The 141,898-nt window shown below is 47.5% G+C and overlaps 4 protein-coding genes across 11 annotated transcripts in view; 1 reads left to right on the forward strand and 3 right to left on the reverse strand.

Moving 5' to 3' along the window:
* The window catches only part of OAT (ornithine aminotransferase), a 12,093-nt gene extending 6,452 nt beyond the window's left edge, over positions 1-5,641 (reverse strand). Inside the window, exons 1-4 of one of the 2 annotated variants that reach the window (XR_013775078.1) lie at positions 5,375-5,508; positions 2,146-2,372; positions 1,444-1,668; positions 1,230-1,325 (exon numbers count right to left, since the gene is read on the reverse strand). Coding sequence is in view for 1 of the 2 variants with exons in the window: in XM_079312256.1 (XP_079168382.1) it covers positions 1,230-1,325; positions 1,444-1,668; positions 2,146-2,344 (520 nt within the window). In the remaining variant the exon portion in view is untranslated. Of the gene's footprint in view, positions 1-1,229; positions 1,326-1,443; positions 1,669-2,145; positions 2,373-5,374 lie in introns of both variants that reach the window. The other variant, XM_079312256.1, reaches the window with a different exon arrangement.
* A 10,648-nt stretch (positions 5,642-16,289) lies between these two features.
* Positions 16,290-19,098, reverse strand: NKX1-2 (NK1 homeobox 2; the record flags this gene model as incomplete). Its single annotated transcript, XM_079313155.1, has 2 exons — positions 16,290-17,977; positions 18,867-19,098. 2 exons carry the CDS (start codon positions 19,096-19,098, stop codon positions 17,409-17,411), a joined length of 801 nt encoding a protein of 266 aa, XP_079169281.1. The 3' UTR covers positions 16,290-17,408.
* Positions 19,099-23,225: 4,127 nt separating this feature from the next.
* Positions 23,226-93,248, forward strand: LHPP (phospholysine phosphohistidine inorganic pyrophosphate phosphatase). Of its 3 annotated transcripts, none has more exons than XM_079312277.1 (8): positions 23,226-23,385; positions 28,170-28,227; positions 34,310-34,497; positions 35,574-35,727; positions 37,687-37,750; positions 38,618-38,710; positions 44,525-44,616; positions 92,518-93,248. In XM_079312277.1, the coding sequence occupies exons 1-8, from the start codon at positions 23,310-23,312 to the stop codon at positions 92,609-92,611; spliced, it is 819 nt and encodes a 272-aa protein (XP_079168403.1). In that variant the 5' UTR covers positions 23,226-23,309; the 3' UTR covers positions 92,612-93,248. The 3 variants fall into 3 exon arrangements, with proteins under 3 accessions (XP_079168403.1, XP_079168405.1, XP_079168404.1); XM_079312279.1 differs by lacking the exon at positions 92,518-93,248 and adding an exon at positions 47,926-48,048; XM_079312278.1 differs by lacking the exon at positions 28,170-28,227 and having other exon boundaries at positions 23,227-23,385.
* A 3,352-nt stretch (positions 93,249-96,600) lies between these two features.
* On the reverse strand, positions 96,601-139,814 carry FAM53B (family with sequence similarity 53 member B). Of its 5 annotated transcripts, none has more exons than XM_079312273.1 (6): positions 139,142-139,284; positions 122,598-122,830; positions 119,809-119,882; positions 119,553-119,604; positions 112,379-113,034; positions 96,601-98,873 (listed from the first exon to the last, which is right to left on the reverse strand). In XM_079312273.1, exons 4-6 carry the CDS (start codon positions 119,590-119,592, stop codon positions 98,553-98,555), a joined length of 1,017 nt encoding a protein of 338 aa, XP_079168399.1. In that variant the 5' UTR covers positions 119,593-119,604; positions 119,809-119,882; positions 122,598-122,830; positions 139,142-139,284; the 3' UTR covers positions 96,601-98,552. The 5 variants fall into 5 exon arrangements, 3 of the variants coding, with proteins under 3 accessions (XP_079168399.1, XP_079168398.1, XP_079168397.1); XM_079312272.1 differs by lacking the exon at positions 119,809-119,882 and adding an exon at positions 128,074-128,184 and having other exon boundaries at positions 139,142-139,261; XM_079312271.1 differs by lacking the exon at positions 119,809-119,882.
* Positions 139,815-141,898: the final 2,084 nt, after the last annotated feature.

The following is a 141,898-nucleotide window of genomic DNA, read 5'->3' on the forward strand; positions in this document are numbered from 1 at the left end:
CTTTATTGGAATTATTACTTACAAAATGTAGGGGGGGGGGAAATAAACACCATTAATGATTTAAATCCTAAAAATAAAGCTGTCAATAAACCCAAATCAGAAAATATAATTCTGTGCATTTCAAAGTTCAGGAAGAAACTATTTATATATCTAAAAAAAGTGTGATTTGCACTATTTTATTTAGAAACATCAGGTAAAAAGTCCAGGAGCAGACATGTCCATTACCAAGATAATCATATCCTCATTTTAATATTCAGTTAAAACAAGAGACTCTCACTAATCAATAGTAAGGTGCTGATAAGACTAAGGAAGATTAAGGGGGTCAGTGCCTTCATAGCTCAATGTCCAGCAGAGTCTGTGTCAAGTTCTTTAAACTCATGTTCAAAGTCATTTCTTAGCTATCCAAAAGAGCTTTTTTCCTGCCAAAATGGGGAGCACATCCCCTTTATCAAAATGAGAAAACAATTACTAAAAGTTGACTGAAGAGCAAAATTAAATATATAGAGAAGAGAAAAAAGGAGAAATACTTGTTCACAAAATTCCCAGAAGAAATGGAAAAAAAAATAAAATATTCATTTCCAGAAACCATAAAGCAAAATTCAAGTATGCACTGCAATTCATAAGTGCTGCATAATGTTATTTATGTCTACTATGTGTACTAGAAGTTAAAAACAGTATTTGCAGCTACAAAAAAAGATCAGTATTTAAATAGTAAACTTTATTCGGGGAGGTTTCCTAAAATGCAGAACCACTAAACAAAATTACTATTAACAAAATTTCTTTATCTGTAACCATGGAATATTAAATATAATATTTTTTTAATTTTTTTTTTTTTTTTTTTTCCAAAAAATCACAAGTGTCTTCAGAGCCTGATAACTTCTTACTGTTACAGAGCCAAGCAGGGCAGGCAGGTAAAGGGAGGAAATATCCCAACAGAGAATCAGGGTTCATTATTTCCTTTAGCAATGTTGCTTTTACTTTGATTATATGATGGAGGCTCCAGTATGGCTTTACTGGGTTAGTGCCAGTTTCTGCAAGACCTGGAGAATGCAGGTAAAGCCAACAGGGCAGCTTAACCCTATTGAGCAATCCATGAGAGGTGTGGCAGCAGGAACAACTCAGAATAAAAAATATTGCACTTTAAGTGATTGAAAGAGCATGGATGTGCTTCTCCTATAACCCAGTGTCCAGATCCTCAAGCCCTCAGCTCATAACACACATTTCCATACCTGCAAAAATGATTTTAGCTTTGTACTTTGGAATTCCTTTCACAGTGTAAGCCCATTTCCGAGCCAGTTTGCAGGCAGTTTCTCCAGCTTCCACTCCTGAAACACAAATCAGCCCCATTGTCAGCCTTGCACATGAAACAGGCCATCAGAAAATGTTACACAAGCCTTGAATCTCAGACACAAGAACTAAAATGGAAACAAAATGTATCTTTACCTGTGTTCATGGGAAGAACTTTGTTATAATTGAACATTTTGGTGACTAGCTCCTCATATTCCCCAAGGACATCGTTGTAGAATGCCCTGGATGTCAGAGTCAGCTTTTCAGACTGGGCTTTCAGAGCATCCACAATTTTTGGGTGGCAGTGGCCTTGGTTGACTGCACTGTAAGCACTCAGAAAGTCAAAATACTTTCTACCTTCAACATCCCACACGTAAACACCTGGGAAAACAAACCTGTGGTCAGTACACAAAATAAAAAAGACACAAGACAAAAAAAAGACTCCTCAAATGTAATTAAAGACCAGAGTAAATTGAAATTAAGTGATAATATATGAACAGCCCACTTATATTCCAATGCACCTTTTCATGTTCACATTCACATTAAACCTCTCCACACAAGGTAACAGAAGAAATTAAGTTGTTTGAAAATTTTCTTGCTGAATTATTCTAGAAATTATGAACACTTTAAATCATTTTAGAGATTCCACAATTTTTTCAGGTGCCCTTATGCACAATGATCCAGCTCTCTAATCAACAATTAGCTGACTTTATTTCATCAATAATCTCAATCCAACCAAAAAAAAAAAACAAAAATAACAAAGATTCAGAAATCTATCAGGTGAAAATCATTCTGCCATGATCTCATTCACAAACATATCCCACCTACAACCCACCAAGAAAAACCTAAATAAAATACCTTTTCCTCTTTCCAGAGCAACAGGCAGTGGGTGATAGTTGTGGGCACCATATTTTGCCTCACGTTCAAAGATTAAATCAGAGGAGAGAGATCCCTGAATGGTTTTTTTAGGAGCCACTGAGGTAGCAGAGCTCAGAGAGGAGTGGAGACCTCTGCAGAGAGCAGCAAAGCCCTGGGAACGGCTTAGCTTGGAAAGCATGATGGACTTCAGGGATTCTGACACAGACCTGGAGGGGAAAAAAGAAAGAAAGTTCATAATTAGTACTAAGAACACTTCAGAAGAAATGTCTGGCATGATTGAAGTGGTTTTACTGCCAGGATTACAGGTTCCTCAAGTATTTTGTAATTCAGCCAGGAAAGTTTGTATGAAGTATAAATTAAAAGGGGATTAACATCAAACAAGTCATTTCTTCTGTTCTCTACACTTACAGAAAAAAAAAACTGTGTGACTCAGCAAGTCTATGAACTAGTTACATCATTTTTCCTGCAAATGTTCCTTTTTCACTGTGCCTTAAATTCTGATTTACTAATATAAATTACAGTAAGAAAGTTAAGTTCACCCATTTTCTTGTTCTGTTGAAATGCCCATTTTCTACCAGAGAAATCATGATATTGGCTATCCCTGGAAGTGTTCAAGGCCAGGCTGGACATTGGGGCTTGGAGCAACCTGGGACAATGGAAGGTGTCCCTACTGGAGGAGCTTTAAGGTCCCTTCCAACCCAAACCCTTCCAGAATTTGATGATAAAAAATAGACAGAAAGTAAGAATATGTCAGATATTAATGATCATCAGAGCAGTCTGTATTTTCCCAGCAATCTCCCCTGAGTACATAACCTGTGTTGACACCATCTAGGGATAACCTGAGGGTAGGATTTCATGAGGCAAATGCTCTTTGATTTCTTCTCCATGCCTGTACCCCATATAAAGGCACTTCCAGAGAAGAGGAAGGGAGCTGGCACTTGAAAAGCTGCTTGAGGAAGCTCTTCCCACAGCAGGGAACAGCAGAGAGCCAAGAGTTCCCCAAGCTCAGGTTTCTGGTCTCAGAGAGCATCACACTTACAAACTGGCAAAAGGTTTAATCCCCAGAGGAGGATCACAGATGACAAGAAGTGCTCTGTTTATCAAATGCAGCCTCCCTGTAACACCCTGCTCAGCACAGTGAAGAGCTGAGCAGCCTGGACACTGCTGCACCACCTAACACAAGCAGACTGCAAAACCTACCCAAAATACAGGTATTAAATACCAACAGGAGGGTGCAAGGATGGCTTACACAAGGGTGCTGTTATTTCAGGCTGCTTGCAGAAGACAGAAATATTAACTCATGGATTTATCCCTAATTTATTTTGGAAAAAAAATCCACACCCTGGATGTGTTGCCTTGAACAGAGAGGCATTTCTTTCAGCAGACTCCTCAGGTATTACTTTGCTGTTCCTGACTTCTAACCAAAGCCAAAAGACTTTTCTCCATCTACTAAAATTCAAGTGTTTAGGAAGAGTCTCTATTCTCCATTCCAGCACAACTCTGGGCATGTTTCCAGCTGTTAAAGATTAGCCCTTTGTGTTAATACTTTTCAAGATTTTTATTCCAGGATTTCGCAAACAAAAAAGACAAATACTTCTCTGTGCAAGAGAAAATTTTGATGACTCAAAATTTCAACCCCTAAAATGTAATTGGTCTGTGACATCCTAGCCCCTGGCACACCTCCATGCCACAGCAGCTAATCCTGTCACAAGCTTCTGTATTTTGGAGATTTTCCAAATATTCCTGAAATGAGAAGTACAAAGAAGTTAAAGTCTTATCTGCCCTGTATCAGAGGTACCTCTCTGCATGAAGGATCACAGATTTTTGAGGTTCTTGTTTTTATTCTTGCATTTTGGAAAATATTAATCAGATTTTTTTTAAGGGCTTTTTCCTGTATGAAGGGAATTGCCCTGAAAACTGTGCCATATCATTTTATTCAAGGTGTGGAATATTACATGGAGAAGAGCTGAGTAAAGCTGAGAATTACAGATGAATCTAGAGTTAGAAGGAGGGGGAAAATTTGGGGTTAATGATCAGCAAGAAACGGTGAACAGAAATTTCAGGAAAGGGGAGGGAAATAATAAGGAACAAAACCCAAGCAAACAAAATGGAATAAAATCAAACTCATTACCAACTGTGAGAAATATGATCGTGCACTGCAGCAGGCAGTACAGCAGTCAGAGGCCAGGGAATTACACCAACTGGAAGAGGTCTTGCATCAGAATAACCACCCAAAACACAGCTGTAAAACACTTGAACAGCTTTGCTCAGCTGTTGAGCAAGATTATCCAGACAGGAGCCTGCAGACTGCATGGGTAAACTGAATGGTTTTATGTATCTAACAACTGAAAAACACCCCGAGGTAAATGGGGGATATTGTCAAACACATGAAACACTCAGGTTCATGTTGAAGAGCAGAGAGGGAGCTGCAGCCTCCAGCTGAATCAAAGGGACAAGCAGGGGGGACATCAGTGTGGACATGCCAGACCAGCAGCACAGCAGGAACAGCTCAGCACCTGCCTAGGCTGGCAGACAAGAAATGCATTATCACAGAATCACTGGGGCTGGAAAAGACCTCTGAGATCACCGAGTCCAAGCTGTGCCCAGTCCCCACCTTGCCACCAGCCCAGGGCACTGAGTGCCACATCCAGTCCTTCCCTGGACACCTCCAAGGGTGGCGACCCCATCACCTCCCTGGGCAGCCCCTCCAATGCCAAATCACTCTACAGTGAAGAATTTCCTCCTGTGTCCAACCTGAACCTCCTCTGGCACAGCTTGAGCCGTTTCTTCTCGTCCTGTCACTTGTTACTTGGGAAAAGAGCCCGATCCCTACCTGGCTATAATCCCCTTTCAGGGCATTGTGGAAAGGGATAAGGTTCACTCTGAGCCTTCTTTTCTCCAGCAAAGCAAACAAAAAAAAAAAAAAAAAAAAAATAGGGAACAGCAATAAATCCAGCGGAGAAATATCAAATCCCGCTCGCCATCTCCCTGCCAAAGCCACGGTCAGACACTGCAGAGGCAGGGATGTGGCATCGCCGAGCGGGGCTGACACAGGCACAGGGGAGGGAAGGGCTGTCACACCCCCGCTCCCCGCACAGCGGCAGCGCTCCCGGGGCCTTGCCGACGGGGCCGGCTGCGGCGGGGCAGAACCGGGGCGCGGCGGCGCGGAGAGAGGCAGGGATGGCCCCGAGGGCCGGACGGGCCGTACCTGGTGCTGCTGGAGGTGCTGCCGGTGCCGGAGGCGCTGCCGGTGCCGGAGCTGCTGCCGGTGCCGGGGCCCGCGGATAAGAGGCGGATACAGCCGCGGGCCACTGTCACCGCTCCTCGCCCCGCCCCCTCCCGGATGACGTCACCAAAATTGCTCCCACTGATTGGCTATTGTGGCTGATTGGCAGCCACCGCCCCCGCGCTGCGGCACCTCCCCTTGGCGCGGGGGCTCCCCATTGGCGGGCGCGAGCGAGCCAGGGCCCCGCCCACCGCGTCTCTCAGGGGCGGTGCCCGCGGGCCACGCCCGCCGCGTCCCCCCGGCCCTCACACCGACACCCCGGAACTGACCGGGCTCCGTTCCTCTTTCCTTCATCCCTCACACCGACATCCCAGAACTGACTGGGCTCCGTTCCTCTTTCCTTCATCCCTCACACCGCACCCCGGAACTGACCGGGCTCCGTTCCTCTTTCCTTCATCCCTCACACCGACATCCCAGAACTGACTGGGCTCCGTTCCTCTTTCCTTCATCCCTCACACCGCATCCCGGAACTGACCGGGCTCCGTCCCTCTTTCCATCATCCCTCACACCGCACCCCGGAACTGACTGGGCTCCGTTCCTCTCCTTCATCCCTCACACCGCACCCCGGAACTGACCGGGCTCCGTTCCTCCTTCCCGTATCCCGGGAATCGGGAAAACATTCCTGGGAATGGGAAGTGTGTGGGATGATGGTGGTAACTGCTGGCGGCTGCAGGTTCCCCAGGGATTGTGATAAGTGCTCTGTGTGTGCTCACAGACCTTTCCCTTCCCAAAGGATGTGCATAAATTTTTTCCCCATCTTTTAATATATAGCTAACAGAAAATAATTCGAAACCCCAGCCAAGGATTCTCTGAGGTTGCTAAGGAGTTTCTCATGGAGCTCCTGTGCCAGGTGTTTTTGCCTACACGCCCCAATCTCCTCCCCGGTCCGTCACGGTCCGTTCAGTACCCGCGCCCTGCCCTTTTCCACATGGAAGAACATTGATGGAACCCCGAACTTCAGGCTCGGCTGCCTCGGCAGAGGGAGGGAATGTGGGGGGAGAGAGGTCTGGGAGGCTGGTGTGCTCTGAGCAGGAGCTTTGACTCCTGTCAGCTCAAAGCAGGGGGCTGGAACGAGCCGGAACAACCCTGACCTTTCCCCGGGCTAAGTTACACCTGGAGAGCATTTTGTAACCAGATCTGGATGTTTAAGGGGAACTGTGTTTCATAAATAGATTGTGGTTTTATCCAAAAAGTCATAGGCTGGTTTGGGTTGGAAAGGATCTTAAAACTCATTCTGTTACCATGGGCAAGGACACCTTCCACTGTCCCAGGCTGTCCCAAGCTCCAATGTCCAACCTGGCCTTGGGTACTGCCAGGGATGGAACAGCCACAGCTTCTCTGGGCACCCTGTGCCAGAGCCTCACCTCCCTGACAGGGAAGAATTCCTTCCCAAAATCCCCAAATCCCATCCATCCCTGCCCTGTGGCAGTGGAAACCATTCCCTGTGTTCTGTCCCTCCATCCCTTGTTCCAAGTCCCTGTCCAGCTCTCTTGGAGCTCTTCTAGGCACTGGAAGTGGCTCTGAGGTCTCCCTGGATCCTTCTCTTCTCCATGTGAATAAGCTCAGTTCTCTCAACCTTTACTCATAGGTGTTCCATCCTTATAATCATTGCTGTCCCCTCCTCTGGGCTTGCTCCAACACTCCAGGTGGGATCTCACAAGAGCAGAGTACAGAAAAAAAACAAACAATAATTCACTTTTTATCATAGCTACTCACTAGGAAGAGCAACAAAAAAAACAACCCAAAAGAAAAGAAAAAAGCAAATCAAAAAACCCTTCAGTCTTAGCAGTGGTAACTTCTGGGTGCCTCTTGCTCTTTGTCCATAAATCACCCTGACAAATTTATCAATGCTGGAAAAAAAATTATTTCTTCCACAAAGAAAACATTATATCCTAGTTGACACACAGAGAATTTGCATAGCTTCCCCTCACTAAAGCAAGCCACTTGAAAATATTCCTGAACCTTGTCATATCTTTGAACCAAATTGCTCAAACCTTGGATGTCAGGGAGTTGTGCCTTTGGAGAACAACGCCCTCAGAGAAAATTTTCCCAATGTTCAGTCAGCTTGATGCAGCCAGGGCTGGAAGGAGAACAAATGATGCTGAGCTTTTATAAAAACACACAGAGTTAGGCTCAATTTGCTGATAGGTTTGTGTCTCCTACTAGCCCAATTCTGCCAGCAAACAGTGCCCTGCATCTGCTGCCAAAGATGAGTTCATAAAGCACCAAAAGGTTGTGCCTTAGGTGCTAAATTGCAAAATACATTTCAGACTCATGACTGCTGAATGAATGCACACTTGTACCCTGCCCAGTTTCTCAAGTCCAGAGGCATTTATTATCTAGGAGCTATTGAAACCCCTTTATTTCTTGTGGAAGTTATGGTTTTTTGTGAAAAGACTAAAATTTTAGGGCTGAGAATAAGCAATGTTCTCTCTGCTTTGATTATTACACATTGTCCCAGTTCATTCTGCCCCTCTACTCCACTGTGGTGAGATCCCACCTGGAATTCTGCATCCAGCTTTGGGGTCCCCACCCAGCATGAGAAGCACAACAAGTGCAGAAGAGGCCACCAAGTGATCAGAGGGATGGAACAGCTCTGCTGTGAGGAAAGGGTGAGAGAAATGAGATTGTTCATACTGGAGAAGTTTTGGGGTGACCTAACTGAGGCCTTCCAGTACCTGTATGGAGCTGACAAGGAAGATGGAGAGAGACTTTGGACAAGGGCCAAGAGTGACAGAACATGGGGAATGGCTTCCCAGTGCCAGAGAGTATATCTAGGTTGGATATTAGGAAGAAATTCCTCTCTATGAGGTGGAGAGGCCCTGGCACAGGTGCCCAGAGAAGCTGTGGCTGCCCTTGGATCCCTGGAAGTGGCCAAGGCCAGGCTGACAGGGCTTGGAGCACCTGGGACAGTGGAAGGTGTCCCTGCTATGGCAGGAGAGTTTGGAACTGGATAATCTTTAATGTCCCTTCCAGCCCAAACCAAGGTTCTCAATCTCTGGTGTAAGGTAAAAATCACATAATTTTGTTTGTTTGCATACTCGCATTTCTTAAATAGCCTTATAGGACACAGTCCAGGATTTTAAATCCATGAGACCAATGGGATTTTCCCAGGTAAGAAATTTTGGTTTAAGGTTAGATTGTTTTTTACATTCACATTTCATCAGCATGGCAGATCATGTATCTGTTATCTCAGGTTATGCTAATGATGTCTTCTACCTATTTAGCCACAAAAATAACATGCTGGGAGCTACATCCCCTTCATCTTTCATAGACTCAACTCAAGAGCTGCCTTTTACCTGCCTTTAAATGCTCTTAATCTTAAGCTCCCCACCAAATTGGTTTAGATTCATCCATCCATGTTCTTTTCACAATAAGCAGAAAAATTTAGAAAGAAGAAAACTTGTCCAAAGAATTAAGTAGCACCTATCATGTAAAGGAAATACACATCTGGAAATGTAAAGAATGCAAACCAAAGGCAACCAAGATCAATTGAAGTGCTGAATCCTGGGTTCAGCTCTGCCTCGTGGAGCTGGAGGCAAACTGCACCAAGAGGTGATTTCAGAATCCAGACATGCAGCAGATTCCTGTCTGGAAGGCAGAGATTCAAAAACAAGCAAATAAACAAACAAGCAACCCTCAAGCAGAAAAGGATTTGCTTGCTTTTGGATTCTGTAAGGTCTGAAAGAAGAAGAAATACAGACATAATGGGGAATGCACAGATACTATATGTAAATGTATTTTTTAAAGCTGATACAAACTGTTTCTGAGATTAAACATTATAGATATTAAATACCCAAAACTGGAATCTGGTTAATCAAGACCTGAGAGAAAATGCCTTCAAAGTTCTGTTTAATTTAAACCTGATCAGTTTTATGTAAGATCAGTGTCATGGCTTGCTTACTTTCCTCCTTTGTTTTTACTATTTATTATCAAGACACAGAAAATATCCACTTTTCTTCTTTAAACACTATCAAGTTAGAATTTTAAACCATTCACATTGTGTACAGTAGCAGCTATTACTGTAGATCTTGGAGGAATTGCTCTCAGCTAGATGAAGTATTTTATGTGAATAAAAAAAGGGAAAGCAGAATCTTAATGTGTACTATTTAGTTACCTGTAGATACCTAAAAGACTCCACATGACAGTAACCAAAATATGGAAAAGGGAATCCATGAAATGTTCACATTTTACAGTAATTTGCCCTGCAGAAAAGAGGAAACCTCTGACCTACTTGAAGAAAGAGGGTTATTATATTCATTCTGCTAATCCAGAAAATACAATTTGACATGTAAGTAAACCATAAAGCTATAAGAAGGAACAAGTTAAGTCATGCCAGTTGTTAGGAGTAATTCCACAGCTCTGTCTGTGGCAGAAATGCTCATTGAAGTCGTTGGGAATTAAGCATGTGAAGAGACTGAGGAACTGCATCCCACTTTTTGTGGTTATTTAGAGGTAGAGTAAATAGCAGGGAATTGTGTGTTGGTTTGGCTGCTCCAGCTCAGTGTTGTGCCAGGGATTGTCATGCTGCTCGTGGGAGCAGCTCCAGCCCTGGTGCCCAGGCAGGACTGCAGTCCCCTCACTCAGCATTCCTCAGCATTCCTCAGGAGATGATGTTTTCCCCCATGGCACCAGTGTTCAGTTCCTCAATGGCACAGGACACTTCCTCAACTCAGAGCACAGGATGGGGATGGAGTTCACCAAGCCAGAGGTTCAAGGTGCAAGTTCATCATTACCTAAAACCAGCACACATCTACAGAGCTGGCACAAGGACAGTCCCACCTCTCTTCCCACCCATAGCAAAGCCACAAGGATAGGCTTCACCCTTTCTCCTCCTGTTGAAACTGCTGCCACTCAGCAAAAATGAGAAACAGGCACTTTTCTGAGCCAGGGCAGAGCTGAAGGCAAATCTCACAGTTAGCATTGCCCTTGGGAATTCAGCCTTCTGTCCCAGTGTGACAATGAAGGACACAAAGCTACTGGAAAATGACCAAAGGAAGCTACAAAGATGGGGAAGGCTCTGGAGGGGAAACCCTACAAGCTGAGGTCACTTGATTTGCTCAGTCTGGAGAAGAGACTGAGGGGAGACCTCAGAGCACCCGAGAGCCTCCCCATGAGGGGAGAAGTGCTGGTCCATGCTCTGTGTAACCAGGAGAGGGATGAGGGCATGGCTGGGGCTGGGTCAGGGAGGTTCCACTGCTGTCAGAAGGTTCTTCCCCCAGAGTCTGCTCAGGATCCCTGGGGCAGTGGGCAGAGCCCCCAGCCTGGCACAGGAGAGTTTGGGCAATGCTCTCAGGGTGGGATTATTGGATTGTTCATAGTGCTTTAGATAGGGAAATGGCTTTCCATGGCCCATGGTTGTGTTATTCTGCTTATTTGCTGACAGTAGAACATGTCTTGCAGACAAGAAATTTTAGCCTTTCCTGCAGCACAGCTAGAATATTTCACAATGCAGTGTGTCACAACAGAGCAGCAACAAATTAGAATGCATGCAAAGCAGATCTGCCTCTCAAGTCCACTTAGAGATTTCTCTTTTAGTTCATATCTTTGAAGATAGTTAGGCAAAGCACAGCACAGCCCCCTCAAAATAATGCTGTTTTATTGGATGGGTGTTAGTTAATCCAGCTTAAAGCACCACAAATAACCCTTAGAACTGATATTCTTTTTGCAATATCAACCTTGAGCTACAGTTCATACTTATTCTCCCTGATTTGTATGTTGACTTAGTTTACAAAGATTTCCATGATACTCTGTTAGATGACAGTGTGGATAACTGAATTACAGAATCAAAGGAATTTTAATTGCTGTCTTCTCTCAGGCTTTGTTCCCCATGTTTGAACTTACACTGTTATTTTCCTCTGCAACTCACCAATACCTACATCCAGAGACATTTTATTTCTGTGTGAAACCTAAAGGTGAATTATAAGCTCTTTTGTTTCTTGGACTTGTAGTTAATTTAATGAGCCTTTCTTCACACAGTTCTGGTGAGCATCACATTCCTTGGAAATTATACTTGCAAAAAGACACAAATTGGAGAGGGCTTGGGAAAAACAACCTTTTTTTTTTTTTTTTTTTTGCTTTCCCAAGAAAGGTTAAAAGAGCTTTATAAATGGCATTTTATAGCATAAAACTCACAAATGTTAAAATAAAATCCAAAGAAAATTTGAGTGAGACTTTGTTTGCATTTCAGGCTTTCAAGTGCCTTGGATGTGACCTTGCTTCTTCCTTGAACAAATATATTTTGATTTGGATCCTGAGGACCTGGTCTTCCTAACTTCCAATCTCCTTTCTTGGATTTTATCAGGACAATGATTTCTGGTAAAACTCCTTTACATGCTCTCCTGACTTTGAAAATCTGACCCAGATGGCAGCTCTGAGATCACACAGAAAACAAACATAAATATTTCTAACTGGGTAATAAGAATAAATACCTTGTCAATTTGGTTAATCTCAGAATTGAGCACTGAACATCTGGATATGCTTTATCTCAGGAGCTGGGAAACTTCTCAAAATTCCAGCACGACACATCCCCACTGGCCCTGCTGTTGCAGAGTTTGACATTGCTGCTCCAGGATTGCCAACCTTGCTAAATGGTGAGCACTCAGCTCTGACCTCAGGGCTGCTGTGGCCAGACACTGGACAAGTTACATAATGCAGCAGGTCAGGCTTTAACTGGGCATCAGTGAGGTGAAAGATCAGCAAGGTGACCTATTGCATCACCTGCCACTTGTCATTACCCACTTCCTGCACTTCCCCAGTCAGGACTTTAAATGAGCCTTAGATTTTTCTAGAATATTGGATAATTCAGAAAATTAAAGGTTTTCTTGGTACATCTTAGGATAAAGGAATTTGTTTCAAGACAATTTCTTTCATGATAATTGTTTTCAAGAGTCACACACCTTGAAATATGATAAATATACTGCCAAAAGGAAGGAATCTTCAGAAAGACCTTGACAGAAATTGCCTACTCTTAAACTATCAAGTGTCTCTTCCTTAGAAGAGACAAATAATCTAAAGAATTTAATTCATTCTTAGCTCTCTGCAGCTTGTCTATCAGAGTTCCTTGTCCATGACAGGGGGTTGGAACTAGATGGTCTTTAACGTTCTTCCCCACCCAAACTGTTCTAGGATTCATCAGTTGCTTTTCTGGAGCAATTTCAGTGAAATGCAGCAAATCTTGAATTACTGATGCTTGTGCTTTGCAGGGTAATTCCATGGAGGGGACTGGATGATAAGGAAAGCTCTCAGTGGAGGTATTGGATATTGGGACATCACCACAGAACTGACTGACCTGAGAGCACAAGGTTTCAACTCACCCAAATCTCAGTTTTTGTGCCAGATTCTTAAAGACCCACAGATACAAAACCTGACATCTTTGTAGGTTCCCATTTTGCAAAGTTGATGTAATCTCATATATTCTCTCTTTTTTCAAAATGAATGTTTTAAGGTATCTTTCTTTAAACAATAGCAGCTGTTTATGATCAAAGCTACTATAATAAATGAGCATGTGTAGAAAGGAGAAAAATCTTTTATTTGTATTGATCTTGTACATAGATCTGGTATGGGAAAGCACAGATCTTGAATACTGCTAAAATCCCTCTGCAGTGTTACAGCGTGCCTAAGCCCCATGGAATGCCACATTTTTAATTACATTTTTCCTGTGCCATTACACAGAACACAGCAAAAGCAATGATCAACTTGAGGAAGAAGGCAGCTTGGGAACTCTTCAGTGTTTGAAGGGGAAAATCTAAGAGAAATGGAGTTTAGTATTTGTGGTACAGTGGAAAGCAGTGGCAGTGTTGCTACAGGCTGCATGAATCACCACAGAACAGCTCCTGTGAGCAACAGGGTAAAGATGCCAGCTAAAAGGACAAAGCAAACCTGTAACAAGCAGCTCATAAATTACTTGTACACATCATTCTCTTCCCAGAAACTTTTACTGAGTGCAGTACCAGAAATGGGGCCCACAATATGAGTTTGCCATGACAACAAAGTGCTGTAAAGATCAAGGTGACTTCAGATGACACAGGGTCATACTGGAAAACAAGAATGGTGTTCAGCCCTAGTGATGCAAGAACATTATTATCAATTTTTCCTCAGGAGGATCTCACCCACCAAATATTTTGCTAGACGTCTCGTCTAGCAGCTCTGCCTGTGAGTTGTAAAGCTGCTGAAAATCAGACTTTGCTCCCATTCCTGAGAGGTATTTGGGAGCACAGCAACATTTCTCATTCATTCCTGAGTGACCAGAGAACATTCCATGTACCTCTCAAGCTTTGCTGCCACCAGGAGGTGAGGCTCACATGCTCCACAGTGACCACAAAAATCAGTGACCCCATCTCTTCTGAAGGAGCTGTTCTGCCAGAAGCAGGGAGAGTGGGAGACCTCTGAGCTCTCCCTGTTCCTTGTCTTGGGTCATCCTGGCTCTCTCTCCATGGTCCTACTTGACTTCAGTGAGGAAAAATCCACAGGGGAGTCTGTTCTCACCTCAAGAGCCTGTGTGTAGGTAGCACAAATCTTATTGTACATCTTCTAATAATGAGAGAGAGAACAAGAGAGAGATTGCTAGGAAGGAAATAGACTTTAGTTTAATTTTCAAGTCATGTATTACACAACAAATCACATTGATTTCCTTCAAGAAAAATGCTTGGTCACTGACATGTCAATAAATACATTTTATCTTTTCTTCCTCCACGTATTTAATTTTTCATTGTATTCTTCCAGCTTTGCAAACTCAACTGCATGAATTGTTGTGGATATTTTTTCTTAAGTACAGATCAGAAAGTCTGGTTAAATTGACATTTCTAACATTTCCTGTGATGTCACCATGTGCATCCTTGTACTTGTTTCATTATCAAGTTAAATTAAATCTGTTTCCAAAGTGATTTTGTGGTTTTTGAACTCAGAATTAACAGTAGTTTGGGCAGTTTGACCCCCAGCTGCTGCTTCCTTCTCACTGCAGACGCTGTCAGGTGTTGAATCACAGAATTGTTTGGGTCTTAAAGATCACCAATTTCCAACTCCCTGCCATGGGCAGAGATGCCACCTACTTGATCAGGTTGCTCAGGAATGAGGGAAGCTCCTAACTTTCCTCTTCTCTCTCTGGAGCATTTGATTTAAGCTCTTTTAATTTAGTATAGATGCATTTTTTGCTTTTCACACATAGGACTTACTTGTGATTCCCTTTAACATCTATATTCAGCTGTGAGTAAAGTCAATTTCTGTCTGTGCCTGAAAATATTACACAAATCTTTATTCAGAATTGTTAGATATAATAGATACTCAGTGGGACAGTTCTATAAATGTTACCAGTGCAAATGGGCTCATCTGGGCAGTGCAAAGTTTGACTGCAATTGCTGTTCCCAGGACTGCTTGGAACCTCAGCTGGAATAAATGCCCAGTCACCACATCCCTAAGGAGAATCACCCACCCAAGCAGCCCCCACTCAACAAAATAGGGAGGGAAAGCTTTGCCCAAAAGGCTTGGAAGCATTTAGCCAGGAAAACTTTGGTAGCCTGGGATCAGAGCCACAAAATCAGCATTCCCATCAATGTGCATCCTCCTTCCAATGCCATGCAAGTCATGCACAATGGAGACCATGACTGTTGGGAAGGAAATAGTGCTATATTCTCTGGAAATAACTGTAAATCTTTTTTTTGGGGGGGAAACTGGTCTAGAAGTGACTTAACAGAGTGATAGGGAAAAAGAAAGGAATCAATATTTCTTCTAAAGTTAATACAGTTTTGGCAAGGGTAAAATTGCTGGCAAAGCAGAGCCTTGAAAGGTTAATGAATAGCAAAAACCACATCTTGAAGGAAGAGACAATTTGTACCATTTATTTTGACTTGTGACATTCCCTGGGTTTTTTGCTATGATTTACACTTCTCAAGGAAAAGCAATAACCATATGACCATACCAGGGCACAAGCCTGTCCTTTACCAAGGATCTGGGTACACTGTGAGTAACCAACTGCATCATGCTCTGGTAATCTCTAGAGTGACAGCAAGGTGATATCAAGACCTGTTTTTTGCATGGACAGGTGATGACAATTACAAGTAGGAGGCCATGAATAGTCAAGAGGATTTAGGTCTAGTTAGTCCTAACTTGAGGCAGAGAAAATGGACCAGCCCAGCCTCCGGGAATTCCTTTCCCTCCCTGCAGGGCTTGAGCTCTTAACTGCCCATGGGTGGCCAGAAGTGGGCACACAGTTTGTCAGGAGTGATGGGACCTGATGGCTCAGGCACTTGGGACTGCCTGGCCAGAAGTGAAGGCAGCTCTGGATGCACCCCAAGCAGCTGAAATGACCCCAACTTTTGTAACTCTAACTCAAATTAGGGTTAAAAAGTTACTTTAATTAACCTCCAAGTAAATGCATTCATACAGCAGCCATGACTTCCAAACTCATGATCCGAGGTGAACTTTGTGTTCTGTTAATAGCTCTGCAAGTCACTGAGAAGACACTGGGTACCTCCTCTTGCTGTGGAAGGACAACCTCAGGTCATTTCAGCTGGCCCAGGCTTAGGCTTGTGGCTCTCACAGCCTTGATCCCTGCAAAGCTGGAAGCCAGGAGGGTGATTTTGGCAAGACAGGGTTGTCCCATCAATCACCTCCTCACAGACAGCCCAGAGAGGTGGTATCACCCTCAGTCACTGACATGCAGCACAGGGACCATCAAGATCCACACCAGGTGGGCAAATAACCCCCAAAGCAGACAGTGCTTCATCTAGGTACAATTAAAAACAATTAAACAGGGAATAATTTAAAAACCCTTTTTATTTAGAGCAACACAAGAGCTAGATAGGATTTATGAGCTAAGTTTTTTGGTTGGAAAGCCAGTGTGTACTTTAAAGCATTGTCAGGGACCAAGAGGATACAGTTTGGAATATTGTGTTGCAATAATTTGTAAAACTGCATGAGGCAGATTTTTTTAAATCAATTACTTCCCATCCGTTCAGGGACAGATGAGCCCCAAGCTAAAATTCCTTTTCATTTCGGTGCTTGTAACGATGAAGATGAAATGTGATTTTCCTTCTAACAAATGCTCCAAAAAGCAAAACCAGAAAAAAGCATGTGTTTCTCTGTTATGGAAAATAGGTCTCAGCATGCTGGAAATTCTGTGTTTTACTTACTTTCTACCACAAATGCCCCATTTTAAAAGAAATGAATAATGTAATAATTTTCTCTGATTTATGTTTTCTTTTCTGCCTCATTTGGCACTAATGCTGTGTTATTACAAGAACAACTGGTCTCTGCAAAACGAATGATCTTTAGATTTCTTATCCAAAAACCTGTGAAGTCATTGGGACTGAACTGCAGAGAAAGGCAGAGAGACCGTGGACATGAGCAGCAGTTGAACACTTTCCCACTGACCAGGCAGATTTCCTTCTTGTCTCCCGATGACACGAGCTGCATTTTCCCTGTGCCTTCCCATACAAAGCTCTCCTCCGGGTAGGGTGTCAAGAACGCGACTGGCAGTTTTCAGAAACGATAACGAGGGAGGGCTCAGCAGAGTCCCAGGAGCACAGTCAGAGCCTGGGGATGTCTTCACAGAGCATCCCTGGGATTCGACACGGCCGCCTGCACGCTCATCAGCATCAGCATCGCAGCGGTGCTAACGAGTGCCACAGCTCCCGAGCCCTCCAGGCTTCAGACGTGTGCTGGCAAGCCGAACAGCAGCGAGGAGCATCTTAACAATGAACTCGGAGAAGAATCTGCAGGGAATTAGTGTCAGGCATGTGTAAAGAGGGTTACTTTTCCCATCTCCAACACCTATAATTACATCTCAAACGTGCTAATAAAATCCAGTGGTTACAGTGGTTTTGTTTTTTTTTTTCTCTGTGTGTCAAAGTTAAGCATGCTGCCCTGACGCTTAGGAAAAATCAACTTTCTTACACTTCAAACGGCCACGCAACCAGCAGAAGTGATGACGGTGGGTCGGAAGGGCGGAGGTGCCGCCTCAGAGGTGCGGGGCGTAGAAGGGGCCGAGGTACGCGGGGCCCAGGAAGGGCGCGAAGGGGCCGGCGCCCAGCGGGAAGGGGGCGGCCGGCGGCAGCAGCACGTTGTTGGCGGCGTAGGAAGGGAAAGTCTGGAAGGGCAGAGCGGCGGGGCCCGGCGGGCTGGGGCTGCCGCCTCCCGCCGCCGCCGCAGGGGATGCTGCGGGGGCCGCCCCGTCGGCGCCCGGGTGCTGCTTCTTCCACTTGGTGCGGCGGTTCTGGAACCAGATCTTCACCTGCGTCTCGGTGAGGCTGAGGGACAGCGCCAGGCTGAGGCGCTCGCAGACCGACAGGTACCGCGTGGCTCGGAACTTGTTCTCCAGGGCCACCAGCTGCTCGTAGGTGAAGGCGGTGCGCGCCCGCCGCGGCTTCCCGCAGCCCGGCTCTGCTCGCCGCCGCCGGGCGCTCCGTGGCGAGCCCGGCTCCTCCGGCCCGGGCGGGCTCGCTGTCCCGGTCCCGTCCCCGCTCGGCTCCTCCTCGTCGCGCTCCTGCCCCCCGTCCTCGGCGCCGCTCTCTGCCGGGGTGTGCGCATCTAGGTGAGATCGCGGGGCTAGTCAGGGGATAGCGCATCCTCCTCCCGCTCCCCCTCCGAACCCCGCTCCGACATCCCTCCTCTCAACATGAGGGTAATCATTAAAAAAAAAATAAAAGGGAGAAAAATTCCGCCCGTCGTGCTAGAGGCCCCCCCCCCGCGTCCCCCGCTGTGCCACCGCATCCGCGGTGGGGAGGGGGGAGCCGTCGATATGGATTTCTTACCAATTAAAAAGAAGTTATTAAAGTCCCCTTCTGAAGCGAAATAAATCCCCTCCCCCCCTCCCCATCCCTGCGCTAATGGAGTTTCAGATTTGCGAGGGGCAGATCGATAGATGTCATCTATTAAAGGTAAGTTTTAATCGAACAATATTAGGATCAGGCCGGGGGAAGGAGGTTTGAAGTGGGCACCTGCAAGCTGCGGGGAGGAGATAGGCGGGAGTCGGTAATAGGATATCGATCACCGGGAGCTAAGGCATCCTCCGGTGGGGACGGGCTGAGCAATTACCCAGCCGGCCGTCCCGCGGGCCGGGGCATCCGACCGCTGCCGCCCCGGGGAAAGGAGCGCCCGGGGGCCGCCCCTGCTGGGGGAAGAAATCCGTGCGGTGCCTCGGTAAGAGCCGCGACCCGCCCGGCGCCGGGATGGGGCGGCGGCGCGCCCCGATGTGCTCCCTGATGTGCCTCGGGAGGCAGAGGATGCTCCGCACGCCGGGAGCCGGGCAGGGATATCGAGAACTTTTCCCTTTGCACCATCAAGACTTAAAAATCCAGTTCCAGCCCCCCCTTCCCTCGCTCCTGCGGGACCCCGCCGGGGAGCGCGTCCCGTGTGCCGGAGCCTCCACCTGCGCGCACCGCCAGCGCCGGCCGGACAAACTCGAGCGCGTTCCTACCATGTGCCTCTAGTTTATTCCTCCCGCTGCCGGGAGCAGCAGCGTCCTTTCCTACTTCAACTCTTCCCAAACTTTTCTCCCGCTCGCCCGAGCGGGGGGCGCTGCCCCAGCTCCCCGAGGCCGGTTCGCGTCTTCTGCTGAATTTCTGGGGATCCAGGATGTCTAAGATGGAGAAGGAGATTTTATGATGGATGGGGGCCGCCTTGGCCCCGCGGTCCGGGCATTCCGGCATGCCACCCCACCCTCCGCGCTTCCCGGAGAGCTGCTGGCTCCCGGCGCGGGGCCGGCGGAGCGCAGCGCCGGGCGCGGAGCGGGGCCGCTCCCGAGCCGCACGCTCGGCGCTGCCGGCGCGCAGTGAGCGCCGGGGAGGAGGGTCGGCGGGGAGGCGGAGGGGCCGGCGGGGTGGGGGCAGAGGAGGGGGCAGCGCAGCCATTGGCACGCCGCCCCCGCGCCCCCTCCCCGCCGCGCTGGCTCCGCGGGGGCGCAGCCGGCGCCTCCCTCCTTCCCAAGCTCTGTGCGATGGGGCTTTCCCGTTACCTGCCCCGGACTGGGCGGGGGGATGTGCGGAGAGGTGGGCAGGGGGCGGCCAGGAGCCCCTGGCACCGGAGCTGGGATCTCTGCTGGAGCAGGGATGCGGCCGCACCCCCAGCCCGACGGCGGCTGGTGTCCCCCGGGGCTCGGAGAGCCACCGGCTGCACCTGTCCCCTCGCCCTGGAGAGCCACCTGCAGCTCTCCTGCTCAGTGCATCCAGCGGGGCGAGCCTCGTGTTCAGAGGCACCCAGAGAGGAGGGATGGCTCCTGCATCCCTCTCCTGCACTGGGCAGGATCCAAGCTCCAAGAGCTCCCTGTGCCAGCAGCCACTGCTTGAGATGTGAACCTGCTGCCTGGTCCTCAGGGAGAAAGAAACAGCTTTTCATTTGGGATCAGTGTATTCCAGATTCTGGGCCACTCCTGCAACTCTCCTGTGGTGTTCACACTGTTCCCACTTAGTAAGGCAGGGAAACTGAGGTCTGTCTGTGCTGTAGGAGCTCCTACCCACTGAGCAACCCCCCAACCAATCCTTCTTGTCTTGGGGGAAAACACTTTGTTGCCTGTTCACACCTATAACTGGGACAGGGTAGGTGACAGCAGGCCAAGCTTCCCCACTCTGCACCAGCCCTGTGACCACTTCTAGCCAGTCCTGCTTATTGCTGTGTATTTCTGTTCAGGGGGATGCTTTTCCCTTTCCTTGGCATTTCACCTTTGTTGGTGCCTCAAATCATCAGATAGATTGGGGAAAGTCACCCTTCAGCCAGGGAAGGCAGCCCTCACTAGGAATCTGCTACTCCACCTGCTTCTATTCCTATGGAAAGATGCAGAGCACAGTCCTACTTCTCCTCTTCATAGCTGTCTCAGCCTCAGCAGAATTGGGCTCACAAATAATTATTGGCATAGGACTTAAGATAAGGGGAGAGCAGGAAGATGAGATGAAGATGTGCAAGGGCGATTTGATTAAAAGTAACTGTTTGTGTTAATTATCCAAGAACCCATTTGGCACCAGCCTCTGGGGTTGAATACCACAAGAATGTAGAAGAGAAGGGAGCTCAGACCTGAGGAGTTCACACTCACAAGCTACAGGTGGCTAAAGCTTGGCTTTGGGGGATGTAGGAGGTGGTGAACTGGGAAAAAAAATCTGGTATATGTGGGACTACAAATATCTCTATTTGAGCTGTTGGTTCTGCAGGAGCTGAGTGTAAATTGCAGCACTGAAATTAACCTGTGAGCTACAAGATATTTTCAAGTATCATCAGCTTCACATGCATGTACAACCTACAAACATTTCAGGCGTGTGGAAAGGCACATACTCACGGATTAGTTCCAGCACTCTGAAGTTGGTCCATTTCCCAGCTTAGACATTAAAATTCAGCCCAAGTGCTGTCTTTAAATTGCTTTGATGCTAGGTGGGTTTCAACCCTGACCTGTCCTGACGGCAAGTGATGGCTGTAACAAGCTGTGGATCAATATTCATAGCGGGTGTCCTGGACTGATAACACTATCCAAGACAATGTTCACTATCACAGCAGACAGCTGAGATATTGTGCCATTAGTAATGTTGTTTTAAATAACCTGATCCATTTCTGAGTCTATTTAATGAATTTCACAGTTTAGATATTATCTTTAGGGAGAACCCAGAGGCTATTCCAGAAGCGGTGATGCAAATCAATGCTGCCAAGACTCCTCTGCTTTCTTTAAAACAAAACACACTGTAATTCCACCACAGCTCCTTAGACATTCTGCGAGTGGTGCCCTGCTATTGATGGGACAAAACAGTACTATCCATAAAGCTGCAACACAGCTGGTAACATCTTATCTGTGATTGTAGATACCATGTTGTATGATGAGTCAGTGTTTTTTGGGGTTTTTTTTGTTGGTTGTCATGTGAATCACAGAATGGTTTGAGTTTGGTGTTATAAATGAGCTGATGTTAGCCATGGAGTTATAAGTTATGGTTGGTGTAGTGAAGTTGTTAATGAATTGTTGATGTTTGTGTTGATGTGTGTCCACCCAGTCGACCATAATTGTGTTAACTGCTTGTTGCTAATGTTTTATGTCTTTGTGAATTGTTAATACTCCTAGCTGTTTGTCCCTTACCCTGTCCCACTCTTGCATCCATGCTCACCTAAAAACAATGAGCCAGTATAACATCTAAGACTGAAAAATGGTACTCCCAGGTGGGGAAAACAGTGGAGAAGATGGAATCACCAACCAGAGCTTTTTCACCTTGTTGCCATGACTTGAATAGCACTTGGTCTGCATGAGACCCCTAGACCAAGAGGCAGCAAGTATTTTTCTAGGGACTCTCTGAAGACAGAAACTCCAGCTGTGTTGTTTGGCAAAGCTGATTTCCTCCATTGCATTGTCCAATGGGAACAGCGGTGGTGTGCGTGACCCCTCGGGTTCCCAGCCCAAAGGTGACATTTAATAAAGGCCTTAAAAAGGAGTTGAACATTAAAAACCATCTGTTTGCACTCCACTGCCTTGGCTGGGGATGTCACCCAGTAGGACAGGTGGGTGCACATGCAGCTTGGGTTGGGAAGTGTCACGATCCGCTCAAACCGAGCAAGAGTCGTGATGGTTCGTTCGACCCCAGGGGTGCAAAAGACAAAAGCAAAGGACTCGGGTTTTGTTCAGCAGAAAGCAGCAATGCAGTTTATTGTGTGCAACAACTCAGTTTTGCTAAGGGAGAGAAACAGAGAGAGAGAAAGAGAAAGGATGGAGATGTAGCTACCAACAGAAGGAACATAGTCCTCGAGCTGTTCGATGACAGACGCGTCTTCGATCCATTGGGGAGAAAGAGATCTCAGAGTCTCTTTAAGAAAGTCCCTTTTTATAATCCTTTTCCAAAGCGAGTGGCCTCTGGCCAAAAGATGGGAAGATTTATGGACTGTTGTATGTGGAGATCATTGCCCCAAGAAACAGGTGCTGGAACAGGGCGCTGTGAGCAGCACCCTGCTGAGAGCAGCACCATGGGTACAGATAAAAACAGCCCTGGGCAGCACCAGGCACAGCCACAAACAGCCCTGGGCAGCACCAGGCACAGCCACAAACAGCCCTGGGCAAACACCATGGTACAGCCACAAACAGCCCTGGGCAGCACCGGGCACAGCCACAGCCCTGGGCAAGCACCGGGCACAGCCACAAACAGCCCTGGGCAAGCACCGGGCACAACCACAAACAGCCCTGGGCAGCACCGGGCACAGCCACAAACAGCCCTGGGCAAGCACCGGGCACAACCACAAACAGCCATGGGCAAACACCATGGTACAGCCACAAACAGCCGTGGGCAGCACCAGGCACAGGCACAGCCCTGGGCAGCACCAGGCACAGCCACAAACAGCCCTGGGCAAACACCATGGTACAGCCACAGCCCTGGGCCAGCATCCACCTGGGCCAGGCAGAGCTCAGGCCAGAGTGAGCCGTGGGGTCCTGGGGTGTCGTCAGGGAGATCAGAGAACCTTCGGACCGACTCTTACAGGAAGGGAGTTAAAAATTGTTAATGCACAGTGCAGTGCCGTGGCTGGGGATGCCAGCATTGCTGCACGGCCCGGCAGGCTGTGGGGATGCCCAGCAGCCGTGCCGAGCCGTTTCAAGCCGTTCCGTTCCGAGCCGTGCCGAGCTGTGCCGAGCTGTGCCGAGCTGTTCCGTGCCGAGCCATTCCGTTCCGTTCCGAGCCGTGCCAAGCCGCGAGCCGTTCCGAGCCGTTCCGTTCTGAGCCGTGCCGAGCCGTTCCGAGCCGTTCCGTTCCGTTCCGTTCCGTGCCGTGCCGAGCCGTGCCGGGGCGGAGCGCGGCCCGCGCTCCGTTTCCCGCAGCCCGGACTCCATTTCCCGGCAGCCCGCGCGCGGGGGGCGGCGCGGCCATGGCGGGCGGCGGCTGGGCCCGGGCCGTGAGGGGGCTGCTGCTCGATGTCAGCGGGGTCCTGTACGACAGCGGGGCCGACGGCGGGGTCCCCATCGCCGGCTCGGCCGAGGCCGTGCGCAGGTGGGCGGGGGGCCCGCGGGGATTGCGGTGCGCAGGGCACGGGGCGGGTTAAACCCGAATGGGGTTTGATCCAGCCCCGGCTGAGCTTGTGAGTCCTGCCTGGAAACGGAGGGTTTGGGGTCAGCCTGGTGCTTTTGGGGTCAGCCTGGTGTTTTGGGGTCATCTTGGTGTTTGGGGGTCAGCCTGGTTGTTTTGAGGTCAGTCTGGTGTTTTGGGGTCAGCCTGGTGCTTTCGGGGTCATCTTGGTCCTTTTGGGGTAATCTTGGTGGTTTTGGAGTCACCCTGGTGCGTTTGAGGTCATCTTGGTGCTTTTGGTGTCAGCTTGGTGCGTTTGAGGTTTTCTTGGTGTTTTTGGGGTCACCCTTGTGTTTTTGGGGTCAGCCTGGTGTTTTTGGGGTCACCCTTGTGCTTTTGGGGCCAGCCTGGTGTTTTTGGGGTCACCCTTGTGTTTTTGGGGCCAGCCTGGTGCTTTTGAGGGCTGTTGAAGGGAAGGGAGCCCGCAGAGCCTGGCTGATGGGAGAAGGCTTTGGGGCCGTGCAGAAGGCACATGCGGTTCTGTGTTTAGTGTTGTCACTGCACAGGTGGCACCAGATCTGACATTTCCCCCCATTATAATTTTTAAAGCATTACCCACGCTGTGAGTGGATTGACTTTGCTGTCAGTTTAACTGGAACTTCTTGCAGCGAGCTTGCAGCCCAGAAATGGAGAATTTCTGTGCTGGGGTTAATGATTGCCCAGCTTGGAAGTGACTCAAAAGCAGAGTGGCCTTGGTGAGTTATTCCCAGTGCCCACTGGGAACTCCTTCACTTTTAGCTGGGAGGTGCTGGCCAGGTAACACGAGCTAAGTAATTTAATTTAACTAGCTTTAATTAATTAGGTTGACTCACCAGTGTGTCTGTATTGGTCCTTCTCGACCAGAGGAGCAGGATGGGGAGAGCAGTGGCTGCAGGGACAGCTTTGTTTAAAGACAGGAATTGATTGTGTGGTTGTGAATTTCTGGAAGAGCCTTTTGGCTCTCTGTGATGTTTCACTCCCCCACTGTGGAAAATCCAGATCTGTTTCACTTGGCAAGTGCTGGATGGGGCTTGGAGCAGCCTGGGTGTCCTTGTCCATTTCAGGAGATTGGAACTTGAGTGTTCATTCCAACCCAAACCATGCTGTGGTTCTGTGCTGCTGCATGTACCCACTTGAAATGGTTTAAATGTCTGAATTTATTTTTTTTTTATTTTTTGAAAATGTCTGTGAAACACTGACAGTGCTGCTTGGTGAGCACCACTCAGCACAGACACAGTTGGGATGAGTGCATTATTGAGCAAGAAAATATGCAGGAAGAAATCTTGAATTCAGTAAAATTCATCATATCAGGTATGTGCCTAAATGTTGGTGGAACCACCATGGAAAGGCAGAACTGGAGATGATGCAAATAAAGTGGTAATAACAGAACTCTGCTGCTTGTTTTTGGTTTTTTTTTTTCTATAATTATATCTTTGTTCATATTTTTTAAACACCTTTAGGATGTGCAGAGGATGTTGTCACATGGATCAGAGTTCCCAGTGCTGTCAGAGAGCAATATTTGAAGTAAGTTTAAGGCTTAGTGAGGCTCTTGGCCAGCTTGTGGTGCTTCCCTGGCTGAGAGAAGCTGCAGGTGCCAGGACTGCCAAGGTGAGAGCAGCATTCCCAGGGAATTCAGTGAAACTAGGAGAAGTTGCTTTTATTGAAATCCTGTGGTTCTTTCAGGGGATTGTGCATGTGCAGAGCAAAGCTTGGGACAGCCCAGATCATAGCCAGGGCCTCCAGGCATGGCCAAACCAAGCATAAGTAACAACAACTGCATAAACAGAGATCAAATCATTCCTTTAGAAACTAGGATATATTCAGTAATACCTGTGCTGTGGTTCACCAGATGCTTTTGATATTGTTTTTTTTCTGTTAGATTTTAAACTTCATTTTCTGTTGGGTTGCAGGCTGTTATTTAATAACCTTTGTCACTGCATTTGCTGAAACCTCCTGGATGGAGGCAACATGAACTGCAGTCTAACTTGCAGTAACATCAGAAATATGCTTATGAATCAACAGTAAAACTCTGGCCTTGGGCTACATGCAGGAAATTATGGGCTTTCTCTGGAAATCCTGGGGATGTCTAAAAGCCCTTTTTGCCTGTTAGTCACAGGAAGCCTTCAGCAATAATCTGACCTGTCTGCCTGGCTGGAAGATGCTGCAGGGGTGTTGAGGAGGGTTTGGAGATGCAAGCCAGCAGCAGGCTCTGGAATGCTGTGCAGGGAAAGCTGATCTCATTTGGGCAGCATTTGGTGAGCAGTGGTCACAGCTGTGGGAACTGGGAACAGCAGAATGGAAAAGTGCCAGGAAGGGGGAAAACCCCCACCAAACCACTTTGTTCAGGTCATTCCATGTAAGTGGGGAAGAATAATCATTTTCCCTGGGTAAAGTCAAGTAGCCTTATTTATCTGCCTATTAGGTTAGTAATTGTTCTGGCTCACACCATTTAAACTCTTTATTGACTCATTATCCTGTTGCCAGTTGATCATTAATATTTGTGTCTGCGTCACAATACAGCTGGGTGGTTTCAAGCAGATGGATCAAAGCTAAAAGGAGCTCTTTTTTAATTAATTTCTTTTTTTAATCAATTAAACAGACATAATTGCAGATAGCAAGGAACCTTCTAACTAATTCAAATTCCTGTGGGCATCTGCTAAAGGAGCTGTCTAACATCTTATAGTGCATATATAAGTCCAGCAGAAACTTTAAATACCATTTTGATAACTCAGAGTACAGATAAGGACTGTGACATCAGCACAGCTGACCTGTTCTGTTCAGACTGTCTTGCTACATCATCTCTCCTATTACAGCAATTAACTTAGTGTAACAACATATAGTACACTCCAACAGAAATTATAAGTAAACATACTAATTTCTCATTGGTTTCATGTGGCTGAAGCTGTCCAGATCTCCTGAAACTACATTTGCTGCATTATTTCTCATTTTCATCCAAATTCTGCTGTGCATGATTTGAGTGATCATTTGCAAGAGCAGCAGTGTAATTTCTGCCAGCAGAATTTGGCCTGGTATCTGTTTGTGATGGCTGCAGAGGAGTGCTCCCCTCTTGTTTGTTTGTTTGTTTTTAGCTAACAGTACAGTCAGATGGAGCAGAAATGTGGCCAGAGAAGCTGATGGACACTGGAACACCCTGAGCAAGGTGACATCCAGTAACCTCCCAGTGCTGGAGAGAGCCTCCTGAGCAAGGCACCAATAGTTGGTATAACCTGTGGTGAAACACAAGATAGAACAGCTGGGAATGCTTTGTTTATTGCTGATTTACCTGCAGCCCTGATGGATCATATTTGTGAAATATTGAAGGATTCAGTGTGCACTGAGACGGGGTTGGTGGGCTGGAGGCTGAGAAGGTGAACCACAGGAGTTTTGGCTGAGCAGAGCTTGTGTCCTGTGCTCAAGGGAAAAGGTGAATTTGGATCCTTGATTCTCATCCAGGCTGTGGCAATTGGCCAGTTGGCACCCCTGGAGCCAGGAATGCCTCTAAATTCTCGGGAACTTTTGTTACCTTTAGGTGGGGATATTACAGCAGTGGATGGCTAAAAAAAGCCAAAAGTGCTCCCTAAGATAATTTATCCCTTTAAAACATTTAAGACATAATGTTTCACCATTGTTTAACTTAACTGTGGCACGTCTTGTAGTTTTGAAAAAGTTACATAAACCCCACCCATCTCTTCCCAGCGTGTGCAGCTCACTGGCAGATGCTTTGGAGCAGATCAGAAAGGCCATCGGTGACTTAAAGGCTTCTCCTGGAGCCGGCCCTAACAGAGCCTCAGTGCCGTGCTGCTCTTGTCTTAATCGATTTACACAGCATTGACACGAGGTGAGCTAGCTGCTTTTTATCTTACAAATAGCAGGGAGCTGGTCCCTTGCAAGACAGAAGGTGGTTAAACACCCATAAAAGATGCTCAGCCTGTGCTCTGGCATTTGCATTTACAGCTGTGTGCTGATAGTGTGTCCATTAGCATATCCATATGAAAAGCACACAGTGGTTGGACCTTTACAACATCCTGTTGTTGGGCTGGGATAGTGCATCTGTTAGCACAGCTTTGTACAGAGCCCTTGAAAGGGGCAGGAAATCTGGGGAGCAGGGAGGCTGGGGAGCAGCTGGACAGTCCTGTTCAAATAAAATACCTGGAGAGTCTAACAAGGAGAAGATTGTCAGGAGAACAAGCGGAACTGGGACTGTAAAACAATTCAGGGTGTGGGGGTTCAGACGAGCTGGGAGCTCACAAAGAGCCTTTTGGAAGAGTGTGTGCCACCAGGAGTAGGGAATCTTTGTTGTCACAGCAGAGAACGGGGCTCAGCACAGGCTGTGCAGATGTTCAGGGTTCCAAAGTTTGCTGTGCCTTAGAGGAGTTGTTCCTCCTAGAAAGAGACCTTCGAGTAAAGTATACAGACCCTTATGTAAATCTGTTAGTTTGTTTCTGTACTTGACTCTCTTTGCACTTTCTAACCAAAGAAACCCGGTGACCCAGGTGTCACTGCCCTCCTGAAGCAGCAGACACACTAAAATGAAGATTTGCTGTATTGTCATGTCTGCTGTTCCCTGGCAGAGCCAGAAGGGGATCCAGGAGTTGATCCTCAGTGGGTTCAGAGTTGTCTCAGCTGCACTCCAGTCTGTAACATTAGCTGTGGTCTCAGTTTTCTGAGAGCAGTGGCTGTTCCTAACCAATATTTGCTTTCCTAATCAGCAGTGTTCATTATTTCTTCAGAAAGATTACTGTCCCTGAAGTTGTGGGTGCTCACCTGCTGTCTGCACAAATTGCATGAGTAAGTGCTTGAATTTTTGGAGTTTACACATCATTAACCTTTAGGGTCTCAGGAATAGAATTCCTTCTTTACAAACAGGTGCTGTTTGTGTACAAAGTGAAAATTCAGCCCTGTCAAAGATAACTTGTTTTTGAATGAATTTTTAATGGAGCAATTAGCAGCTTCATAGAATAGTTTGGGTTGGAAGCAACCTTAAAGATCATGTACCCCCCTTTTTGCACAGATTAAAATTCCCTATGTTGTCCATAAAAATATTTTGCTTAATGCAAATAAATATATCCCTAAAGATCTAATTTTTTTTTTTTGACAGCTCCCAGACTGGAGATTTACCAGCTATTCAAGGTTTGCCAGAGTTTACTTATTGAACCACTTGCAGTGTGGTTAAAGCCTTTTAGGTGTAATACATTAAGCTGATTTAGTAATCTGCAGCCTTAAATGCATCTTGTTACTGAACTTAATGAACCAGAGAGACTTTTTTCTTATATTCTGCTTTTTGCTTTCTTTCTGCAGATTCCCCTCAGAAGGATGTGTTATTTTTATTAAATAAAAAATTCTGAATTTTATTATTGTGGCATATTGCTGCTTACAAGTCTGTTGTCTTCTTTGCACTTCAGGGAGGTGGGCTATGATTTATGGTGTTGGATAATTTGTGCAGTAATTCTGGTATCTAGCTGTATTCAATGGTCTTTGTAGAGAATTCAGGACAAGATGGACTTTGTGTTTGTTTTAGTCTGCAACTTCCAGGATTTCTTTCTACTTCAGAAAATTACTAATTTATCAAAAATACCTAAACAAAGGCATTGGTGGATTTTTAAAGTTTACTTTAAAAACTTTAAATTTAGTGATTTTTTTTTTAGCTACGATTTAGTGATTTTTTTTCCTCAGTTTTTCCTCTCAAACCCTGTCTCAAAGTGGTGTTTCCAGAGTCTTTACTTTTATAGCTCTACCCTTTGCCCACCCTTAAGTAACATTGGCCTCTTCTTGTGGCTCCTTCATGTATTAATCTGCTTTTATTCATGTGCAAAGGTAATGCCCTCCCATTTTTTTAATCCCTTTTGCAATCCCTCCTTTGGATTGCCTCCAAATTATCCCCTTCTATATTTAGAGAGAGGTGAGCCATCTGGGGCTGGAGAGGAAATTGTGCTGGGGAGAATAGCAGATGTAGAGATGAGTTTCAGGCACAGGAATGTCAGAGGGACTGGGGCCAAAAAGTGCCATGTGTAAGGATTTGTCAGGGCAGCTTTGCTGCAGGGAGCAGAATTTGGATCACCAGAGAACCAGGGATTTAATGAGCCTGGCTGTGCTCAGGGCCATCAGTGAAGGGAAACACCAGGAGGTCAGGGGACAAAATTGGCATCAGAGATGTGACAGCAAGGTTGAAGCAATTTGGGTGTGCTGTGGTGGCAAAAATCAGAGAAACAGAAAATTTTGGGTAGTGAGGTAGAGAAGGGAAATCCTGAAGTTTTATCCACAGTCCTCTGATTCCATTGCACCCACCAGGTTGAAAAACAAAGGGAATTCAGTGTTTCCATGGAATTAGGAGAGCTTTGGACAATGTAAGGATGGGCACTTACGGCCTCCTTCAGGCTTTTGGAATAAAGACTTTGCCTGTTGTTATGGCAGAAGCTGAAATACCTGCTGGAATGGCAGGAATACAGATTTACAGAGAAAATACAGCACATTTTTTACCAAAACCACACTTTTTAAGCAGAGCAAATGTATTTTCCTCCCACCTTGCATTTCCACAGCTGGAGCCCAGAAGGGGTTATTGCTCTGAGCCAGAAAACCCTTCTGGATCCTCAGGTGTGTGTGGTGCTCCCAGGGAAGTTCTCCTGGGAAAAACCTGCAAGATCAGGAGAGGTTTTATCTGGAGCACCAGCACCCTGGCCCTGCAGAGGGCACAACATGGGCCCTGCCCAGGTGGGAGGATGGTGTTGCTGCACAAATCCTACTTTTGTTTTGGGATTTGCAGGTGCTGTGGATTCCCTGTGTTTGAGACAAGGTATCAGAGTGCTGAGAGGTTTACCCTGAAGCACACTCAGGTTTGTCCACTGGTGTAAAGGAGTCAAATGGCAAAAGTGCTCAGTGTGCCTTCTTTTAAATTAAAAAAAAAAAAAAAAAAATCCCCAAAGCAGTCTGAAAAACCAAAAGCAGGATGAAAAGCCAGTTCTGGTAATCTCATGTAGCACATTTCCACACTCCTTTGATGTTGGGCACTCTCCAAGCTCAGGTTTGTTGCCTCTTCCAGGATTTTGCTTTCTGCCCCACTGCCCATCTGGCACCTCTGGCTGTGGGCTGGACTTCCCCTCTATTCCTTAGGAAAAACCTTCCCTGCAAAAGACATTGGGAAAAGATGGGAAATCTGAAGTTTAGCCTCATACCTTTTCCTTAGTTGCTTTAGGCATCTGCAAGAAAATGTGAATTTAAGTTTGATGATTCCCAGTCTGAATTCCAGCACCATTGCTTTTCCTATGAGTGTCACAACCTTTACATCATCTGAAAGAACAGATTTTGTGTTTTATGTGCCCAAGGGCTGCCCATAAAGGTTGGCAAGGGCAGTTGGCTAAGTCTACACAAGGTCAGTGAGGATGTCCAATAATTGTCCTAACACTTTACCTGTTATGGAACAATAATGAGAGTTTTTTTCATTATTTTCGGGTGAGTGAGCCTGGCAGATGCTGACAGCCAGCAGATGTGGAAAGTTCGAGGTGATTTGTAAGGGACTGGCTCATCTGACGCATGGTAATTGCACTGTGGGACATTGTCACTCAGCCCCGTGTCCTGCTCCAGCAGAACGAGGTAAAGGTCAGTTCAAAGAGCTGCTGAGGCATCAGGGATGGCTCAGGGCTGAAATTAAACCCCTCACATGCCCCTCTCCCCTGGGCAGGTGCTCTTGGTGTGCCTGGAGCTCAGTGGGTGCCCCAGGTGTGGGTTTAGGGATCATTTGGGTGACCAAGTTGTTGTTTGGATCTGGAGTGGGCTTAAATCCCTCCTCTTGTAAGGCTGATGTGGTAGCTCAGTGCTCTTCTGTCCACTTTTAATTTGGGGTTGGAAGGTTTTTTTGTGACTTTTTCCTTGTCCCTGTATGCTGTGGCAGCTCCCTGGCAGAGCAGGCAGTGGCAGCAGAGCCTGTGTGACACAGCTGGAGGGGACAGTGGCCTCTCCATCTGCTCCCTGCTGCCATCTCTCTTCTGCCATCCCCTCCAAGAAGAGCTCTGACAGGTTTCTTTTGCCACTTGAGCTGAGTTTGGCATTTGTCACAGGCTGCAAGGTCAGGAGCTGCTGTGCCTCGCTCAGGTGAAGCTCCCCTGCTCCTGCTCTCGGCATTAGGAGTGCTGTGAGCAGTGATGCTGGAAATGGAGAGGGTTTGTGTGATGCTGAGCCTGCTGATGGCCCCAGGCAGGGAGGGAGAGGCAGCCTGGGTGTCCACAGCTGCCTGGGCTCTCCTGGGGTCCCTGCAGCACAGACAGCAGTGCTGCCTGTCCTTGGGCTCTAATCAGGATCGATTTTCCTGGTGCTTACAGAGTTGGAGTGGGATCCTTATCACAGCTGAAGGCCTTATTGACTGGGTGATCTGGGTGTGCCTGTGCGTCTGTAATGGCCCTGCTGATACATCTGTAACACTGTAATCTCCATAAAATGTCTGTGTGTTTCATCTCCTGCTGCCTCATTCTTCTGCACTTGCAGGCACCTAATCCCTTGCTCTTTATCTTATAGGACATCACATTACACATCTTGTTCTTTATTCTTCTCCTGATATCCCCACACTTGCCAGCAGTGGAAATTGCAGTTCCTTGCCTTGCTTTGCTGGGAGTGTGAGCAGTGGGTCAGTTCAGGGCTGGAGGTTTCCCTGGAAGCTTTGCAGCCCTGGAGACTCCCTGAGCAGAGCATCACACCTGTGAGACACAGACCTTCAGGCCACTTCTTTTAGTCTCTTCACATCCAAAACCTGCCAGACCAGGGAAACTGAGCAAGGGTTTTGCATTAAACATGATTTGAATCAGGTTTTTCCCCATGTAGAGCTGCTGGTAAAAGCTCTCCCTCATTATTTAAGCTCTGAGTTAAGAGCTGTTTGCTGGCCTGCAGGCTCTGCTCACCATCCCTGTGCTGAGCATCCAGGGATGGATCCATCCCAGTGTGTGTGAGATACTGAATGAACAGGTGGGTATGTCTTTACTAGAGTTTTGTGGATTTTTGTTTTATTTAGTGTGCCAGGATATTTTTAAAAGTCCTGTGTCATGTGAGAACTCAGGTTTTTTTGTCCAGCTTGGCCTAACTCTTTGTAGACCTGATCCTAAACATTTCCTGAGCTCATCTGTTGGGGTGGTAATTGCTGGTGGCCACGAAGTCATGAAGCAATCTGGGATGTGTCCAGATTCCTCCTGCTTTGCTCAGTCCTTTCAGAAGTGTCACTCTGCTTTTCATCCAAAATGCTGAGAAAGAAGTGAAGTTTGTAGTACAGGAAAACTGAATCTGTGCTTTCAGCAAGCTGACCTGTGAGGGTGCTGGTTTGTCTGTTCAGGTCTGTGCTTGGTTTTGTCCCTGGATTCATTATGTTGACCTTTAGGAAGAGAAAAAGCAGATTCTCATTCAACAAATGTCTGCTTCCAGGCAGTTGGGAACCATGGGATTTTTTTTTTTCCCTCAGAGTGTGCAGGGAGGCTTTGCATTTAAAATATATTTTTTTTTTAAACCGTGGCACACTCTATTAAAGTTTGTTGTGTATCCAAATCACACTGCTTTGCTTTTTAACTCCAGCTGAAACCGTGTCTCGAATAACAGATGTGGAATATTGTCATCCCACTGTCACACCAATTGTTCATTGTTCTGAGAAGGTCACATCATAATTCATTAACAATAATTATTCCCTGGGTACACCCTGCACTTCTTCACTCAATTGCTTCATTAACTTGAGAGTGAATCTCACATTCAGTGCTCCAATCAATGAAGATATATTTATAATGTACAAGTGGATGCTATTAGTTACAATATATTAACTGCCTAATTTAAAAGAGAAAAGCTATCTTTATGAAGGGCAATTAACCACTAAGTGTAATTGATAATTCACATATCTATGATTAGGAAAGACAAATAATAAGAAAGAAATGAATCACCAGCATTATTAAAGAAGACACTGGCATGCAGTTTTGATGAGCAGAAAGGGCTCTCTGGGTCAGGACCAGATTTCCAAGAATCCTTTGATGGAAACTTCATCATCAGATCTGTTGTCTCGAGGTGGCTTTGGTGTTTGAGATCAATTGAGATCATCTTCCCTACAAAATGGACCCAGCATGAATCAGTGCAGGGCCTTCCTTAACAGAAAAGTCCTTTTTCATTTTAATACAAAGGAAAGTCATCATAATTTTATAAGAATTTATAAGCCTGGTTCTAGACTTATATCCAGACTAAGTATCCGAATCTGCGTGTGCTCAGGTTCTCAAAGGTAATTATGCACAAATTCACATGAAAACTGATAAAAAGTAGGTATTTTCACATGTTAGAGGAACTGAGTTAAAGTCCCTTAGCCAAATTATTATTTTTTAATTAATTGTGATACATTTTCAGTGCTTATCCTTGGGGAAGTGTTTTATTTGGGGACATCCACAGCACATCACCAGCTTGGGAAACAAAGCTGCAGGAGATTTACAGAATCACAACATGGTTTGGGGTGGAGTGGACCTTAAAGATCATCTAGTTCTACCTCTAGTAGATCTAGTAGATCTGCCATCTAGTTCTAGTTCTACCTCCTTCCATGGGCAGGGACACCTTCCACCCATCCCAGGCTGGGACACTTCCAGGAATGGAACAACACAATTTTTGCAGAGGAGCATGGACACTCATGGCTGTGTTTTCCCCCATGAGAAGCCATTTACCTGTAAACATTTATTAATGAATCACTTAAAATGCCAGATTTTCCAGGATTATCCACCGAATAGCAACACCGGTATTTTATGGGAGATTTAATGCTAAATGTGCCTATTGACAAAACACCGCAGCCGCAGCGCCCAGTCAGTATTTCATCCCGCACCTTCACCTCTCCCGTGTCATGCATTAACCCCTGTGCTGCCTTCCCTCCGTGCAGGATCAGAGCCTCGGGGCTGAAGCTGCAGCTCTGCACCAACGAGACGCAGGCGCCGCGGGCGCAGTTCGTGCGCAAGTTGCGCCGTTTGGGCTTCGACGTCTCGGTGGCCGAAGTGACAGCGCCGGCCCCGGCCGCCTGCCGCCTGCTGAGGGAGCGAGGGCTGAGGCCACACCTGCTGGTGCACCACGGTGGGACACTGCCAGGGAGGGAAATGCTCTTTTTGCTCCTTGTTTCAGCAGCACCGTTTGTTAGTGGCTCTTTTCTTTGCCTTCGCTCGGTTGGGATTGAAGCACGAGAGGTGGATTTTTCTGTTTGGACTTTTATCTATAGTACAAGTCCTGCAGCATTTCTAGGCAACAAGCTGTATTTGTTCTGGTTTAGGGTGAATTTGGGAGAAAATATTTGAATGGGGTTCTTTCAGACAGATTTAAGTAGTTTTTCTCCCAGCTGGTTCAGGGAAATATTTTCTCAGAGAGAAGTGGGAAAAAAAACCAAACCTGTTTATTTAGCAGGCAAAGTACTTTTCAGCATAAAATGAACAATACTAAGCAACAAAACTCCCCCCCCCCCTTCACTCCTGTAACCAGTTTTAAAGCTGAAGAACTCAATATTCAACACTAACAGAACAGATGATTTGGAATAAAAGCATCATAAAGTCACCCCAAGACACAAGCTAAAGATGAGGAAATGGAGCCGTATCTTGCTCATTGCACAATCTCCTAAAGGCAAACAGTCCAATTAAAAGCTAACATCTCTTTTGTTTATACTTTTGACCCAATGACCAAACACCTGTGACCTGCACTATGGTGCCTTCTATCCAACCAAAAACTACTGCCTGAAACCAAGAAGGAACAAAAAGGAAGAAAAAGACAATGCTCTAGAACATCCATCTTATCCCACACCTGTTGCTGTATTCTAAATCCCCAAATTCCAAACCCTTCACCATGTGACATTACACACCTCTATTCAAACCACACACCAGTGATCCCAACTCATCACTCAGATTTGGAAGCCTTCTCTAAGTCAAAAACAGTGTTCTTTTGAGGGTCAGTGCCAGAAAGCACAGAAAGTTCAAAACTCCCAGGCTTCAGGGTTCCAAGAGGTGTCTGAAGAACACTTGATTCAGACCAAGATTGGTTTATTTTTTCATGTATTGTCATGAGTGAAAGGAAGAACAAATCTGGGGAAACACCATTGCTTCCACTGGATCTGAAATGGTGAGGGATTTCTGATTTTTTTGGGCTTTTTTTTCCTTCTCCTGTAGATCTTCTCCCTGAATTTGCTGAGATTGATAAGACAAACCCAAACTGTGTGGTTCTTGGAGATGCAGCAGAAAACTTCACCTATGCAAACCTTAACGAGGCTTTCCAACTTCTGATGGGGATGGAGAAGCCTGTTCTGATCTCCCTTGGACAAGGGTGAGTTCAGCTCTGATTTTTCCTCAAATTTCTGCATTTTTTCATGCTGTCTTTAATGGAGAAACCAGTGTGGGCACTCCTGGTACCAACTTTGCAGTTTTTCATCTGTGTGCCTGGGCTGAGAGCCTGATCTGATCAGGTGTCAATGAAGAAGACTTGGTGCTTTTGACCACCTGCTTTCACACACAGGAAAAAATCCAATCTGGGAGTTTGAATGTTTACCTGAAAATAATTAATTTAGATTTATTCTGAGATTTTAAACAGGACATCATTAATTCTTGTGATGAATAATGAGAAATCCCAACAGCCTCCAAGGAGTTATTTTTTATCTATGGGATGCATGAGTTTGAAAGAAACTCTGCATGTTTATCTTGGGGAAAGTGCAGTCACAATTTTGCTCAGTTATTCAATAGACTGTACTGGGCACAAAACCCCTTCTTAGTTTGTGACTTATTGATTGAGGTGGGGAGAATTTATCAGTGGGAAGGAGCAGTTAAATTCTATGTGTTGCCTTATCTGACACTCACACTCTAATCCTCCAACAGAGGTGAAAAATCCTTCCTGTTTCTCAGAAGGATAAGTAGAAAATGTTAAGCAAATAGGAGAATGGCTAATGTATATGAAATAATCAAATTTTGTGTTAGGTAATGGCATATTTCAAAATTAAATATAGAATCAATCTTTGCTTAGGAACTGTACTGTCATCAGTGCAAAAATGCTTTGTAGCCTCTGCATGTAAAAGTATTTATTTGGCCATTCATTGATAGAAACAGCTCTTTTTTATTACTTCTTTGAAATACTACTTTTTGTTAAAAAAAATAAAGATTTTGGGATATTCAGAGTTGACTTTTCACCAAGAGCATGTTGTTTTTTAATGGCTGATCATTGAGGTAATGTGAATACAAGTTCTCTGGTGAGTTCTCTGACTCAAAAGGAGGAAGATTATAAATGATAAAAGCGTTCTCCTGACTGGAGCAGCCTCATGGATGCAAAGGGCCATACACAAAACCCAACTTCATTTTTATCCTGCAGAACCAGCACAGCTGCTGGGCCTTAGCAAGGTGCCTGCCTTGGGCAGGTTGGTTTTGGTAGAAGTTTTAGTTCATTCCATAGAAAACAAAAGTGTCAGAGTCACTGAAGCAGAATGCCCTGCTCCTGCAAATGGAGTGATTTACATTTAGCATCTGTTTTGGGCTGAGAGTGGGAATTGGCTTTGTAATTTCTTCTGTCATGCCACTGTCAGAAAATTAAGCTGTTTACACCAGACTATAGAAGGTTAATGGCTGTTCTAGCAAAGGTCAAGTGGTCATTTTAAAGGAAGGCTATGCTGAATAATCGAAAATGGCAGAAGGATAAGGCATAAAATCTTAGCTGACTGCTCATCCTACCTTTTTTTCCTGTCATATAGGAACCTGTTTTTGCTCTGCCCAGAGCTTGGAAGACCTGTGTGAAAGTAAATTCCAGAAAAACTCTCTAAAGACACCTTCCAATTCCATGAGCTTCATGGCAATGGGAACATTTTTAGAAGGAGCAAAATTGAGTTTGGAGGGCTGATAAAGAAGATGTGGAAGGCTGAGACAGCAGGGGTTGTCCTGTCTGGGTCTCCTTGCAGACACTCTGAGGAGGGGTCACAGCTGCTGGTTGGTGCCAGCCCTGATTTTTGACCTGCCAGGGGGTTTTTGTCACTGTGCAGTGATGCACAGCCCAGTCCATGCTGATTTGAGCACGCTGAAATCCCTTTGAACCAGGGAAGTTGTTCCCAGATGTTCACCTGGGATCCTTTCCCTGAGCCTGTCCTTTCCTTAACTCCTAAACCAAGGCCTGGGATTTTCTGATTACTTGACTTTTTATGCAGCCATCTGGACATCTATAAAGGCCCAGAAATAATAAAATGTGGTTTCTTTGTCTTTAACTGCCAGCATTTTCATTTCATGGGAACTTTATCACTTTCATTTCCAGACGCTACTATAAAGAAACTGATGGTCTGAAACTTGATGTTGGAGCATATATGAAGGCATTAGAGGTATTTTATAGCTGGAATTATGCTTACCCACCCTTTGCACCTTGTTAAAAGAGTAGCTGGGATCAATATGGGTCATCTGTCCTTGGTGGAGGGAGTTTCCACACATTGAAACTCATTTGCTGCATTCTAAACATGGGTGGATTCATTTCTTTTCTGCCTTTGTTTGGTTTTTTTGGTTTAAATTTGTTTTACTTGAACCATGAATTTTTTCTTGTGGTGCTTTATTGAAAGTGAGGGCCTTGAAAGGAGGAGTCAGACAAGAAAAAAGCAGAATATTGTGTGCAAGGTACCCAGGAAAATCTGAAGGTCCATGTTATCTGATACACTTTTATTTGTCTGGGAACAAGCAAGAAACAATTTTTTTTCAGCATAGCAGTGATATTTAGTCACAGGAAGATGTAACTTCTAAAATCTGCTTTTTCAAATGTAACTTTTTAAAACCCTGATTTGAAACTCCATTTTTTACTTGAATCATTAAAATTATGTCAAGTAGTTGAAGAAATTCTCTGTATCTTTTAAGGTCCTCCAGTACTTTTGCTAGTTTTATATAAAGGATATTTGTTATGTCACTAAGAGTGATAGTCCTAAAAAAATGAGCAGTACTGGGACTAAGTTTGAAGATAACTCAGTGATGGAGAATGTGGAAGATTTGTATCTTGAGGTGTTTCAAGAGCATTTTCTCTCCAGCCAGAGAACTTTAAATACTTTTGTTATCCAAATTCTCTGATATTCACCTACACCTGCTAATCCATTGTGATATTTAAGGGCAAAAATCAATAATCACAAAGGTTTTTAACTGGAGTTATGGAGTTGAACAAATACTTTTCCAATCAGTATTTTGTGTTTCTCTTTTTTTTTTTTTCCCAGTATGCTTGTGATGTCCAGGCTGAGGTGGTGGGAAAACCAGCAAAAAGTTTTTTTGAGTCAGCCCTGGCAGAGCTGGGAGTTCCAGCAGAGCAGGTAAGGTTGAGGTGCCATTAGCATGGGCTGTGCCATACATTTGTGCCCACATTTGTGCTTTTTTACTGCTTTGCTGTAGTTTGAGAAGTTACAAAAGAGGCTGAAGGAGAATGTGACCAGGACTCCATCCCTGGCAGAGACAAAAGTGGTGCCCTAGTGCCTGGCAGCCTGCTTGGAGACTGGAGGCTGCAGGGGGATGGGATTGTTCCCAAAATGTCATTTATTTCCTGTGCTACCTTCTTTTTTTTTTTTTTTTTTTTTTTTTTTTTTTTTTTTTTTTTTTTTTTTCAGTAAAAGGGAAAGGCAAAAGTTAAATATTTTATAATTTTGGTGAATAGGAAGCCCTGACTGACTTCAAAACCTCCTCCTGTGCCTTTGGCTTTCCAGAAACATGCTGAGTGTGTTGTGCTTCCTCAGTACAGCCCATTTTCCCCCTCTGTAGTTGTTCCCAGCTCCTCTTTATTGATTTGTTGCTCTGTCACACAGGACATAAGGATGAGTATGAGAAGCCTCACAAACAGCAGTGAATTACAGCACAATAATTCCATCAGGGGGGTTTGGGTGACATTATAAACAACAGGAGGGAAGTTTGGGGTGGCTTGTAGGTCCCTGGAGCCTGGAGATGAAATTATGGCCCTGTAATTCAGTGTGTGCTTGGGTTTTGCTTTATTATAGAGTGGGGAGATGGAAAAGACCTAGTGAGCCATCTAATCCATCTCCTTCCCCATGCAGGAATGTTCCCTGCTCCACAGTTATTAATGGTTTGTCCACAGCAGTTTTCAGAGAGCCAAACAACTGTCAGTACCCTGGGGATGGTGCTCAGCCCAGTGGGTCTTGTGAGAAGGCAGCTTTTCCTGAGATTTACCTGGATATTTCCCTTCTAAACTGCATCCCCTTATTTCTAGTTTTGCACTAGTTAACAACCAAAATAACTGCTTGCCTTCCTGGATATTTTCTCCATCCAGTTATTTCTAGACTTGTTACCATTGCAGGAGTTTTTTTTTTTTATTAAAACTGTGTAGTTTAATTCTGCTTCTTCCCTCCATTCAGTCCCCCTTTATTTTTTCTGTACTCCCTTCAGTCTGTCCATATCTTCCCAGGAATAAGATAGCTCAGTCTGGACTACCCTGGACTATTCCAGGTGCAGAGCTGCTGTCTCCAAATCCTTTCCCCAGGAAATCTGGTCTAGTGCATCACCAGGCTGGCAAAAATGGTCCCATAGGGTTCAGCACTATTTATTTTGGGCACAGAAAAGCAGGAATGGTCCCCAGCAGAGATTATTTACTCATTCTCTGCTGTTTGCCATGTCTAACTCATGCCTAACTTCATATTTTTTCAGAGTTTTGGCTTTTTTTTTTTGTATAGTTTCTAATACCATCAGTCTGCTGTAGTGATATGTCTAGTTTGTAGATGTAATATTTTATTTTTAGAGAGTTTGGAGATGAAGGGAGTGTGTGCCTAACCAAGGAGAAGTGCAGCAGACACCAGGGGATAATGGCACCAGTCACTCCAAGCTTTCCAGCCTGGAAAAAACAATCCACACTGCTGGAGATAAAGCCTGGATCATGATTCACACGTGTAGGAGGAACAAATTCCAAACAAGCAAACTGCCTCAATTCTGGCATCTTTTCCTAAATTTTGAGTGCTCAACCCTGTGACTTTAATGTACTTTGGGAGGATTTGCAGGTTGATTTAGTTCATGGTACACAGTAATAAAACCTCATTATTTTCAGTTTAGAAACCTCAGTATAGTCACTTCAGTGAGTTCCTGTAATGCACTGCATTACATTTTAATCTGTCTCCTGAATGAACTCTGCATTTGTACTGACATGACAGGGGCTGGTTTTACTTCCCTTTGCTTTTACAAAATGTTTATTCCAAAAATTTATTCCACCTGTAGAATGCATTTAATCCATAACATCATTAAACTGTTTTAGATGAGCTGTGCTTTTGAAAACATATGACAATTCTCTTTCACTTGGCTTTTAATGAAAAATACCTTTTTAATAAAGCTGTCTTACCCCAGTAATTTGAGACAGTGGCAATTCTGAAATTCCTCAAGCTGCTTTAATCAATAAAGTTATCACCAGTCATTTCCCTTGATAACTGCTTCTTACTGAGACCCTGGCTTTGCCTTCTGCTGCTGAGATGTTTTCAGCCTGCACTTAGAATAGGAGGAGCTCCCTAAAGTCCAATTTTCATTTTAACCTTTCCTCAATGGCCTAGAAATAACAGATTGCCAGTATTACTTTAATAGATTGGAAATTTAAACCTCTTAGAGGTAACCAAACCTATCTTGCAATTCAGTACTATGACAAAGAATAACACATCTTAAAGGTTACTGAAATGTCTAATTCATGTGTTTTAAGGCAGCTGTAACAGTGGATGATTTTTACAGCTTTACAATAAAACCTAAATAATGTTAAGGTTCTGGTAGTTTTATATAATCATAAAAAGTTCTCTCTGTAGCAAATTATCCTCCTTTAATGGGAGTTATGGCAGGTCATACTGGAGTCCATAAACTACTGGCAGTTAAGCAATTCCCTTTGCTGGCACCTGCAAGCCTCAGGTGGGAGTTAGTGGTGCATGAGAGCAGGGAGAGGTCACCCAGGGGTGGCACAGGGCACCTGCTCCTGTGCCAATGTCCCCTCCCTGCCCACCAGCCACAGCAGGGCAAGATCTTCCCTCCCAAAAGAAAAGTGGCCAAAGGAAATGCCAAGCTTCAGTCCATGAAGGCATAGTGAGAACTGTCTGGCCCCACACCTTTGGAATTCTTAGAAACCAGATGTGGGATCCTGAAGCCTGGGGTGTTATTCCTTGGGTGAAGGAGAGCAGGGAGAAAAGTAAATGTGTTGTATTTCTTGTGTAAAGGGGTTTAATACATCAAGGTTTGGTGTATAGGCTTTATTTCCTTGTGGTCCTGGCACATTTAGCTTGGTAAAGGTTATTAAATCTATAGCAAATAATCTGTTTAGGCATAAATATAGAATGATTCTCTGTGCACAGTGCTCTGGTGGAGTTAGCACACTGCATCTGTTTGCATCCTGCATGGGCTCCAGCCTCCAAAATCCCCCGAGCTCATCCTAGTAAACACTGCCTGCACCAGCAGGGCTGGGTCAGCCAGGGTATTCTCATCTTTCTGCCTCCTTCCTTTCCTTGCTCTCTAATTCCTTTTCTGATCAGACATTTTTCTGTGATCAGTTAATGAATGCTGAAACACTTTTTGCAGGCAAAAACTGCCTGAGGTTCCCACTCACCACCCCAACAGCATTTCTGAAGATTTCTTAGTTTTGGCTGCTCACCTGCACTCAGCTCAGGGTCTGTCTCAGGCAGCACCAGTGGCTTTGCTGACTGTGGGGATTAAATTTTGCCTTTCCACCCCAAATTCCTGGGGGTCATGTTGACCTCCTCTGTTCTCAATGGGCTGAGTCTGATGGGACCTCATTGAGAGCAGTGTTTTCCCTCAGCTTTGGCACATGTGCTTCATTTTCTGTGTGTGTACAGCCACAAACCACCTCTCACCATCTTAGGGAAATTGAAATTACACCCATCCTCCTGCTTTGATGATTTGCCTTAAAACCCAGAGAGACTCACTGCATTTTTTCCTTTCTTTTAAGTTAATTTGTAGCCAATCTAAAAAAAAGGAACTTCTGCAGAAGGATTGAACAGATTAAAGGTGTGATCCCTGTGTAAAATGTGAACACAAATGGGGATCTTTTAATTCCTGCTTTCAGTGACCTTTCAGCTTTATATCTTTCTCTCTCTTCTTACCATATTGCAGCCAGAGAGGAAGTTAAACCCAGGTTTGACAGGTAGAGTTTTTTTTATTTCCCTTGACAGCCCACCTTTTGACCTCTATCTTCTTGCCAATGATTTTTTAAATCCTAAATGATTTGGGAATAATTGCTCCTCCTTTAGTGATTATTGCCCTTCACCGATAGTAAATCTGTGAAATCCCTGGGGGCTGGAGCACATTTTTGTATTTGTGTGCCACAAGCTGGCCTGGACAGGCATCACTGCTCAGCTGCAGCTGCACTTCCAGAGCTGCCAGAGTCTTGCTGGAAAACTTCCCTGGATGGGGTAAAATACAGCCCTGGCCAGCAGGAGAGTGCTTGGTGCTCTGCCCTTTTCCTTTGGCAGGGGAAATTCTTTTTAGGGTTATTAGGACACAGGGTTGAAATTGTCTTTACATGCTGAATGTCAGGATTTGGGCTGAGCAAGGGCATGCATGTTCCCTCTCACTCTCAGGGAGGTGTTGGAAGGAATTTTGTAAGGAAAAGGAATTGTAATCTCTTAAAGCCAATGGTTGAGAATGGTTAAATATCCTGTAGCAGTTTGGGGAGAGTTGGTGGGGATGGTGTTGCCAGGTTTTTGTAGCTCTGCACACAAAGTGGGATTATTCTCTCTTCCTTATCCACATTTACATGCTTTATTTACTAATTATTTACTTATCATTTTCTCCCCATTTTGTGCTGAATTGCTTGTTTGGAAGAGTACTAAGGAAAGGTGAACTATCTACAGGATCTATCCCAGATCCTCTTGTTTGTAGTTCAGTTTGGTTTATGAATCCTCTCCAAAAATTTAGATTTCCTTTACATGCAGTGTAATACATGGGAGAAGATCCTATTGTAATTAGATAATTCATAAAAATAGCTCAGTATTTTTATTCTTAAGCAAAACAGATCTGGGGAAGGAGGGAAATTCAGGCAGGAATGTCTGAAGCTGGAAAATACCATGGTTGTGAAAGCCAGGCAGTTAAATTTATGAAGCAAAAAGCTGATTTAAAAGATGAAAATAAAGATGTAGCTAAATCTGTATTAGACAAAATTCAACTTTAATACAAAAGGTGAAAAAATCTGATTGATAAACCACATCACAGACTCTCAAATCTGTACTTTCCCAGTTTTAGGTGCTGCCTTGTTCTCTGCAGAATAATCCAGAACACCTTTAGGAAGTATAAATCTGATTTTTTGGTTCATTAATGGAAAATTACTGTTTTGGGTTTATACTGGGTTTTGTTGAAACTATGAAATGGCATCTCCCAATCATTCTAAATTTGAGAATAGAATAAATATAGTGATTTGTAATGCAGGATGACAAGCACTTGAAAACTTGTAGATGTGATTGTCAGCAGAAAGGATGCCTTGGTTGATAAACTGTGATCTAATAAATATCTTTAACAGAGGCAGGAAGATGCTCTGTGCACTCTTTTTATCAAGCACCAGACAAATCTTGGCACAATTTTGGTAATCGACTCACTTTTGTTTAACAATCAATCAATTAATTAATTAAATATTTAAATTAATATTGGCATAAACTGGTGGTAACACAAGCGGTGCTAGGCCTGTACACATCATGCCATATTATGCAAAAATGGATGAATTCCATTTTACAGTGGTTTCCTAAAGTTCTGTATCAACCTGAGAACAGGTGATCAGTGATTACAAGCTTAAGCTTTTTACCAGCCTGTAGAACAGCAGATTTAAGAAATTAAGCTTAATTTAAGCTGCTTGGAGCATGGCAGGAATGGATTGTTAAGAGCAGAGGAGGCCTAATTTCATAAAACTGACCATTTTCTTACAACTGTGCTCCAAATCCCTTTGATTTCTGTGATTGATTACAAACTGTACAGGTGTGTGCTGTGCCACTGAATTACCCTCAGGGCGGGATGACTTCTAATCAATACCACGACAATATTATCTTGTTTAATTTGCCCAGGGGCGGCATTAGACCTCAAAGCAAGCTGTGTGTGCTGTCAGGGGAGGGTGACAAGTGGCAGGAATGAGCTGTGGCTGTGTTTGTGTGCCCTGCCAGGCCATCATGATCGGGGATGACATCGTGAGCGACGTGGGGGGAGCGCAGCGCTGCGGGATGCGCGCGCTGCAGGTGCGCACGGGCAAGTTCAGGTGAGAGCCCCCCTGCCCCAGCCTGCCCCCAGACCCCTGCCTCAGCTCCTCCAGCCTGCCTCACATCCTTGCCCCTTGGGGTCACTAAAGCTGCCATGTGTTGTCTGCCCAAGCATGGGTGCATGGTGATATTTTCTTTCAGGAAAACACTAAAAGTGTGGAAGTAGCAGGGAGGGGAGGGTAGAGTGTCTTTGATCTTTTGAAGAAATACTTTCTGCTCAACTCCTGCTGTATAATTTTTTATCTCAGCACATAGAACTGGTGTATTTCCTGGGGTTTGCTTGTTTTTTTTCCTGCTGCTGCATGGAAGTGTTGTACACTTGATATAAGATGTGTCTGAAATCCGTGGCGGGGTCGGGGTTATAAAATTAGCCTGTTGACTCAGCCATCCCTGTGGCTCATCTCTCACAGCCCTAGGAAAGGCTCCATGTGTCTGCCCTTCCCTCCAGACACACTTTCAGCACTGAGGTGTCTGAAACACGACAGCCTTCCCAGGGTGCAGGGTCACTCATGGCTCCAAATGCCAACCCCTCCTTGTGCAGGTGTCCCCATGGTCCTGTGCTCTCTCTGAGCTGTCACAGGTCCAGCTGCTGAGGGGGGCTCTGGGTGCACCTCTAAACAGGACATGACCCAGTGCTGGGCAGGTGCCTGGGGTTGGGTTTGAGGTCAGCTCAGGGTGACTCCAAGTGCAGTGCAGAGATTTGTCCCTCCATTTGCCATTCTGATCCCACCACTCAAAATCTCATTTTAACCATCTCCTCATACCCAGAACCTGCCTGCTTGTAACATCCTCAGCCACACCCTCTGTCACCTGGTGTCATTTGTATTTTCACAGTTTTTCTTCACTTTCAAATATTGAGACTGTAAAAGAAGGATGCTCCTTTTGGGGACGGGGGGGGGAAACAGCACATGAAATCATGCTTGCCATAAACTATCTGAAAAATGATTTTGTTCATTTTCAACTCAATCTGCTCCTCAGTTTTCCTTTTTAGTTTATGTAAGGTGATAAAATAATACACTGTGCCTTAATTCTAATGGACCAGTAAGTGATGGTTTCTGGGGAAAAAAAGTCAGGTAAGAGTGTATTGTATTTTCTATGATTTTAAGATAGTATGTCTAAAAATCAGATAAGTATCTGAATAAAGCTTGGGAAATCTCAAAGATTAAAAAAGTAATTATATAGTTTGTGCTTTTGGGATTATTTATCTGTAATCTTTGTAGTCCTAGGAGCTGGACTTGATGATCCATGCAGGTCCCTTCCAACTCAAGACTTTCTATGACTCTAATCTCATTAGGTTCCTAATGAAAAAAAATAGGATTCAGTGGTTGATTTTATTCTGATATTAATGGGATCACTTTGCAAACCCACATTTTGCTGCCACACAGTTATAGGTGCCAGTGAAAAAGGTATCTTTGCACACAGAGGTGAATTAGGTCTTTGCTACTGACCACATCTCTCCTGTTCCATACTTTCCCCATCATAAAATATGCCCCAGGTGATGTTGCACCCACACTGTTCAGGCACATGAACTCTGTGTACACAAACACTCATAAACATGTATAATCATATGCTAGAAAAGCATTTTCTTCTATCAAGTTTGAGTCATGATTTCACAGCTGAAATGATTTCACAAAGCTGAAAGCCAGCTGCTCTAGATGGGGAACAAAGATTGTGTGTGGTTGGTGTTTTCTCAGCTCAGCCACTCTTGCAGAGCAGTGAAATACAGATGAGTGTCTCTCTCAATTCCCCATGTTGTGCCAGGCCTGCTCTCAGCAACGGGGAGTAAAATGAAATAACTCCTGTTTGCCAGGAGAGGTCAGAGGTGTATCTATATTTTTAAAAATTAATTATTTAGTATACTTAGAAAATCGGGCACACAGTGAGGAGTGACAGAAAATAAACAAGTGATGGGCAGGATAAACTAAAAAATGAACAAAATGTAATTATTTGGTGGGGTTAGTGTAAAATCTGATAAATAAGATGTACAAAGGTGCTGTCTTTCCCTTTAGCCTGTGGTGACTCAGAGTTCTGTGCTGCACCAGAGCACCTCTGGATGGCATCATTGGCTCATGCACATCCCAGCCTGGGGCTTCCCCAGCATCCAGGGCTGTTTGTCCAAAGGGCTTTGAAAGCACAAAGCTGTCAGGGTTTTGATGCAGGGGGAGTGCTGGGATTGCCAAGGTTTCACTTACAGAACCACTGAATGGTTTGGGTTGGAAGGGACCCTGTTGTTCCCCTCCTTCCCTTGTCACCTCCAGTGCACCAGGTGCTTGGGGCAGCTCTCCTGCTTTTGGGGCTCAAAGCAGTTTACATTAACATTTCAGGCACTGCCCAGGCTCCCCAGGGAATGGGCACAGCCCCAGAGCTCCAGGAGTTTGGACAAAACTCCCAGGGATGCTCAGGTGAGATTGTTGGGGTGTCTGTGCAGGGCCAGAAGCTGCACTGATGATCCCTGTGGGTCACTTCCAGCTCAGGATATTCTGTGATTCTACAGTTCTCTGGTTTCTAAGGTCTGCTGCCCACCCAGGTTATGCAGGGATATGCCCTGGGGTTGCCTCCTCCCCAGGCTCTCACCTTCCTGACCTCTGCAAAGTATTCTCCACTGTTGGCTGCTCCCAGAATGAGATTCAAAATGTGCATCAAACTGCTGAAAAAACCAGTTTTGCATCACCTTGCGTGGAGCCCTACAAGTTGGTATCTTTGTCTTGCTTCTCTTGGATCTTTAAAGTTAATTAAAATCTGTGCAGCTTATTTCCTTTAATATGACAACCTTTGCTCCTTGATCTCAAGTGTTGAACTCTTTCTCAGTAGCCAAAGCAGGCATGGCATAGATTAATCCAAGAAATGCTATAAATCCTGTGTGCAACATGGAATAAAACTTCTGCTGGCACAAGTCAGGGCAAAAGGGGGAAGGTGAGGGGATGAGATTGGTGTGTTGGGGTGACCTGGCACAGGGTGAATTGTTGGCCAAGTGTAGCCTTTCCTAGGTGTGAATCCCAGATGCAAAGGGTCAGTCTGGGCTGCAGGTTTCTCCTTTCTCACTTTGTCCCATGTCCAGGACAGAGATTGCTGCAGGCTCCTGAGGGCTGTGAGATTTGTCAGCATTGGGAAATGTGACACCAGTTCCAGAGTTTCTGTGCACACCTGGCCAACATCTTTCCCATCTAGGGAAGAACATGTTCTTGTCTTCCTGCTTGGGGTATGTGCTAATTCCACTTGCAGCTAATTGGCCTTGACATCAAACCAATGATTCCCACAATAACTATTGATTCTGCAATGCTGTATAATATCCTCGTTCCTCTTTGCAGCCTGCAAGTTAGAGCAGAGTAAAATGACTTTGAGGCTTTTCCAAGTGCTTCCCTGTACCTCTGGAAACAGCTTCCAGGTGTGTCAGATGGCAGTTGGATCTTGGCAGAGGGTAAAAGTGGATTCCCCCCTTCTCCTTGTTGTCATTTACAGCCTTGGTTTTTAAATAAAGGACTTTCCATTGCTGGTGTGTGGCAGCAGCCAGGAATATTCATGGCAGTGGTGCCCTGCTCACCTGTGAGCTCTGGAATGGCTCTGGAATGTGGCAGTGTGGATTTATCCCCTCCCAGTGCCCACCTGGCATTTCTTTCCTTTGGTTAGGGATTTATCTCATGGCCATGGCTGATACTGACATCAGAGTCAACATCCCTGAGCTGCCTCATTACAGACATCAAGGAATCTCCAGGGATGGGGGATAAAAGGATGGAGGTCTGTGAGAGCTGCCATCTCCTGCCAGCTCTGCCACTGTTCTCCAGGAGAACTGGGTCAAGTTACTTCATGTATCCCTACTTTTTAATTATCCTCAGAGAATAATTAGCCTGACTTCCTTAATAAAGTGGCTTGTGATCTGTTCCTCTTGCCTGATTAAAGAAAACACACAGAAATTGCAGTAAATTGGCTTGCCAGGAGAGAAGTCAAGATGTGACCAGGACAAAAGTTGGGACAGAGAAATCTTTTAGGCTGCCATCCTCAGCTGACTGAGGGTTGGGAAAAGCAGATTTTATCATTGAATGAAGTTATAAAAGTATTCTTTAAAAAAATCTCCACACATAAATAAATTCTCTGCTGTCACTGTGTAATTGAGTGTAAGCTCATGACAAGTTCTGTGTAGAAACAGTCACCTCTTGCTGCTCTGCAGAAGGGAGCATCCTCCACCCTCCCTCTCTTGCTCCCTGTGTTACCAACCCAGGCAGGATGAGCAATTTTATGAGTTCTTTCCCATCTCCTGGGTACCAGCAGTGTGCAATGAGAATGAGCAGGCAGAGGCACTCCCTTTGTGCAGAAACACAGCCAGAGGCATCCTCAGGCCCTCACATCCTGATAATTAAGCTTGTTTCAAGTATTAAGTGGCAAGAGTTCCAAGCCATGTTTGCACTGTGAAAAGTTATATTGTAATTCATGTTGGTTAATGTCTTAAGCAACATTTATTAAAGCTGGTGTCAGCGAGTTGTGATAGCTGACTGCAGGCAGTCCCAAGCATAGCCTTATCACCCTCTATTGCATATTCAAATTATGGTTTGCTCTGTCTGTGGGAGGCTCTTCACATGTTTTTTTATCAATTTCTTGACCACAGTTTGGTTACCATAATGTTTGAATCAGCTTTGAAGAGGAAGCTCAGAGTAAATCCTGCAGTGCCTTAACGTGCACATCTGATCACAGCCTTCCATCTTCCCAGTATATTCCAGTGTTCAGTCACAGAAATTAGTAACTCATGCATAAATTTAATTATCTTCAGTCTAAAAGAGAAGTGTGAGTTGGAGGGGAGGTTTATTAGCAGGTAATTTATTTATTGGTAGCATGATAAACCTCAAGGGAGCAGAGTATGCTCAGGACACAGCCATGCTGTGTGCTAGTGTGCTGCTCTGAAAAAAATTAATCTGAATATCAGAAAAGAGATCAATCTGCAATGAGAGTGGGATAAATAAATGAGGACTGGATCAGGTAAGTGAGGAAAAGCAATGTTACTCAGGAGTCTGCCAGTTCTGCTCTCTGCCTGTGCAGTGACTGTTCCTGAGCAGCCCCAGTGCAATCCACTCTCATCTCCGTGGGAAGGGAGGCACTGTGCACTTGGCAGAGCAGGGGCAGTGACCACATCAGCTGCAGTTTTGCTTCCCCTCTTGCCTCACATCCACCCAGCTCATGCAGCAGCAGAGACAGCTCAGGTTTCCATTTCTGCTCTTGTGCAGCTGGTGAAGGGCTGCAAGAGGGGGAGCTGGTGCCAGTGTCTGCTACCTGGAGCAGAGGCAGCAGGACCTGGGCACGTGGCTCAGCTGGACCTGATGTATGGCACCAAACCACTTCCAGGCCCTCTGACAGCATCCAAAGCTGATGGCCTTTCTTCTTTCCTTCCCTTCTGCTGTGGTGCTTGTCCAGCCTTTGACAGCATTGATGAATTCCATACCAATGGAAAACCACTTTATTTCCCTGAAAATGCAGAGGAGAGTGCTGAAATGTGCTGCAGAAAGGGCACAGCTGGGACAGCTGCACAATTTGGGTTTCACTAGAGATTTCCTTTTTTTTTTAAAGCACAGGTTCCTCTTCTCTTCTTATTTTTTCCTGTAGCTAAATATCACCCAGGCTTTCTGGTGCATGGAGTCCTGTCAGAGAGTCTGCTCTGATTGATACAACCAAGGCAGAGTGTTGTTTTCAAAGTCAGAGAGAAGCAAACGAGAGAGACAGGCCAAGTCAGCTGCTGATGTAACACCTTTGAAGCAAATGGTTCAATATCTGAAATTTGATCTGGCTTGGGCCCTTGCTTGTGCTGTAAACATGCTCAGGAGCAGCAGTGCCAGAACAGTGCCTTGTGCTGGCACCCTGCAAGCACAAAACACCTGAGCATTCCTGTTTTGATGCTGTTCTGTGTGCCCATGGATGCTGGAGGGTCCCTGCAGGCTTAGCCAGTGACATTTATTTTTTTTCTCTATGAGTAGGTTCAACCAACAAACCCAGAGTGGCTGCCTTCCATCCCTGGAAGTGTCCAGGGCCAGTTTGGACAGGGCTTGGAGCAACCTGGGATAGTGGAAGTGGAAGAAGTTGGAACTGGATGGGATTTAAGGTCCCTTCCAGCCCAAACCATTCATGGTTCCAGCAGCTGCAGAGGGGGTGCAGACAGGTTTGGTTGGGGTGCTGAGGACAAGTGAACAGCCCCAAGACACAGCAGCCTCTGCTGGGCTGGGTTTCATCCCCTTGGGGAGGTGGGATGAGACTCACCCAGAGATGCAAATCAAGCAGCAGCAGTGCCAGCTCAGGGTGTGCTGCAGGCTGGGATGTGTCTGTGTGAGTGAGTGAGTGTCCCTGTGCTGCAGCAGGAGCAGGAGTGCAGTGAGAGAGAAGGGATTTGGGTGCAGGGCAGCTCCCAGCACTGCAGCTGTGACTCATATTCACACTCTGCCCCAAAACCATTGCACTTGTCACTTGTCTGTGGCTTTCAGTGGCTGTCAGCAGCGGGCATGGTGACACCTCAGCCCTGCTGAGATGAGCTCACCCAGCACATGGGCTGGGCTGTTGTGTGGGGTCTGCATCCCATCCTTTGAACTCCAGCCACCAGCCTCCCTCAGACACAGGGATGTGTGTCTGTGAGGAGCAGAGGAAGAGCCTGGCTGCTCTTTGTGTGGAGCTGCAGCTCATCTCAAAAGATTTTTCCTTCCTTAACTGCTTTGTGTGCACAGCAACACATCACTTTGCTTAAATGGCCACAGCACAGGCATTGGCTGACCAAGCGTTGCAATTAGAGAAATGAGTGCAATGAGTCTGATGAGGAGCAGCTGAGGGGCTCAGCCTGGAGAAAAGGAAGCTCAGGGGGGACTTTAACTCTATAACTGCCTGAGAGGAGGGTGCAGCCAGGTGGGTGTCAGTCTCTTCTCCCAGGTAACAACAGGACAAGAGGAAATGCCTCAGGTTGCACCAGGGAAGGCTTAGATTGGCTATTAGGGAAAATTTCTTCACAAAAAGGTTTGTCCAGCTCTGGCACAGCCACCCAGGGCAGTGGTGGAGTCTCCATCCCTGGAGGGATTTAAAATCTGTGTGGATGTGGCCCTTGGGAACATGGGGCAGTGGCACTAACAAGGTTTTGGGGAGCCAAGTGGGGTGATGGAGCTGCCAATGCCAGGTGGGTGGATGGGAGCTCACAGGCTGCAGCCACAGGTCCCCTCTCCATCCCCATTCCCAGTGCAGACTGGAGGGGACACGTTTCTCACCCTGAATTTCTGGAGAGCTTTGTGGGGCAGAACACAGCAGGCAGACTCAGGGAATAAGGAGAACTGTCCAGCTCAGCTGTTGGCTGCACAACACTCAGTCCAGGTCTAAAAATAGGAGGATGTCTGACCCTGAAGTGAAAGATTTTCACTTGAAACCCAGCCTGGCGCCTGCCCAGGGTGACATCATCCAGAGGGGAAGTTGGAAAAGCTTCCAAACTCGTTGCTTTCCGTGGAGAAGTGCTAAATGCATGTGTCAGCAGATAATCAAGCAGCACATTTGCTGTGGCCATGAATCAGGGGAGAGAGGGAATGGGGAAGGAAGGACCTGAAGGGGGAGGAACAGGATTGGAGCTGCATGTTGGAAGGAGTTTTGGGAGTGTTGTCTATGTATAACTGGAGGATGGATGATAAGGTCCCATGCAGGCTGAGTCTGTCCTGTGAAGGTGACACTTTCCTTTGAAGTGTGCTGGAAGTCACTGTGCTGCTCTCAAGGTTCTGACTGTGAACCCACCCAGAGATATTTGGTAATGTTGGCCACAGCTGTGATTTGACTCTGCATGGTTTGGACTTTCAAGTGCATGGATACTGCTCAAGGTGGCCATGGAAGCACCTGAGAAGGCCAGGTACTGACTGACTCCCTTTTGGCTCTCTGATATTTGAGGCAGCTTTTTCCAGGGCAGCCTTCCGGGATTTGATCCAAATCTGTGCTCACATGGCATGGATGACCTTGCTGTTGTTGTTCTGTGCTTGAACACAGTTCCTCTTGCTTCTGTGCTAAGCTGCTTTTTCTTCTTGAAAAATGACAGTGTGTATAAAATGTAGTGGCAGCTTTCCTCTGAAACTTGATGTCTTTTCCCCCTGGATGCTGCCAGGCAGCTCCTGTGCTCATCCTCTAACAAGGACACCTTTCCCTCAGTGCTGATGAGCACATGCTGAAATTTGTAGCTCTTTGCAGATGATGAAAGCCGAGTGTGATACAGAGAGTCTCCTTTATCTGTTTCCCTTCTGCCTTTTAAATCCTCATTATGTATTTATAATGCTGTTACAGCAAGGATGCCTGGAGCACAACCATGGGCACTGTTTGGTCTCTGGGTCCCCAGTGAAGCTGAAAAAGCTGCTGTTGCTGTGTAAACACCGTGTCAAGAGCTGATTCCATGTGTGCTGCTGGGCATTTTCACCCAACTCTGATAATGACAAGAGGAAAAGAGTTTTACCATGTCAATGCAGACATCTGATAGGAAACCAGTTCATTGGTTGGAGACTGAGAATAGGGTTCAGGCATGCCAGCCCTTCCTTCTTGGGGTTTTAGCACCTTTAGATCATCATAGCAGTGAAATTTCTGCAGACAAGCTGCTTGTAGATAGCAACAGGCACTGATGAGCTGCTTCTCACTTTGTCAGCCTTGGGGAGGATTTGTCTGAGTAAGCACAGGGATGTTTCTGGTTGTCTGCTGGGAAATGACGTGGCTGCAGTTGCAAAGGTGCAAGGTTGGCACTGGCTGAGCCTGTGGCAGGCAGGTCAGGAATTTCCTTCCCATGCCAGCATCAAATACATGCCCCAGACAGGAGCTTGAACAGTTTTTCCATGGTTTAACCTTTTTCTGCATGAAAGCTTGAAGCCTCCCTGACCCAGGGACAAATCTCTGCTTGCAGCCAGGCTGTGAAACCCCTTAGCTCTTGATCCCTGGCACTCTTTGTGAGGCACAGCCCAACTGGAGCAGCTGGGAGAGTGGCAGGGGCCTGAACCTGAGCAGCTGGGGTAAATCTGGTGCTGCAGCAGTGAATGCCAGTCCTGCTGCAGCTCCAGCACAGGCCCTTCATTTCACTGAGCTTTAGTGGAGCTGACAGACGTGAGAGTGAGCACACACTGCACGAGCCAGCTCTCATTCCTGCCCATAGAGCACTTTTATTTTTCCTTGCTGCTTGAGATGTTCTAGCAAACACTCGACTTCCTTGTCATCCTTAAACTATGTGGAGAGGTGGGGAGTTGCCTTTTACCCAAGCAAATGGACTTCTGCTTTGAAAAGACCCTTCCTGCAGCTTTTGGCATGGCTGGTCACTCTGTTCCAAACAGCCCCTGAGCTTTGTGATACAGTAGTTTTGTACAAAGCTGTATTTTTATGTGCATAAGTTTGTAGAGCTCTGTGAAAACACATGCCTAGATGTGTGTCCTGTGTTTTTAAGGGGGAGCTGGAGATGGGGCTGGCTTGGGAAGGGGGAGTGGGTTCTGGGATTGTGAGACAGTGGCCAGAGGTGCTGGCAGACACACACTGCTGCACGTAGCACAAGCTGTCAAATAACACTCAGATAAAAATACTCCATAGTAAGAGACCATTACAGCATGCATTGAGCCATATTGTGCATTACTCTGAGGAGCAGTGCTTGATGAAACACTTGCACCCCCTTCCCTGTGCTGAATCTCCCATCACACACTTGTGGGGGAACTCAGAATATTTTCCCCTCTCCAGTCGTGTGTATTTTTCTGCCATGGCTTTCAGCTCGTTAAATACCAACATTAATGCATTTATTTCTGGAGCAGAGCTTGGAAATCCTTCCCTGTGCACACAGGGCCAAGAGGCACAGCTCAAAGCTGGCACTGGCCACAGGGCTGGGTGCTCACGTGCTCAGCTCGAAAGGACTGGAGCATTTTGTGCAAACATATGTTGGAAATGCCACTCGTGGCCGCCCCAGGGCCATCGTGTGGGCTCAGCCCTGCTGCAGATGGACTCCCAGCTGGCCCTGGGCAGGCACTCAGAAAATCCCAGAGCCCTGAGGAAAGCCTGGGAATCACAGAGGAGCAGTACTGTGGCAGGGCAGAGGGAGAATCCCTCTGTGGGGCAGCACTGACCTTTCTCATCACAAAAGCATCTCTGCTCCATCAGGCATCAGTGCTCATCTCCTCTGGGGGCTCACAGAGGCTCTGCTGAGGTGGCTCTTCCCAGTGTCCTGGCTCCTGGGAGGGAGTGAGAGGACAGGTTTGGGCTGAGGATGGGGAGGCTGGCTCCTGTTCATACAAAATGGGTACAAAGGCCTCAGTGGAAAGGGGGGGAAAAAAAAAACCTGTCTGCATTTCAATCAGCCTAATTAAAGTGGGTTTTTTTGCAGGGGCTGGCAGGCCCAAAGTGATTTGTGCAATTAAGCCTTTTGTGTTTGTCTGGTGGGTTTTTTCTTACCTCCCTCATTTATCACCTATGTGTAATTTGTGGTTTTAAGGTTAGAAATAGGGGCTGGATCCTCAACTGCTTTAAGAAGTGGAGAAAAAAAGAGTGGAAGAGCTCTGCTGATTTACACCTGTGGTGCTCCGGGTGCCTGAAAATAGCTTAGCAAGTGTAAAAGGGAAATAAAAAAGGTTTCTCCATCCATCTGGAACACATTGTATCCATCAGGGGAAGGAGAGGCATTTGTGAGAGTGAACGCTTCATTTATCAGTGTATGAGCTATTGAAAAGCCTGGATGTAGCTGGGATAATTATAATCCAGATTAGTCTTCTTGGAATGGAAAAGTAATGACAATCCTAATTTTACCAAATCCTCTGAAATTTATTGCCTATTTGTTTAACACCCCGGACCCTTTCCTACAGCAGGGGATCCAATAGATTTATGGAGGTGCAGTTTGATAATCTAAATAAATACTTGGGAGTTCATCTGGCCCATGGGATGCTCTGGTTATTGTCACTGTCACCACTTGGAGGCCGTGGGAACTGGGGATGCACAAGCCAAACATCAGCTGGGGTCACTCAAACCATTCAACAGGGCAATACAGCAATTCTCCTTCCTCTGGGCTCTGCAGGTGAGGAGAACCTGGCCACTTCAGCTGTGAATACAAGGGAGCAAAGCTCCTTCCTTCCCTTCTTCAGCCCTGCCCATTTTTCTTCCCTGATTTTTTTTTTTTTTCCCTGCATGTTTCCCCCATCCCTGGAAGTCTCCAAGGCCAGGCTGAATGGAGTTTGGAGCAACCTGTTCCAGTGGAAGGTGTCCCTGCTGGTGTCTGGAATGGTTTTTAAGGTCCTTTCCAACCCAAACCCTTCCATGATCTTCTCTAAGGAGAGGCAAGATGTATTTAGAAATTCCTCATGCAGGGTAGGTCAGAGTGTCAAATATTTGGAGAGCAGACTGCAGTTACCCTGTGCCAAGCCATGGGTATCACCTGTCCCTCACAGAGTCTTATCAAAACTGGAAACCTCTGCTAGATGCAGGAATAGCAGCATAAGAAGGAAAATCCCTTTGGGACAAAGCAGGCTTTGTTAAAGAGCAGAGGTTATCCAGGATCTGTGAAAAGGCAGGTAAAGGAGCAGAGCTCTGGACCTGGAAGCTTTATTTGCTGCCATCCTTTAATAATAAAGGAAAATGCCTAGGCTGAGTTTAATAATTGTTTCTTGTCTTTTTTTGTAATAAGTTCATAACTTTTAGGCCTGTCTGCATTTGTGGCTTTATGAGCTGTGCTGCTTTTTGGCTGAATATTTACTCTTGCCACAAAGGTCAGTGTCTTTCCAGTGCAGCAGGAGCTGAATCACAGAGTCTTGATTTCCTGTTCAAATTTGAGATTTTATAGTTTTTGCAGGCCTTTACAAACCCCCAAACAACAAACCCTGAAAGATGAAAATGATGGTCCAAAGAAGACAGAAGGAAAATTTCCTTTGCCTCCTTCTGAGCTGGGTTTAGTTCAAGGGCTTTGGAAGCACTTTAGCCCTTCATGCTTCCAGACACAAGCCAAATTCTCCCTAATAAAGTTCAAAAGGCATTTTTCCTTCAGGGCACAAATTCTAATGTAAAATCTCTCCCATTTTCCTAAACCACTGTCAGAAAGTGGCCACTGTTGAAAGTGGAATGCACAATTAGCTCAGGCTTGCCTGTCTGGGCTGGTGTGGAAGCTTCTTCCTGCTGCACCTTCCATAGGAACACACAGAGAGGGGACCTGGTCACCAGGATTGCTCTGCTGTCACTGGGAAGGCCACCAGCTGAGATGGGACAGGTAATCAGGGGGACAGGAAGGGCTGGAATGTGTTTGGGGTGTATCAGAGCCTTCAGTGTCCTTGTTGCCCAAGCTGTATCTTCACATCCTCTGCTCCCAGCTCCTGTGCTGCCATCCCTTGGTGCCTGACTCTCATTTCTGCAGCATCCCAGTCCTGGAAATTTTGGGTGAGCTGCTGGGGCTGGTGGTTTATGGGGGAACATCAGTGTTTGTCACCTGGGGTTTACAAAACAGTTGGTCTGAGTGAGACAAAGGAATCTTTGCACGTGCTTGTAAAAATGATGGGGCAGCAGCAAAAAATGAACCTCCCCTTGTGCAGAGCAGAGCAAATCCCTCAGTGCCAGCTCTGCTCAACCTTTAACCCTCCTGGAGGCAGGTTGCTGATCCTGGGAGCCAGCAGCAGCTCCAAGGAAATCAAAGTGACTTCCTGAGGGATTTTTATCTCCCAGGTTTCCTGCTGCAGCCTTGGCACAAGCTGGTGCCAGTGAGGGATGTGGCAGTGGCTGTGGCAGGTGCTGCCAGCTGTGCACAGCTGTGCACCAGGGAGTGTTGCCACCTGCACATGGCAGCCTGGCCAGGCTGCAGAGATGAGCAGCTCTGGTCCCTCCCTGTCTGAAGCCAGTGGGAGCCTTTCCATCATTCCTGAGGAGCTGGAAAATGCCTTTCACCTCCCAAATGTATCACTTGCTTCCTGTTCTTTTTTTTTTTTTACTATTAAAACATCACACCCTACAATCACAAGAGGCAGGGCTGTTCTTGAAATCTTGGCCAGGGATTGTTTTCAGCTGCAAAATGTTGTGGCAATATTCATGCTGTGTCTTGGGAGAGGATTTTCATGCTGAGTTAACAGCACAGAAATCTTAGAATTTGCTCTTGGAAGGTTTTGGGGAGTGCATTATAGGAGGTGTTATATAGGATGGTTGAGGAGGGTGGGATGGAGTAACTTCCTCACCTTCCATCAGTGCCTGGGAGCCTCTGTTCCAGCTGCAGTAAACATAATTTAGCTCCAAAGTGCTGCCTGTGGCACCCTCCTCCCACACCCTTGTGTGGCCACTCCAGGGAGCTTTGTCCCTTCCAAAGCACAGCCTGTCACCAGGAGGAAAGACAATTAAAAACAAGCAGTGGAGTTTGCCATATAGACATTTAAACCTTTCCCAGGCTGAACAAGAATTCAGAGGGTCATTCCATGCAGACAGATACTTCTGGATTGAAAGGAGCCACTGGATCTGATGGGAGTGAATAAACAGCTTTGCAGTTCTCATTTTCTGCAGCTCAGGTTCCTGATGTTGTCCCAGTGACTGTCCCTGCCTGGCTGCAGGTGGCTCAGGGAGGGGAGTTTGTGAGCAGCCCAAATGCTGGTTTGCTGAGAGGTGTGATGGAATTGTCTGTCCCAGCCCCAGGCTGTTGCTGCTGGGTTCAGGGAGGGTGTGCAGAGGCACATCACCAGTGCCAGCAGCTCCTGCTGCCTCCTGACACTGCCTGCCTGCTCTTAGACACACAAATCCCAAATCTTAGCAATCCCTGTTGTTTTAAAGGGCTTTTATTTCCAGATAAGTGACTTTCTCAGGCTTGTTTTTCATTCCTTTTGAAAACTCTCAGTTCTGCTGCTTTGTCCAAGTTGTGCACAGGCAACAAATAGTGATAAAGAGCAACCTATTGGCACAGGAATGCAGGGGCCAGCTGGTTTATTGGGCTGGAGATACTTTCCTATACCCTTCTCCAGGGAGCAGAAATCATCTCTGTGTGGCTCTGGACAAACCAGGAAAATGAAAACTCTCAGTCCCCTCTCTGATGCTGGCATTGTGGCCTTCTGCCCTCCTTCCCAGACCCCTCCTGCCCAGGGTGGCATTGCTGAGGGACTCTCCTGGCTGATGGCTGAGCTGTTCCACCCAGTCCCTTCTGTGGGAACACCTCCCATCCCAGGAAAAGCCAGACTCTTCCAGAACCCCCAGGGACAGGCTGTGTTCACCCTCCTGACTTCACCTGGGAACGTGGCTGTGCTGCCAGCTCCAGGGAAAGGCAGGGAGACATTTGGGGGAAGAGCAAACCAAGCTGGGCTCTGTAGGTGGAGAGGAATTCAGGGCTGGAAGCAGAGCTCTGGCCCTGCTCTGAGCCAAACCTACACACTCAGAGCCAGGTAGGTTTTATCCAAGAGAGCAGCACTCAAGGAAAAACAGACAGAAAAAACTGTGGAGCTTATTCCAGCTCACGTGCACCCATGTTTTCCAAATCCTGGAATTCTGGGGACAGTCCTGTGGGAGTGCTGGAGACAAACCCCATCCTCAGCCCCCTGCACAGAGCATCCTGTCCTGACAGCCAGGCAAACTGACTCGTCCCAGGTGGCCATCCTTGGGAAAGGGGCTGATTGCCAAGGAAATCCAGGAGCTGCTGCCTTTATAGGAAACTCCTAGAGGATTGACAGGCCAGTAAAACAACAGTTTTCTGTAGCAATTGCTCTGTGGGGAATTTGGTCAGATCGCTGCATTGCAAATGTACAGAACAGCCTGCCTGTAGAAATCCTTGAGAGTGTGATAGGATTTAATCAATCCCATTTGTTTGGATGGAGAGGCATCCCAGATCTCCATGGCAGATGCCCAGGAAATGCTGGAGGCAACAAAACCTGTTAAACAGGGCTATGTGTGGCCCTGTGAGCAGAATATACCAATTTTGCCTTTTTTTTTTTTTTTTTTTTTACTCACTCAATCCTGTCCCCTTATTACACCTCAGGTGTATCCAGTCTTCACTCATCCTGTCATTTCCTGTCATCCTTCACTCATTCCTCATTTTTCCCCTTCTCTATCTCTTTGCCTCAGACTCCTGTTTTTATTTATTTCTTTATTTATAAAGTGTGTGCCTTGATTGCCTCTTATTTTTCACTGTGTGCTGGGAGGCCACAAGAGGCAGCTGGATGTGATGTTCTCATCCCTGCTGACATGCTGCAGAATGAGCCCCCCAACAGCAGTGGAGGTGGGTCCTGTCCTTGGGGTTCACCAATGACACACAAATCCCATATCCTAATGATCCCTGTTGTTTTAAAGGGCTTTTATTTCCAGATAAGTGACTTTCTCAGGCTTGTTTTTCATTCCTTTTAAAAACTCAGTTCTGCTGCTTTGTCCAAGTTGTGCACAAGCAACAAATAGTGATAAAGAACAACCCATTGGCACAGGAATGCAGGGGCCAGCTGGTTGGACTGTGTGTTTATTGGACTGGAGATACTGGCAGCATGGAATTATGAAGATCTGCTGTTAGTTCAGGCTTCTCCTCTATCTGGTTTGGCCAGCTGTCCTTTCAAATAGCAGGGAAGTTTCATGTAGTTACAGGAGATGGGAGGAAAGTTTATTCTCATGGCTTATCCAAGTTTGTTCTTTGTTGTTTGCCACCACCTTTACTTCTTCTCCATGGCAGCCAGTTTTTTCCCTGGCTTTGTTTCCTGAATCTTTTGTGCAACAGAATGAAGGAGGACCTTTCCAAAGGGCTCAGCACAGGGCTGGTCCTCCCTGGAGCTGCCAGGTTTATGGAGGAGCCAGGCCACGTGGCTGTCACTATGTTGTCAAGCTTGTTTGGGGAGGTGGTGTGGGAGAAATGTCCTTTATCCTGAGATTGCTGGGTCTGCCATCCAAGGGACAATCGTCAGCAGTTTCCTATCTGCAAATCATAATTACTGGGACAGGGAGAAAAACAACCCTGGGCCAGTCTTGGTCTTACCTGCTGTGGTTCTTAAAGAAAAGGCACAACCTCCTGTAAATAATCACCCTAGGAAGGGAAATATGACATTTAGCATCTTTCTAGAATAGCTAGGGTTCAAAAATCACCCAGGTGTTGTCTCTTTGTCTGCATGAAGCAGAATCTGGTGATTTTGGTGCTGTTAGAGGGGAAGCAGCCCCAGCACAAGTGAGGTAAGCAGAGATCTGAGCCTTGCTTTTCCTGACAAAGCTGCTCTGGTGCACTGAAAGCCACATGGGGAGGAGGAAGGTTTAGGTGGTGCTGTGCAGTGACTTGATGGAGTTTGGCCCATCCTCATGGGAAAATCCCAGGGGTTTCTGACATTCCATCCAAGTCTTGCTCCTCCTGTCAGTACAGGCAGCAGCCCAGCCTTGTGTGATTCCAGCCTGGTGCCTGCACTGGGCTGAGCTGGGAATGGAGGAAGCTCTTCCTCCTTTAAAAAGCTGCTGAGTCCCTCCTCTCCTCTCCTGAGAGTGCCACTGTCTCCTGTGGATTGAGCCTTCCAGCATTCCTTGGGCTCTGCCTCCCTGCCACCTTCTCCTGGACATTGTGGGCTCCCAGGACCAGCACACCTATTCCATCTGTGGCTCCTGCAGAGCATCACTGGCCTGGCAGCCTTTCCAAGCCTGTATCCCACTTGCAGCATCCAGCTTCACATGGGAACAAGCCCTGATGTTGTGTTCTCCAGCAGAGCAGCAGGTCCCAGGCCCTGGAGCCACCATTCCAGTAGATGGCATCAAAGACAGCTCATTCCTCTGCTGGATCTGGCTCCAAGGGCTCTTTTCCCACAGTTCCAGTCCCCACAGTCTCACTTCCCAACACTCTGGAGCAGATATTCCTGTAAAAAAGGAACATGTGCATTGCTTTTCTTTTGTTCAGTGTTAAGTGACCTGTCCCATATCACACATGCCCAGGGTGCTTTTTGCTCACCTTTGGCCACTCAGCCATAATCTCCCCTGAAAAATGCATTGAAAAATTAATTATAGACCTTCAGGTGCAGGTTTTGATGTCTGATTTTAGTTTACTTTATATTCATATATGTAATATTTGCATATGCAGTGCCCTGCATAGTAGGGAGATTAAATCTTTTTCTTTATTTATTTATAAACTGTGAGGAGACCTCATAGTTGCTGGAGGTCATTGATCTACCAGACATGAAGAAATCCCTCTTCTTGTCTCCAACCTGTAGGATTTCCCACGGTCAGCAGGTCTAGCACCCAGCCAGACTTCAGCTGACACATGGCATTGGAAAATCCAATCACTGCTGCATCACATCTTTAAAACTGGATCACTGACTCACCATTATTTCTGATCTCCTGGGGAGTATTCCAAAACCAGGCTCCCTACATTAGCAGAAGGAGGTCAGGGGTAGTGAGTGAGTACAGGAGGAGGGAATATCAGTGTAGTTTTTGCTTTTAAACTTAGACCCCTGTGACTTTTAAATGTAATGATTGTAATATACCCTGCCCAGGGGAAGTGTAATCCAGCTGCCTCCCAGTGCTTGCATTAGCCAGTAGACTTAGCAGGAGTTTATGGATCTATTTTCAATTAAAAGGAAAGAGCTGGAATTTCTTCCCACTGGGTTTGTCTTCTGCTCTATTTGTAAGTTCAAAAAGAAAAAATAAAATGACCTTTCCTTCTTTACTAGGCCATAGATACCACATGTACTTTGGGCTGTGCTCTTCAGTCCTCACCTGCTCAAGGTGATTTTGGCTTCTTCAGGCTGGGATGGGCAAGATTTGGGCTGTTGGGTGAGGTTTGAGGGAGGCAGAACGTGGCAGGCACATGGCAGTGTCCATGGCTGGATGCCCTGCTGGAAAAATCCATTTCCAGCCTAAATTTCCAAAGGAAATTGGAGGATGGTTGGTCTGTCCCAGGCAGATTTTTTTGTTCTGTGCTCAGAGCAAGACAACTGCAAAAACCCTTTGTAACAGAGATGGGACACAGAGCTTTGCTGGAGCTCCAGGAGAAAAGCAAATTTGCATAATGCATTTGTTGAATGGATTAGATCTGAAAGCAGGATTAAGCCCTGCTGAGGGCTTTGAGGTGGCAAACAGAAAGCTCAGCTGGGCCAGGGGATGCTCCTGTGGCGTGGTCCCACTGCAGTGCTGAGAGTGGTGCTGGCACTGGTGGCACATTCAGGGGGTGCTGGTGCCTTGGTGACCCCTGGGGCTGCAAGGGGCTGCCAGGCTGATGCCCACCAGGGCCAGGAGCCTCCAGGTGTGCCCCTGCCCCCACCTCAGGTGGGAGCAGCATCCTGCAGGATGAGCAGCCCATCAGTGCTGCTCTTAAAACATCCTGCAGACCAGTGAGGGAGGGAATCATTGCAGGTTTAGCACGTGGCTTTTAAGGCACAAACTTGACCCAGATGGCAAATTTTCCAATGCCAGCAGCTAAATCCCTTTCCCAGGGTGAAGCTGGACTGAGTTTTCCAGGTGGGTTGTACCACTGTGCTGCCCAGGGAAAAGATTCCTTCCCAGGAAAAATAATGCAAGGTGCCAGTCACTGGTTATCCTGTTCCCTGGGAATGAGTGAGCCCAGCCTGAGGAGCAGGTGTTATGGGAGAATGAGGATTAAAGGAATGAAGCTAAAAGAAAACCAACTCTGTGCTTTGCAGGAAGGGATCACAGTGCCTGGGGCCATTCAGGTGTGATCCTGGTTACACGAGCTGGAAAGCTGAGAAGAGTGAGAGGAGTGGTGGGAGGGACCTCTCCAGGCACCTGAAGTCTACAAAAAAATACAGTATTAGTAATTTTGCTGAGAAAGGACAGGTAGGTGTGCTCTCAGAATGCTACTGTGCAATGGCAAAGCCTCTGCCCCAACATATTCCTCCTCATCTGTAGTTTCAGGAAGGGTTACACAATAAAACCTCACTCAGCAATACCTGGGGTCTTCAGGGATCAATCCTTGGGACATGGATCCCCAGGAGACAGGGAGAGTTTGGCTTTGCCTGCACTGAGCAATGAAGGAATAAATAATTAATTCTTCCTGGCCTCTGCAATTCACCATTTATAGTCCTGCAACAAAATCCTGCATTCTGGTTTTCAGAGAGCTGGGGGCTGGTGGGGATGGGGAGAGGGGGATTCTCTCCATCCCTGTTGTGGGGAGCCTTGTCCCAAAGGCTGAGTGGGGAAAGATAAAAGGAGCTTGTGGTCTACAAAACCACACGGGAAGTTGTCCAACAGCAGCTCCAATTTGGCTTATCCTTGTCTGGTTTCTACATTGTTCTCATATATATATATATATATATATATATATATATATATATATATATATATATATATATGTATTCTGAGCTTCATAGATTTGGCCATTGGTTTAGGGAAAATCTGGAAAATCCATCTACTTGTTTCAGCAAAGGCAGCACATTTCCTGGCTGGGATGCTGGACATTGAGAAGATGCTGCTTTTTTCAGCCTGATTGGAGCAATCTCCTTTACATTCCAGATTTTGCAGAGATTCACATGGAGGTTTGCTCTGTGGTGGTGCCAGGGAGTGCAGCAAGGGGCAGGAGGTGACTCAGAGCCAGATGGTTCCTGTGGGGTGTCAGGGGCACAGGGACATGTGAGGACAGAGCCCAGGCACAGCAGGGGACAGAAGAAGCTGCCAGCAGATGTGGGGGAGCTGACCTGGCCCTGAAACTCCCCTTCCCACCAAAACTCCAGCTGAATTTGGCCAGAGCTGACCCTGCCATGCTGGCTGTCCAGCCCAGCCCAGCTGCCTGGGGAATAAAGGGTGGCACTGTGGGGTTTGGGGGTTTGGGGCCAGCTGCTCTCTTTCCTAAGCAACCTCTAAAATCTGAGTTTAGCTGGGCATGAATTAGGGGCACAAAATACAGAGCTTGAGATGGGTCATCATAAAATCTAAAGGCCTCTCCCCTTATCACCTGCTGTGAAAGACAGGCACACAATTAAAAGTTTTCTGCAAATGCTAATTAAAATGGACTTAGCTAATGACTGATTGGTCTTTTGATTGCATTAAGATTCTAAGTGTAATGAACTTAACTGAAGTATGGATTACAATCTTGTTCTAATTAAAACAAAAGCTTGTAACACATATTAGCACATATCAGAAAGAGTTTTAATGGCTGTTTGGGATCAAACTGTTGAAAATATTAATGTGTTGTCTAAAGCCTGCAGCACTTAATTAGATTCTTCATCCAAGTGGAATTCAGGTTACTTCAAAGGATGCAAACAGATAAGATTTTCTTGTGCTCTCAGAAATAGAGGAAATATAAATCTGAATTATGACTTCCATGCTACCTCTGAATCCTGAATTCCTCAGGCCCTCTAACCCTGTGAAATAGAGGGGGAAGTTTGTAATTCTGAGCCTTTTGCATATCTATTTGTTATCTAATTTATCTATTTTATATATAATAATTATTATATATATAATTTATATATATATATGTGGGGGGTGTATATCTATTAATATCTAATTGCTGAGCAAGAGGTGCCATTTTCTGCCCTGCTTTGGGTACAAAGAGTAGAACCAGGAGGTTGTTGTTCCCTTGCAATAGATGGACAGAGATTAAACAACACACTTTGCTACCAGCAGCCACAGGAAAAAGGTGTTTAGTGTTGGTGCAGCAGGAGTGGCCAGGGAAAGCTGTGATCAGAAGAGTGAAGCAGAGCTCAAGTTGAAATGTCAGGAATCCAGGGGGTCAGGAAGGGCTCACAGCTCTTGTCTGGGCTGTGCTGCAGCTCTGCCTGTCACATTTACAGCTCTAGAGGAACTGAGCTGCTTTAATCCAACTTTTTAATGCCAGATGAAGAAGGGATTGCAAACAGGGTGTTCTCCCTGGAAAGCACTGGACTTAATTTCTTCCACTCTTTTGGCAGCACCTGTTTCTGCAATTCTTTAGGACAAAACACAGAGCCCTTTCTTTTTCTCTGGATGCTGCCTGGGCAGGAGAAAGCCTTTTGCTGTGGTTGATGTCTCCACCCAGCTCCTACCAGAAGTTTGGTATGTTTGCAAAGTCAAAAAGTCACTGCTTCTGAGGCCTCTCCAACCACCAGAAAAAGTATTTTTTAGTATCTTGTGATCCCTTTTCTCTCAGCTGTGACCTTCAGCTGTCTTCAGTAACCCTTCCTGTTTCTAAACCACCTGGAGGTCTTTGGGAGGGCAGAGGGGAATGCAAACTCACCTCTGAAGGGGAGCAGCATCCCAAAACTACCAGCAAGATAGCCAGTTAAGGCATTGGCAAGCTGTGCATCATTTCTATGAATTTGGTGCCAGGGTTTGATTTTTGAGGAGCAGCCCAGCAGATGTTCCAGGTGCCCCCAGTGTGGTCAGCTCAGACTGACAGGTCAGAAGCTGGTGGAAGGGATCTGCTCCCTAACCTGGCTCCCCCCAAAAATCAGATCAATGGGGAGAGCTGGGGATGTGCAGCTCCCTTGTGCTCTCCTGGCCAGGAGGAGCAGGGAAGAGGCTCTGTAAGAGCAGCAGCTGCTCAAGGGCAGGGCAGAGAGGAAAATGTGTGAGCTCAGGAAGAGTGTGTGGTTATGAGTCAGGGTGTCACCAAGCAGCTTGTGAGGTGACACTTAGACCAGTCTGAACTAAATAAAGGCTTCCTGTCTTCAGAACCTCTCATCTGGGTCACACTTGAAGCAAACCAAGCTCAGCACAGCCATGCAGCAGCAGCAGCTCACAGCAGCTTAGGAATGAGGTGTGGCACTTCTTGCAACAAGTCTGACACTGCAAACCCTTCTGGTCTTGGTGCCACAGCACCTCCAGTGACACGTCTGGAGCTGGGGCCACACAGCTGCCCCCAGACTGTGACACAGCAGCATCTCACTGCTTTTATGGCAGCTCTGGTCACCTCTCTCTACCCAAGGCACTGCCTTGGTGTAAATCTGGGATCATCCCAACCCCCCCTGGCACCACTCTGCAGCTGCTGAGCCCTGCCATGGCAGTGGCACATCTGTGAGGTTTGCATTTCCAGGATAATCTCATTTTAGAGAGCCTTACCTGGCCATGTTAATCCAGTCAGGAGCTGGTGTTTACTCAGTTTATCAAGTCCTTGCCTCTGCAGGCCTGGGTGTGCCCTGCATTGATAGAGGGAGGAGATTTTACACTAGAATTTGGAGGTTGATTTAGGAATCCTTTTTACCTGATGTCCAAGTCTGTGGTGTGAGTTTACAAGCAAGGCAGAGAAGGTTTGAGCCCAGTGAGGGCTGAATTGCAACCATCACTTCTGCAAAGACAGGTCCCCAACCCACTGAGCAGAGAGGAGGAGTAGCACTGAGTGAGTAAACCTAATTGTGTGCCAAAGAGGTTGCCAGGAGCTGGAGGGACAGGAGATGCTGTAAGGTGAACTCATTAGCATAAGATAATGTCACTCTTGTGTCAGCACAGAGAGGAGAGAGCCTGCAGCCAGAAGAAGCCATGTCCAAACACTCAACACCCTGAAATAAAGAGAAGTTAAGGAGAAGAATGGGACAGGCTGCCCAGGGCAGTGGTGGTGTCACCATCCCTGAAGGGATTTAAAAGATGTTCAGGTGAGGCTTGGCAGTGCTGGACTCTTTGAGGTCTTTTTAAACTTAAAAATGCTTCTGTGGTTCTAAGGTGCTTCAGTCTAATTCAAGATAAAGACAGGATTTTGGGACATCGAGAAGCCTCAAATGCATGTGAGTGTGTATCTGTGTGTGTGCAAACATGGCCATTTAACCCTGGGGACAACAGGGAGAAAAGTTAGCAGGCACCTGAGAGCAGGGGGATGCTGCAGCTGAACAGCCTGAATGTGATTTACTGAGAAAACTCCAGCTCTGTGTTCCTCCAAAAGCCACAGATTTTGCTCCTGAGCTTTCTGTGCCATTAATCTCGTTAGCAACAGGATTTACATGTTGAGATGAAGAGAGGTAAAACAGGGTTTAAAAAAAAGATACTACAGATGCTACTTCATCAGCCCCAGCTAATTTTCATGCAATTCTGGTTTCAGATAAAGAGCCTTCCCTGGGTTTTTGTAGGAGAACAGCAATGCAGGCAATTCAAAGGGTGATAATACATGGCTCTCTGGCTAAAGCCTCCTGCTCTCTGAACACACATCCCCAAGGAGCACAGCAGGGAGCAGGGATGTGCCTTCAACCACACTGCTGCCAGACTCAATCTCTTCCAATCTCTTGCTCTGCTCCAGCTTCGGGGCAGACAATGGGAGAAAAATTGCTTTGAGTGAAGCCCTCGCTCATTAATTGCAATTTGTGCTGAGAACCAAGCAGGAGCAGGCAAATTTATTTGGTGTCATGGCTGTTTCAGGGGGTTATGGTGAACACTGAACCCTGCACAGATTCAGGAAGGGGCAAGATAAAGGCTTTGTTAAAGCAGAATAAATGCATTAGAGTCCCACTGAAAACAGAGGAGCTGTTTCAACAGAGGAATGTCTCAAGTGTTTAACAGAGCTGCAGCCAACCAGTGTGGCTGTTTTCACAGATCCATAAACTAGATATCATAAAAAAGGAAAAGAAAAATAAAACAAAGGAAATCCACTTTAGCTGAGATAAACTGAGCCTGGACACATGTGCAGGCCCAAAAGAACAGGAGGCACCTCACAAGGCTAAATGAGCTCCTCATTCCCAAGAGTGTCAAGTGTGATCATCTGCAAAACAGGAATGCAAGCCAATGTTTCTTTTAGTAAAAGAGTGAAATGAAATGTTAGTTTTGAAAAGTTTACAAAAAGTTAAGTGAGCAGGATAATCCCATTCTTTTACAACAAACCTCTCACACTTGACAATGCAAGGAGGGAGGTGTGAGCAGAGCTCTCTCCTCATGTGTCCTGTATTGTGTGTGCCTAACTCATGAGCAGCTAAACTCCTTTTGTAGAGGTTGATTAGGAAAGACAGCAGCTGGCCCCAAAACCCCAAACTCCACAGTGCCACCCATCCTCTCCCCAAGTATCTGGCTCAGCTGGATGGAGCTGTACAGGCACTGTGGTGGGCTGGACCAGCTCAGACCTCCCCAGCAGTGTTTTGGTGGAACTATAGGGCCAGTCCAGCTCCCCCACATCTGCTGACAGGTTGTTCTGGCCTTCTGCTGTGCTGGGCTCTTGTGGATGCTTTGTGCTCATTATCACCCCAGTGCAGGGGGGATTTCCTGCCCTGTGAGCAGCATCCTGCAGGGACACTGGTGGAGGAGCCAGAGCCATGGGCACATCCCTCACAGCATGGTTTGGGTTGGAAGGGATCTTGAAGATCAGGTAATTGCAGACCTTGCAGAGCCCAGCTGGCAGTGTCAGGGGACAGGGGCAGTGCTGGCTGTGCCAGGGGCAGTGCCAGGGGACAGGGGCAGTGCTGGCTGGGACAGGGGACAGGGCAGTGCTGGCTGTGCCAGGGGCAGTGCTGGCTGGGACAGGGGCAGTGCTGGCTGGGACAGGGGACAGGGGCAGTGCTGGCTGTGTCAGGGGACAGGGGCAGTGCTGGCAGTGTCAGGGGACAGGGACAGTGCTGGCTGGGACAGGGGCAGTGCTGGCTGTGCCAGGGGACAGGGGCAGTGCTGGCTGGGACAGGGGCAGTGCTGGCTGTGTCAGGGGACAGGGGCAGTGCTGGCAGTGTCAGGGGACAGGGCAGTGCTGGCTGTATCATGGGGACAGGGGCAGTGCTGGCTGTGCCAGGGGACAGGGGCAGTGCTGGCTGGGACAGGGGACAGGGGCAGTGCTGGCTGTATCATGGGGACAGGGGCAGTGCTGGCAGTGTCAGGGGACAGGGGCAGTGCTGGCTGTGTCAGGGGACAGGGCAGTGGTGGGAGGGCAGCTCCAGGCACCCAGGGGCTCTGGAAGCTGAGGAAGGCAGCACTGGCTGTTGGCTGAGCTGTGACAGCAAGCTGTGCCTTTCTGCACTGGCAGCCCCTAGATCTCCCCCAAAACTGCTTGTCTGCAGATAATGCTGAATAGTCCCTTTATGCACAGTAGCTGAGGAGTACTGGTGTCGCCTCCCTGAGAAAAATCAGCCACTCTCCTCCAAGGGATGGAATTATGCTCCTTTGGCCATACACAGACCACATCATTCACTGTAATTTTATTATCTCTGTGCACTCAGAGCTACACCACATGGCTCTTCTGTAAGTGGTGAAGGTAAGAGGCTACACCAGCATGAATTTTCTTTAATAAGATTACACCCTGATAATAGGCTCTTAGAATAATTCAGCTTCTGATGATTTTGTTCTTCCTTGCTTCCACATGATTAAGGGCAATATGCATTAAAGTTGCTGAGGCTTTCATAATTATGGAGTAGCAAGTATATATTTTATCTATCAGCTGTAATATTCAAAGGGAATTTTTGTTTTTTTGTGGGAAAAACTTATTTGGTGTTGCCATTTTCAAGGTTCTCTGTGTAAGCATGTGCAACCCTACGATCAAATTTCTGTAATATAGTTGGTGTAATATAGGTGGTGTTTTTGTGGGAAAAATCCAAGTGTTGAAACACAATGCAGCCAACCAAGCTGTCTGAAAGGGGATCAACCTTGTAATACTTTAATCTGATTAAATAAAAAAAAAAAGAAAAAAAAAAAAAGTAGTAGTAAAAATTATAAATTATTTCTTCATGCAGATGAGCTGCCTAACATCAGGCATGCAAATTAGGAAAGGTTGGCTCGACTCCCCTGGGGCCTCAGTTTCCCTTTCAGTAAAACAAATGAAAGAGTTGTTGGCACTTTCAGACCAGCCTCGCTGGGTTATCCCAGCTGGTTTGTGCTGCACCCTGGGAGCACTGAGAGATTTGGTTCCCTGATGTTTGTAAAACTCTCTGAGATCTTTCAGGAGCCACTGCAAAGCCTTATTTTAACATTCCCAGAGGCAGCTCTGGGTAACGGCTGTCACCAGATTACAGCCAGTCCTGGCAGAGCAGGATTTTATCCACAGTCCTACCTGGCACTGGAAGCTTCCAGCCCTCCAGACTGCAGCTGGCTTGACCTTCAGTGCTGTCTGAACCTGCTCTGCCATGTGCCAGCCTCCCTCCAATCTCTGCTTTTCTGGATGAAATATGGCTCAGCGTGTTGTGAACAATGGCTCCTCAGTTCAACCCCTATCAGCATCACTCCTGACACAAGTGGGGAGGGTGGAGGCCCAGAGCCACACGTTATTAATCAGGGCTGAGTGGCACTTTGCAGCTCAGAGATGGTTTGTGCAGAAGGAAGTCTTGAGGTTTGCTCTGAAAGACTTGTCACCACTCATGACCTGCTTCCCCACCCCAAGGCTGGGTCTTGTTGGCTGTACAGAGTAACCAAGAGGGCAGAATTCACACCAGTTGTGGTGAAATTTTTCCCTTCTTCAAGGACCTGTCTGATCCACCTGGGGAAGGAGGGAGGCAGATGTCCCTGCATCTCAGAAGCTTTGGAGTTACACAAAGAATGAGAAGGGTGTGCAGCAGATGGGGCTTGCACTGGAGTTGTTTGATTAAAGCTGCTCACCACTTGGGTATGGTGGTTTTCACCTGGGCATTGTGGTTTTCACCTGGGAGTAGTAGCAGGAAATTTAATCCATGTGGGACTTGAGGGTCAGGGTTGCAGGGAGAGCTCAGCCTTTCAAGCCCTGCTTGCTCTGCTGGCTGATAGAAGGGTTGTGTAACCCAGCACTGTGAAAATCATCAGCTCTGAGTTCTTCCTTCACTGGGTCTCTCCCTCCTTTCCCAGCAGAGGGGAAACAGCAGAGTTTTTCCAGCTAGATGAGGCAGTGGAGTTGAGAAATGGGAAAGGATCAGATGAGTTTTCCAATGGTGGCAAAAACCTTTCCCCACTGCTGTTAACCAGGAGGATTAAACAGTGAGTTCTTCAGACACTCCTCAGCTGTCGACCCTGAGCTGAACCCTTGGGTTAGGAGCTGACTTTTTATTTGGGACTGACAGACTTGCAAGCTAAATCAGAGCCCAGATGGCTTAGAAAAGCCCAGAGAGCTCCAACCTGAGAGCAGCTCTTGCCACGCACGTTCCCATGCTCTTTCAACGGGCCGGGGCTGCTGTGCCAAGTGTGATTTCAGAGGAAGCTTGGAAAGAAAGTCCAGCCCCGTCTGTCATCCTTTTTTTTTTTTTTCAGAGAACTTCTGGTGCCTTTGCCATGTGCAGAATAGCTGGGAGAAAGGGCTTTTACAAAGCTCAGAGCTGAACTTCTCTGTGTCCTGCTTCCCTTCTTCCTAAGATGTGTGCTCTTCCTCCCTTACTCACCCCGTGGATGGGAACAAGAGACTTTTTAGGAAAAAAGGGACAAAATAGCAGAAGCTGGCTCTTCAGAGGCCATTTGTTCCGTGGCTCTGGAAGCATCTGTCATCTGCAGCCTGGGGAGTTCAATCTCAGGGCTGAATTCTCTGTGTTTGTATGTCAGCCACCCCTCACCCAAGGTGGGTGTGTTTCAGGGGAGAAGCAGTTTGCATTGATAAAAGTTCTCAGTGCCTGTGGGTGAGCTGCAGATTGGGCTGTTAAAATATTTCCTGGAGTTTGGTGAGCTCTGGGGTTTGCCTTGTTAGTGGTAAAACAGCACTGAGGAGTCAGAGCTGTCCTGCCATGGGGACACTGCATGTGGCCACATCCCAGGGGGTGTCTCTGCTCTGACATTGTTCTGCAGGGACCCTTGGGGACCTGGTGGCTGCTCCCTGCTCCTCCACAATGTTTAAGGACTCCAGACACTCCAAAAGTGGCTTTGCAGGTGTCCATCCAGCCTCCAGCTGCCAGGCAAGCACACCTTGGCTCTGAGCAAGCACCCCTGCTGCTGCTTCGTGGAGCTGCAAGCTGGAAAACTTCTAATTAAAGCCAGATTATTGGTCTTGGCCCTTCTTGTTAGTGTTTTGATTTGGGGTTTTCTGTTTTAAGTCCCTTTAAGATGTCTGGATAGATGATATCAAGGTTAATTTGTTTATGATGGAAGAAATGTTTTCACATGGTGGCTAAATGTTGTTGGAAAAGAGCAGAATTAATAGCTGCTCACTTAATCCTGATTAAACTGGCAGCTGGGAGATATTGATCAGTGTGTTCACAGCAAACTATCCCTCTCTAATGCTTGGGGTAAACAAGCCTGGGACTGTGGTTGCCTTAACCCTTCCCACATTGGCAGCCTCATGCACTGGGCAGGACCTGAACCTGTGCATCCTCCTGCTCCCAGCAGAAGGGCTGTGTCTGGCTTGGCTCCCTGGGTACAGCCAGGCTGGCTGGGCCCCAGAATCTCCTGGGATTGCAGAGCAGTCACCCAGCTCTGGGTGTTCACCCTTTCTGCTGGGTGCCCCCAGTGCCTCAGCCATCACACAGGATGCCTGGAGCAGATCAGTGTTGCACAGAATCCACAAAAGCTGCTCAGGGGGTTAGCAGCAGCTGATTTTAGGAGTTTAAATATAAAACAGAGCTTGGCCAGAGTGGGCACCAGCTTGAAGCTGACCCCAGCTTTGCTGATGTTCCTGAATCCTGCAGTTCCACCACTGTCAGTGGTTTCTGATGATTTCTGGGGACAGATGGCAGGATAAACCCTTGCTCACCTCTCAGCCCACCTGTTTGGTCGTGCTCTCACCCCCAAAGTCATACACCAGAAGCAATCTTGAGGCTGCCAAGAGAGGGAAGGAGGCTCAATAGCCCCAGCTTTCCTGCTCAGGCTTTATTGCTCTCAGCAAACACATGTTCCACATTCAAGTCTGTGCATTCTTAATGCAGCCACTGCCAGGCTGGCTCTAAACAACACAAATTGCTCTGGCTTGGGTCTGTCTTCATTATTCACAAGGTCACTCTGTGTTTTTGCAACTCTGGCTGCTGCACTATGTTTGATTTCTTGTTAACACAGATCAGGTCTGAAATACCTAGAACTGTCTTCAGCCTCCCAGGGAATGAGTGGGGCTGCTGGAGTGGATGGAGAGTAACATGACAAGGAACAGCTTTACAGAGAGCATTCAGAAATGTGCTTTTCTCAGGGAGATGAGTACTGCAGGGGCTCAGTCATCCGTGGCAGAAATTCCATTTAGAAGAGCACAATTCCTGTTGGAGGTACCATAACCAGTACTGGACCTGGCCCAGAATTAATTCATTGTGGTAGATCTTTGTACTGATCCCCTGCTCAGTACTTCTGGAAAAGATCAGTGTTTCTTTTGTGAATGTCAGATGAAGTATTTTTCCATGGGGTGAGTAGGAGACACGGAAGGGAAATGACCTCCCTGATCCCTTGGGCAGCATTGCTCCCAAAAAACAGCAGCTGGCTCTCCACACCCTTGCTCTGCTTCTCCATCCTGGTGCTCTGCTCACCTCACACTTGGTGGGATGAAGGTTCCTCACCCTCCCAGGTATCCAAAGGAAGGTGTTTCCCCAGATATCCCTCCTCACTGACACTCTTGCAGAATGTGCACTGTGTGCTGTAAGGACAGGCACTGTTGCAGGCACTGACTCTGGGCAAGCAGGCTCAGGCTCCCTGTTCTCCTGTTACCCTTGTTCCACCAAATGTTTGGTGCATCCACACAGTAGCTGACTGTCAGCCCACTCCTGTCCCCTGTGTGCTGCAGCCTGGCTGATGGATTCTCTCCAGGGTGCAGATCAGCCTGCACCAAGCATTTCCTTGCTGACCACAAGGCCAGCTCATCCTCCTTGCAGCCAAGTTTACGAGGTACAAAGCCATGGCAGATGAAACCCATCTGCTGTAGGTGAGTGGAGTTAAGCTGTGTCACAGCTGAGGGAGCAGCCATAAATCAAACTGGGGAAATTGATGGAGTTCTGCCTTTATTGCAGGGGCTGTCATTCTCTTTTTCACACAGGCAGGAGCGTTGCTGCTCCAAGGCTGTAGTTGAGTTGTACCTTCAGGCTTCAGTGCCCTTCCTGCACTCCCTGGGGTGGATGGCATCACTCAGCTCTCCTTTGGGCACAGGCTTACCTCCCAGAAACCACAGTGTTGGCAGAGGCTCATCCTGCCACTCCCCAGGGGACCCGGCTCCTGCCAGTGATCCTTCGGCATATTTGCATTTGGATTTTCTTCGTTCCAGCCTGGGCACGTTCAGCTTCTCTCTGCTGGCAGCTCAGCCACCAGGCCCACTCAGGACTGACCACAGCATTTTTGTGCTCTGTAGGATTCTTTCAAGTCCCAGGGAGGTGCAGGGTGAGCAGTGGGAGTGTGTGAGGGCATCCAAAGGGATTTCACGCCTGGTGCTCATTGGAATCTCTGAGCTGGGAACAAGAGGCTGCCTTTTTTCCTCAGCTCCTGCCAAACCTTGGTCCTTTCTCCCATCCTCCATATGCTGCCTTGTTGGCTGAGCAGCCATCTCTTAATCTAAGTCTGTCTTGGGAGGACCAGTTAGTAAAACATCCTTAATTAACCTTGCTGGGGTCAGCCTGAGAGCACACCAGCCCTGCTGAGGTGCAGCTATGCTCCTGTCAGCAGCTGCTCTCACCTGTAAGGGAGAAGACACAGGTGGTGTTTGCTGCTCAGGAGCTGGGGTTTGATGTGCCTCCCAGTGCTGCTGGAACAGGGGTATCTCCCATATCCCCATCTCTTTTCTCTCCTTTGGCTTGCAGTGGCTCGTTGTGTCTCCTCCTCACTCACTTAAAAGCTGAACCTGCAGCACAGGAGGCAAAATTGTTTTCCTGTTCAGAAGCAAGAAGGGTGGGAATTTGGGGTCATTCCTCAGCAGCCCATTTCCCTTGAGTAGGACAAGAGACTCTACTTTTGGGTTACTTACCCCAAACAGCATCCCTGTGGGAAGCCTGGTCCTCTTCCCCTCTTCTGGGACAGAAACTGGGATGGGAGATAGAAGGGTTTGGCCACATGGATTGAGATTTGGACAAACAAATGAATACATGGGTCAGTGGGCAGATAGGTATTTTATTGTTTTATTATTTTAAAACTGTGCCAAAGAGAAATGCTCCCTTCTTTTATTATTATACCTGGAGACAGAGAGCAGAAAACTCTTCATTGTTAAGTTAGGAGATTTTAGGGTAGGTGCTGATTCCAGCTTATCTGGTGGAGCCACAGAGTGGATTTGTTCACAATAAATGAGACCTGAGACAGCGGAAGGTGGTGGGTGAATTACCCATCAGGAGGAACAGTGCTTTTGAGGGAGAATGAAGAGGTTCCTGCTGTGATTCCTGAAGTCAGTGCATTATTTCTGTGTTTGAGTCCTCTCCACCCTGCCTGGAGTGAGGTGTGTTTGTTCCATGGCCCTTCAGGGGCAGCAGCTCCTCTCATGTTCACGTGCTCTGTTCCCCCTTCCTTGTCTCACAGCTCAGGATCACTGATATTGTGACAGAACATGTTCAGTGCACAGAACCATTAAAAATGTAGCTCATATGGTGCTGATGGGAGGCTGACATCTCCTGAATAATTTATTTTTACTGGGAAGATTTGTAACACTTAAGTGTTAGCGGGACTCTTGGTTTTAACTCTTGCTGAGGCAGCTGCTTGTTGTGATTCTCTTTTTGGGCAAGTGGCTTGTTTGAGACCAAAGCCAAAGCCACCTCCCTCAGGGACAGCCAGACTGCTGCTCATGGTCCCTTGGAGGCTGGAGAACTCCAGAAGAACTCCCAAAGGAAGCTGAAGGTGTTGGAAGAAGCAGTCCCAGTTAGATTCCCTTCCTTGGGAACAGTGAGCTTTTTGCAGTGTGGAGGATTGAAACAGGCTGTAATTACTGGCTTAAAAATAAATATAAAAAATATTAAGTATTCTATTCTATTCAAAATATTTAGAGCAAGCAAGAAATGGCTGGGTACCTTTAATTCCTGGCACCTTAGGTAAGACACAGTCTGTCCTTAAGGGATGCAAAATCCATGTTGGTGAGAGGGAGTGGGAAGACAAGAAATCCTGTTATTTCTGGTTTACAGATGAGGTCCTGCAGTGTGGAAGGTCAAACTCTGAACTTCTTGAAGTCAATGCCAAAATCCATTTTTGGCCCCCAGCTGGCCAGGGCATCATCCCAAACAGCTTGTGGCTGATCCATTCTCTTTTTGGCCTCAGATTCATGAATCTGAAACACCTCACTCTTCTGTGTCTGTTTTTCCCTCAATGAAGTTCTGAGCTGCTCACACAAAGAAGCAAGGTGTTGTTATTCTCATTTTTCAGTTGTGGAAACCAAGAAAAGCCAAGTGATGTACCCAAGGCCACACACCAGTGTCAGAAGCAAAAGAAAGTTGTCCATGTCCTCTGCTGGTTCCCAGCCTCCCATAAACCCAAAGAGCAATAAAATGAAACAAAGGTTCATAGCAAGAAAAATGAGATTGGAACCTGCAGCAGCCCAAGATGAACTGTGTGGCTCAGTAGAAACCCTGGAATTAATGACCTCTGCAAAACTGATGTATTTTTATGCACTAAATTCAAGAAAAAGTTAAATCTTTATTAATCATCAAGACATGAACTAGTAGGAGAGAAGAGCCAGAGTCTTTATGTCAGATTCATCTAAATCCATCACCTAACAAAAATTTATATTACAAATAAATACACCCCAGAAACCAGTCCAATCAATTTTTCCTATTGAAACAAGTTGTCTTCCTGCTTTATGTATCATTTTAAAGGCAGGTAATTGAATATAAATTTTCTGCATCTACAGAGGAATAGACATCCAAATGCATGTATGTGTCTGTGAGTTTCTGTGTTCTGGGGATAGTGCTGACATCTGTGTAGGGCATGTTGGACTGAGTCTGACTGACTTCAATAGCTCTTGGAGTGGAAATCAGCACTGATCTCCAACCTGGGGAAAATCCTCCTCAATTCCAGCTTCTTTGTGCATTAGCAATTACTTTCAAATGTTTGAAACTCAACAGTGATTGCCAAAATCTGCGTTGCCTCCCAAGGAAAAACTCTTAATTTCTTCGTGTTTAGAAGCCAAATATGTGGCTAAACTAAGCTTGATGATAGCTAAGGTTTGGTTTGGGGCAGATTCTGAGTCCATGTACTGTTAGTGCCTGGAATATGAACACAGCTGGGACTGTGCTGAGGCTGTGTCTGTGGAAATGTAAAAATATTACTCTTAAAAAGAAGTTAATCTTTCCCACATTTCCTGCTATGGTTTGAGGTGATTTTCTCATTGTTTGGTTCTCAGCTGTCTCAGTGCTTTGAGTCTTCCTGCCCAAAAGTCTCTCCTTGCAATCATTTTGCAGCCTCATGTATTATGTGCACGTAAAAGATGGTTGGGTAAGAGGTTTCTTGGTTTCAACCAGAAAAGAAATACATGAAGTCACTAGAAAGCAACTTTTATGAAGAAAAGCTCATATATCCTCATATAAAATCCACCAGATTGAGCAGCTCTGTGAGCAGAAGTAAACTGGTCAATTTTAAGACTTTCTGTTTTAATTCCAAGTGCCCATTTGGCCTCCCCTGGCCCTGCCAGCTTCCCAGTGCCTGTTTTACAGCACAGGGTGCAGCTCAGTGCCACATTAAGCTGTCAGATGCAGGAGGGTGTTTCCTGCAGCAGCACTGCTTCAAAAACTTGCAAGGAGAGGGTTATAAAATTATCATGCCTGTAAATTCCAGATGTAAACCATATGATTGCAAAGCTCTGCTCCCCATCCTTGTTTAAAATGACTTTTTCCTAAGCTTCCTTCACATCTGCCTGGCCTGGAAGTGCAGTTTTCCCTGTGCTCAGTCACACACTCAGTGAACACCTTGTGCTGGGACTAAAAAGTCCTTTTTTTTAAAAAAAATCACTTTGCAACTGATGAAGTGTTTGCTTAAGATTAGGTGCCTTGGTTAATATAAGCATTAAAAAATGTCTCTGGCCACTGTCCTGTGTCACAGCAGCCTCATATTTCCTCTCCTCTGGAGACGGATGTACATCTGGTTTGAGTGGCTTTTGTCCTATTCCCTGGCCACAAAAAGAAAAAGGAATAACACTGGGCTCCTAAGGATGGAAAGTTATGCTGCAGTGCTAAATATATCAGCATTTCTTGGAGCTGGACCTAGCGAGATAGGCTGTTCCAGCAACACTTCCAGCTTTTGAGGGTTTTGTTTTGGAACAGGGAGGTGCATCCACGTGTAAGGGCGGTGGCTTGGGGAGCTGGGCTGTCCTTGGGAAGCTGCATCCCGAGGCAGGGCTGAGCCTGGGATGTGCCTCCTCTCCCCCAGAGAGATCCAGTTACAGCCCTGAGCTTTGCCATAGTAGCAGAGGAAGGGGAGAGTACAAAGGTTATGGAAAGCAAAACATTAATTTTCGGGACCAGCTGTGTTACAAGCAAAACTGCAGCTTTATTTATACCCACAGCATAGTGTCCATAAATCAGGGCTGCTCTCCAGCAAGGCATTTAATGAGAACTATTAAATGATTTCATGATGTACTCATTGTTACCGTCTGATAAAAACCAGCACTCCCTCCAAGGACCAGGATTTTGAGTTGGAGCTTTTCAGGGGGAAGGAGATGTAGGGGAAAAGGAGATGTAGGGGAAGGAGATGTAGGGGAAGGAGGTGTAGGAAAAGGAGATGTAGGGGAAGGAGATGTAGGGGAAGGAGGTGTAGGGGGAAGCCAAGCCCTCTGCAGTGTCAGATGAGTTCTGCAAACCCTTCTGGGCACCTTGTGTTGGGAGGATCCATGGCTCAACCTCCTTGCAGGTTTTAATTCAGGACATGGACTGTTGATGTAAGCAGCCTTTGGAGTTTATATAACTTGTTTGGTAGAGAAAATACCTGATCTGACCTCTCTTCCAGGTGCCAGAGTCAATCCCAGCATTGCTGTGCAGGTTGGTGATGCTCTCCCAAGGCTGCATGAGGCTGGACCCCAGCCCTTGGAGTCACAGAATTGTTTGGGGTGCAAGGGACCTTAAATTAAAGCTGATTTAATTCACCCCCCGGGTCTGCAGGCTGGGTCTGATGCTGCACAGAGCCCCCTGAGGCTCCTTTGTCACAAGCACACCCCAGCACTAAAATCAAGGGATGGCTGATTTTCTGTGAATCAGTGGGGAGGATGCTGTGCCCACAGCCTTGCCCCTCTCCAAGTGTTTAATTGCTAATCAGGGGCTGGATCCAGCAGCTCCCATTCTCTGGCACTTTCTGTCTCCATCAATAAAAGTGGAGAGGCTCTTGCTTTACAACAAAGATGTTTATCTTGCCCGGGGATGTGGGAAGTGTAGGAGGCTGTCCTTTCTTACTGCAGAGCTCTAATGGGGTAAACAGTTGCTGTTACTTAGTTTCCAGCCAGATTCTTTTCTGAACGGGGGGAGGATTCCTTAATTAATCCTTTGGGAAAGTCTTTGGGACTCTGGCTTGTTGTAGTGGGTTTGTATCTAACTAGCATCTCCTAGATGCAGAGTGAAACCCAGGTCCAAATGTCACCTTGCATTTCTGCATCCCTCTGATGGGTAATTTTTCTTCCTCCTTCAAGCCACCTGCCCCTTTCTCTGGGATGGAACTATATGGTCTTTAAGGTCTCTTCCAACCCAAGCCATTCCATGGTTCTATAATTTTTTTTTTCCCCTCAAAAGAAGGAAATTCCCTTTCCTGGGGAGGAAACAGCTGTGTGTGAGTGGCAGCATGGTTTAACATTGACTAGCTAATTATTAAATTCAACTATAAATAACCATAGAACCTGCAGAGCTTTGCATATATAATGAGCTGTTCAAGCAACTTGTACCAAACCATGTGGTATTCTGCAATGTTCATTGCTTTCTCAGGACATGCCCATTTGCAGAGACTTCAGACAACACCAGGCTGCCTTCTGTTTTTTCTGTCCATGTGAGAGTATGAAATGAGAGTGAGGTGCATAAACAGGTCTGGAAAAAGGTTTTCCATTAGCTGCAGGTAGTAATTTATGGTGGGAAAGCAATAGGCAATTAAACTCTTTACATTGCTGAGCATTAATGTATAGTGTTGTAAGTTAGAACATTTCCTTTAATGTTTTACTTGATGAAGATGAAGTCTGTCCCTTTATGATCTGCTAAAGGGCTTGGGTGGCTTGTTTAAAATAATTTTTTATTATATTTATATATATATTATACTTATATAGCACACACCCCCCAAGCCACTGCTTGATTTTAGACTGAGAAAAAAACATCAGAAGATTGATCAGCCCTCCACAGATTGCTCTGTGCTGCTTTGAATGCAGTTTGGAGGCAATTGGGTTATTGTTGGGTTGTTTTTAACTCCATAGACAAATATCTCCACCCTGAAATGCCTTTGGAATTTAGCAATATGTGCAGACCACAGTCTTGGCTGTCCCACCTCCAGTACAAAGTAGATCTTTGAAGTATTTTAAGTATTAGGTTTTCTCAAAGGTATCGAGCATGGTATGTAAATAAACTTCATTTAAGCCAGGTTGTGTTACAGAAGCACAGCTAAAACCAGTATTATGGGCTGTTCATTATGGGCTGTTCATTCTACAAAGGATCAGTCTTCACTTGAAGCTGATGCAAAGGGAGGAAACTGGTCTCAACCACAATGCTCAGATGAAAGCAAATACTGCAGATACCAAGAAGGTGAAGCAGTTACCATGCCACTGCTCTTGTTTGTTTGGGGTTTTTCCTCCTCTGTTCTAAAGCTGTTAAGTCTTTGTTATTGATTTCATGGTTAAGAAATGTCCCAGGTGAGTCTGATCCTAAGAAATGGGGAAGCTTTGCCAGCTGCACTGGGGGTGGAGAAGCTCCTGGGCACCCTTTTCATTCCAGCCTGCTTGGGCACTTTGCACACCCTGGTCCTTGGCTGCAGGAGCTCATGAGGAGCTGGCTCAGAAACCATCTCAGCCCTAGGAGGGTGACTGTGGCAGGGTTTGACAGCAGCAGTGGGGCCTGGTGCTTTCTGAGTGTGCCAGGTGTGGTACAAACTCATCCTGCTGGATGATTTTGTGCTTCCAGGCTGTGGTTTGCACACGTGATAGCAGCCAGCAGTAAACTGCCATGGGAAATGTCCAGTCAGTCCCACAAAAGCTAATTAAAAAAGCTGTTTGGAGGTGGCTACAGTATTGGTTAACCATTGTATTTATGGAAGTGGGAGAGACTGACAGAGGAAATTATGCACAGGACACAGAGCCTGTGGAACTCCCTGAACTGAAACCAAGCATCCCAAACCTGAGTATTCATCACTCAGTTGTTGCAAATTCAGGGTTATCTCTGACACCACACAGCAAAATCCCTGGTGATGTGACTGGGACTTGGTGTTTGACAAAACTCTGGGAAGGCTTCAGGGGGTTGTCTGTGATCTGCAGTGACAGACACCAGCAGCCTCCCTGCAGGGACTGGAGCTCAGGGCTGGGAGAAGCAGGTACAGCCCTTGGGCTGCTCCCATGTCCAGCACAGGGCTGGGTGCCAGGAGCACAGGATTTAATCCCTGCACTAACAGTGTTGGTTCAGCACACTTTCCATAATCCATTCTTAAGCACGAGCCTGGATGTGGTTTGACACCTTGAAAAATGTGCTCTCTGGCTTCCCTCAGCCCCTGCTGGGGTGGAGGGGAGCCAGGAGGAGGAGGCTGCAGCCATCCCTGCAGCTCTGTGTTCCCAGGGCACAGTGCACAGTCTGGATCCTCGGGCTGTGTCCTCGTCCTCTGAACAGCTTCCCACCTTTGTGAGCCTCATCTGCAGAGGACAGCCTGCCTTCCTCTGGGGGAGCAGCCTGGCTGAGCTCCCCATTGCATTAAAAAATGAGATGGATCCAGTGTGGGCTGGCTGTTGCTTTTCATTCAGAACTGTATTTAGGATCTCAGTCCCCAGTGGCCCCATTCAGTATCCTGGAGGCTGCACGTGGTGGGAAGTTCCCTTCATTACCTGCTCAACAGCTCAGAAAATCTGGGTTTTTTTTCATCTGTGGAGCAAAGCAAAAAGCAAACCTGATCAGCTCCATCACTTCCAAGAATCATGGAATGGTTTGGGTTGGAAGGGACCTTAAATTCCATCCAGTGCCACCCCTGCCATGGCAGGGACACCTCCCACTGTCCCAGGCTGCTCCAAGCCCCAGCCAAACCTCTTGAACTCTTCCAGATATTGGTAAATATATCTCCCAAGCAGATGAAGTTTCATTTCCTTGGCACTGTGGTCATGGAAGGCAAGGCAGGCAGCCATTCAGGCCATGCAGAGTTCCAAAAGAGAAGATTATGAAGATTTCATTTACAGAGTTGCTTAAGCAAATGAGCCATAATTTGGAATTTAGCTTTAGTAAAGTTTCTGCTTTAGAAGGGGCAGGAGTTTCTGAAGAGCAGGGCTGAGTTCTGTGTGCTCAGGTGTCTCTGAGCCCTTCCAGAGGGGATAAATCATGCACTGACTCAAAGCCAAGGCAGAACTCCTGGGGTTTAGCCCAAATATATATTCCCTTTTTGTTATATCAGTTCAGCACGAGCACATTTAGAAGCAGGTGGGTTCCTGACATCCTTGAGGGAGGTTGGATGTAACATTCCTATCTGGAATCTGGGAAGAGAAGTCAGACAGACCCCATGCCCTTGCCTTGTCCAGGCCCAACAATTTTTCTGACAAAAATACAAATTGTGCCTTAATTTTCCAGGGTAGGTGCCTTTTTGTCTTCCCACGTGAGAAGGGTTTGGAGCAGGGTGGTGCTGATTCCCAACACGTGTGTGACTTGGCTGTTCCTGCCCTTTGGAAGGAGAACTGGCTGCATGTCTGTCTGCTTGGGTTTCCTGGGAGTGGCACAGATAGCTCATAGTTTCATTCTCATTTAAAATTAAAGCTGATTTAGTGAGCAGCATCTGGAGACAAATATTATTCTCCTTAGGGTAGCTCAAATTCTTCTTTGGTGAGAAACAGTCTTTTAAAGCTGTAGCTTGGAGTGTCTTGTCTCCAGGGTTGCATTATCAGTGCCAATCTGGCCTAATACTTTTTAAGTCAAACTTCTCCACACAGCATTTGAAACCTTAAATTAAGACTTCTTTCTTTTATAATCTGCAAAGCTCCTTTCTTGCTAGAATCTGCATCTGCCAGAGTTCTGTGACTTAAATCTCCCTGAGATGCTTTGCAAATGCAGGAGCCAGCATTCATTTTACACCTTTCATAGGGATTTTGTAAGTGATGTATTAAAGGGAAGCAATGAAATATTCTCTTAGGCTAAGGTCTTTAAAAGTATCTAACAGAGTAAGATGTCTGAGCACCACTGAGCTTTACATTCAACCCTTGAAATTAATCTTTCTCACTCCTGTGTAATATTAAATCTGATTAATAGCTAATGCATCAGCTCCATTTAAGATGCACATCTGTTTGTGTGCATGCACAAAGAAAATATTTATGTCCAAATTCTTTCTCAGGGGCGTTTAAAATTATTTTCTACTGAATTGAGTAAGGTCATCTGGCAAAGCTGAGCAGGTCATCAATAATTAATCCAAGCAGGCAGAGCTGAGTCTCAGGGTGCTTGCAAACACCCTGTTAGACTGGATAGTTTGGCAGAGCAGGGGCAATTCTCAGATTTTCTCAGAAAACAAGCAAATGTGCATTTAGCTTTTGAGGGGGAGAGGGAGGATTTGCTTTTATTGGAAACATCTGTGCTGTGCTTGCACTGCAGCCCTTGGTGCATCCACATGTGCAGCAGAGCTTCTGGTCCCCCAGGGCAGCCCAGCCCAGCCAGGGGGTCCCTGCACTGACACCACCATGCCTGGCATCCATGGCTCATTTCCAGTGTGTGCAGGAGCACAAGGGGTTGGATTTATCTCACTAAACTTAATCTAAACTTTATGAAAAGTTAGATTCTTTACACCTAACTCTGGCTGTCCAAGAACTGGCTCTGGGGTATGAGCTTGTCATCTGGTTTAAATAGAGTCAGTGGGGAAAAGAATCATCTCTTCCAGAGGTTATTTCCTATCCAGACTTGTTATCTAAGAAACTGGGATGAACATGGGATGAATAAGAAGGGGAAGAAAGCTGGTGAAGAGTCTGGAGCCCAAGACCCACGAGGAGCAGCTGAGGGGGCTGGGAAGGGGCTCAACCTGGAGAAAAGGAGGCTCAGGGGGATCTTGTGGCTCTGCACAACTCCCTGACAGGAGGGGACAAGCAGAGAAATTTGGGATCTGCTCCAGGGAACAGGGACAGGAGGAGAGGAAATGGCCTCAGGCTGGACATCAGGAGGAATTTCTTCAGAAAAGAGCTGTCCAGGGGAGCATCCATCCCTGGAGGGGTTTAGGGGACCTGTAAATGTGTTATCTGGGGACATGAGTGACTGTGGAGTGACCTGCCTGTCCTGAGCAGGAGGCTCCTGAGGAGGTTCAGGGCACCAGCCTGGACAGAGCATCTTGTTTTTGGACAGACAGCTCTAGGTGAAATGAGTTTGGGCCAGCCTGATGGGAAACCTCAGGTGTCTGAGGGTGAGTGTTCACCTCTCCAGCAGCAGAAGCATTTTGTGCTCTCAAGCATTTATCTGTTTGCTCTGGCTGTTCTGGTTGGCCTAAGAGAGCACATTGAGCAAACATTACCAATGCACTCCATCTCTGTTTCAGAGGGACTGAAGGGGGTTCCATGGGGCTGAGGATGGCAGTCCCTGCTGCAGGGACTGTGTCCTCTCAGGAGTCAAACCCAGCATCCACCAGCCAGCAGCTGATGGAGCACAGCAGCTCAGAGCCCCCAGGGTATCTGGATTACGGGCAGGGAAGGAGGGACCAGAGCCCCTGGAGGCAGAAGGGGCTGGTTGGGGGTCCCCCTTTCCTGTGCCCACCAGGTTCCAGCTCTCCCTGCTGTACCAGCTGTTCCCAGGACACGTGTGCAGCTGTTTTGGGATTAGCAGGCTGGGAACCAGTCCAAAACCAGACCAGGCATGAGTGCTGCTCCCTCTCCTCCACCATAATGCTGCTATGCACACTTCTAATGCCTGGCCCCTGCTGAACTGCTCTGGCTGTGCAAGATGAGAGAGCTCTGCAGCCTGACAGGAAAATTGCTGCCCAGATGCTGGAACACCAGTGCTCTGCTTGTTTAAATATTTGTTCAAACCAGCTTGACTTTCCAGTGCATTTTTCCATGAGGGATTTTAGAGGTAAGGGAAAGAAGTCAGCACTGATAAAATCTCATGCTCTGGTGTAATGACATGAGAGCATTTAGCCAGGAGTATCCTCTGTCCCATCACCATTCCTTCATACAGTTTTTTACTGTACAGATCTGTGTTTGTCCTCTCACAGAACTTTTAATCTCCAGAGCTCTTAATCTGGCACGTTCACACGTGCTGGGTTTCCTGACAGAGAGAACACATAGGGATGGGTGGAGGAGAACAGCTGCCATCATCTGCTTCCTCAGCCCTGTGTGCTCAGAGTGGAGGGTGCACTGCACCCTGCAGAAATGCCAGGAATTGGGATTGCTCAAGGGTTAATTTGCAATCACCACCTGTAAATGTCATGCCTGTGGAGAGGAGTATGGGAAATACTTGTGCTGACTCTCTCTCAAGCTTTTTATGTGAAACCCATGGAATTTTGCTCCTGCCAGCCTCCAACTCTTGATCTGTTGTCTCACCTCTGGTCATTTAACTTCTTTATTTTGACAAAGTCCCACTTGCTCTCCTTGAACCTCTTCACATCTGTGGTTACAATCTCCATTTCCAACCTGTTCTTGCTTCCCAAAGTGATGTCCTGCACCAGATCTTGGCAGTTTAAAATGACCTGGTGGAAAACCTGGTAGAGCAGAGTGCAGCAGAGACACCAAGCACTCCTCATGCACCTTTTTCAGCCCTACCAGTGCTCTCAGCACCCTCTTCTAAGCAGTTATTTCTGGAATTGTGTATCTGAAATCTTTGGTTAGAGCATCTCCATGCAGCCAACTGATTTGAAACTCACAAATCAATTAAACACCTCCAATTAAATTTTCAGCACGTGTATGTTTGAAAAGTACAAGTGTTCACCTCAAGAAGTGTATTAAAAATCAGAAAAACAAGAATCTGGGGAATGGCAACCTTTCAATGCTTAAAGGGACTGCAGGAGACCTGGAAAGGGAATTTGGATGGAGTGACAGGATAAGGGAGAACAGCTTCCCACTGCCAGAGGGCAGGGTTAAATGGGATTTTGGGAAGGAATTGTTCCCTGGGAGGGTGGGCAGGCCCTGGCACAGGTGTCAGATTTGCTGTGGCTGCCCCTGGATCCCTGGCAGTGCCCAAAGCCAGGCTGGACATTGGGGTTGGAGCACTGGGACAGTGGGAGGGGTCCCTGCCATGGAATGAGATGATCTTTAATGTTCTTTCTAACACAAACCATTCTGGGATTCTGTGATTTCTAGCATTTGGAATTTAATTTAATTTTTAGGTAAACTATGCAGAAGTTTAACTCCCTGTGCCCTCAATCTTAGTATTGTCCACGTGTTGAGATATTGGACTTAAGCTGGTTTATTCTGCTCAGTTAAAACTGCAGCAGTTTAACATAAATGGGAACAATTAAGTCTTAAGCCCACAGACTTCCTTCAGGTGTTAGCAAACAATTTGGCAGTAATTTCTACCCGTTTGTGAGTGCTTGAATTTAAATGAGTCACAATTAAACACAATTAGTGAAGTTCTGGGAGGCAAGAGAAGAGCAGTGGAGGATGCTGGTTTGCTCTGGCACAGGTTTGCTTTGCTTGGAGCTCTCTAAAATCCAGTTTTTTAACCACAAAAGCCTCTTTTCTATCCCAAGGATCTGTCCATACCATGAGAGGGTCCAGGTTTGGGGTTTTCTGGAGTTCTGGGAGCTGCTCCAGCCCTGGGTGCTGTTACTGACTTTGGTGCAGGCTTTTCTCTAATTGTGTGATCAGGAAATGTGCTTTACAGCCATCCCTCAGCTGTCCATCAGGGACCTGTCAGTCACTGTGATTTATCTGGATTTTCAGTGCCAAACTGATTAAATTTCATGTTTCACAAAAGGAAAAAAAAAAAAAAAAAGAGAGTTTCACTCATGGCACCAAGTCTAATTATTGCATCTTTCCAAAGCAACCAGTGAAGGTTACAGTGTGTGTTTGAATTCCTCATAAAGAAAACCTTGTTAAACCCAGTCTTGCATATTTTACAGCCATGGTAGGAACCCCTGAAGAATATGCTGTCAGGAGAGGTGGTCTCAGGCTTTTTGTCTGATCTTGTGGAGCAGGAGTTGGTGCTGTTTAGGCAGGGAGGTCTGGGTGGTGGCACAGGGATGCCTTGGTCAGGCAGGGTGAGCTGTGGGATGGGGTTTCTGTGTGCCAGGAGTGCTGGGGGGCTCAGTGGGGCAGCAGAGCCACATGACTGCAGCTCTGTGGCACTGCAATGTGGCAGCATTTTGCTTTTTCAAATTCACTTTGGTGCCTTGCCTTCTCCCTGCTCAGTGTTTTTCCTTCCCAGCCTGATTTCTGGAGGGCTGTGGTACCAATCAGGTGTTGATCAATCCCCATCTGCTCTCTCTCTCTCAAGTCAGGTTTCAGCAGGTCCCAGACTGAGCTGGATCCCAGAGCTGTTTCCATCCCTGTGTCCATGACTATCCAGTGTCAGCCACCTCCACCTGGGCTTTTCTCTGTAAATATTTTGCCCATGCAGTAACCCAGCTGTTTCCCTTTTGTTCCCCATGTGTTTTGGAGCACAAGGGAGGTGCTGAGCCATTCCAGCTGCTCTGGGAAGTTTCCTAGGACAGCATGAGGGAGGGCCTGGAGCTCAGGCTTAGCTCCTGGTGGGATGGTTTGCTGCCAGCTCATAGACTCAGTCACATTCCACCTTCTGCAGGTCCAGTTCCCTTTCCAGCAGTGATTCTCTGTGACAGTGCCATTGGAACTGGCTGACAGCACCATCCAACACACAGACCACACCTGGCATCCCAGCTGCTGGGGGAAACAGAAGAATTAACTCAGTCTGTGGGTTTGGGGTCATCTTTCCTCTGTTATTTGCTTCCAAGACTCCAAGTGGTGCCTGAAAGGAGCAGGCAAGCCAGCATAGAACCCTGCATCCCTCAGAGAGGTTCAGCTGCATCTGGGTGAACATCCCAGAAAACTGCACTCAAGTTGGAACAAGACCATTCCTGATAGCTGAGTCTGGGCAGGGAATCCAGCCTGTCAGAACAGGCTTATCCAAGTGGAAATCTGACCCACACAGGAAGTCAACCTTCTTATTCTTGCAGGAGCTGATGTTTAGATCAGCCCCTTACAGTTTGGTTTTATGCCTCCCAGGAGGAAGCCATCACTTTCCAACAGGCAGTAGTTCTGAGACTGGAGTTTCCCTGAGAGCTGGAGCTTCTCTTCCCAAGTGAAGAGTTGAAATTGCAGGGCCAGTTTCCTGCAGCACCCTGCTGCTTCCTGGTGTCTCCTAGTGCAGCACTGGTCTGAGCTAAGCAGGTCAGTGTGGGCTGAGGGTCTGCTCAGAGCACAAGGGCCACAGTGATAAATGGCCCTGGGAGAGGAGGATGTTCACTCATCTCCTGGGGAGCATTTGATGGGCTGGAGCCTCAAGACCACAGTCTGAGCTGCAGCATGTTAAAATAATTTATATTGTTCATGTGCTGTGATGTTCTTTTGAGGAACACATTCTCCTAACATCACCCTGTGTCCCCATAAGGACCACCCTGGATTTCAGAGGGATCCTGTGCTAAGCACTCCTTTCCCTGAGCCCTTTGTAATGCCAGCAAGGTGGTCACCAAAGGCAAGGCAGGAGTGTCACATTTCACAGTGCCATGGCAAATTTGGGCTGGAAAATTGTGTGCACTTCAGGCTGTGGTGCTCAGCCCCTCCAAGGAGTCCTGCTTTACAGAAGAGAGTGTTTCCCAAGGCTGTAGCTGATTTTTCACAAGCAAGTTTGTGCACTGGCCAGGAGTGCTGACAGCTCAGTGTTCAGCTGCAGTGTATAATTTTCTGTCATTTTGATTTATGCTCTTCTCTACAACCAGAGTCCCATGTGAGAAAAAAAAATCGGAAGGAGTCTGTCCTAAAGTTAGCTCAATGCTAACTTCTTCAACTGACCTAGCAAATATTTTTAGATGGGTTATTTATTTATTTATTTATGGAATATGAAAGAATAAAGTATTAAAAAGTAACCTTCAGTGTCAGTTCTGTGACCTGCAGTTGCCATGGGGTTGTTGTCACTGGGAGAGAAGCTGAGCTGGGCCCGTGGGACCAGGATCTGCTCTTGGCTCATCTTCCCCCTGCACCCACTGACCTTGTCCAGGGAGGCTGTGACACATCAGAGCAATGCCCAGGACGTCAGGGCTGAGCCCCAGAGCACTGCTTCACCTCAGGGCATCTTCAGACTCTGTCTCCCTTAGGAAAAAGCCCAAATTGCCCAGAGAAGAGGCTGTGTAGAGCCCTCTGGACAACAGAGTAAGGGCTCATCCTCCAGCATCCTGGGTTTGCCCAGAGCTTTTATGGCACAGCTCTCTCTTTTGCCCCACTCCTGGCCCCAGACTCGGGCTCCTGAGTTGTTTTGCTGCATTTGGAGCTTTGTTTCTGGACAGCAGAGTTTGGGGATTATTGCTGGAGGTTCCCTTTCGTCGGATGCTTCAAGAGCAGCTCTGAGCCAGAGGGGGAACAAACCCATCCCTTGGATGCTTTTGTGAGCCACAGAATGCTGTGAGACAAAGGAAGGGGCCACATGAGACAGGAATTGTGGTGGCACTGGCAGGGACAAAAGCTCCATGCACGGCTCTAGGAAAAGGCAAGAGAGCAGGGAAGTGTTTATTCCAGCTCTGCTTTCCTTATTGTGTTTTAATATTAATTTCAGTGGAGCCAGCAGTGTGTTGTGATCCCATGGTACTGGGCAAATGGGTAAAAATACCTTATTTCATATATATATGTACACATATATATACACACACACCCTTTTCACAGGACACATGAAGTGTATACAGGACTTTTCCTTGATGACTGGCATTTAGCAGCTGAGTTACAGATGGATTTCTGTGTAGTCAGCACAGATATTAATCACAAAATCCTTTTAATAGATCAAAGAGTGCTGTGTAATTGAAAATTTCTTGTAGAAGCACTCGTTTCAAGCAGTTCTTAAAATTTTCTCCTAATGTGTAATCTAGGAAAGGAACATTTTTCAGGGTGTAAAATGCACAGAGAAGTTCTGCTCGTTAGTTTATTTAGTTCTCCACTCAAATTAAGGATTAGTGACAAGAAATTGATATTTTACTGTATACCCAGAGTTATTTTTGTGTTCATCAAAGCCACTTGGTTAAATCAGGAGTGAGCAATAATTACCACTGAAGGGATGGATACACATTGGATTTTTACTTGCTTTATGTGTGAAAATTTTTCTCCATCAGCAAACTCTTTATCAGTTGAGAAAAACCTAAAAACCATCATCATTATTATTCTCATTGCTCTCTATAGCAAGATAGAATTTGAATATTTAAAGAAAAAAACCAAAAAACCCACCCTTTAAGATGCACAGTCTGTTTCATGGAGGTGACACAAGGAAAGGTGAAAATATAAAAATATTTTATTTTTCCTAGTTCATAGCACAGTTTTGCAGCAAATCAAGCCTGAAGCACAGAGTGTGGGCTTCCAAAAGAGACCATGCCTTGGTGAGGATGGGCTTGGATGTGAGGAGCACAGCTGAGAAAAGAGCAGGAAAGGAACAGCCCTGGGGAGCTTCAGTGCTGGGACAGAAATGATCTGGTGCCTGTACAAAGTGCTCACCAAATCCTGCACATCATTAATAATAATAATCATCATCATCTCTCTCATCCAGTGGGAAATGCACCTTCCCCAGGGAGAGGCTGTGCTAAATAAAGGTTTGTCCTTCCCAGGGAGCAGCAGAGGTGGGAGGACATTTGGGCTCCCATCTCTTCCCAAAGGAGGGTCATTGAGCATACAGAATATGTTTTCCCTTCAGCAGCTGTTGGGTTTCTCAGCCCAAGAGCCATAACTGGACCATGAGGTTTGGAAAATTTCTGCCCCTCCTCCTCACCAGCAGTGCTGCTGAATCAGCAAAATGGGATTGTGCAGCTGTGCCTCATTAGGCCAGTGCTGATAATTAAATATTGGCAAAAAATGGCTTCAAGCCACTCTGCTGTGGGGTGGTGACTTGGTGGAGGGTGAGGCTGAACCTTCTTTCTGGTGGTGTTTCAAACCACCACTGCTGGGTTTGCAAAGTTAAACCCAGACAGAACCTTCCTTTTCACTGAAGTGATGTGAAGACTTTCTGTGTCTCTAAATTGAAAGGGAATTGTTCTTTTCTCTACCTATTTCTAAATAAAAACTGTGAGAGAATAATTATTTGTAGTTTTGTAGAGTTCCAGGCTTGCAGTGAGGTGTCCTATTGCCTGGGTGAAGAAGAGCCATGTAAAATGCAGTGCAATGACTTAGATTAGTTAATTAACTAATTGGAAATTCTCTTCCACTTGAGGCTTTGCAAAGTTTTGCTGAGGTGTGGGAAAGGGGTAAAATAATAAACAGAAGAGGGAGGAATGTGAACCTCAGGGCTGCTCCATTGGTGCTGCCTGTGCTCTGTGGGACATGGGAATTCTTAAGAGAGAAATCAGAGTGCAAAAATTAAATTAAAGCCTTTAAATAAATTGAAGTATATTAAGCCACTCACACATAAAGTAAAAGTGTAAGTTTAAGTTTTAGAATAGGTAAGTCAATAAGTTTTAGTATGAGCTCTTGTACTTTTAGTAAGTAAAAAGTTTAAATACCAAAATAAAAGTGCAAGTTCTAATGAAAGCTAAAAACACTGATGTGTGAAAGCTACAAAACCATAGTTGTAAACAGTACTTAAACATAATAGAGCTATAGTAAAAATATTAGTTACATTTTTCAAATAAAATAAGTTGGATGCATAGTGTATATATAGCCTAGCATGTTAAAAAACTAGAATCTAATAAGTTAAAAAGGAGCAGTCAGAGTTTGTGTTTTAACTTGTTTAAAAAATTCTATATGAAAGTATGTTTTAAAATAATTAGTACTTTTTGCCATTGCTTTTTCTGCTTTTCCTACCATTGGTTTTCTTTTTACTTTTACTCTTTATCATCAGTCAACACCCCCAAAAAAATAGAAGCTTCTGCAGCAATATGAACTTCCCAGGACTATTAACAAGAGCAGCTTCTACTTTAATTTGGAACTTTATACCAAAACTTAGCATCAACTTTAATGCCTGTGACTGTGCCTTTTAAAACTAATGTCCTTCAACAATAAATATCCTTTTAGCAACTATTAACTGCATTGCTCATTTAAAATAACCTGACAAAGTTGTACCAGAAGTGTTAACCTGCCATTGCTCCTCTGTGTCTCCTCCCAGGCCATCTGATGAACACCACCCCTTGGTGAAGCCTGATGCTTATGTGAACAACCTGGCTGAGGCTGTGGACATCATCCTGCAGCAGCAGCTGTGAATGCAGCAGCAGCAGGATGAGCCCTCACATGCAGCCCCTCCCTGGAACCCCTTCATCCTCTCCCACCTGCATCTCACCTGAACAAAGCCAGCCCAGCCTTGGCCAGGGTGGTGGGCACCCACCTTCCAAAATATTTCCCATATGGTACTGAAATGATCTGCTGACCTCTGATGCACAGGAATACCAAACCTGCTGTGCTCTGGCAGGTGCTGAGTTCCTGCCCTTGGTGCCTGGGAGGGGCCTCAGCCCCCTCTGGCTGATGCTGGGGGGCTCTTCCCCCTTTTTGTCTTTGCTCACACTGAGGACCCAGCCTGGAGGTGGGAAAGGGAACCTGGGCACCCCCTTGTGAGTGGGTTTACCTGTTTATCCCCCATGTCCTGGGTCTTTTGGGGTCCTGAGCTGGGCTGGGGGTGTCCTTGGGGACTGATGGAGGCCACCAAGCCCCAGGGTCCTGTGTGTGCCTTGGGTGGCACAAAGCCCTGGGGAGGGGACAGCCCCACGTGCCTTGGCAAGGCAGGAACTGTGGTTCTGCCAGGATCAGCCTGTCTGCAGCACCCCTGGGTGAGGGCACAGCAATCCACTAACACTTTAGGGAATAACTGCACCATCCTGTCAGGAATAAACCCTTTGGAACTGGCCTGTTTGTCGTGTTCAGTTGGATCAGCACTGGCAGGGATGTTTACAGGAGCTGAAATGCTTTTCCTTGCCTGGAAAAGCTGGAAAAGGCCATGGGGCTGATGGTCTTTGCCTTCCCTCTGCAGGGGTATCTTGTGAGCAGCCATGGCTGTGGGAGGGGGTGTGGATTTCCTACTTCTCCCCATTAAAATCCTGGATGTGCTGTGCCAGGGAGCTGCTGGGGCTGAGTCAGACACACCTCCAGCTGAAAATGGACTTTTCACAAGGGAATGCAGTGATAGAACAAGGGGGAATGCTTTCAAAAGGGTAGGTTTAGATTGGATATTGGGAAGAAATTCCTCCCTGTCAGGGTGGGAAGACCATGGCACAGGTTGCCCAGAGGAGCTGTGGCTGCTTCATTCCTGGAAGTGTCCAAGGCCAGGTTGGACAGGGCTGGGAGCAACCTGGGACAGTGGCAGGGATGGAATAGAATGAGCTTTAAGGTCCCTTCCAGCCCAAACCATTCTGGGATTGTGTGCTCACTGAACATCCCCTGGGACTGATCCTGCCCCACATGCCTGCTGAGAATCTGCTGCACCAGCTCAGCTCCAGCTCAGCCCCCTCAGGAGTGCTCAGCACATCCAGGGCCAGGACAGGCATGAGATTTGCCTTTTTTTCCTAATCAGAGTAAGGATTTTTAAAAGGACCTGGTCCGTGCAGATCTAGGCTTTAACCTGCTTCAGATCTCCAAGGGACCATGGAAATCATGTAATTAAGTTTGTGTTAAATGTATTTCATATATAGCCATACTCTCAGGCAGCATGTGCTGGCCACTCTCTGCATTCAGCCACAGCTCTCTGCATCTGTAAGCAGGAGGTAAAGGATCATTCCAGCTCTGTTTCCAGCAGTCCCAACAGCTGAAGATGACCCTGCTCACTGAAGGACACCAAAATGATGCTCCCTGTTTCTGGAGTGTTGGAACACTGGTTTTTCAGAGCTACCAGCTGGCCCTGGAGCTGCAGAGCTTCCCTTGGGGACAGCAGGGGAAAGGGGGCTGGGAATTAAGTTCTAATAAAATAAGCTACATCTGGGAAAATGACCTTCATGCAGTTTTTTTTGGTCTGTTTTTGCATCTTTTCTCCTCTGGGTAGTGGTTCAGCCAAAGTGTATGGTGCTGTCAGCATCCACACATGGAAGGATGCTGTAAACCCTGGTCAAACGTTCAGGCTGTGATGGATCACTGAGAATTTCTTTTTTATCCCCTAATTCTTCCTTTTTTGTTCTATTATACTAAGCCTATCACTTCAATCTGATTAAGTTTAGGGAGATAAACATCCTGCCATCTGTCATGAAACTTTTCACACTGTTTGCTTGCTGGAGGAAGCACAGCCGTTTTCCTTTTTGGGTTACAAAGGAGAATACTGCCCTGTTTCCCCAAGAACTTATTTAACACCCCCATGTGCCCTTGGGCTGCTGTGGGCTCTGAGTTTAGATTTGAGTTTAGTTTTATTTTAAGAGGCAGATATTATGTTTGTCCTCAAACACAAAGAAGGAGGTGCTGCTTGGCACTTCAATTTGCATGTTGTTGTTGGTGTCTTGGGCTGTGTTACAGCTAAAATGACAGGCTGGGGGGGAGGCATGGGAGATGTCCCCCCACCACGGGGAGGGTGCAGTGTGTCTGCATGTGAATATCACAAAATGTCCTTTTATTGTGCAACCCATGGCTGGGACACCCTTCCTACACAGCCCTGCTTGAGAGTTTTGCAGGGATGTTTTGGGACATCCCTTCCCAGCACCTATAGAGATACCAAGGAGGTGCAGCCAGGAGAAGAGGGAACTCCATCAAACCCCAACCCCATCAAACTCCAAGCAGTGCCACCACCCCGAGGGTCAGCAATGTCCCCAACCCCCCAGACCCACAGACGTGCCCAGCCATGGGGACAACACAGAGAGGAGACACGGGGGGTATTGAACCAGGAAGCTTTATTTACACAGTAAAAGTAACAAGCAATTTCCTGAGATTGAGCTGCTCTAGTGCAATCAAGTCACGGAGGGGCAGGAGCAGCCTCCTCCCGCACGCACGGCCCCGGCGCTTGTGCAATGGCCAGCGAGGCGTGGCTGCTACAGGTCATAGCTTCAGAAGGCTTGGGGTTATTCTCCTTCCCATCTTTTTTTTAATTTTGTTTTTTATTTGGCCATCCTCTTCTTTTTCTTTCTTGAACACCGAACCCACACACGCCGCAAAGCACTGCTACAATCCTAGAACATCCTACGTCAGTCAGCTGGCCTGGGCAGCCAGGAGCTTTAAACAATGCACTTGAAACACAACTTTATTGGCCAAACAGGCTATGCTAGCACGTGGAAAAATTACAATCTATTTTACAAATGCTTCTTTTCCTTGGTTTCTTTTTTTTTTTTTTTTTAATGTACTCTTTCATAGGACAGGCTCAAAGAGCTACATCTGCAAAACACACAGCAAATTCTTGTGTGCCTGCTAAGACTTTCTGTGTTAAAATCCTATTTTTTTTTCATGATGAAGAACCTTTATTGCTGCTGCCACAGCTTTGGTGTCATCCCAAAATGGCTGCTGCTCAGACTGGGTCACACCTTGGACAATCCACTGAGTCCCTTCACAATAATGAGCCTATTTTAGCTACCTAGCAAGGAATAACATCCCTTGTCTGCATATTACTTTAGTATCACATTCTGGCAGCCGGCAGGGGTGTGCCGGGGGTTTGGGGGCTCCCAAAGCATCTGTGTAACAGGTGAAGTTCTTTACAAACCAAGAGCAAGAGCCCCAGGGGATGCCCTGCTCTCCACTCCGGAGGGGACAGATCTCCTGACACCAGGGGAGCAACACCACTTCTGACTTTACAATCAACAGGATGTCCCCTGAATCTGAGGCACATACTATATTATATTTAATATTTTTAATTACTTTATTTATATATATATTTATATATATATAAATCCACAAATGTTTTACCTCTACAGAGAGAGAGAGAGAGAAGGAAATAAAAAAAATTAAAAGTAAGGCTTTCTTAAACTGAGAATAAGTACATGAAATCATACAAATCCAACAAGAAATATCCAACAGAACACCACTGTGGCCTCAAAACTGTCGCTAACTGTAGTCTGTGCCCAGTATAAGGCCATGACTCATTGGAGAAGCATTTTTAGTAAGGCAAACGGGTTGTGCTGAATGTAAACTGAATGCTACGGCTACGGCCAGGACAGCTGGGCTGTGGCCCAATGGCCACCAGGTCCAGGACAGCTGGGCCGTGGCCCATTGGCCACCTTCCCACTCTGGGGGGTTAGCATGGCACCAGGAGCAGCCCTTGGAGAGAAAACAGAAGCCCTTAGGAATTGCAGAGCCCACCCGGAGCTCTGCAGTGGCACCGGGCGTGGATTTGGGTGCATTTGCCCTTTTTTGCTCAGCTGAGGAGGTGCCTGTGGCCAGCAGGAGCTGTGTGCCCCGAGACCAGGACGTGTCAGTGGTGGGGAGAGATGGATGGAGCATCAGGAAGACTCAAAGCCAAGAACTGTGCTGTGAGGGTGCCACTGCAGGGGCACGGACAGAGGGGCAGCAGCCTGGGAAAACACTGGCGTGGCTGGACCCTCCACAACAGAAGGGATAAAAATCAACCCAAGATATATTTTCATCTAAGTGATGCAACAAGTGACACTTTAAAAGAGCTGGAGGGTTCCCCAAAAAGAAAAGACATCTCTGACATCCCCTCCCCAAATATCTGGGGCTTGTCCTGCTTGCCTGGAGGGAGTGGACACAGCCACGGCCACCAGTAAAATCTCTGCAGAGGCAGGACAGGGGTAACAACCAATGGGTTCCACTGTGGTGGGAGATGCCACCTGCATCCCAAACCACTGTGGAAAAAAGTGCACTAACATAACCAGAAATGATGGATTAAACCTGTACCAGCAGCTCTCAGCCTTTCTGAGTTATGGACCCTCAAGGCATTGCCAACAGGGGTGCTGAACCCCTTTAAAAATGTCCTGTCTTTAACTGCTCTTGGTATCAAAGGTTTTTTTCCTTTCTCATGTTTGCAAAGCTCGGGAAGTGACCCCTGAGCTTGAAGGAACCAGCAGAAGGAATCCAGAAGATGCTGGAAGCCATTTGTACAGCTTTCCTAGAGCTTTAAACAAACAAACAAATAATAAAAAAAAAACAAAACAAAAAAACAGAGGGAAAAAAAATATGCGTCCTTCTAAACCTGTTAGCAAGTGACAGCTTATTTTTAGCAAAGAGAATTCATATCGTACAAACATAATGGTCACCACTTTATCTGTGCTTAAAAAAGGCACAGGAAGAGGAAAAGCTTTCAGTGCTGCTACCTGGATTTTCAGCTTCTTGCCAGCTGACTTTGTCAAGTAACCCCTCCACGACGTGCCTTGGGCAGGCAGCCCTTCACAGTAAAGCCAAAAAAAAGAGGGTGGCAGCAGTGCCCTGGGTAGCAAAGTGGGCACAGCCGCTGGTAAATGGGTAAAGAGCCCAGCCCTGCTCAAAACAGGGTGTTGGGAACCCAAATGAGGGTGGCACTGAGCCTGAGTCGGGTTTTTTTCCCAAAAGAGTTGAGAGAGGGGGATGGGAAGAAAAAAAATAGGGAAGGAAGGCATTTGAGCATCCCTGTGCAGCGCCCAGCCAGCACTGCTGTGGATGCTGCCCCACATGGGCCAGGGATCTGTTTAATTCCTCATCAGGAAAAGGAAAACTAAAAATAAAGGTGTAAAAATCCAGCTCTTGCCATTATTAAATTGAAGCAAAACACTTCACTTGTGATTTCCTTCTCACGGCACTGCCAGGGACATGGGGAGCGAGGGGAGAAAAGGAACCGCGGCCACCCCGGCAGCCACCAGCCAGTGCTTGGATTGCAAATCTCAATATTCTGCTTTTCCCTCCCCTTCTCCAGCCCCAGGGGTGGTGGTTTCTCCTTGTGCACCCCTTTCTGAACTAGCACAGGTGGGATCTGTGGGAACCTGGCCAGCTCCACCAGCTCCCTATCCTGGAAAAGCCATTTACTTGTGGATTCGGAGTTTTTGGCGATCCCCGTGTCCGGTTTCCCTGTGGGACAGGCACTTTCCTCCCACTGGCTGATCTCTGGCTACAGTAGTTACAAAGAATTTCAAGATTTACACACACATGCACACGAATTCCTCTAAATACCTGATGAAATTTTGGCAAAGCTGCTTCATCCCCTCCAGCAGGCAGGAGGGGAGCAGTGACAGGACCCCACAAACTTGCTGGACACGAGGCTCCCTCGTGGCTCTGCTGCAGCCCCCAGCCCCCAGGGCGAGAAGAGCTGCTCCCTGCTCAGTTGTTCTCGATCTGCTCGATGTCTATCTCTCCATCCAGCTGGAAGAGGCTCTCGCTGCCCTGCCCCGTGCTCCTCCAGGCCGCCCTGTCCTCCTCCTTGCCGGCGCCCTCCTCCTCCTCCTCGCAGCACAGCTCGTCCCTGCTGGCCTGCTGGCCATCAGGCCTGGCCCGTGCTGGCTCTGGCACCGGGGTGCAGGCGGGGGTCCTGCCCGGCATCACCTCGGGGGCCGCGGGCCACGCCTGGGGGCCCGGGAGCCGCTGGGAGCCCAACTCGGCCGCGGAGCTAAGGCAGCTGAGGCTGTTGAAAGTCTGGCGGTTCTGCGGGGGCAAGGGAGAGAAGCAGCTGAGGAAGGGGTTGGGATGGAATCCTGAGGCTGGGATGGAAGTGACACCGCAGCAGCGAGGAGTCTTCCCAACCCCAAACCCCAGCTCCCAACAGAAAACAAGCAGAGCAGCAGGAATGCTCAGTAAGCCCCCAGGTGCTGCAATTCCCCATCACCTCATCCATGGCAGGTCCTGTGGCCACCCTGATGCCTAGAGGAGCTGGAACAGAGGCTAGAGTTAACAGGAATAAAGTGGATATTTATTGAGAGGCCTTCAAAGTGTACCAGTGCCACAGTCCCTGCCTGGATGGCTCCAATGGAAGCGAGAGGACTTGGTCATGAGACCTCACATTTTTGTAGGTTTTAGTCCATTTGCATGCAGGAGTCAATTGTGCAATCAATAACCTCAAATCATGAAGTTTAATCCTCCTTGCTTGTTTGCTGCCCACCTTCCTCTTTTCACATTGTTTATGCTTAGGGTCTGAAGTTTGAGGAGATTGTCCTTGAGTCCCCCGCTGGAATAGAACTGTTTTGTCTTCACCACCCAAGCACAACAGAAAAGCACACCCAAGCAGAACAGAAAAATTTAATACTTAAGGCATCACCCTGCCCCTACAAAAGGCAATGGCATCAAAGCCATCCCCAGCCTGCTCTGGATCTGTCCCATCACCATCTCCACCCCATGTGCATCATTCCTCATGTAAGGCAAAAGAGAGCTCACCAAAAATGAATGGACATTTCTAACAACTCCCTTTATCAGCCAAGAGAAACTTCAGCCCTTTCTTTAAGTGGCTTGTGTCCTGCTAAACCCTCCTCTATGATGGCTCATGGCTGCTCCCTCACTAAAGGCCAGGTGAGCAGAGTTGTCTGTCTCCACGCCTGGTTACCTTGGCCAGAAACTTGATGTAGTTTATGTACTGTCACGTCTTCTAAACAGTTTCAAACTCTGGGAGTGACAAGGAGCATGCAGGCATTCCAAACCCTCTGGAGCAGAGCACACAGAGCCTCCCAGGGATGCAGTCTGGCCATGAACATGCTCACCTGCCAGGAAATGCTTTTAGCCCAGGCTGGTTTTTAAAACCCTGATTACTGAGTGCCAATGGAAATAATGAGGCCAACCCAGTGGCAGAGTGTGTGTTCTGAGAAGGAGGAGGCTGAGGAGGATCTCAACAGCCTGTGGAGCCTCTCATGAAGCCAGCAGAGAGTGATGGTGCATTCACTTCTCAGACATTTGGCCTGGACACATCCCATGGGATAGGCCTGAATGGGAATTCAATAAATACCTCACTAGCTGGAGATGTTCACCTGTTACTGGTCAATTTTGGATCCCTCATGACAATAAAGAGGGGCTGGAGAGTGTCCAGAGAAAGGAACAGAGCCAGGGAAGGATCTGGAGCACCAGGAGCAGGTGAGTGAGCCAGGAGAACTTCAGTACCCAACAGAGCACTGGTGACACAGTGACAGGGTTGCTGCCTGTGTCTGCTCTGGCTGGCCCAGTTCAGGAGCAAACACACAGCCTGAGACACAACATTCTCCAAAACATCCCCACTGGCATCCCCAGGGAATTAGGCACGTTTGCTTGAGGGTTTTCTCATTCAAATCCAAATAAACTGGGAGCAACTCCACCAAAATAACTTATCCCAGGCTGTAAATGCAGGAAGATCACCCATTTACACAGCCCCTAAGGGAGATGCAGGGGCTCTGATTCACACCCCAATCAGTTCTTAACAAATCAAATGGTCTTGTGCTGAGTTGGACCTATGGACCATTGCTCAGAGGCTTTGGGTGCTGCACTACCCCATGCACACATTAAAAATGTCATTGCAGAGGCTTCTCTATCTAAACAGAGAAGTTTAGCCCCAGGAGGAGCTGGCCACAACCCAAGCTGGGGGAAGCTACATTTCACATGGTCTTCAGTTCTGAAACCTTCAAAACCCCACAAGCCCCAAGCCCGTGTGAAAAAAGGCCATTTGTTCTCTAATTATGCAATTGCACCCAGTCCTCACGTCATCTTGGTCAGATTTTTTTTTAATCCCAGCCATGCCTCTGTCTTCTGGGTGCTGAGTATTCAACAGCTTCAGGCAGAGAGCTGCACACTGTGGTTAATGGACAACTCATAATTACCAATGGAGAAGGCCTGAGGACATAGTAGAAATATTTTCTAAGCACTTCACAAAATTTGCAAGCAGATTTCCAAGAGTGATTTAGGGACTTGAAAAGCCTAGGTCTCCTGAAAGTCAACAGCCCTCTCAGAAGTGCAAATCCCTTCTACAAACAAAACTCTGGCACTTTTGGCAATGTTAACTTTTCTCCTTCTTAATCGAGCTCATCTCCTGGGTCTGGCACTTCCCAGGGTTTGGCACCCAGGTGTGGACATGCTGGGCTGCTGCAGGTGGGACAGAGCATCCTGAGAGGATGGGAGATGCTCTCCAGTGCTTCAGAGGAGATGGGTGATTCCTGTGGTGGTGAATGAAGGAGGATGCAGACTGGAGAGTAACTCAACAGATCCACAGCACATTCTTCTCATCCAAAAGAAAAGCATTTCCAAGTTTGGACGTGTCTCAGGGAACAGCCATGAAGTTACTTGACCTGCAGGGAAATTCTGCATTTTATGGGACTTTGGCAAGACAATCAAGCCAATAGGCTCATTTTCCCTGCTCAAATCCACACAAGCTGCAACCCTTGAGCCATTCCAGGGAATGCAAGAGGATGGAAACCCCTTCTGATGGTCCCGGTGCTGCCGGCGCTGGGGCAGCTGCTGGTGGAGGAAGGCCACGTGCAGAGGGTGCAGGGCAGGGACACTCCTCTGAGGCAGCTTTGGCAGCTCAGAAAACAAGTTTTCATAGGCACTGGCTGCCACAAAATCCCACAGCTCACCTTGCCAGGGGCTGGAGTCAGAGGGTCCCCCCAGTGATCACCAAGCCAGCATTCCATGGGCTGTGGAGCAGCCACCACCATCAATGTAGTGCTGTCTGCAGCCCTTCCAGAGTTCTCATTTTTTATTTACTAGGTGAGTTTAGCACGTGCTGAGGTGCTGAGCTGGCAAAATTGGGCAGTCAGGTCCTCTACTGATATCAGAAAAGAGCTGGTTTGGTGGCACAATGTGGCATTTGTGCCTCATGGCCAAGCAGCCCCGGACCCCTACAAACCTCTCACAACCTTGACCTCCAGTGCCAGACAAAAAGAGGTATCAGGCACCTCAAACCCAGGGAAACTGTGGGAATCCAACACAGATGGCTTTTGGGAGAAGTTTCTGGCCATCCTGGCTTCACCCAGTGATCACCTGTAACACACCTTACACACCTTACACCCAAACCACCCTGAGGGTGAGCACAAGGACCCATTCTTGACCATTTGAGCTGCTGCTTTTACTTCCCCCTTCCCTTAAGCTGCCTTTATCCAGCACACTGGGAAAGCCCTCTGAAACGAGGCATTTCTAATAGAAGTACTTGAAAAATCATCTAAAAATAACTAAATAAGAAATTCTTGGTCACTTGGAATAAGCTGCAGGGTTGCTGCAGAACAAAGCCCTTCTCGCATGCTGGTGACCAAACTCTCTTTCCCACAGGGTCTTGTGATGCTCCACACTGTGCAGGGAACAAGGCTACAACCAGAGAAGGCTGCAGGAACCGACTCACCCCTCCCATCCATCCTTTTCCTCAGGTTTTCCCTCCCCTTAGGCACTGTCCCCATCAGGGACAGGGCTGGAGGCTGCAGGGCCCCGACAGCAATCAGCAGAAATCCCTCAGCAGCATTCCTCTGTTTGACTCTTCCCCTGCAGAACACCCAGCTGTGAGCTCTCCCCTGAAACACCTCCCTGCAAACACTGGTGGCTCTACCAGAACCAATATTAGCAGTTCTGTGATCCCTGTGGTGTTTTGCTCAAACACATTTTTATTTTCTCCACCGTGCCGGGTGATTGCCGCAATTTTCCCAGGAAAGGTGCAACGCTCCAAGCTGTCAGCAGCACGGGCCCTACCTCCCAAGCTGTCATCACCTCCTGTTAGCACACTGGGCTACAGTTGCTTCAGAAAGCTGAAAATAACCCGGTGCCAGAAGGGAAGGGGGAAGCGGGCAGCGAGCTCCATGCGGGAATGATGAGCCTCTGCCAGCCCTCCCGAGCCAGCAAAGTCACCTCCACTGGGGGATTCTCCACCTGGCTCGGGTTTAAATCACTCTCTGAGGCAAACATCTCCTGTAAAACACCTTCAGCTGAGCTGTTATCTTTAGATGGTTGTGTATAAATGCTCTGGTTGTTCGCAGGGCGGTAAATCCTGCCTGGCATTAGCGCCAGGGAAAGAGCTCATCCGTGCTGCTGGGGAGGAGGGAGAGGTGCTTGAGACTGGAAAATGAGACTGGAAAATGGGCTTGATTTGGTTTTAAAGCTCTGCAGAACTTCATTATGGCAGCTGCTGTGATTTGGGCCACACACACACACATCACTCGGGTTCAAAGCTCTGCACTGCCTTTAAGGCACCCAGTCTTCTCCAACTCCATCCCCAGGCTGGTGTCCTGGTGAGTGGGAGTGGAAGAGACACAGGCAGGGAGATGCAGCAAGCATGGCTTAATCCTGAGGCTCCAAGAACCACTTCTCCTCTTTATAACAAAGGAGCATCTCAGCAGCCTTGCCAGCAGGTCCAGGCTGCAGCACTGGCACAAGCACATGCCAGGCTCAGTGATGCCCCAGTCTCACCAGCACCTCCCTTGCTGCAGTTTGGCCTCCCCAAAAAGAGGGAGACACAGCCACCTGGCCCCAAGGAGCACTGGTGATGACCATTTTTGGTTTCCAAAATCAACATTGCCTCTGGGGGAAGGTCACGGGCTTGCACCGACCCTGTCCTCCCAAAGAAGGAGCCTCTGAGTGATGAAGTGTTGGGAAAGAAATGCTGGAATACCTGAGGAAGGAAAACACAGGAGGCAGTGATGGGGGCTGTGAAAAGCAAAAGGAGCCCGTGTGCCTGGTGCACAGCAGAGCTGGGTTAGGCGCAGTGTTGCCATCTCAGGGAGCTCAAACTCATCTGCTGCACTATTTTCTTTAAACATTTTATCTATGGAGGCATTGAGTGGTTCAGGCAGCCCCACAGGCTCCTCCAGGCTGAGGTGCTACAGAACGTGCCTGCAGCAGCTCCCAGAACAGGGGATGGCTCCCTGCCCTGCTCCTGGTGGGTACCACATTCCTGCCCTGGTTTTCAGGGTCTGCCTTCCCAGTTTTTCCCTTCTCACTCACTAAAGAACAGCCTTTGCTCAGCCCCAGTCCTCATTTTGCAACAGGCACCAGTGCTTATTTGGTGCATTCAAAGCTTTAGCAGATAATTTTGCTTTTATTCTGTTTGGTGTGAAAACCAACTTTCATGAGCAGGCTCAGAAATATCTATTATCCTCCCAAGTCACTTCACATTACAATATTAAACAAACAAAACCAAAAAAGCAAGAAGGAGGCATTAAGTCCTTAGTACTGATGGTGCCTTTGGAGCCTGTGGAGACAATTTGGGTTTACTCACAGCTCTGCTCTTGTCCTATGTAGCTGCCTCAGTGTCAGTGAGGATGTTCAGGCAGATTCCATGAGTGCAAAAGAAGAAGCTGTTGTATGACCCACCAGTGGGAACCCCTCTGGTGCTACAGAACCCCAGGGAGATCCTGGAGAGAGGAATCCCAGGAATCACAGAGAAGTAGAGCAGGCACAGCAATGCAGGGAATCAGGGAGCAGTGAACACCACTCTGGGGCTCCACTGTTCCATCCAAGCACAGCATCCCACATAAGGGGACTCAGTCCCAGCACAGCCTCCCAACCCATTCCTGTTCATAATAATAATTGGAGGAAACCCTCATTTCCTGCCAAGAACAAATATTTTCCCTAACAGACACCAAACCCTTTGCTACGAGCTGGAAAAATCCATTTGCACAGACAGGTCATTAGTGATCATTGTGGGTTTATTTATTTACAGGTTGCCCTTCCCAGCCTTTCACCTCTGCCTTCTCCTGTGCATCCTCTTGGGATGCAGATCCCTGGAGCAGCTCTCAGCACTGCCAGGAGCCCAGTGGGGACAGTGGCAGGGCTGCTCTCCCAGTGATGGTTTTGCAATGCCATGGATTTCAGTGGAAAAGGGTCAACCTAAACCTGACTCATCCCCAGAGCTGCCAAAACTCCAGCATTTGGAGTGGCTCATCTTTGGGGAAATTCAGTGATTTGACTTGTTGCAAGTTAGGATGAAACATCACTAATACAGAATTATTATTTTTTCTCAGCTCTATTCCATTTCATATTTCATCATTTCCAGTATAGAAGTAATATTTCTGTTATGCCACTGTGGTTCTCACTTCAAGGTCTAAATGATAAAGCAGGACCTTACAAAATTCAAGCCAACTTCATGCCAATGCTTCACCATCACTGAAAAGAGAATACCAGCAAGTAAAGGGATAAAATCACACTGTGGATGAGCAAAAATCTACAGTGTGTGGCACCTGCTCCCACTGCCCCACCTACCACGACCTCCTGCAAATCCAAGGCAGACTTGAAATACACCTCACTTTTCTGTCACAGCCTTAGCTCAGGCCAATCCTTCTCTGGAAAGGAAAAATGAAGGGCCCTTATTTATTTGTTTGTTTGTTTATTTGTCTGTTATTTAGCACCATTTTTTGAAATGCTTTGCCTTCCTGAAATGCTTTGGGCAAGTGGTTCCAAGTAACTCCCAGTAGCTCCTATCTAACCCAGTAGCTCCTAGAGTGCTGGGGGTTTTTTTGGTAAACCATCATGAAAAATCCCTTTTGACTTTTTTTGAGCCAAAATGGCACTTTTGAGCATGCTGACTCCTTCAAGGGTGAACCTCTGTGCTTTCTCAAAGCTGTTGTTTGGAGTCACACAGCCTACAAGCCTGGGGACAGGAGGGTTAATCAGCACGTGGTGAATCAGATGTGCATCCTCGGGATACAATTGGATTTTGTCCATGTTTGGGACAGACACTGCCAAGCTTTGTTTGTGTTCCCAGCCCTGTCCTCCCATGTCAGTGCCAACAACTCAACCCTGCATCCCTGGGCCTGGTGGTGGGAAGGAGGATGGAGGCATGAGCAGGGGATACAGCCAGGAGCAGGGGATGGAGTGGGATGGAACTGGGAGAGATCTTAGAGCCCCTTCCTGTGCCTGAAGGTGCTGCACTGGAGATGGAGAGGGAATTTAGGCAAGGGAGTGTCAGGATAAGGGGGAATGCCTTCATACTCCCATAGGGCAGAGTTAGATGGGATTTTGGGAACAAAATGCCTGAGGGTGGGGAGGCCCTGGCACAGGGTACCCAGAGAAGCTGTGGATGCCCCTGGCAGTGTCCAGGGCCACGTTGGATGGGGCTTGGAGCAGCCTGGTAGTGTAAGGTGTCCCTGCCACCTTCAAGCCAGCCAGTTTCTTTTGATTCTCAACCAAAGGCTTTTTCCCACCAAACCACAACCTGACCTTTGCAGACTCTCATTCCTGTTTATTTAAAAAACACTGGGGTTTGGAAGCTGGAATCTCTCTCAGAAGTTACATCAATAGCAAACTATTTCCTGGGATACGTATGGAATTTAAAACCTCCAGTTTTTTGCCTATCACTACATTTGGAAATATTTGTCACCGGCTCGAGTGGGTGCTGACGCCAACCAAGATCCTGCACCTCTCCTGCCCTCTCCAGACAGCCTGAAAGGTACCAAAATTTAAACAGAAAATCTTCTGATGTGAAAATTAGAGATTTTTAACCTCAAGGAAACACTTGGGTGCTCAGAGAGGAGAGGTCTCTTCTCCCACCCTGCAGTTTGAAACTTTTCCCACTCAGTGCCAAGACCAGCCTGAAACATTTCAAACTGGTGGGCTGCTTGCTACACCTCTGGGTGTGTGCAAACTCCTCTGTGCATGGATGCTCATGGAAACTGCCAGTATTCCTAAGTTTGGAAGGGAAAACAAGGCAGAGGGGCCAGCCAGGCTCCCAACCATCATTACACACTGTGCACTGTGTCTGGAGATCCTCTGGATCTCCAGCCAGGCTGGAGCTGATTTTAACCCTGAAAAGCACAAAACCACTCATGCTCATTTCAGGGGGATGCTCCTGTGATTGCTGGTGCAGATGACTCCATCCTCTGAAGGCACGTGCTGCTCGTAGGGCAGTGAAGTCACCCTGTGAAAGGCTCTGTCTGTCCAGGCAGCCAGAGAACAACATCAATGGTCCCCTTGTGCCCAGACCCTTCCCACAACACAAAGTCCTTTCTATAGTTCACCCTTATCAGGCACACCCAGGGCTTCACCCTCACCACCTCCTCAGCTGGTGCCACTGCTGCCAGCACCTTCTCATCCCCCACAGGGAAGAAGCTGTTTATGAACTCATAACTGTGGGATGCTCTCCATAAGCCATAGAGATGAAAAGGAATATTGTATTTTAATTGCTTTATTTATTCTAGAGTAGCTACTATCTGTCTCATAGACTGCAAGACATTACATAATACAGTGCCTCACAGAAGAGAAGTACTTTGACAGCTGCCTGGGAATCTTCAGTGTCCATGGGCACAACCTTTGTAGAAAATTAAATGGATATTAGAGAAAACTCAGGAAGAAAAGACGTGGAATGCAGTATTTGTTAGGAGAGATGTAGATTTTCAAACTGCATCTTCTCTGAAGGCTCACAGAGGGACTAAAACCTTGAGGAGCCATCAGAAGTGGGGTACAAGAGCGACCTCCAAGCTTTGATTTGCTATCAATACACAGATCCTACAGCTGGGAGGAAGCAGCATCTCCTCACATCTGACAATTCCTGTCAGCAGTGCAATGCCTTTCATGCCACTGAGATATCTGTGCCTTTCTTTTCAGGGAAAGTTGTATTTTCAGACTGTACAGCACCACCCTCCATTTCCAGCCAGGGCTACTCCTGTTTGGGATTTGTGCTGCAGGGAACATGACTGGGTTGAACAAATAATTATATGCATTAAAAATTGGGAAAATAGAATGGTTTGAGTTGGAAGGAGTTTCGAAGTCCATCACATTCCAACTCTGACTTGGGCAAGGACACTTTCCACTGGACCAGGCTGCTCCAAGCTGCACCTAACCTAGCCTTAAACATTTACATATATATACACATATATAAAAATAAATTATTACCCATTAAAAAAACACATCTATATAAAGGATAACTGTGTTTAGAACTGTTCTAACACAAATTGAAATCTCTCAGTGACCACCACATCAAAATTTTAGACAGCAGGAAGCAGAATGGGGAAGAGATAGCAAAGGCTTGTGTGGCCACAGCTGGGGATTACTGCAAATTCCCACTGAGGGTGGCAGTCACTGGGGTGAGGGACGTGTCATGTGTCCCCTGCAGCTGCCCAGAGCCTGTGTGAAGGAAGGCAAGATGCACACACCACCAGCAGGGCTGGCCCATGGCTCAGCTTCCCCTCAGTGACTCAGCCAAGCCACCAAACCAATGTCTGTGCTGCTGTGAGACCCAACGGCACACAACGCCCAAAATCCCAGGAAATGTTCACACCAGAATGTCAGAAAGCAGCAGATGTGGAGGTGGGACATGCCAGGTGCCTCTGGAGAAGAATATACCACACCATGGGGGAGGTGTCTCTCCAGCATCCCTGGCAGAGGGTGATTTTATTTCAGAAAATCCATCTTCTCACCTAATTCACCCAGATGCTTCTGCAAGTGACTTGCAAAGGGTAAAACCACAATTCCTGCCAGAATCAGCCCAGCTGGGAGGACTCCTGGAGTCACCTTTGTGACACTTCTCATCTCCCATTTATTTTAGATGCACCCACATCAGAAAAAGAAAAACAAACTCCCAAATAATGGAAAAAATCTGATTCCAACTATTTCTGGTCGTGGCCTGCCAGTACAGACACAATCCCTGGGGCTGTGAGGCCACGAGCACTGTGCCTGGGAAGGAGATTCATTAACACTCTGTCAGAACAACTGCTGGGATCAGGGAGGTGGGATGTGCCCTCTTTGGGCTTATGCTTCATGTGGAAAGAAGGAATAAAAGCTGAGGCTTGGAAGCAAGCCCAAACTCTACACTGAAATGAGAGGATGGCTCATGTCCTCACATTAAGGAGGTTGGAGATGTCAGGCCAGGTACCCAAACTCTTCTTGATTGGGGTGAAGAATAGAAACCAGCTTCTTCCCACTTCACTTGCCTCCAGGCTCAGGATAATTAAATGACACCTCTAGTCACTCATTCACCTGACTGACCCCCTGGATCACGCCCAGTTTGAAGGCAAAGAGGCACAAGGCAAAGAGTTCATGTGCATTTAAAAGGAGCAGAAGGATTGCCATGGTGCCTGTGGCTTTTAAAATTCGTTGCTATTTCAATGATAACCATGTGCATGGTTTGGTTTCTGCCCAAAGTTGAAGCCTGTCTGGTTTGGTGCCATATGAGTAAATAATAAAGGGAGGGATAAGGGCTCACCTTCCCTCTCTGGGCTATGGGAATTGCAGACTGAAGAGACACAACCAGGATTTTGAGGAATGAAAGGCAATATTTTCCCTCCCAGCCTAACTTCAACATTTAGATTTCTCTGTTAATTAGCCCAGTTATGTAGCCATGTAATTGCTTCCAGGAGTGGCTCCCTCCCCTCCTGCCTGGCCTAAATATCCCTCCCAGTATGAAGAAAACATTTCTTTCAGGTCAAATTATTTTTATTTTGATTATGGTGCCAGTTTTCAAGCCTACATGTGGTTAACAGCACAAGTGAAACTTCAACCAATCTGCTGCCAGAGCCAAATACTGATCCAGTACCCAGCACCTCAAAGCTCAGTTCCCACTTTGACATTAGCACCAGGGACTCAGGGAAAGCCCCATGTCTCATTTTCCCCATCTGAAAAGTGAACACTGTGTGGATAACTAAAAAAAGTCCAGTCTGGATACTTGGGCTGTCCTTTGCTTTGCCCATTGCACATGAGGTGGTTTTACCTTGTATAAACCCAGACTTGAGCACACAGAGTGCAGCCACACAGACACTTGCCAATATTTCAGCTCTTCCTCTGAGATCACCCAACTTTGCAGACTCCTGGGCTGGAAGCACCAAAAGCAGCCTGGGGGATACTCAAAAGTGCAGGGTTTTCTCGAGCACATTTATTCCTCATGAGGAATTAGCTGCCTTTCCTGGCATTCTCATCCCAGGGAGGGCTCTGACCGTGCTCCACCAAAGGCAAGAATGCTCCCCATGACTTGCCTCATCCTGCTCATCCCTCTGTGCCAGTCTTCCCACGCTGAGAGCCTGCCAGAGCTGCTCTCCAGAACCCTGAGCTCTGAAACCCTGGCCCTTGCATGGCTTTGCTCTCTTCCCACGCTGCTCCAGCCCTGCTGCCCCACAGCCAGCAGCACATCCCTGCCTTGGGGATTCACCCACTGCCACGGGCACCTGAGGCCCTCTGGGTTTCCTGTCTGGAAACTGAAAACATCCATGGGATCTGCCTGGACTGGATCCCACGGGGAGTTCCTTAGTGATGCTGCTGTTGGTTGTTGGTTGTAGCAACCGCAGTGGCAGAGGGACAGGAGGGGCTGGGACAGGGGGTGCCCTGACATCAGGAGAGATGCTGCACCAGGCAACCCCTTCCCCATTCCTACAGAGCTTGTGCCACACAGTGTGGAGCTTCTGAGCCTTTCCTTGTGGTATCACTTGTCCCAGAGGAGGAACTGCCCCAACACTGAGCAATGCTGAGTGTTCAGGCATTGCTTTCTCACTTTGGAAGATGTTTTGATGTGGAGGACAGCAGCCAGAGAAAACACAGCTATTCCTCAAGCTGAGGGTTTTCCAGGAACATGGACTGAGCTGCTTTTGGACATCCAAGTGATTAGATTTTTTGTTATCCTTGGATCACCCACCACTGTCAAAGCCATGGCCATCCAAACTATAAACATATACCTGGGCTCAGCATCCAGTGGAGGGAAAGGGAAGCTCCTGCTGCCCCTCAGGATCTCCTTGGCCAAACCCTTTTTTACAAATAAGCCCCCAAACTTTTCCCCTTAGACTGATGCAATGGAGAAGCTGCCTCAGAACATCCTCACAGGGCAGCAAAGGTCTGTCCATCCAGAGCCTGGGCAGACTCCTCCTTCCCTGTCCTTCATACCAGAGAACCACAGAATGGTCTGGACTGAAAATACCCCTAAAGCCCATCTCATTCCACCCCTTGCTATGGGCAGAAACACCTTCTACTGGATTGGGCTGTCCCAAACCCCATCTAACCAGGCCTTGAACACTTCCAGGGGAGTGAAATGATGAGGGCAATTGTGCTATTCTGCCCTGTGGCTACTAAAATATAACAATGCATGTATGTGGTTTTTACTGTCCATCCAGCTTATTATCTAATAAAATAAGCTTGGAATAATAAACATTGTTGCTGTGATTTATGAAAAGACAAGAGCAATCCTCATGTTTTTTGCCTGATCTCACCCAAATATGTGACTCCTTCGCCGTTTTTATCCTCTATGCTCCTCTGGAGGAGGAAAAGATGATCTCTTCAAACACCCTCTGCACTGCCAAGCACAGAACACCATAAAATATCATGTTCTTGTAAGGCAAAAATGCACACACAATGTTGGATCTCACCCATATGGTGAATTTCTCCCAGCAGTTTCCCTGCAGACAACAAGGGGATGCCTTGCACCAGACAGACTTTGCTGGCCCTAGAACTACAAAAAAAACTTTAAGGCAAACACTCCCAACACAGGTGACTCTGGGGTGAAGCACAGCAGGCGACCACATAGAACTGAAACCAAATTTTAAGGCCAGCAGAAGGTGACAGTTACCCTGGGAAGTGGCCAGGGTGTCCCTCTTCCCACAGTGAGAGCCCTGGGGCCTTCAAAACCCCATTATTTCCATTGCACACCGAGCTGATGGTGTCATTGACTTTGTGACTGTAAATTATTGATGTGGGAAATGTCAAATCATAAAACTGCAGGGAATCTTATGAGTGTCCTTCAGTGCAGCCTCTTGCTCTGTCTCTTGGTACTGCCCAGTCTCTTGGGCCAGCAAGGAGAGGACCAAGGAGCAAAATCCTCCCAACAGATCGTGCTTCAGATCTGTTATCTGGCTCTGTGCAGAGGATCGAAGAGGGGCGCTGTGCTCTGTGTTTGCAACTGAAAATGAAATGTGATAACATCTCCAGAGTGGAAAATTACAGAGCCTAAGAGCAAGTAAAGCCTGTAGCAGTGAGAATTCGGCAGCTGACAGAGGCAGAGCTGGGTGCCTTGGGCTGCTGCCTTCACCTCACCATGGCAGGCACAAGGTTCCTCTCCCTGAATTCAAAATGTGGGGTTTAACAGACTCCTGCTCAAAACCCGTGCCAGAAGGAAACGACACGGTGCAAAAACCACCATGGAAGAGACGGCACGGATTTGCCAAAAAATCCATGTAGGAGGGAAGGGATCATTCTGCCTGGACAGAAGGACCTGTTTCCCCACAACACCCACACTCCTCTTCAGCCGCACCCTGGAGGCCACGAAGGCTCTTGAGCGAAGCAGAGAACACCTGAGCCCCTCTCACCTGGGTCATCTTGGCGAGGTCCAGCGAGGGCCGCTGCTCCTGCAGCTCCTCCGGCCTCCTGCGCTTCATTCCCACCTTTTTGTCGTTGAGCACGCAGGGCTGGGAGCGGCTGCGGGCCAGGCCCAGCTGCGGCGCGCCGGCCGCGCCGTACTCGGCGCACGAGAAGCGCTCGTGCGAGCAGGACAGGGACCTGGGCATGTCCCCCCTGTCCCCTCCCTGCCCTCCTGCGGCCGCCTTCCCGGGCTGCCCGCCGCACAGCGGGTTGGAGCGGGCGGGCAGGCTGAAGCTGGAGCTCCTCTGCATGGTGGCCGCGCCGTTGGAGTAGCGCTGGACGCTGCCGCCGCTGTAGCAGCGCCTCTTCTCCACCGGCGTCCACACCTTGGAGCCCAGCGGCCTCCAGGAGGGGCCGCAGGCCGACAGCTCGTCCGAGAAGGACAGCGAGCGGCACTGGCGCTTGCTGGGGGGCGCGCAGGGGTGGCCGTGGGGGTCGCTGAGGCTCAGGTCCCTGATCAGGTTGGTGACGGAGCAGGTGGCGGCCGCGTCCCTCGGCCACCGCGAGCCCTCCTCGCCCTTGTCCAGGCAGTCCCAGATGCTGGCGCCCGGCTGCTCCAGCTGGAGTGGACATTTCCTGCTGAGATCTCTCCATCTGTCATTTTCTGGTTCAGAAAGGAGAAAGAAAGGAAAGGGGAAAAAAAAAAAAAAAACAACAAAAAACAACACACAGGCACGGGCATTAGCGTTAATTAATTCTGCGACTCGCTTTCGACGTCCATAAACAAAAAGAGTAGCATATGGGACGTTTTCCAGTGCAAATTAATTAACTCTTAGAATATGGTTTCCCAAACTGCCAGCAGAGCGGGCTGTGTGGTGTAGATGGAGAGAGAGACAAAGTGACAGTCCCAGCAGGAGCAAAACTGCTAGAAGAAGATAAAAACATGCCTCTGAATATTCCAGGTTGCACTAGCTAAGGGGAATTCAGTGGTGTAAAATGTTGTGGCTACTGGTTATCTCTGTGCTAAACCATGTGTCAGATGTGTGCGGTTTGTCCTGGGCTCCACAACTGACAATTGCCTGAATTTACAGCTGAATTTAAAAAACATGAATCACAGAATGGCTGAGGTTGGAAAAGCCCTCTAGGATCATCCAGTCCAACCATTAACCCAGCACTGCCAAGGCCACCGCTGACCCACTTCCCCAGGAGCCACATCCATATGGATTTTAAATCCCTCCAGGATGGGGACTCCACCACTGCCCTAGAGCTGCTGTGCCATGTCTGGCCAACCCTTTTCATGAAGAAATTTTCTCTAAAATCCAATCTAACCCTCCCTTGGTGCAACTTGAGATTGTTTCCTCTTGTTTTATTACTTTTTTACCTGGAAGGATACTCCCCATCTCCTGTCAGGGAGTTGTGGAGAAAGAAGATACCCCTTGAGCCTCCTTTTCTCCAGGCTGAGCCCGCTCAGCTCCCTCAGCTGTTTTTATCAGACTTGTGCTCCAGACCCTTCCCCAGCTTCCCACTGGGAAGAGAGGATTCAGGAGGATGATCTCATTCCCACACACATCCCACTGACAGCAAAAGAAGAAAGCAAAAGCACCCTCAGGGCTGGGCTGCCCTGCAGAGGCCAGGGCTCTCTGCAGATACACCTTCAACGCTCAACAGGAAAACCATGGCAGGACAACCCCGCCGGCTGCTGCAGTGGAAAAAAGTCATCAGCCAACAGCCTCTCACCAGTGCCTGTTTTTGTCGTTGGCTGCTGCAAACAGAGCCCAGCCGTGCTGCCAAGTTTCACATGATTGTATCTAAACCATGAGATATTTTTGGGGGGGCTTTTTGGGTATTTCCACTCAGGCAACTGAAGGATGAATTAGAAGCCGTGCCCAGCCCGCAGCTGCAGGTACCAGCCTGGTAGGGAAGATGCAACAGTGCAGAACGCTTCCAACAAAGGTTTCCAGTCAGGAGGTCAGATTTGGGGCTGCCTTTCACCACTCTTGGAGGATTTTCCCATTCCTCCCTGCCTCCAGCTGCTGCCATAACAGCTCCAGCCACAAACAGCCTGGCTCTGCCCGCAGGAACCGCACGGCATTTCAGCTGTTGCTCTCCTCATTTTAATACACACAAGGAAAAGTGAGAAATCTGTGCTAGACAACTCCATCTATGTTTAGATCTTTATTATTTTTCCTCTGTACTATGCTGCCAGCAGAGAGATTTCTTGGGTCAGGTCAGCAGACAAAAGGAACAGAAATAGAAGCCGATTTTTCATGGCAAGCTGCCAGGATCCTCTGGCCAGAGACTGTACAAAAGGCCTTGGTGAGGAGGATACAGGACACCTTCCTCTTTCACCCCTGCTTCAGCACAAACAGCTATAAATCTTCTAAAGCTGGCAAAGAAAATGGTAAAAGCACCACTATCCCCAGATCCAGCTTGGGGTTATTTGCTTTTCCCCTTGCACAATGTGAGCTGGCACAGCCTGGCCCCTCCGAGTCCCCAGCAATCACTGACCAGTCCCAAAATAACAGATAGCCCAGAAAATGGGTTTTTAGTGCAAATAGGAAGCAGGTTGCCCTGAAAAAATTGAAAATGGAGTAGTCTAAAGGCCGAGGGTGTAATTAAAGAGCTCTGGAAAGCCTTATTGAGGAAAAGCAGCTGGTTTTCTGCTCAGTTTTTTAGAGACTAAGATTCCCATCCTGCACACGTTGATAACGATAATTGCACTGGAACCATTAATTCTGCTGCAGTTAAACATGTATTAATTTTCTTAAACTACAAACCTCAGCCTGGCTTTACCCTGAGGCAGCAATTTGTTCCAGGATAAAACCCACCACGAGAAGCCCTTGGTCTGCAAGTGAGCTGCCTGGCTGGAAAACTCTGCCTATTGGAAAACAAAGGCACAACCAGAGCATGCTGTAAGTGCAGCCTGAGGGGCTCTTGCCCTGCTTAAACAGGTCCTTCTTGGCTGCTGGTGTCCCTGCATGAAATAGTACCTTACTTCTGGATTTTGACATTAAAACTGCAAAAACAAACACTGACACCTTAACAAAACCCAGCTGTTCTCTCACAAAACCTTCGCCACATCAAACAAACCCTCGTGGTGCTTGTGGACTGGAGTCACATCCCAAAACTGGGGAAGTGGGTGCTGTCCTCCATCCCTGAGAGCTCTGCACTGCCCCAAGGAGAACAGGAGCCACTCTCAGAGCATCCCAGGCAGGTTTCCAAGGGCTGAGCTGCAGGTTTTGCAGGAGCAGCACACGGACACATCAGGCACTTTGCAGCTCAGTGATGGCCCTGGGCTTTTTAAATGACTGCTGTGCTCCTCTGGTGACACAGAGTAAATTTTAACGACCACTCATAACCACAGAGAAGGGTGTAAAACCAAAACGCTGACACAACTTTAACTGCAGCCACACAAATGTGCTGCTATAATATTTTTACAGTTCCTTTTTATACATAATGCATGATCCTTCTGCTCAAGTTTCCCCTACGTTCTTTTCCCATGAAATAATTTACATTAATACATAATTTACTATGGTAACTTGTAAAGCAATTAGGAGTTTCAATCAATTTTTCTTATCTTTTTTGGCAGATAAATTCTGTTTGGAACCTAACCCAAACATTTGTCTGTGCACAGGTGCACATCCAATTCCCTTTTTTTCCTTCCATGTTGTTCAAGTTGAATTTTGGTCTCACAGTTCCTGTGCACAGGGGAAAAGGCAGCCTGCATTTTCCACTGCCCCCTATTTATGTTCAGGAGATAATTTCTAAGTGTGGAACACATTTAATGGTTGTAATTAGCTGATGGCAGTGCCAGGGAGCTTTTCTAGTGCAGAAATAAAATGAAAATACGACGGGCAGAGCTGTGCTTCAATGGAAAATGAAAACAACAGCCCCTAAATCTACTCTGGAGATTAAACACATCTGTGGGCTGTGGGCTCCTTGTGCCAACAGCCTGCACAGGGGAGGGAAATCCCCAAGCTCCCAGTGAAACGTGCCCAGCTCTTCAAAGGGATCCTCTGGAGAGGTGTCCCTGCTCCAGCTGCACCTCACCAGAATTCCCCACACAGCTTTTTCTCTTTGCAGGGTGACTGTGTTTGAATGTGCATCAAGATGCTCCACACTGCTGGCCTTTCCAAAAAACACCCCAAAATTCCAGAAAAGCCTGGTTCACAAAGAGGAGGCGTGCAAGCCTGGCAGGTGCTTTCAGAATGCATTCATCACCAGCACGAAGAGATTGACAACCCTGGAGGTCTTTTCCAACTTTAATGATTCCACGAGCTCTCTTTTCTCCTGGTTTCACCCAAGGATGGTGAAAAGCCACTTCCAAGAAAGAGCAAGTGCAGCAGTGAGCCCAAGGCTGCAGCCCTGCCCTGGCATGCTTGGAATGGTGGCATTGCCAAAGGAGGTGGAGGAGTGACAGAGTGCCAGGACACAGACAAGCTGAGCTGTGTGCCCATCCCTGCTCTGCTGCAGCACTCCAGGAGCACAAACTCTCAGAGAGCCCTCCAAGGGAAAATGGAAATGGAGGCTGCTTTGAAAGGAGACCTTCCCAGAGGATGAGTGCAGGATCTGTCCCCAGTGGGCTCAAAGCCATCCTCCTCCTCCTCCTCCCATTTACAGTCAGGGCTGGGATCCTGCATGTGCAAGCACCTTGTCACTGCCTCAATAAAACCCTGCCTGCAGCTTCCCTCAGAGATAATTTCTTGCTTACACAGAAAGCAGGAGGTCATGGCTGTCAGCACACACCTACTGAGCTTCTCTCACTAGGTCAGGTTGGACACTGGGGCTTGGAGCAGCCTGAGACAGTGGAAGGTGTCCATGACATGGCAGGAGGTGGAGGGAGATTATTTTTAATGCCCCTTCCAATCCAAACCATTCTAGGATTTCATTACTTTTGACTTCCTATATTGGAATTTTTTTGTCTGTGGGTGGATAACAAAAGACATGGGCAGAGACACCTTCTGCTACCCCAGGGTTCTTCAAGCCCCATCCAACCTGATCTTGAACATTTCCAGGGATAGGGCATCTACTAGCCTGTGCCAGGCCCTCAGCATCCTAATGCCACAATTTTCTAATATGCCACCTTTTCTAACACAATCACTGATATTTTCACTAGGGACCTGCCATGGAGACTGCTGAGGAAAGAAAAGGGGAAAAAAAAAGGCAAAAAAAACCCCCAAACTATCCATCAACAGGACAATTCTCACACTCCTGGGTGTTTCAAGGACCCATCAAGGAGAAGGGAAAGCAGAAGTTGTTGAATTTATAGTTTTAGGCATTTCACCTTTACTTTTCCTCCAGGCAAAGGGCTATATAAAGATAAAACCCAATCTTTTTAATAATATTATCATTTCACTGGCAGAAATATTTGTCACAAATCTAAATACCAGAAGATTATTTAGGTCACCCTGAGAATTGGACCTAGCCATGCATCATCCAATATATCAAGTCTTTATAATGTTGACTCAATATACTGAGTTTGGTTACAATCTGTGATCCATTCCCAGATTCTTGCAGTGTTTAGTACCTTACAAGAAAAGCTCCAGGGTTTGGATGATGCTCTCTGGCAGAGGCTGGTTTTCCCTCTCCCCTGTCCCATGGCCATGGGGTCCAGAAATAAGCTGCCTTCCTGCCCCCCAAAGACCCCAGAAAGACTCTTTCCTAAGATCCTCTTTTGTCTAAAACCCCCCAAAAATCAGCCAACTTCCCCCCAAACCTCCAGCACAGACAGCACTGTGTGTCTTTGCCTCATGTTGTCTGTGCTGCCAGTCCAAACTTCTCTGTGTTTATTTATCTCAATGCTTTCCACCAACAGGGACTTGGCCCTTTGACTTGAAATATTCCCCAAGTTTAGCTTTTCAATAGTAACTTATTTAAAAAGACAAGCAAGTTTCCACACTGGATTAGTCTGTGATTGTGGCCCACATTGGGGGACATCAAGAACACTCAGGGAACATAACTAAAATGAAACTCAAGCCAAGCAATGCCCTCACACAAGGGAAGGACAGGACTGGGCAGAGACCACAACAGGGCAAGCTGAGGTCAAGGAGGTGACCTTCAGTTCCCTCAGAAGGAGGATAATTTGGCAGCACAGCAGCACTATGAAAATGCAGAATGCTCTGAAAAAGCTCTTAAAGACAAGCTGCTTCTCAATTAGGCAGAGACTGTGTATCTGCTGAAGAGCCTGCCAGTGCCACAGTGCAGGACAAAACCATCTAATTTGGGTTCTTTGTTCCTCACTCGTGTTTGAAAGGCAGGAGAGAGGGAATGGGCTGTCTCTACCCCTTCTTGACTTTGGAGCTGGTGATTTTCATCTGAAAACAACCACAAATGCTCTCCATCTCCCCACACTGCCAATGGCTGGAGCTCTCAGAGAGCTTGGGAGGCATCTCCTGTCAGTGCATGTGCCCAGCTCTCATTAACACTAATGAGAGTTGTGTCCATGAAGAAAAGGGACAGCCTCTTTGTCTGTGAAGGATTGGCTTTCACAGCAAGGAGCTTGGCTCAAACTTGACCTACAATTTTAATTGGGTTTGGAGGCCTCTCCCAGTGATTGGCTCCCTGCTACGAACACCAAAGAGCACAACACAACTGCACATCCTCTGGCACTATCAGCTTGTCAGGATCATGGGCCAGGGCACCAATCCTCCATCCATTCTGGGGGCTGTTCAGCATAAAAAATGATAGCAAGCTCTGACATAAAAGATATGAAACATATTATATCATGACTACTGACAACGGCAAAAACGAGACTTTTTCCTTCTTGTTTGAGGTCTGTCCAACCACTTAGTGCCAGGTGTGGAACACTTTAGTGATAAAAGCTGATATTTATTGCTTGCATCATGCAAACAGCCAAGAACCACAGTCTCAGGCTGGATACTTAAACACAACCTCACACTCCAAATGTTTATAATCTCAACTGTAAGGGTAGCTCTAAAAATAAGCAGATGTATCAAAGGGGAGGGAAATGGAGATAAGCACTTCACTCAGCAATGGCAACAGGGCACAACAAGCACCTCTGGGGAGGAGAGTGGCACAGGTGTGGTGGGGTGGGCACCCACAGGAGGGATGGAGGGATGCCCACCCCAGAGTCTGCAGGGGAGTTTTGGAGACATCCAAAAATCAGGACATCTTCCTGAAGCAGGAGTGGAGGAAACACAGAGAGAGGTTTCTGTTACTTACCCATCACGCCACAAGAGAAGAGGGTAGGTCCTTGACTCATCTTTGGAGTGTGCTGCAAACAACCAGAAAAACTATTCACTTCTCTCAGACTGGACCTGGCACCAGCCTGCCTCCAGCCTGGGCAAAGCCTTCCATGGCCCTGCTCCAGCAGAGACCAGGGGACAGACCCAGCCACCTTTCCTCAAGGAAATCAACTTTAATTAAATGCTGTGCAGAGTCCTTGCCAAGGCCTGAGCTTGCAGAGCAAAGCTCTCACCTCAGGGAAGAGCTGCAGCAAGGTCCCCAAAACTCTGGAGAAACTCAAATGGGAGCTGCAATTCAGTGGTAATCCTGGATTGGGCAAGAAAGGAGCAAAGTGGTATCTTGAACCTCATCCAAGCCCATTAAGGCTTTCCCATCTAGGTACAAAGCAGCTATTTAGCTTTTTTAAGCATATAATGTGTTTCTAAGGCAAGGCGTCCTCACCTCAGCACTTCTGGGGAGTCTGTGCTCAGATTGTGCTGATTTGCACTAAAAATAGGGGGAAATGCCACTGTATGGGTACAAAATAATCCTGGTTGCTTTTCACACTCTTTTTTTTCCAAGAATTTTCCTCTTGACAGTGTAAGAGGCACCATCAGACTTCTAAAAATGAGCATGGATGGGTTCACATATAATAAATCAATATGTTATCCACAGCTGCATGCCATTTCAGCTATGCCTGCAAAAGCACACTTTCATACTAATTGTTCCTTTATTATCCCTAAAAATATCCACATTCTGGCTTCTGAAGTGTCTATCCTGGCAGCACCATCCCATCTGACTGAGGCTTTACATCATCTGAGGGAAGCACCAGCACGGCCCCCACGTCCATCTGCACTGCCATAATTGTGTTTTATCTGGCATTAGGCCACTGCACTCACACCTTCCCTGCTGATCCATGTTTTACATGTTGCCTGCTCACACAACTATGGAATCTCAGAATGGTTTGGGTTGGAAAGGACCTTAAAGCCATCCAGTTCCACCTGGGCAGAGACACCTTCTATGTGTCCAGGTTGCTCCAAGCCCCATCCAGCCTGGCCTGGGACACTTCCAGGGATCCAGGGGCAGCCACAGCTTCTCTGTGCCAGCATCTCCAGTGCATAATGAGGACAACAGTAATAATAATAATAATAACAACAACAACAGCAATAATGTACCAAATGATGGCACCTGAGCAATCCAATAAAGGATCCCACTTCATTTACAGAATGCTGGAAATACTGAGATAGGGAGGCATAAAACAACTACTGGGTGTAGATGTGGAGAAGGTAAGTAAGGGTCAGTCACCTTTGGAGCTTGTGCCACTTTTCTAGGTGCCAAGCCCCACCTTATGATCCATCAGCAGAATTAATCAGGAGGCAGAGAGGACAGGCAGCTGTCTCCAAGAACAGCCAAAGTGGAGCAAAGATGGAAGTGGGACAAGCCCCAGAGAAGGCAGGAGCTGTGCCAGTGCACATCTGTGTGCCAGCCCCAGAGACCAGACACTGTCTGCAAAGGCAGGAGGGAGAGGAGTCTGACATATATCCCACACCAAGTATAATTACCATTTTGTAAGAATTTTGTCTTTATACCAAACTGGGAGCTGAACCAAACGAGCCCACTGGCTGTTGGCAGGTGATCCTGCCCCAGTGCTCAGACATTGACTTCCTTTGGGTTTTGCTTTTTGGCCTTCCCCATGAAGCCAACAGAAAAACTCTTGCTGTCTTTAGTGGATCAGCCTTCTTGTGATTGTCTGTCCCAATTTAACAGTCCAGGCAACCCAGCAACTCACCTTGTGAGCTCAGGATTGCCCCTGCACTCCTGCCCCAGCCCCAGAGGTGCAGGAGGCACTCAGCAAACAGCCAGGGCAAAGTTTTGTGTTACTAAACTGCATCTCCACCACCTGCCATCAGACACCCTGAGACCCAGGCCTTCTCTTAGGAGCAGAAGAAATTCCTCTCCTCTGTCTCTCTGCAGCCAGCTCCCCTTCAGCTGCCCCACACACTTCCCAGAGCACATTGAATGTTCAGGCTTCCCCCTTCCCACCCTGAGCAGCAGCCATGGGAGATGCTGCCTTCCCAGCAGGAGATAACACTACAGCAAGGGTATTTTTTAACAGATCAATATCCTTCCCAAATTTCACCCTTTTAAGGCAGGATTTTCCACTGCCTCTGGCTTGCTCACCTTCTCTGCCTTTCACTGCCAGGGCAGGCTGCCTTCACCCCAGCACGCTGTGCTCTCTGCCTGGGGAGCTCAGCTGGACAGCTTGTCATCCTCAGCAAACCCAGGCATTTGTATTTCTTTTATGTTCAGAATGCCCATTTATGGTTTATCCTGCCAGATGCTTCCTGCTGTGTTCCTGCACACCCTTATCTGAGACTCTCAGAGCACCCTGCCTTTTGGTCAAGTTTCTTCTCAGACCATGCCCATCCATCTCTCCAGGAGAACAGAGGGGCAAATGTCCACAACCAGCCTTGCTCTGATGGCTCTCCATCACCAAACATTTGCTCTGACCCTGCTTCCAGCCCTGCTGCCCCTTATTTCTCCCTACCATAGATGCACTCAGCCCTCACAGCATCCTTTAGTTTGTTTGCCACCCCTCATTTCTTTTCTTGTTGCTGCCTGCTCATTCAGCATGGTGGGTTTGCACCTCTCCAGGCTCACAGAGAAATTAAGTGCCACAGCACTGCCCTTCACCATCTCCCACTTAATCCTGTTTCCCACTTGCTCATCCTCCTATTAATGATGAGCATCTGTTAGCTGTCAGTGAAGCAACTTCTCACCTGTGTTATTCACAGCATTGATTTGATTTTTTTGGTACTGTTTATCCCATTGAGTGCTTACTGAAATCCACATATGCAAAAGCCACAGCTCTCCAATCATTTACTAATCACCTGCTCCTTGAATATTAATACAGCTTTGTAGAAATAAGTGCTACAAGACATCTAAAGATCCATCCCTGCAGGAAAGAAAACCCTTATTACAAAGCTACAGCAAAGTTCTTGGCAGAAAAACAGTTTTGAACAGAGATTTCCCAAAGCTTACCAGCTCAGTCCTGCATGTTACAGAGTCAGCACCTTTGTTTTCCCGAGTTTTGGTTAAGATCATCACCATGGTAATGCAGTCCTGCCTCTGAGTCCATCAGGGTCCAGGCAAAGGGTGCTGGCAGCTGGGGGCTGGCAAAGCTCCTCTTTCAGTCCATGTTCCCCCAGGAGAGGCTGGGCCCTGCCAGCTCCTCTGGGGATGTGCAGGGACAGCCTTGGTGTGTGGAAAGCTCCCTGCACAAAGAGACAAAGAACAGCTTTAGAGGACTGTCCTGGAGGGTGGATGCACTGGGCAAGGGGCAAGCACTGCCCAAAAAACACCCTGAGGGTGCTTGCTTGAGGGGTGTGTTTATTTTAGGATCCTAAGCATCGTTGGTGTTTGCTCCCCATCAGCACAGAGGTGTTTCACAGCATGGGGCACTCACAGGAGCTGCTGGAAGCACACAAGGTACACAAGGTGATCCACAGGGACACAAGTATTTCAGTCAAATTAATAAAGTTTCCTCTGAAATCTCCTTTAGAAAAGGAGACTAGCATCCCCTATATAGAAGATACCAAGACACTGAAAGAAGAGATTATTAAAGTTGATCTCACAGAAACCCTTTGCCCCCAGACCAGCTGGGAGCAGATGTCCAGCAGAAAAAGCCTCTCCAGCATCATTATGGCTGTGAAATCCCCTGGATGCACCTCTCCCACCCCAGTCACTCCATGATTCCCAAAGGGTTGTCTGCAAGGAAGGAGAGACAGCTCAATGCCCTGAAATCCTAAGGGCCACATCATGCCTCTTGATCTTCACCTATTTTTAGGTAGTTTTAGGTAAGAAAAGCTGAGGCTGGACAACAAGGAGACTCTTGGAACACAAACTGCAAGCCAGCTCATGCAGCACTGCCCAGCCCTGACAATGAGCCCTGCCTCACCTCCTGGCATCCTCCCCAGCAGATTTATTCCCTTGTAAAGCAGACAGATTGCAACTCAAATCTGATTACTGAAATCAGCGTTTTCCCCAAATCACTCCCCTAATCCTGTTTCGTTATTTTGCTGCTTTGCAGTTAATGCAAACAACCAAACCCACCATTTGCACAATCCAAAGAGCAAAAAACTCTGATCTTGTACCATCCACTCAAAGCCAATTGTGATATTTAAGGATAATAGATGAAAATACTCCACTAAGTATTAACCCTTATTGTGAACTGATATGGCTGCTCTTCCCAGCTCCCAAATCATCCTGTCCATGTTTACCTGGATTAGAGCTTGCAGTGGTGTTAAGAGTAGCCCATTTAAAGGCCAGCTGGCTGCTAAAGAAAATCACCTTCTATTATTTTATGAGGACAAAGTTCATCCAGAGTGCAAAGCCAAGATTGGGAATCAATACATTTTCCAAAGATTTACTGTTCCCAAGGGTGCCTGGTACAGTCTCCAGCTTTCTATGGGATATCACTAAAATCATAATTTACAGTTTACTGGTAACTACACCATAAACCACTGGGCAGCCTAGTGACCAAATGAAAACTGTCAAATAGAAAAGTAAACATTTCAGAGTGTCAAAATGACACATAATTTGTGAGCAGAGTTAGATGGGATACTAGGAAGGAATTCTTGGCTGTGAGGGAGGTGAGGCCCTGGCACAGGGTGCCCAGGGAAGCTGTGGCTGTCCCTGGATCCCTGGCAGTGCCCAAGACCAGGCTGGATGGGGATTGGAACAGTCTGGGACAGTGGAAAGTGTCCCTGCCCATGGCAGGGGGTGGCATGAGATGCTCTTTAAGATGAATTCCAAACCACACCATTCTGTGATTCTGTGATTTCTATCTATCACTATCTTAGCTGTCCCTGATCCTGACAGAGTCAGAGTGCTTGCTGCAGTGACAAACTCTGTGCTGGGAGGACATTGGGGCACAAAGATCAAACAGGGGTTCAGAGTAAGCACATTCACCAGCTATGATTCCTTCAGGAATAATTACCCTTCCCTGAGGTGATGGTTAATGCTGCAACAGCAGAGTTGGGCAGACACCCTGCCCTGCATGCAGCACACACCATCACCATCACTCCCTGCCCCTCTGCATCCCCTGCAATTAGCACAGCCCTAATGACAGGCAGCAGTGCACACTGCAGCCACCACCACCCTCCAACACCAGGGCCAGGGCACTTGCAGACATCAGCAATTTGAACCACTGCTTGGTTGGGTTTTGGTACCATCCCCATGGAGAAATTGCAATAAAAAGGGAAAATTCCCAGTGAAATGTGATCTCTGGCTCCCCATCCTGCCTCACAGGATGGTCCTGCCCTGTCACATCCTCTCCATGCAAACCAGTGTCAGGGGACACAAACTGCAGAGCCAGGATGGACCCTATTGGTGCTGAGGAGGAAACCACTGTGTATTTATAGACTGGGCTCTTTCACACACACACATGCTAATAAAAAGATAATCTGCAGGGACCATTAATTACTTTAAGAAATGTATTTCCTCATTTGCAATCAGATAAGGGAACTATCTTCATCATGATGTCAAGGTTAAGTTTAGACTCGAGCCATGGCTGCTGGGATTGACACAATCTCCTCAGCTACATGAAAAGCCCCTGAGGAACTCCAGTGCACAGAAATCCCCATATTTTAGCAAACCCTGGTTTCCACATGGTTCAAAACACAGACCAAATAGAAACCTCATGATCTTTGCAGTGGCAGAGGTGGGAAGAGATTTCCCTCAGAGCTGCTTTTGGGACAGTACCACAGCTATGGAGTGTTGGGCTTGGAAAAAAAATGAAGTGAAATGATCCAACTCTCATCCACAGACTTGAAATGTAAACTCTGGGGAGCAAACAAGGCTGTCCAAGCACAGTCTCAGAGCTGCTCATGAGGAATAAACAGCCCTTCCCTGCAGGGAGGTCTCACACATGACTGGTGCTAACACAGCAGGCTCCAAGCACCACTCACAGCCATGCCCTGCTCACCAGCTACAAGAACTGCATGGAAAAGACATCAAGATTCAGCAAAGTGTCTGCCAGGTGCTCTGCCATGGCTGGAGGGAGCATGAACAGTGAGCAGCATCACATCCCCATGCAAATGATGAAAAACTTCCTCACAGAAAGGGTTACTAAGCCTGGAGTCCCCATCCCTGGAGGGATTTAAAAGCCCTGTGGATGTGGCACTTGGGGATATGGGTTAGTGGTGGCCTTGCCCATGCTGGGGAAACAGTTGGACTCCATCATCTTAGAGGTGTTTTCCAACCTTACCACCCCATGATTCTGTGGTCTGACCCCCAGAAATACTCCTTGTGAAAACAACTGAGGACTAGCATCACAAAGATTTCCACTTGCTGTGGGATCACCACCCTCTGCACAGAAAACATGAAACCCCTGTCCAGCTCAATAATCCATCTCCAGACACACAGACTGACATAAAACCTATTTACAGTGGAAAGGGCACATGGGAATGAGGAGCTGGAGCTGTATTTTGCATACTGATACACCTCACAAGCAGAACACTGAGAATTCTCCCAGAATATAAATCACCTGCCCCTGCTGAATTTTTAATGCTGCTCAAAGTGAAGAAGCAATGACCCAAGCAGGACCCCACTCCCTACCCCTGCCCCAGCACCAGTCCCTGTGCTGTGCTTGAAGAAAATGGCTGAGCAAGGAGCCAATGCAATTTCTGGAGTTTATTCAATGCAGATTAGACCCACAGGTCTGAAGAACAAACCTAATCCCTCTGGACCAAACTCTGAGCATGATTCCAGGGCTTCACCAGCATCCCACATCACCAGTGAAACAGAAATTCCTTCCACTATGCACATCTTGATTACTCCATGCAGTCAGACCACTGTGGGGACCAGGCACAGCACAGCTGGTCATCCCCTCCCAAACCCTACAAAGAATTTGGGGAAATACCCAAAAGTGGTGACTGTAATTGAAAATTGTGGGGTTTAAGGCTTTCTGCAAACATAGCACAGCAATATTCACCCAAAATAAAAATCATGTCTCTCTTCCCCATCCTTCCACTTCATAGAAGTGATGTGGGGCTGCACTGAATCTCCTCATTGCACAGCCTGTCTCACCCTCAGGGCTTTGGACAATGCCAAGGAGTCCATATTCACTTTCTTGATTTATTGTGTTATGAATTTGGAAAAAATCCATGAAGTTTAGCATTTGCATGTAACTAAGTCTGGGTTTATTTCCTCACCCAGGCAATAATTTGTCTTCTGCAACAGGGCTGAGTAGGCTCAGCTCTGGGCAGTTTGTTCCCCTTGCTTGAGCACTAGCCTATGCCATCAGAGAATATTGAGTTTATTTATGGGGTAAAAACCTCCAATAAATGTGAAAGATGCCATTCAGGTCCTGAGATGAAATCTTTACACTCTGAAAATGCCCCATGGACTAGTCCTGAGCAAACAGCAGCATGAGTCAGTGCACATGACTTTCAAAGGACAAAATTTCCACGGAGGCAGCTGCTTCAGGATTGTCCCCTGGGACTCTGTCAGGAGCAAAGAGCTGCCCCTGGATGCCCAGCCTTGGGAGCAGCAAGGCTGTAGCCCTGCCCATCTGACCCTGAGCCTGCAGCCAGTTCCTGCTGCTCCAGCTGACAAACACCATCCAGGACACCATGGCTCTCACACAGGGCTCCTCTCCTGCCCAGCTCCTGCCTGGCAAACACCTCTGCTGCCCCAAGCTCCAGGTACTCAGCCAGAGAAAAGGAATAAGGAAATGTCTTCCTCTGCCTCCTGTTTGTATCCAGACTTCTCCAGGGCTAACAAGACAAAAATATTCTTTCAGCCCTGATTAGTAAGTAAAGGACTTGCCTGCACATAACACAGCAAAGGGGGGAGCAGTGTGTGAGGTGAGCATGGCTCCACAGGTCTGCACAGCTTCAAGAACCAAACAAATCATCACCTCAGTGCTTCTGACCAACACAGGCTCTCACCAACACAGCCCAGAACCCACCTGTCCTGCCAGTGCAGGACAGCCTGGATGGAGCCAACATCTACAGCCACCTAGTAAATCCACAGCCAGAAGGAGCTCGAGGTCTGCCACGACAGCTGCCACCTCACAGGGCCACGTTAGGAACCAAAAATGCCACGTGCAGCCACCATGGATGGCCCCATGCAACAGAGCCTGAGATTAACCCTCACTACCAGGAACAACAGACACACCAGAAATTAATTACCAAGCAAATAAAACTCTATTATTTCAATCCCATCCCTGCTCCACGTGCCTTGGTACTGCCTCAGCCTGGGAAGGCAGAGGGTCCCCTGCACTCCAAGCCCCAAAACACACATCCAAACTCCCCCAGCTCCACAGAGAGCCTGAAATCCAGGCTCACACCCAGATCTACATGCTTGGGTTCAACCTCAGCTGCAGGCAAGCTCTCACAAAAAAAAGGAATCAGAGGAATTAAGGAAAATTACACACCATCTACTTGAGTAAAAGGTTTATTGCCCTTGTGCTCTTAGGGAATAGGAGTGGCAGGGGAATGAGTCCTGTACACACCAGCAGAGGAAGGACTGAAAGGACAGGGCAGGGGCAGAGGTGCTTTGTCTCAACATCTTTAGCTCGAAGGAAATGCTGCTGGCAGTGACTTTGCCTTTTCCTCCCTGGCAACTGAAAAGGAAAAGAAGAAAGCAAAATTAGTCATCACAAAACAGTGACCAGTGAGAGGGAGGTGCAAGCAAGGAGCCTGGGAAGTAGCAGGACACAGGGAATGGCTTCAAACTGAAAGAGAGCAGGTTTGGATTAGATATTAGGAAAATTCTTCCCTGTGAGGATGGGGAGGCCCTGGCACAGGTTACCCAGTGAAGCTGTGGCTGCCCCATCCCTGGAAGGGTGGGCAGAGCCTACAGCACAATCCCAGTCCCAGTGACCACAGAAATTACACATGTTCTTTGAGCAAACCTGCAATCATTGCCTATTCCACTCACTAGGGCACTGCTTCTATCTTGGAGCAGTATTTCCATGGACCAAAGGTTGTCTCTGGAGAAGAGCAGCTGAAGCAGCAGCAGCAGCCCAGCCTGCTGGTCCAACAAGCATCTCACCTTTCTGTGGGTTTCCCCTGCTGCCCCAGTTGTGAGATTTATTACAAGAATTTGCAGTGGTCTGGGAGACACTGTGAGTGTTGGCCACACTCCCAAAAGCTGAGGAATTGCTGAATTGAGAATTGCTTTGGCTGCTTAATCTCAACAGCTAGGGATGCTGAGCAAGGCAGCAGGGTCTGGGTTTACTTTTAATCACTGCTCAGAGCATGCTGCTCTAGTAAACAAACACAAAAAAGCAATTCTTGTTTCTTCTTTATATTCTCTTCCCATATACAAGCTGAGATGTCTGAGCTGAAGACAGTAAATGGCCCCACCACACTGCTTTTACTGACTCACTTCTCAAACACAAACAACTTCAAATAGCTCATGAACCCCTCAGAATACCTGTCTGCATGAAACAACCTCCATCTGCTTACAGACACATCATAATGCTCTCAGGGCTAGAATCACTGAATGGTTTGGGTTGGAAGGGACCTTTACTCTCATCTCATTCCAAACCCCTGCCATGGGCAGGGACAACTTCCATGTGTCCAGGTTGCTCCAATCCCCATCCAGCCTTGCCTTGGACACTTCCAGGGATCCAGGGACAGCCACAGCTTCTCTGGTCAACCTGTGTCAGCATCCTCCCACCTTCAGTTAGGGGGATTCTCAGCCAGCCCAGGCTTCCTTGCTGGCTCCAGAGCTCTCAGGGTCTCTGTGAGAAGCAAATCCTGTGGAGGCAAAGCAAGTTCAGCAATGCAGCACCGACTGTAATGCTGCTGCTCATCAGTGACCACTAAAAATCCACCCAGATGGAGCAGGAGCAGGATCTGGGACATCTCACTGTGTAATTGGGAAACACTTGCCAAGACCCACAATACCATCATCGCTGTCAGAGCCAATTTGGATGCTGATTGTAAGTCAGATTTCTCCCTTCTGCAAGGCTGAGATGGAGAACAGGTAGAGGCTGACAGCCCTTATGGATGTGCCTGGATTTAAAGCAGGAGAACACTGGATGTATGGATCAACTGCCAGACTCCACATTATCTTCTACCATCTCCCCTTTATGGATAAATACCTTAAGACTGCAGAACCCCCACATGAAGCCCAGCAAAATGACCACTTAGAACCTTCCAAAAATTGAAATTCCCTCCCTGAACTCAGCAGGCACTAATAAAAGAGTTTCAGATGCTTTTGCTGACTGTGCCCACACAGGGTGACACATGTGTGCTGTCACCTGCACACCCCACACTGTTTGCATTAGACCAAAGAACTCTGGCTCTTGGGCAGGCTCTGGGGGTTCATTCCTCAGATGAGAAATGGTATTCAAAGAGCCCCTGGGCTCCTGAAAGATGAACCTGGAGCCTTTATTAATCCTCCTAGCGACCCAAAGGCACTTTCCCTGCTGTTTGTCCATCCGTTGCCATCAACACCAGCACGGGGAAGCACTGAGGAGGGAGGGAAGGAGCTCCAGGGCTAAGAAACCTTTGCCCACACTGCCACCTCCATGTCTCCATGAATTTCCAAGCCCTGCACCTTCTATAAATCTCTTTAAGGAAGGAGCAGCCAAACATCTGTGGGTTGTCTGGATGAGTGTGAGTTTGGCAGACGGAGCAGCATCGCCCCGCAGCCTTCGCCTCCCGTTTGCCTGGGCTCATTAAATACACAACAATCTGTTACCAGAACACAGCTCCTACGTGCAGGGGCTGCCAAGGAGCTGGTTTGATGGCCCTGGTGGAGATGGGGGAATGTGTGATAAGCAGAGGGGGGCTCTTCTTGGTGTAGGAGGGCAAGGAGAGGATGGGCTGCACCCACCCTGCCTCCGCCAGTGAGCATCCACAACGTGGCACAGGTTATCTCTGTGCCAGAGCCATCCTGGAGGTGATTTTGGGAAGCTTCAAGGGGAACAGAGCAGTACAAGCAGGAAGAGATGCCTACAGCAGCCAAGGATGTCATCCTGCAGCATCATCCCAACTGTGCTGCATCCAGATGGAGAAACAGGCTCTGCCAGGATTATTCACACCATGAGCACAGCCCTGGGCAGGGGGCATCCCTGATCCTGAGCAAACTGGGGGGTTCCCTACTGCTGCTGGCCCAGGCATGCAGAGAAGGCACTGCCAGCACCCAGCCACAGGCAGCCTGGGCTGATGCTGTGCTGGGGAGCAGCACAGGAGGCTTTGCCTTCCCTCAAAGGAAGTCTTTCGCTGCGAGGGAAAAGTCAAAGCAAACACCCACTCACCGTGTTTACCCGCCTAAATCAAAGCCAAAGCAGCACTGAAACGTGCCCAACAGCATTTCCACAGAGTCATTCATGGAGAGTTTGCACTTGGCTTTTAGCTGGTGTTTTGAATATGGCAGGGAGATGCTTGTGAGGCTGGAATAATGCAGAATCTGTTGCTGTAACACGCTCTGGGCTCCTGTGAGGTGTCAGCAGCACGTAGAGCCCAAACCTTCTGCAGGTTTGGCTCCATCAGGGCATCCCTGAGGGCCAGCAAGGAGATGCTTCCCATGCTGGAACAGCTCCAGCAAGCCTGAGGTACCACTGCCCCAAAGCAAGGTACCCCACCAGGGGATTGCCCAGCTGGAGAAGTAACACCCACAGAGGACAGTTTTCCCAGAACTGGGATGCTTTGTCCCCACAGATGCCCTGATTCCCATGGAGTAAGGCAGGATGAGCTCCACTGTAGCTTGGCAGCTATAAAAGCCCAGATTTTGCAGACTGTCTCAGAGGCAAGGAAAATTTTTAAAAAGTAAGTGGAAATGCAAACAGCCCCTGCTTTTATTTGGGCTGGCAGGAACACAGTCCTGCCCTGCACTCCTCAAGCTCATTTATGACAGTGTGAATAAGCAGTAATAAATGGGAAAAAGAAAATTAAAATGTGCATTTTCCACCCCATCTCTGGATATTCTCCATATATCCCTCTTTCCCTCATGCCACGGGTGAAAATCAGGAGAGAAACAGATTCCCCTGTGCCACAGAAAGGGGAAGCCCAAAGGACAGATGGGTTGGCCCCAGCACCAGCATGGTGTGAACCACAAAGGCCACTCCTGAAACTGCATCCTGAGGAGAACTGACCTAAATGCTGCATCCCATCCCAGCTCCAAAGCTGCCAGGAAGGGAACCACGCCAGGCATTCTGTCAGTGCACAAACATGAATGATTGCCCAGGACAAATAGGGCAGCAAAATGGTCCACCTTCATCACATGGAAAAAACATGTATCAACTTGTAACCCTAATGAGTGAAGGAATTAATGAATCCTGGAATTTGTAAACCATTATGAAGTCCCTAAAATAATGCCAGCACCTTAAATGAATGAGACTGAGTTAAACAGCAGGTTCTGTTAGAAAACAAGATACAGGGGTTTTTATAGATATTAAGGACAATAAGAAGTTGCATAGACAACAACAGAAAGAATGGTGGAAACATTAGTCAGGATGCAGAAAAGGAAGAAATAGACAATATAAACATTACTATCCTGAGCAGAAAGGAAAATGACACGGCCACATTTGTCAGGAGTAACCTGGGATGAAATTAAACAGCAGGCACTAAATATAGATCCTTCTGCAACAACAGCTCCAAATAAATTTACACCTTCAATTTTATAAGATCATGCCAAAAAGTCTTGTGAGCCATCACCAGTGATGGCCCCTGAGGACAGGCACAAGCCAGGCTGGTGAATGTGGTGGGGAGAGCTCGAGCCCAGCAAGGCTCTGGTCTCAGTGCAAGGTCAGGAGTCAGGAATCACAATTACACCCCCAGGGAAAGAGCTCTCCCCTCTCCTGAAGTCCCTGTGCAGGTCAAAGGGAGTGCTGGTAGAACACACCTCGTTCAAGTGCACAGAAGTGGATGACAGCTCCTGATAACATTTCACTGGCACACCTCAGACAAACCTCCCAGGAACTGGTGACACTGGCTGCCACAGGAACTACACTGCCACCCTATGCCATGCAGTATTTCTGCCAGTACTTGGGGAGGAAACAGGAAAACCAGTGCTGTGTAAGTGAGGAGACCAGCAAAGTGCTAAATACAAAATGTCAATGCAGAACAGATAGAAGCAACCAGCACAGCTGGTTGCAGAGATGTTAAGATACACCCTAAAAAAAACAAATTGCTCAAAAGCCACTCTCCTCAAAGGCAGGGGCATGTGCCCAGGCTCCTGCATGGTGCAGTAGATTACCCAGGCATGCAGGGATAAATTTATACAGGCTGGGTAAATTTGGGGTCTCCAGGAGGAGAAGGGATGGGACAGACTGTGCTCTGCACCTGGAGCCTCCTCCCACCTCTGACCAAGGTCTGCAGGGGACTCCAGGAGTAACTGGAAGGTTTCAAGGCTCAGGTACAGTACAAGAACGTGGAGTGGTAACTGCTGAGGATGAGCTGGTGCCTCAGGGAGGGCAGGAGAAGCTGAGCTGGTGCCTCAGGGAGGGCAGGAGAAGCTGAGCAGGTCCCTCAGAGGGACACACCAGCAGTGAGACACCTCCCAGCACAGCAGGAAGCTGGAGCTGTGCACATCCAGAGCAAGGGCAAAGTGCAATTTTCCCCTGAACAACACAGACAATAATCATTGCAATAAACTACAACACCACAAATGACTGCATGAGGCTCTCAGCCAGAGTTACAGCTTTATCTCTGCACTGGGGGCCTTTCTAAAAGACACTGAATCATAGAGTCATTACATGGGAAAAGATGTTTAAAATCACTGAGCCCATGCTCTAGCAAGGATGAGCTCAGAAAATCACTAAAAATGGTGACACACAGAGCAGTCCCAGGAGCAGGGCTCTCCTGGCTCACTGCCCTATACCCCAAAGGAGCTACTGCACCCTGTGCCCAGCAGCCCCATGTCCCAGGGGGGATGTGTAGGGATCAGGAGGCTGGAATGACAGAGCAGCTCCTCCACAGGCTGCTCTGGCTCTTGTCCAGCCCCTCTGGAAGCTGCCACCTTCATGGTGTGTCATGGGGTTCACAGGACAGGCACAGGGAGGGATTGACAGCCCATCACACTGCAGAGCTGGAACTTTTCTGTTAAATCAAGTTTCAAATACATTAATCTGAAAGCTCCATGGGAAAAGTAATTTCTACCAACAACACAAACCATGCACAACCAAAAACGTGGGTGAGAGTTTCTAAATGAAACATTTACATTTTGGCAATGTACATCTTCATTAACCACAAAGTTTTCACTCTGAGAAGTACCATCCATTGCACTGCATTTCATTTATAACACAGCTGATAATCCAATAATCACAGAATGGCCTGGACTGCTTAAAGAGCATCTCATTTTAACCCCCTGCCACAGGCAGGAACACTTTCCACCCTACCAGGTTCCTCCAAGCCCTGTCCTTGAACACTTCCAGAGGTCCAGGGGCAGCCACAGCTTTTCTAGGCTTTCCTTTTTTTTTTCTGTTTTCCTGAGTTAACACAGAATCAACAAACTCAAAAATATATATTTTGAATGCTTTCTGTATCCTTATAATTATAATAGCTCTTCAACTTTAGTACAAAATTGTAGCTTTTGGCACCTATTTCATTATATTAAAACTTGTCCTTTCAAAAATATTATACAATATTCATTTGTACCAGCTGGGACAAAAAAAAAAAACCCCAAAACACTTGGTAAAAGGGATAATAATATATACACTTTTAGTAATTTCATAGCATTGACAACTATTGCCCAGCACACCAGAAGGCTGCTCTCAGTAAGGTTAAAACAAGCACAGAAATATGAAAATCACAGTTATTGTGAGTTTCCCACATCACCTGAAACTAGAAATGACCAACTCCACCTGGCCCGTGCTGCCAGGCTGTCCTAACAAGAGAAGACCAGTTGTCTGCATTAATTCCTTTCCCTTGAAATTAACATTTCCCATTGGTGCAGAATAGTGATGATGGCACTTGTGCAACTGGGGCAGATGAGCACAAAGGCTTGTCTGGGATCACTGCAAGAGCCACCATAAGGTAAAGGACAAAAAAAGCACCTTAAATGCAAATGAGTGAGACACTTTAACTCACCCCTTGGCTTTAGGAGCAGGATGAGGGGTGAGTCTCTTGACCCCCTGGTCCAGAGCACTGCTGAGACCAAAGCACCTCAGCAGCCACATCCCTGTGCACCACCACCTCCCCAAGCCCTGCTTCTCCCCAGCCATCCAGAGGGCTCCTGGTCCTCCCTTTCAGGGGCTGCTTTTGAGCAGAGAGAGGGGGAGCAGGTTTTCCAGCTGCTGGATCGAAGCTTGCCAAATCTCATTTTTTACAAACCCTAGGAGACGTAAGGATTTGAAAGCACAAAAAGTCAAACTCCTCTTTCACCAGGGTCCTGCACCTACCACACAGGCAGCCCCAAGCCCTGGCTGCTGAAAGCAAAAGCTGTGGCCAGGAGCCACAAACACAGGGAATGATGTAGCCCAAGGGATGCTTCAAATGGACTACAGAGGAGGGACACCAATGATGCTGCTATATTTAATCCTCTAAAAGCAAAAACCATGACTGAGTCTCCCTTGGGTACACTTTTAGGGGGGGAGGTACAGAAACTCAATGCACCAGAACAGATTTTTTTGCACTCACTCAACCAGTTCTTAAAATATTACCCAAATGAAGTGACTACTGAGCCAAACTCGCCTGGTACTTCCCAGCCATCCATGCAGGGACCCACAGCATGCAGTGCTGGGAGCAGCCATGCTTCACACAGGGCTTGGTGCTGCTCCTCCAGGTCAGTCCAATGCAGTTTATTCTTCCCTGCATTTCAAATGAACTTCTAACATACCAAATCTTATTTATCTTACATAGCATATGTCAGGTCCATAACATGCAATATCACACATACCAAACACCACAGGCTACAAAACTCATGGATAAACCACCTGAAACCAGGAGAAATTCTGGCTGGAAATTAACTGCACCACATTTCTCAATTTTTAATCCCCACCCCACCTGTTGATGACTAAAGACCCACACATCCACAGTCTGTACTGAGATGCACCATCCCAGCAAGGCTTCAGAAACAGGCTCTTGCTTGGGAATTTTTGTCTCTCTAAAGGCAGCCAACTCAGAAAAGTTTGGAAAAAACAAACAGCCCATGGATCTGCTCCCTCCAGCTCCCTGTAGCAGAGCCACGTTCTGCATTGCTGCTCTACAGAAACCACTGGCAGCAGCCAGGCTGCAGCTGTGGGTGCAGAGTGTGACCTTGGAGAATTCCTTTTTCACAATTACAACACGGCCACTGCTCTCCTAGGGAGACTTGTGGGCAGAACCAGAGCTCCAGGGCCCAGCTCTGCCAGTGTCCTGACAGCTTCCAAGGAATTTACAGGTCTCATCCCCAAAGAAGGTGGTGGCACTCATCCCATGACCTGCTGGGGACTGGGGACAGGAGTTTCCCCAGGGGGGAGCAGCCCTTAGGGCAGGCTGGCAGGCACAGTAGCATGGTGGAAAATTCCCTCCTCTTTGCCTGATTAGTTTATATTTAGCTCTCTGAGGAGCAGCCTGTTGTTTTGGTGATATTTTTGCTCAGGCTTACAGGGACCCCTGCAATGGGAGCTGTGGCTCCCACCACACGTGAGACCCACAGCACTCACAGCCCTCTGCTGCTCGGCAGACCTGCTTTTTTCTTTTTTTTTTTTTTTTAAGTTCTGTTTCCCCGAGTCAGCAGGCTTGCTTCCTCTTCCTCCTCCTCCCCTTTTGGGAGAGAAAGGAGCAGAAAACAGCCAAGAAGAGAACTTGCTTGAGGAACTGCAGCAGAGCAACATCCCAGCTCCTCTGCTGCCCTGGTCCCCCACAGCCATGGGAATAAAACTTGTCTTTCTGAAGGTATTTTCACTCTAGGAGAGAGTTTTGGTGAGTGCCAATCTGACACAAGGCTCTGCTTGCCCTCTCCCTCCCCTGGGATGAGGGAAGGAGGCTCAGCCCTGCCAGGCTGAGCTCTGCAAACAGCTACGAGCATCCCTGGCACCTCGCCCCGTCCCAGCCCGTCGGTCCAAAGTCTGCCCTGCCACAGATTAATGTTCATTAGGACTATTTCCCAGCAACATCATTTGACAAACCACGTGACACGGCAGGGGGAAGGGAACAAAACCAAAATCACCCTTTCAGCTTGGGGTGTCCTCTTTCCCATCTGAGATTTTACCAGGCAAGTGCAAAGCACCTCCATCCTGACAAATGAAAGAAAAGTGCTGTGCGACATTATAAGAAAGAAAGAAAAAAGGGAAGAGTCTCAAACCACAAAGCTGCCATTTGAGAAATCAGAAACTAACCAGCAATAATAAATATACAAGTGGGATAAAGCTCATTCCTCTCCCCACCCATCAGGACACAGCCCACGGTGTCAGTTCTGCACACAAATCCAGGTGTTTTGGCAAAAAGTTGTGTGTCTTGTTCTGCCTATACTTTTGCTGAAAGTGAAGCAAGCCTTTGCTACTACTACTACAAAAAATTATTGCATATAATTAACCAAAGCAGATTTTGGGATTTTATTGGTATATGTTTGCCTATTTGCATGTGTGCATATTTATACAGATGTATTTATTTATGCAGTTATCCACAGCTGAAAATTAACCTATACTGGTGCTGGCTCTGTCCCACAGTCTGCTTGATCTCCATATACAAAAATCTGGATCTCACTCGCACAAATCAATTATCTACTGAAGTGATTTGCACAGATTTTCTATGCAAAGTTTTGCATTTACAGCAAAAGGCCATCTGCTTTCTATAACCACTGTGGTTCCTGGACACCTCGGCCCTGCGCAGAGCTGCAAGTGGCAGAAGTTTCCCTCCTCCCTCCTCTGGGCTGAAGCTGGAAGTGAGAAAGTCTGGAGCCAAGGATCCAGCAGCAAAACCTCCGGCACGCGTGGCCCAGCTCCACGTGGCTCTGCTTGGCAGGGTGTCCTTCCCTGCTCTCAAGTGGAGAGAAGGAAGAAATTCCACGGCAGGTTGTTTTGGCTGGGTTTCCCCTCCACACACTTTTGGAAGCAAGGAGGCTGAGTGCTTCTCCCACTAAAGTGCCTCCAGTCCTCATCCTGCTCCCCTGAGCAAGTGCCAGAGCTGGGTGTGACACACCCACCACCACAAGCATCCTCAGGCTCCATGGGACTTTTGAAAATGAAGAAATAAATCAGAAGCTCACTTCAAACCTGCACTGAGCCACAAGAGGTAAGGACAGAGCAAACTGCTCTGAAATTCAGGTTTTTGCTATGACTTTAATTCATCTGTTTCATGACCCACCCCACTGTTTTGGGGTGGTTTGGGGTTTCTTTATTTCGTTTTCCAGCCCTCAGCCAAGCCCTGGTAACTATTTCTGCCCACGGCAGAGGCAGGCCAAGGGAATCTGGGCTTTGTGATGGCAGCAGCATCTCCAGTGCTCGGAGATACCCGACACTGGGCAGAGATGCTCACAGCCCTCCGTGTTTTTACTGGATTATCCCAAAACACTGCTACCTCTGCAATTTGCAAGTAGTTTTTAATCTGTCAAAATAGACTTTTGGTATTGCTTGAGGATTCAAAAGGAAAATATGCACATCTGGTTTCAATCGCCAACTGAAGTTTCGTCTATCAGCCTATTTCATAACAAATTACACTTACTTTTCACTCCAGAGGATTTCCTAAGGAGGGGATGAGCTGCCAAGGTACACCAGCGTCTGTGGAGACCGCACGGCACTGAGAGGCAGCAGCACAACTCAGCGACAGGCTGGTGCAAAGTGTCCCGTGCCAAGGAAATTCAGATTATTGAGGAAAAGCCCCTTACCCGTGAAATCTCTGCGTGCAGCTATACATGAAACCTACACGTACCTTAGAACCTGATCAACCTGACGTCACTGAATGGAGAAACAAGACTTACAGGCTTTCTAGGACAGCCCCACTGCCAGGGCACTTCACACAGCGAGGCGCTGCCGTGTCCCATCGCAGCAGTGCCGGGTGCTGGAGACCCCCCGGGACCGGCCTGTCCCCCTGTCCTGCTGTCCCGAGCTACCTCACAGTGCCAGGAGCGGAATCCGAGGCACGGCACGGTGGGCAGGGTGCGCTGGCCCCGGGTGAGCCGGAGAGCATCTCTGCGGGGATGCTCCGAGACCCCGAACCCGGAGAGTTCTGCACCGAGCCCGACGGTACCCGAGTTTCAGCCCCCTGGAGCAGCACTCTCGGCCCGGAGAAAGGAAAGCACGTGTTGATCCTCGCAGGAAATAATTCCAGTGGCAAAGGCAGAGCACTGGGAGCGGGGGAGGACCGCTCGCCAAACTCCGGAGAGGCGCCCATCCCATCCCCGCAGCCGGGCTCAGCATCCCGCACCCCCGCCGCTCCGGACACGCATCCCACCGCTCCGCGCTCCCTCCGGCCGCACGGACGGCTCCTCCGCGGTGCCCCCCGCTCACCCGGGGTGAGGTGAGACCCGACAGCACAAAGAAGGGCATCCCCAGCCCGCTGCGCGGGGATGCGGTGGCGGCGGGGGGTACCACCCTCCTACCCCATCCCCTCCGAGCCGCCCCGTCCCCGGGCAGGGGGCACGGCCGCCCTTTGTCCGCTCCCCCCCGGCACCGCCGGCCCCGCTGCGCTCCGGGCATCGCTTACCGAGCGCTTTCCGCGGTGGCGGCGGAGCGGCCCGGCCGGGCCGGCTGTGGGCGCCGCTCCGACCGCGCTCCGCTGCCGCCGCCGCCGCCGTGCTGCGGGCGGGGCGGGCGGAGGGAGGGAGCGAGGAGGAGGAGGAGGAGGAGAAGGAGGAGGAGGAGGAGGAGGAGGAAATGTGCTTGTCACTTCCTGAGCGGAGCCAGAGCCGGCAGAGCCCGGCCCGCACCTGCGGAGCGCCCGCCCCGGGGAGCCGCGCACCGGAGCGCTCGCTGCGAGGGGAGGCGGGGGAGAGCCTGGGCTGCCGCCCCGAATGGGCATCCCGGGGTTAGACATCCTCAGAAAGAGCCTGTGTGAGCGGGGCAAAGTCCAAAAATAATAAAAAAGGGGGATTCGGGCAGCGGCGAGGCTCTGCCCGCCCGGGCTGGCGCAGGCAGCGCTGCCGCGGCCGCTCCGCCCGCACACGGCCCCGCAGCCCGGGATGCTGCGGGCGCGGCTCGCCCGGGGCTCCGCGCCCGTTCGGAGGCCGAGAGTGACTCCTGGTGGCACGGGCGGCCCGGGGAGGAGCAGCAGAGCTGGACTCAGCCAGCAGCTCATTGAAGGGTCCCCGCAAGAAGTAGCGCTGAAGTTTTGGCACATCACAGATGGACAGCATGCGCCCCTGCACCCTCCAGTGAATAAAAATCCCGCTCCTAAATTTTTCTCAGTTTTTCATGGAATCATTGACTGGTTTGGGTTGGAAAGGACCTTTAAAGATCCTGTAGGTCCACACCCCTACCATGCCCTACCTACCATGCTCAGGGACACCTTCCACTACCCCAGGTTGCTCCAATCCCCATCCAGCCTGGCCTTGGACACTTCCAGGGATCCAGGGGCAGCCACATCTTCCCTGGGCACCTGTGCCAGGGCCTCCCAACAATTCCTTCCCAATATCCCATCCAGCCCTGCTTTCTGTCACTTTGAAGCTGCTCCCCCTTGTCACGTCAGCCCAGTCCCTTGTCCCAAGTCCCTGTTCAGGAAGGGGCTGTGAGTCCTTCGCAGCACTGAGAGTACATCTGCTTGTCCTCACGTGGGAATGGCCTTGAGCAGCTTTACCGAGCCCTCAGTGACATTTTCCATCCACCCACCAGGCTGCACCGCGCACAGCACGCGGCTCCCAGCCTAACGAGCGAACAAGGAAACTACATGACAGCTAAAAGGAAGATTTAGGGCTCATTACAAAACAGAGCCCAAACATTAATCTTAAACACATGCGAGCAGACAACACAGATGCCATCAGGAATGAATCTGGGGCTGAATTTCATCCACCCGGGCACGGTGCTGGGGGTGGCGTGTAGGGACAAGTAAGGGCATGAATGGCAAGAGAAGCTGTAGCTGTGAACTCAGCAGTGCTCCTGGTGTCCTGCCCTGCTGCTGCACAGCCCAAATTACTGTCGAGGAAGACTTATCAGCATTTAATGCTGTGAAGAAGCAAGAGGGAGTCAAGCAGAAGTAGCAGGAGGATACTTAACAAGGGAGCAGCTCCCACCAACACGGTGAGAGCTGATCCCAACAAAAGTGGCTCCGTGCTCAGTACACATAAAATTAAGCAGGAGTGGCCAGTCTGAGTGGGTGATGAACAGGGAGAAGGGTTTGATGATGTGAAGGGTCTTTTGCACTATGTTCCTCCATCCCACTCAGTATTTGCTTTTCTTATCACGTGTTGAGACTGGTAGCAATAAAACACTTGCTAACTCCTTTTCCAGAACTTCGGGAATCAAGTCTGAAAATGTTTTTTTATGGTTTCCCAGTGGAATATTTCAGCAATAAAGCTCAGAGTGTAATTGAATCCATTCCCGTGGCAGCCTTGGGCTCCAAGACTCAAGCAGAAAGTTGTTTTCTGTCTGCTTCTGCAGCTCACTCCAAGCCCAGCATTTTCTGCCTCTCATCCTCTGTGCTTCCCAACAGATGAGCTGGCTGTGGAGAATTCCCAGCACGTGTGAAAGACTGTTGCTGAAGCACAAACCTCTTTTCCACAGACAGTATTTTCAGTAATGTTGTTCAAGTAACTGGCTGCCCATAGGCCTTTGTTCTGGACAGTGCTTTTCCCTTTGTCAGAAGGGAGCAAAAAAAAAAAAAAAAAAAAAAAAAAACTTACAAGCTTTAAAGAACTGGCCAAGAGAATTTAGTCTTCATGAGCAGAAAATTAATACAGTTCATTTGTGAGCTGATTTAATTTGTGTTTTTGTCTCAGATGTCAGTGCCTTTGCTACTCACTGACTGGGAGCCCTCCTGATGGGGATGGAAACTGTGGATAGGAAAAACTCTAATGATCCCCACAGTCCTTCTGAAGTGATTGTGGGGTCCAAGTCATTAAGACATGTCAGTGTAGCAGTGCTAAGCCCTGTGGATAGACAGCATTTCCTTCACTTCCAGTACACAGGATCTGGCTGCAGTTACAGCCTTCTTTCCATGTAGCCTTTCCAAAGCTTCACTGTCTGCTCCAGATTGTTGTTATTCAACTCATATGCACCAAGGTTACCAATAATTTCGAAAGTCTGTCCCTTTCACAAGCCCTCTGTGCTGTCCTTCTGAGCACCTGAGCCATAATTATTTATTGTCCTTCTGCTTCTCCTGCCAGGCAAAGAACACAGGTGAGGGGCTCACCCAGGACCAGGGAGTCAGAGTGTCCCAGCCCCAGGCTGATGTCCCAGTCACCCAGCTGTGCTGGGTACCTTGTACTTACAGGGACATGTTTGCTCCACCAAAGATCTCCAGGAACAC

Source organism: Erithacus rubecula (assembly GCF_903797595.1).
Source record: "Erithacus rubecula genome assembly, chromosome: 9".
Lineage (NCBI taxonomy): Eukaryota > Metazoa > Chordata > Aves > Passeriformes > Muscicapidae > Erithacus > Erithacus rubecula.

Bases quoted from the DNA above. Each gene is read 5' to 3' on its own strand.
- LHPP (XM_079312277.1), top strand. From the start codon at position 23,310: ATGTCAGCGGGGTCCTGTACGACAGCGGGGCCGACGGCGGGGTCCCCA. The intron at 38,711-44,524 runs GTAAGGTTGAGG...GTGCCCTGCCAG, and splicing joins TGGGAGTTCCAGCAGAGCAG to GCCATCATGATCGGGGATGA. The intron at 44,617-92,517 runs GTGAGAGCCCCC...GTCTCCTCCCAG, and splicing joins GTGCGCACGGGCAAGTTCAG to GCCATCTGATGAACACCACC.
- FAM53B (XM_079312271.1), bottom strand. From the start codon at position 122,666: ATGGTGATGATCTTAACCAAAACTCGGGAAAACAAAGGTGCTGACTCT. The intron at 119,605-122,597 runs GTAAGCTTTGGG...GGTTGTTTGCAG, and splicing joins TAACATGCAGGACTGAGCTG to CACACTCCAAAGATGAGTCA. The intron at 113,035-119,552 runs GTAAGTAACAGA...TTTCTGAACCAG, and splicing joins CTTCTCTTGTGGCGTGATGG to AAAATGACAGATGGAGAGAT.